This window comes from Mirounga angustirostris, unplaced genomic scaffold (genome assembly GCF_029215605.1).
Source record: "Mirounga angustirostris isolate CCGP_5_RB_7025 unplaced genomic scaffold, mMirAng1.0.hap1 SCAF_5, whole genome shotgun sequence".
NCBI classification, from domain to species: Eukaryota; Metazoa; Chordata; class Mammalia; order Carnivora; family Phocidae; genus Mirounga; species Mirounga angustirostris.
This window is the reverse complement of record NW_026991713.1, coordinates 47,759,682-47,887,615: the sequence shown is the minus strand read 5'-3', so window position 1 is coordinate 47,887,615 and position 127,934 is coordinate 47,759,682. Positions and strand designations below refer to the sequence as shown.

Sequence of the window (127,934 nt, the reverse complement as noted above, 5' to 3'; positions counted from 1 at the left end):
GGGGGGAATTGGGGGTTTTTTGCAGATAAATATCTAATTGTTCTAACATCATTTGTTGAAAAAGTTATCCTTTTTATCTAAATACCCTTGTCAAAAATCAATTGGCCATATATGTTAGGTCTATTTCTGGATTCTACTCTGTTCCATTGATCTATTTACCTACCTTGATGTCAATACCACACTGTCTTAATTACAAAAGTGTTATAAAAAGCCTTGAAGTCAGATAGGGTAAGTCCTCCAAATTTGTTCTCTTATTTCAAATTACTTAAGCTATTCTAGATCCCTTGCATTGCCATGTAAACTTTAGAATCAGCTTATTAATTTCTACCAGAAAAAAAAATACATGCTGGGATTTTCATTGGGATTGCATTGAATCTATATATTAATTTAGAGAACTGCTCTCTTCACCATGTTGAGTCTTCCAGTCTCTAAACACAATATGTCTCTCTATTTTGGTCTTCTGTAATTTCTCTCAGCAATGTTTTATAGTTTTCCATGTACCAATCTTTCACATCTTTTCTCAAATTAATCCCCAAATATTTCATATTTTTGTTATTTTAATTCATTCTTATTTCAATGTCTGATTAGTCATTGCTAGGACTATATATTGAAATCCAATGGATTTTTATATATGAGCTTATATCCTACAGTCTTGCTAAAGTCACTTATTAATTCTGGGAGCTCTTTCAGAGATTATATAGGAATTTCTATGTAAATGATCATGTCGTCTCTGAATAGAGTTTTACTTCTTTCTTTCCAATCCAGATAGCTTTATATCTTTTTTTTTTTTTGCCTGATTGCAAGAAAACTGTGATTCCAAAATCCTACAGTCCTCCCCAAAGAGCCCGAGGTACTAACTCACTGGTGCTATCACTTCATAAGAATTCCTCGGTGCAAGTGGAGATGGCTCTCCATCAGTATTAGACCAGCTGTAGAAATCCCAAGTCACATCAGTACTAGACTCTTAAATTTGCACTTGCATGACTTCGGCTTCCAGCATGTATATATTTACACTTACATATGCATGCAGCATTTTTTTAAAGGACCCCCCCACCCCGCCCATTCCAGAACCAGGCCTCCCCAAACCCAGTCTAAACTTCTCATATGGCTTTGGTCATCATTCTGGATTCTCCTTTTATTATGATGAGTTACTCCTCAAAGGCATTTGATGTCTTTGCCAAATGCCCTAAGTTGAGTCTATTTTATTTTATTTTTTTAAAGATTTTATTTACTTGACAGAGAGAGCACAAGCAGAGGGAGAGAGAGAGAGAGAAGCAGGCTCCCTGCTGAGCAAGGAGCCCTATGTGGGACTCAACCCCAGGACCCTGGGATCATGACCCAGGCCGAAGGCAGCCGCTTAACCGACTGAGCCACCCAGGCGTCCCAGTTGAGTCTATTTTAATTCATCTGATACTAATAATACTAAATTTCAAAAAGTGTCGTAGTTTTATCCACTACTTCCCAGAAGGCTCCTTGCACCTTATGCAAATATACCCATCTTTTTTTTTTTTACAACCTCCCAGAAAGGCACTATTTGTCAATGTAAAACAAAAGTTCTGTTGCACATTTTCCTCTAAACAATGGTATCTATTGGCCTTACATCTATCTAAAAGAGACCATTCTATAGATTGTTCTCAGGTAAAAGGATATCTGCCCCAAGGAAATCTGTAAATTCTAACACTAGAAATAGAAGCTACAGGAAACTTTCAAATACCAATTTATTCTAATTTTTAAAAACTATTAGAGCTTAGTCTCATTGGACACCCCTCTCAAAAGTAAGACGAATATTTTAGGAAGATGAATATAGCAGTGATTTGAAGAGTATATGAGAATTAGAAAGAGAGGTGAGTAAGGAAGATCAGTTACCAGACTATTGTAATAATCCAAGTCATATATAATAAAGATGTCACCCAGAACCAATAGTAATAATGGAAAGAAAACAGTGAATGTAAGAGATTTTTTTACAGAGAGGTTAAATAAGATTTACAAAATGAACTATGAACTTTCCAAAGTTTATTTTTAAGATGCATGATTAATACAGAGAACAAGGGAAAGAAAGAAGTCAAAGCTGGCTAATTAGTAGAGAAAATGGTAGCCCACTTGCAGAAGAAAATAGTCAATACATAGGAAAACATGATAAGGGGCAAGTCTGAGTGGAAAGGTGATCAGTTAGATGGTGGACATCTTGAGTCTGACTCCAATGTTGAGAGGCAGTAAGAATTATTGAAAGAGAGTTGGGTAAGGATCAGGAAACCTGAGTTCTAGTTGTGGCTGGGAGACAGTGACAGACATCGTGGGACCTGGCCCAACCTTCATTTTCCACTGCACCTTCTTCCTTTCTAGTCTCAAAGAAACCAGATTTAGTTTCTGTGTTGACCCAGCTTGGTAGTCCATGTACTTCAGAGGAGGCTGGACTCAGCCTCAGGGGTAAATTCTGATTGGTCTAAGTCAATCACATCTCCCATTCCCAGGGCATGTCACAAGTCTGGCCAGTGAAGCATGAAGGAAAGTCAGCTGTGTGCTTTAGGATAGTGAACTCTCACTCTTAAGAAGAGCTATACAGGAAGAGATGGTCTGTCCCTTCAGTGGACATTGTCAGGTATGAATGGGACACTAGGAACCACTTGTAGCCATCTAACCACCAGCAGCTGGCCTGTGAACAGACCAACATGCTAAGGATGGCAGAGCCAGGAGAGAGAGAAATTGGGCCCCATAATGCAGTCATTGAACTGCTACACTAACCAAACTTTGCTTGCCATACTCTTGTGCTTCTTGTTATGGAAGATCACACATTTAAGCCAGTTTCATTGGGATTTCTGTTATTTGAAGCAATCCTTACTGACCCAGCAGCCTTGGCCCAAACCAATTTACTCTGCACACTATCATTTCTTCCACTATAAATTGAGAGTGGTCTCTCTAAGAACTCTTCTAGCTCTAACTACCCATGATTTTATTATTACAGGGAAAAATAGAGGTCAAAGAAGAAGAATGAACATCTAGAGAAAGATCAAAAAAATACAGATACAGGAGTCATTTTGTAGTGTAAGCCTTAGAGTCTTGTGGATAAATGAGCTTGTCAAGTGAATGTTCCTGATTGCTATACATGTTAACAATAACATCTCATTTTATCCTCATAACATTCTGCGAAGTGGGCATCATTGCCATTTTCTGTGAAAAAAACAAGACACAAATGTCAAGAAAAGCATGAACAATGTCGCAGACTCTAAGAGACTGTCATAATTTCAACAGTACCACATGTTTCAGACAGGTCAAGAAGAATGAAGACTAAGAGAAGGTCAAACACCTTGATGACTTGGGAGGTTCTTCATGCTTTCAAGATAACCATTGCCAGAAAGTCCTAGGGATGAAAGACAAAGTGAATGGAGGGAGTGAAAAGTGAGAGATGTTAAGGAAGTAAAGACCATTTTTATCAGAAGTTCGGCAGTCAAAGAAAAGGGAAAGATGAAAAAGTACTTGAAGGGAGGAACAAGTTTGAGAGAAAAATTATTTTGTTTCTTGTCTGAAAAGACCCAACCATACTGATGGGCAGAGGGAAAGGGACCCGTGGAGGAGAAGAGCTGAAGGAACAGGAGAAGGAGGGCCTCACTGGTAGAACTAGTTCTGGAAGACAGAGGAGAAGATGTGCTGTTTGCCTTCCCTCTGCTGTTTGCTCCTTGAGCTCCGGCTGAATTGGAGGCTCCGAGGGCCGATCGATGGCCAGACTGAGCTGATGTAATCACTGCTACAACGTATGAATAATGAATGAACGTTACTTCTTTTATGTGTTATTTTAATAGCCCTTTATAAAAGGATCGTTGGAAAAAGACCAACACATCTTTCCAAAGTTTATTTTTAAGATGCATAATTAATACAGAAAAGTATTACTGTACAGTAAAAACCAACATTTATCTCATTCTCCTAACAGAATATGACCTATGGAGAAGAAAAATATTATTAAAAGTAAAATAGTTTTATATACCAGGTCCCAAATTTCACTGGGAAATTACCTAGACTTACATTACAGAGAGAAAATTCAAATTGAATAATAGAAGATACTATTCAGTAAGAACTTAGTATATGCCAGGCCCTGTGCTAAACACTTCTTACACATTATCCTACTTAATCCTTATAACACCCTGTGAGATGGGTGTTATTAACTGGACTTATGCTGAAGAAACTGAAGCTTAGAGATGTTATATCCCTGAGATCCACCTATGGTACTATTCTACCCAAGTTTTCATAAATGAAACCATTATTCATATATACAGAGTGTTAATTATGTTCTAGCAAGTGCTGGGTGCTTCCTAGTCTTGTGGAAAATATGTGAGGTATCTGTTTCTATTATCTTTATCACAGACGCAAATCTAAGGACCAGAAAATTAGCCATGAGATGCTAGAGCCCATCCTCAAACCAGTATGGTCTGATGCCTACAAAGATTTTAAAAACTAAAATCAAGGTAAGACTCTTTATTTTGAAAATGGCTTTATAGGATCATGTAATGTATCCAGCAAGTATAAGCCAAATCCTCAATTCCCTGGAAGGAATAAAGTATAGGATAAATTTCTAAGGATGAAAATGTTGCCTCTGGCACATAAGCTTAGTAGTGTAATTAAAAATATTTGAGTCAAAACTGAATGCCAGTTATGAGACACTAAACTGTGATGTGTTTAGTACTTTCCCCTTAATAAAGTAGTCAGTAGTTGATGTTCCAAAGGAAAGAATGTGTTTTGTTCTATGGTGTAATTCACTATTAGCTTCCAAATGCCCATTGGCTTAGGCCTTTAAAGGGCCCTAGCTCATTAGTTTTCTCTGAGTTTAAAAGTAATGACCAGCATAACCGGAGGTACTGGAAACCATCTTTTAGCACCAATGTCATTACTCCATTTAGTAAAAAAGGAAAAACATCACATAAAAAAACATTCTGGAGCCATACTGCCTTGGTTTAAATCTAAGCTCTGCTACTTACTTACCTACCTGTGTGACCTCTGATGATTTCCTTATCCTTTCTGCGTCTCATATCCTCAACTGCAAAATAGGGAATGAAGGATGAGGTGATGTGTGCCAAGCCGGTATGGGGTATCCAAATGTTAGCTGTTATACACACTCGGATGTTTATAACACCATTTGCGGCACTCTTGGTTTATTCTTGCCTGGCTGGATATATAAAAATTATAACCTTTTTTTTTCAAGGCATGTTTTCAGTGTTATCCTGGAGCATTCTTGCAGAAAGAAATCCTCTTCGAAAGCCTAATCCCGCCTCTTTTGTCGTTAGGACCAGCTTCATCATTTGCAGGGCCCAGTGATGAAAAATGAAAATGTGGGGCCCTTTGTTCACAAAGTAAGAAATCCAAAATGGCAACAGCGTTAAGCCAAGTGTGGAAACTTTCTCAGCACAGGACTCTGCAACTGCATGGCTAACGGGCCCACAAAGCCTGCCCTGCTTGGCATCACTTGCTTTGATGAAAGATAAGATGCCAAGCTCTCCAAACTCACTCAGTTGTTTATTTATTTCTTGGAATACTTGTTTCTAACCCTACCTTCCCAGGAAAAGATTTAAAGTAATTCTCTTTATGGATAGAGTCTGAGAATGAAAATATTCTTCAGAAAACCAACTTCCTGTCCCAGGGCAGATTTTTACTATGTCATTATATACAGCTACTCTCTTGGAGTGTGGAAAAATCCCACAATCTTGGAGTTAATAAGGATTCATTCTATTCAGTGATAAGCTCACAGACCTTTTCCTGGACTGGGAACTGCCCCAGTTACCTCTATACAGGGGCAAAGTGTCAATGAAGCCTGACTAACAGCATGAATCCTAGACTACCAACTAAAGGTTTTTTTTTCCATTGGGAGAACCAACTCAAGTTTTTAACATGCTTTTCCCCTTGTGGTTTTTCTCAAGTTGATCTCTAGATCATTCAACAGTATTCAAGACTGAAATCTATTAACATTAGTTCTGTATCAATATTAGGTTACCAGTGTTAATATCTGTTGAACATTAAGAGAAATGCCAAGCCCCCTTCTTAATGAAGAGCCTTGATTTTATTAGGTTCGAATAGCAAAGAAGTACTAGACTATGCATAAGTATAGTGTCTTTTATTTCAGAAACATCTAGTGCTTAGCTTAGATTTATCCCATATGACCTTCCTACAGGCTATAGCAAAGAGAAACTCAATCTATAAAAGACCCAGATGTTCACTCAATCTCCTCTGAAGCTTCCTTGAACTGATAGCTAGTGAAGAGCTGCCATTTGTTTAATTCATTTGCTCCATTATTTTAACTTAAGCACCCTTCAAAATTCCCAGAAGATCTCCAGGAATTGTTTGCAAGTCAGGCAACCCTGGTTTTTCCAACCATTGGCAGATATTGCTAACAATAAGATAGTAATACCTGCTTAAATTAGCTCATTTTCTAATGTTGCTATTTTACCAGCATTTGAATTTGAGCTGTGGTTGGCTAGGCCAAAGTCAGGAAGCCAGACAGCCCTGTAATCAGATCATGGAATAAGGCCAAGTGTCAGTTACTGAAGCCAAAGGAATACATAATCTTCAGTCCAAAAGTAAATCAAAAACTAAGAGGATAAGCAGATTAGAAGAACCATGTACTAGAATTTAAAGCAAGTCCAAACACCAGTGCAGGTATTTAAGCAGTAGCGGGGCAGGTAAGCAATAGAACAAAATGTATCAGGGGACAGTCCAAGCAAGCAGTCCACATGTAAATGGCTCCACATTGTACAGTGCAGAACTTTTACGACTCGTAAACCCTGACTGGAGAAGGCATCAGAGGGAAACTAGTATTCAGGACAAAAAGCAGTCTCTACAAGGATGGTGGTATCTGTAGGACATGTTGGGTTATTGCAAAACAAGGTCGAAACTTAAGTACTCGGGAACTGGATGACAAAGATTAGAGCAGATTACAAGGGAGCTAACGCTACCTCAAAAAGCTACTCACTCAGACCTTCTTACGGTGACCTGCTTAGGAATACGATTAGGCCCAGGAGCTGGGCTTGAATGAATCTCCAGATAAAAAGATTAGTCACAGTGGTGTCAGCTCACATCAGCTCATGGGAGCCAGTTGTTAAAATTTAAGGAATTTTGTAAGCCAGATGTTAAACACAGCCATGATTAAAAATTAAATTATATAAAATTGTAATTAAAGACATATTAAAAACAAAGGTAATAAACCCTCAAAACTCATCCCTTCCTAATGACTTCACTATATTTTACTATTAGGTGTGGTCTTGAAGTTCTTTGTGTCTGTTGTAACTCTGTGGTGGAAATATTCATATTGGCACGATACTGCGAGGCCCTTCCCACTTTTCCCACTTTCATGTTCAGTAATGTCACATTGGGAGCTTGAAATTGACCATTAAGGGAGCATGTACACCATGGAAATCCAAAAGCACAACAAATTGGGGCTTTTCGTGGGGCCAAGGAAGGAGGAGGTAGCTGTTAAACATATATGGGCATATCACTGGTTAGTGCCCCCAGAACAGAGTTACAGCACTGAAAAGTCTAATATCTATGCAGGTGAAGAGGATAAAGGATTCTGGGACGGCTATTTGCATATTCCTAAACCCAGAATATACCAATCTTCATGATGTGACACCAATTTACCTGTTTAGACTTAGTCTATATTCCCTATTCTCTGGCCCACATCATCATCCCCCCAGTAATACACCATGTTTTCTCACACCTCCATTTATTCAACAGACATTTACCAAGCTCCTACTTAATACTGGGCAATGTGCTCTGGATTGAGGAATCAGATGTTAGGAATCCTTCCCTCCCTCAAGTAGTTCACAGTTTAGGAAAGAAAGGGAAACAACAAATGGACGAATGCTTCTAATCAGGCATGACAAGTGCCGTGATGGAGACAGATGTGCGCATGTGCTTTGTGGAAATGCAGAAGATGCACCCATAAGTAAAGACAGCAGGGAAGGCTTCCTAGAAGAGGCAACAGTTGCACTGAGGCTTGACTGGACAACATGCACATGAGTTCTTGAATTCCTTGAGTTCAAAGCCCAGCTCTCCCAGATTACTGCTAGGTGACCTTAAGCAAGTTACTTAGCCTCTCTGAACTTCAGTTTTCTCATCTACAAAATGAGATCCCTCCTTCACAGGGTTATTGTGAGGATTGAATGAAATTAATGAATATAAGTCATTTAGCCTGATGCTGATGATACATAAATGCTTTCACAACATTTGTCTTTATATTAAGTATCAGTCAAGTGAAGACGGAAATAAGGAATTTATTGATAGAGAAAATGGTGCATGCAAACCCTAGATGCATAAAAGATTATAACATGTTTCCCCAAATGCATTTTTAAAAATATGACTGTAGCCCGGGGTGCCTGGGTGGCTCAGTTGGTTAAGCATCTGCCTTGGGCTCAGGTCATGATCTCAAGGTCATGGGATTGAGCCCCACGTCAGGCTCACTGCTCAGAGTGCTAGAAAGGCTCAACTTTCTAGAGCCTCTCCCTTTCCCCACCCCACTCGTGCTCTCTCTCTCTCTTAAATAAATAAATAAAATCTTTTTAAAAATATATGACTGTAGCCCAGAATAATAGGGAAGTGGGAATTTACCCTCTTGCCAAAAAAAAAAAATGGCTGCTTCTTTAACCTTCTATAACTAACATGCCCAGTTGTCAGACCCGAGAGTCATCTCACACCCCTCCTTCCTCCCACTCCCACATTCACTCAATCACCATGTCCTACAGCTGAGTGCCTCTCAACCAACTGTGCTGAGGTCCACTTTGTATTGCTTGCCCATATGGTCCAATACTTGGATAAAATACAATAAAAATTAATTACTAGATAAATGAAAAAAAAGCAAAGATCTACAAAATACAAGTCAAATTTTTCATTATTAGATTTAACAGATAAAAGATTACTCTTTTAACTTGCTACAAAAGTTTCTAAATTCTTACCGTCGATTTCTATATTTATCTCATAGCAGATGAGTAACAATCAATTCACAGACCGTCACCAGTTCAGAACCATACCTGGAGAAGCATCACTACAGAACATAGTACCTCCTTAACATTTCTAAAACACTCCACTTTCTTTCCTTAGTTCAGCCTTGAGGCTTCATCATCTCTCTTCTAGACAACAACCTCAAAATGGCTGCACTGCCTCCAGTATCATACGTCCCACCAATCCATTCTCCATGTTATAGCCAACCAGATCTTTTTAAATCCCTAATCTAATTACATTACTCTTCCATCAAAACCCTGTCAATTATTTTCCTTTGCCTTCAGGTCAGAGCCTAGAACTCCACCATCTGACCTCTGCCTCCTTTTCCAGTCTCTTTTCTCACTAAACATCCTCCTCCACTGCCCCAGCACACGTGCAAGCATGCACGCATGCACACACACACACACGCAGAGTCTTGCACTCTGTGGTACAGGTATACCAAAGGACATGCAGGTCCACAAACACCACAGCTGTGTCACACCGTCCATGCATTGACACACATTAATGCCTCTACCTGAAACACCTTTCTCCATCTTCTTCACAAAAGAAGAAGAAGAAGAACAAAAAATCTACTTACCTTTCAAGATCCAGTTCAAGGGTCACATCCTCTAGGAAACTTTTCCTGATTCCATCTCCCTGCCCAACCCCTGCCTCAGGGACCTAACACTCATTCCTTTGTGCATTCACTGCATCCTTAACACATCATGATAACTATAGCACGTATCACACGCATTTATGTCGATTTACCCCCACCCCCACCCCAGGCTGTAAGTTGCTCTTCCACAGACACCATGTCTAGACTTCTTTGTATTATTTCCTAGCACTTAGCCTACACAGTTTCCAGCATCTTGTTAGCACTTTTGAATAGAAGGATGGATGGCCTGGAATGGAATAGATGGACAGATAGAAGGATGGATGGACGTACAAAAGATGGGGGGGAAAATAAAGTTGAAAAGATACAAGAGCCAGATCAAGAAGTGCCCTGTATATCCTGTTATAGAATTTGGATTTTTATCCTAAAGGCAATCAAAGGCCATGAAGTATTTTATTTTATTTTAAAGACTTGATTTATTTAACAGAGAGAGAGATAGCAAGAGCAGGAACACAAGCAGGGGGAGTGGGAGAGGGAGAAGCAGGCTTCCTGCTGAGCAGGGAGCCTGATGCAGGGCTCGATCCCAGGACCCTGGGATCATGACCTGAGCTGAAGGCAGATGCTTAACGACTGAGCCACTCAGGTACCCTGGCCATGAAGTATTTTAAATGGAAGTATGACAAAATCCCTTTTGAGTTTTTGAAAGGTGAGAATACAAAGGAGCCTAGAGAGACCAGTTTAGAACCCATTGCAGCAATGCAGGCAAGAAGATGGAGAGGAAATGGAGAGAAGATTGGTTCGAGAGATATTTAGGGGGTTGGACTATGAGAACTTTATTGATCAACAGGCATGGGAAGGACGATTTCCAGATTCCTGTCTTGGATCACTGATCAGAGGATAAGAATAAGGAGCGGGTTTTGAAAACAAATAACACATAAGGTCCTTCCTTTGTGCTCAGTGGCAATTTCAAAGCTCACTTTTCTCAAGCTTCACCAAAGATGCCCAGCAGAGAATCTCACTTGCTTCTCCTTCAGGGAAAATAACAGTCACCAGGCAAGAATCTCTCCACTTCCTCATTGCCGGTGACAAACTTGTCTGTGTCCTTCTCCTTCAGGCTTTGGTAGAGGAGGTCCCTCCTTGGGTCTCACCCAACCCTATGACCCAGGACCTCGGCCCCAACAAAGCCTCTTCTTGTACCTTTAACCTCTCCACTCTTCTCCGCAGCATATAGCTTTCAAATGTCTCCCATGTTAAAAAGAACCTCCTTCCACGTGTTGCTTATTCCTTGCTTTTCTTTAACAACCAGCTTTTTTTAAGATAAAAACTACCAGGGCACCTGGGTGGCTCAGTCATTAAGCGTCTGCCTTTGGTTCAGGTCATGATCCCAGGGTCCTGGGATCGAGCCCTGCATTGGGCCCCCTGCTCCATGGGAAGCCTGCTTCCCTCTCTCCCACTCCCCTTGCTTGTGTTCCCTCTCTTGCTATGTCTTTCTCTGTCAAATAAATAAATAAAATCTTTTTAAAAAAAAGATAAAAACCACTGCAAACTTCAAGTAATATTTGCAGTACATTATTGTTGTAAAAAGCCCAAAAATACATAGACGTATGAAGGAGAAATTAGACGTAATTCCACTATCCAGAAATAGTTCTTGCTAATAGGCTGGTATATTTCTTTCTAGTAATTTTTCTATGCAGATATTCATGTATGTGTGAATGACTATTTTATACTTTTCACTTCAAATTATAAGTATTTTGCCATGTTATTAAAAAATTTCGATTAGCATTTTGGGATGCCTGGGTGGCTCAGTCATTAAGCGTCTGCCTTTGGCTCAGGTCATGATCCCAGGGTCCTGGGATCGAGCCCCACATCAGGCTCCCTGCCCTGCGGGAAGCCTGCTTCTCCCTCTCCCACTCCCCCTGCTTGTGTTCCCTCTCTCGTTGTCTCTCTCTCTGTCAAATAAATAAATAAGATCTTTAAAAAAAATTTCCATTGGTATTTTAAAAGATGTGTTAATAATCTATTGTTTGGCTATACCAAAATTTATTTGATTAACTCTTACTATAGAATTTTTAAGTTTTTCTATTATTTTCTTAAGGTAAATAGCATTGTGTGCTATAAACCTTTACTCACATTTCAGATTGTTTCCTTAGCATAAATTTCTTAAAGTGGGACTCTTATATCAAAAAGTATGAACATCTTTAAAGTTTTTGATACATATTCCCAAATTGCTTTCCAGAAAGGTTGTACCAAATTACATTTCCATACACTCTGCCTTTGCCAGATTTATTATCATTTTTTAAAATAGAAAAAGAATTTTTTTCATCTAATGATCAAAAATGGTATCTGACTATTTTGTTGTGCATTTCTTCAATTAAAAATGAAGTTGGCTACTGAACCATACCATTAAAAATGGTTAAGATGGTAAATTTTCTATTACGTGTACCTTCCCACAATAAAAAAATTTTGAAAAAAAAAAGCAAATTTGGGCATTTTTAATATTTATTGGTCTATTTTATTTTTGGTGAGTTATGTATTTATATCCTTTACCCATTTAACTATGTGCTCCTAATATTTTGTCTTATTGATTTCTATGAGTTCTTTATATATTAAAGGCATTAAATCTCTTGCTGTCAAATTTATGGAAAATATTTTCCCCTATTGTTTTGACATTTAAGTTTGTTTATGAGCTTGGACATTTACGGAAGAGGGGATATATAGAGACATTTTAAATTTTTATATATTCAAATCTTTCAATAATTTCCTTTGGGATTTCTTTTATTGCTATCATGTTCAGAAATTCCTTTTCTAGCCAGCCATTAGGGAATTGTTCATCTACATGATTCTATTATAGGTATTGTTCCTTAGTCTGAGCAGCAAAATAAAGATGAAAACACTCATTCTCCATCTCAAGGAACTCTACCAGCCAGTGAGGGAGCAGACATGTACACATATACATATAATGCATAAGGGACTGTTACAGAAGGACTGTTCACCCTACTTGAGAGAGGTTCATGACTAGGTCATGGGGCCAAATTTGCCTAAAGCAGCTCATCTTCTGCTTTTATCATCATTTATTAATTTTAGACCACTTAACACATTCACAAAACTGTACTGTTTCTAGAAATGTATGAAATGGGAATATGAAAACTCATTCCAGCTAATCAGCCCTTTCTTCCTGGCTCTGGAGGTTTTAAAAACAATGACTCATGAAGTATTTGCCAGGCAACCATCCATCCAGGCTTCCCACAAGTCTGAGTTCGTCAGCCTACCTCAATTATATCTAAGAAATTAAATCTCAATTTTAGTTTTATTAGCACATTTACTGCTCTGCTGTTTTTCAGAAAACACTGTAAAGGGAAACATGTAAATTATAACGAAGATAAAGAAGAAATGAAAAGCCTCAGGTACAATGGCAGTGATTGTTAATAAATAACAATTGACAAAGGTTTCCAGAAATTAATCAGCCCAGATGGGCATGGCAACCACTTGTGAAGGAAGCCTTCATAGAAATGTCTTGCTGCAAGGGTTCTGGGAAATGCTGAGTGTCATGTACTGGTACGAGGAACATAAAATTGGTACCTTTCCATAGGATAATACTCAATGTGAGTTAAGAGGCTTACAGGTGTTTATACTTGATGGTATAATAATTTCATTTCTTGAAATCTATTTCAAATAAATCATCAGAGATGCGATGTATACTGATAATCATTGCAGTGATATTATGGCAAATATTCTAAACAGCCTTAAAAATAGGGAAATAATTAGATAAATTATTGGTAGAGCCATACGATGGGATATACTACATAACCATTCAAAAGTATGTTTTCAAAAAATTCTTCCATGTAGTGGCATAAGAATGTGCTTCCTATACAATGTAAGGTGAAAAACATCAGGTTACCAAAGATATGTACAGCTGATCCCAATGTAGGTTTATGCTGCATAAAAGAAATTGAAGACAATACATCAAAATGGTTTTCTGCGGTAGTGAGATTGCCGATGCTTTTCACATTCTGAATTTTTCCAAACTTTCTACAATAAACTAAGTTCTATGAGGAGGAAAAAAGCTATTTTTGTAAATGTTTGCTCTGTGCAGTAAAAGGCCAATCCTTATGATTGGCTATGAGTAGGCCTATTTTCCCCCAGACCCGTTTCCAGAAAACTGGGTGATGTTTAGAGGTATGAAGGTTCCTGAATCCTTCCATCAAAAAGAATATAAAAGAGATGTTTCACCCTTTACTTAAAATACGAATCAAAGCATCTGTGTTCCCACCCCAGCCTGACAACATTCTCCATAAAGACCCACTGCCTCCTGGGGAAAACAATAAAGAAATAAAAACCACATCAAGTGCCTACTACATGCCAGGTAATTTCACATACATTGTCTTATTTGATCCTCACAGACCCCTGTGACATTGAGTTTGAATGTAGTTAAGCAACTTCTCCCAAGTTAGAGCAGTCTGAATAAATAGACTGGGATTTGAAGTCCAGTCTACAGACTCCAAGTCAAGAGCTCATCACAGTGACCTTCCATGTGTACATCTGCACATCTGAGTGATACAGAGAGTCCAAAAGCATCCATGTTATTTCAATTACTTGTCCGCTTTGAGAAATAAGACATTCATATTGTACACTCATCTGTTAGATATATGATAATAAATACATATTTTTTTGCTACTTTCATTTATTTAAGCTCTGCTATCCATTATCATCATTTCAAACTGGTTCATACAGAACAAATACACAGTTCTTCTCAAACAAAAAGCCTTCTGTAACATTTTGAAGGGATTCGTTTAAAAAAATTTGGGTCACAGATTGTGCATTTAAATTTATCTTTCTAGATTCACTTCTTTAAATCATTTCCCAAGTCACTAGAGATATGTGTTTACCTTCACTGGCAATCCCCTTGTACTCACCAAGCTACCCCTGGCCCCCATACTTCCCACCACACCAAGGAAATCAATCTCACTCATTCCCATTAATACTGGACCAAATCCAATTTCAAATTTTGGTTCAATATTCTCCAACTGAAGACAGTTTTCTAAGACTGATCCAGTTCTGCTTTGATCATTCACTCTATATTATCCTATTAGTGATACATTTACTATGTTCTAAATTATTTCACACTTCATATATCATCTTGTGTTTGTTCCCATTCACTTTGTTTCTACCTATTTACATTCTAAGTTTCCCAGGAAATGTGACCATATTTTTTCTCTCTTATTTCACCCCAGATGCTTTGTTAAGTGTTATGTATATTGTTTTGATTCATTATGTATGTAATGGATATCCAATAAATGCTTGTTAATTAGCTGTCATCAGCTCACTTATATTCACCTACAAACACAGATTCAAACAAACAAAAAAAATCAATGAAATGGAAAAGGAAGAGGAGAGGACCCCATACTTTGAATTAGCATAGAAGACTTTACCTTCGTGAGTTAACTTGTACATCAGAAAGTACATTGAGAAGGCACGCCTGGGTGGTTCAGTTGGTTGAGCATCTGACTCTTGATTTTGGCTCAGGTCATGATCTCAGGATCCTGGGATCAAGACCTGTGTCAGGCTCAGCTGGGCATGGAAACTGCTTGAGATTCTCTCTCCCTTTGCCTCTCCCCCCACCCCCGCCTCTCTCTTTCTATCTCTAAAATAAATAAATCAATCTTTTTTTTAAAAAGTACATGGAGAATATATGAAAAAAATAGATATCAGTTTGCTCATTCGATATTTCAATATATGAAAATTGCTTAGCCAAATTTTCCTTAAATCTGTAAGTTAAACATTATTGAAGACAAATTATGTAATGTTCTTGTTTTTCTAAAAAAAAAAAAAAAATCTTGGCTAAGGAAACAAGCCATCTGAATACTTTTTTAACCAGAATTTTCCTTTAATCACAGAAACATGAATTGAATCAGGAAACTGAACTAAAGTAAACTCTGAATCAAAAACCCAAAAAGAAAAAAAAATGAACTATCTGCAGAAACACAAAGGGAACCAAACACAAGTATGGTAATAACTTTTTACAGAACCAAAATCTCTCAGAAAATTATTTGCTTATGTCTGGTTTGTTTCTTTTTTTCAGATAAATGACAATTTTTCAATACTTTTAGAAAAATATTATCCGGCAAGATAGTATGTCCTTAACAAGAACAACTTGGATATTAAATAAAATGGTCATTCCATTCTTCTCTCCAAAAATGCTTGGCCAACCCAGTGTGCACAAGCTAAAAACCAGGGGTCTGAGGACCAGACCTTAAAGGAAACTCCAGAGAAGCTGGGAAACAGGGGAAGAAAACCAACACAGAGGCTGCAAGTCCCTGGCCCTGATCTGAGGTGGTGAAGGATCAAAACACCAGCAGAGGAAAGGAATGAGAAGGCTGATCTCTTCTCTTTTTTTCCCTTTTTAAACTCTTCCTCCCTTGGGGCGCCTGGGTGGCTCAGTTGGTTGAGCGCTGGACTCTTGATTTCAGCTCAGGTCATGATCTCAGGGTTGTAAGATCAAGCCCCGTGTTGGGCTCCACGCTCAGCAGGGTGTCTGCTTGAGACTCTCTCTCCTTCTCCTTCTGCCCCTCCCCCACTCTCTCTCTCTAAAATAAATAAATAAATCTTTAAAATAAAATAAAAAACTCTCGCTCCCATTCTCTTGCTCTTTTCTCCCTTTCCTTCTTCTACTTTTGTGCAAATCATATCTCTTTCCTCTACTTCTTTTGCCACTTATTTCTGTATCTTTGTTATTCTGCTCTTATCTCTGTTTGTCTTTTCTCATCCCTATTTTCCCCTTTCCTTTCCTTTCTCTTTTGCTACTACTTTCTCTGGATTCTTTCTCTGGATCCTATTATTTTGTTTTCTGATCTTTCCCTTCCTCCATTTTTTTCTTTTCAATGATCTGATCTCATTTCCCACCAAAATGTTTATAGTCTTATGAATTTTGAATTGATTATCCCTGCTCAATGAAACATACAATAATAATTACTTACTTGCCTTATCCAATGTGATGATATACATTATTCATAATATTTGGGGAAAATGTTATTTATACACTTATCAGGCCTTTTTGTTAAATGTTATTTCCATTTTTTCATCACCACTCCATAATTGCAAAGCAGGTTTTAGTGAACATGGATAATCAATTCAAAATTCATAACAGTGGTAGATTTTAAGATAACCTTGCTATTTCTCACTGTGATAGTTAGCATCCAGGATGATTCCCAGTGATTCTCCTGGTATCTCCTGGTATTTATGCCCTCACATAGTCTCTTCACATTGTATGAAGGTTGGTTTGTATGACTAGTGGAACATGATGGAGGTGATGGTCTGACTTCTGAGGTAAGATCATAAAAAACATGGCAACTTCCTCATTGCTTACTTGAATCATTTGCTCTGGGAGAAGTCAACTATCGTGTTGTAAAGACACTCAAGCAGCCTTATGGAGAAGTACACATCATGAGGAAACAAGGTCTCCTGTAAACAAGCAGCACATGGTTCCCAGACATGTGAGTGTGCCATCTTGGAAGCCCCAGTCAAGCCTTCAGATGACCGCAACCCTGGTCAACATCTTGACTGAAACTTCATGAAAGACTGCCCAGCTGAACATTAGCTGGTCCCTAATTCCTCACAGAAACTGTGAGAGATAAATGTTTATTATTGTTTTAAGCCACTACATTTTCTGGTAATTTGTTATGGAAAAATAGATAACTAAAATGCCTTTTTGGAAACAAAACCAAAACAATTTGTGCATATATAAACACCTGAAAATAGTTCTTTCTTTACTCCACCAGTAGTAAATATGTACACACCAATTCTGTAATGGAAATTTTGAAAAATTTTCTGGAATTTTGCACTCAGCTTAATTCAGCAGTGCTTCTGTTATTGTTCACATATGAGAATGGAGAAAATAATATACATAGAATAAAATTAATATTTTTATATTTAACAAGTCTAGTTACATTATAAAACAAGGTTCCTATACAACACATCACAAATAAGATCCTCAAAAAACTCAAAGCAGTAAGGTATAAAGGAGAAAAACAGTCTCTCTCAAAACAGCACATTTCTATCCTGAAATATATCTTCTTTTAATTATCCATAACATAGAGCTAAAGAACATTCTTCTTATTTGTTCTTATTTTAAAGACATTTATACATCCCCTAGTCATAATTATATTTTCAAATAAATTTGAAACCAAAAGTAATGTTAAATATTGTGAATAGGAATTGCTATCTAGCTTCCACCACTGCGTTTTTCTTATATTAAAATAAAAGTAAACTCATCCTTCTAATGACCCAAGAATACAATCTTATAATGCTATTAACCTAAGGCTAAAATTGAACATCAAAATATTCCTCCATATGAAAACTGAACTGTACTGTTATATCATTTAATTGAATCTTTAGATTCACTTACCCAACTGCACTGGGAAGTTACTGCCAAATTGCTCCTATAATTTTGAATTTCTTTCTTGCAAAGTATCCTGATGGGTATAATGTGATCATCATTTACATGATCCAAGATTAGGATGATAATAAAAAGGAATTAGATCGAAACACCAGCTAAAGAATCCTTCAGTATGTATTTCCTTTATAATAATAACCACACTATATTTGTAGGGGCCTATGAGGATTTTGATAATCTGTAGATTAAAGGCTGGGTGAAATTCATTAGATGATTCAACAAATATTTACTGAGCTCTGATTAGGTGCCAGGCATCAATCCTAGAGCTTGAGAAGCAATGAACAAGGAACGTCAATTCTTTGCTTTCATGGTCTTCATATTGCAATGGTTGGCTGACAGACCAAAAACAGGTTAAAAAAAAAGAACAGATTGTTTCTGGCAGTAATAAGTGCTGTGAAGAAAATCTAGAGTGATGTGCAGGGGAAAACTTTTTAAGGGGTGGTCAGGGAAGGCATCTCTCAGATGATGCAGTCTGAAACTCTGGATCAGAGCATTCCAGTTGGAAGAAGTATCTGATGACACTGAATTATTTCTTTAGGTGATGTACCACTAATTTTTACACCCCTAAAATTCTAAGACACACTGTAAAACATTGTCGAATATATTTTTGTTTTTTGGTTTATGCAGTGGTACTCTAGATTTGATCCTAGCACAGATATGATGATCATGTGCAAAAGGTCAAATATCTTGACCCATCTTCACCTGCCCCTTAGCAACCTTGGCTAATGAAGAATCCCTTGGGAATATTAGGTATCCAATTTATCTGGTTCTGAATTCATCCCTCATTCTCAAGGATTCTGAATTGATGTTGGGAAAACCGGTGGTGTTGGATGTTTATGAATTCTAAGACTAGGATCTTAAAGTCCTTTGTTATTCAATGCAAGACTCACTATTTTCCATCAGCCAGCCTCTTAAATTAACATCATTTTGAAGTCTAGCCAGTTCAAAGACTGCAAAATCAACCATAATGCCGGGTGTTTACATATCATGTTTCCAAGTACCTGTCCATGAAGTAGCTGAAGACACACAGTAGCTTCCCACCAGTGAAGACAGTATCACAAAGCAGTGGTCTCCCATAAAGTAGCTGGTTTGACCAACATGCCAAAAAAGTCTCTTACCCCTCTTAGCCCTTCAAAGATTTCAGTAAACCCATCTAGATCTGTGTCTAGAGGCCTCCCCACAATTTTTTTTAAAAATTCCTAAATACTGGGCGCCTGGGTGGCTCAGTTGGTTAAGCGACTGCCTTGGGCTCAGGTCATGATCCTGGAGTCCCTGGATCGAGTCCCGCATCGGGCTCCCTGCTCGGCGAGGAGCCTGCTTCTCCCTCTGACCCTCCCCCCTCTCATGTGCTCTCTCTCATTCTCTCTCAAATAAATAAATAAAATCTTAAAAAAAAAAATTCCTAAATACTTATTCTCAGAGGTTTTTCTCTGCTTGGGTCCACACAAGGTAACTGTCCTACTCCGTCGATCTGGACACAAGCCCAGCCCTGACGCAAGTTCACAGAAACAAAAACAAAAACACACTTCCACCCAGGCCGAAACCAGTTCCTTTACTTCCGCTAAGCTGTGCGCGGGAGGGAGGAGCGGCGGCGTCAGGACCGACGGAAGCCGCTTTCGGCCCTCCCATTGGCTGCCGCCCGCCTGTCTCTCCGTGCGCTCCGGGGAAGTCCCTGCGCAATTGCTCCCTTTGTCTCAGAAACGTTCCGCCCACACCCTCAGCCCCTGCGGCGCTCCCGTCTCCTCTCCCCGCTCTCCTCGGGGTATTTTTCAAAGGAAATACATCCCCCTTTTGGAGAGGAATTCTGGTGCAAACTGGTAATAAAATGACGTTCCTCTGCCTTATGGCACACGACGCACCAGTTCTCGTGTTGGGGCCCCTCCGTGTTGGAATAGACCTCAGGAGGGTTCGTGCATTTCAGAGCTGGCTGAGCCTGACTTTTACCAAAAAGAAAATAGTTTGAAAACAAAGTGGAGCCACAGGGAGGGGTGCTTAGAGGGGAGGAACTAACAAGTGGTTTTCCACATTTGCTCAAAGGGGAGGCTGTTGATCCGTGAGGTTTGTCACCGCCGGCTTCCGAAGACAAGTTACATAAAGAGAAGAGCGGACCTTTTCACTTTCTATAGGATCATATTTTGCTGCAAACTATGACCGCGCATAATGAGCTTTTGCACATTTCTGTCCAGTTGCTCGGTAACCATAGGGTTTTTCATATTCTGATCCTCCTCTCTTAATTGAGAGATGGCCACACACAAGATGACATCAGGAATTCCTGAGTTTCATTAGAAACAGCCTCTACTACTTAAGTTAGGTGGTGAGAATGGCTTTTCTAAAGGAAATACATTTATCAGAAAGCCACAGAAAAATTCTAAATATAGGGTCGCTTCCCGAAACAGCAAGAGCTCGTGCCTTTAGGTTACTTTATTTATATGTTATAAGGAAGTTTGATTCCTTTGAAATTGACAAGTAAATATAAATAAAGGAAAAACTGACCCATTTTTTTTTAAGGAAACATTACATGGTGATCTTCGCTTTCACATCATTGCTCTGTGCCCTAGCTAAGTTGATCATGGGCATATAAACTGTTCTATGCCATGGAAAGGAGCATAATTTTCACATAATTTGGAGGCGTGATTATTACTCAAACGTTTATGCTCAATTATGATAAACAAACGCTCATAGAATTAACTCAGCTGAGCTTGTATTTCTATGATCAAGCCCCCCTTTCTCCTTTCTTGACCCCTGCTTGGTAATTTCTTCCGACTCACTTTTTTTTTTTAAGGTTTTATTTATTTATTTGACAGAGAGAGACACAGCGAGAGAGGGAACACAAGCAGGGGGAATGGGAGAGGGAGAAGCAGGCTTCCTGCTGAGCAGGGAGCCCGATGCAGGGCTCGATCCCAGGACCCCGGGACCATGACCTGAGCCGAAGGCAGATGCTTAACCACTGAGCCACCCAGGCGCACCACCGCCCCCCCCCCCCTCACTTTAATCACGTTTTATCCTCACAGTGCTTCTTCATTAAGAGTCCATTCTTGCCATCTCTCTGCCATGAAATGCTGCTCCTGTGGTTTGATCTGCCGGACCTAAATGATCTCTGCAGTCGGCACCACAGATTGTCCCACATGGACAGGGAGTGATTGATTTTTTTTTTTAATTCAGACTGAATTTATTCAGAGCTTACAAAAATGTTTTACACTGAGCTCTTTCATTTGAGTAGGAACAGAAAAAATGGGAACACACTCCCCTCCCAACCCAGAATAAAAGGACACCCAGGAGAAGCCCGGGGAGCAGAGGGAGTGTGGGGCCTGAAGAACAATGCAGGAGGGGTGAGCATCTCCTTCAGCTTCAGGGGGAGCCAAGAGGAGGGCTAACTGGGGGAGCAGGATGGTGGCGGGGAGCCCTGTTTCTTGGGCCGGGGGCCCCTTGCAAACAGGGGTATTGCAGCAGCTGATGCATACTGGGTTCAGTTTCCCAAGGGAAGGAAGCAGTTCTCTTTAGCAAGTGCCCAAAAGGGCTTCCAAAGCTGTTAATGATAATAGAGATGACTCGCCTAGTCAATATTCTCTCTGCCTTTGTTTGACCATCTCATGGAAAAGCAAGTGCAAGAATGCGACCCAGAGGAAACAGAAATGACCGTTTTTCCAGCCACACTGCTCAGAACTTCAGTCGTCTGATTTCCATAACCGTGAGTCTCTTCATGCACCCAGGGCCCCTACCAGCTCCGTGAAAATCAGGCGCCAGGGAACACCACAGAACAGTAGGATCCAACCTAAGTAGTGCATGTTAAGAAAGATCAGGTGACATTTAGATGTCGAGGATATTGAGAAATATACCATGAATTTATTTTTAGAGCAGTGGAGCATTCAAACACTCAACCTGCCTCCTGACAGGTGTCTTTTCGAGAAGCCTGCGGGTCAGGCACAACACACTGAGTACTGTTATCATGTGGATTCTGTTCCCTTATGTAGACAGCTATTAAACACCTACTGTCTACAAGGTATCATGAGGATCACAACATGAGTAAAACCGTTCCTTTCCTCAAGAAAGACATATCCCCACAGAGAATGGAGAGGATGTTAGTGGTAAAAATAACCCTGACAAATATTTACTGAGTGTTTACCATGTACCAGATGCTCCACATGCATTATCTCATGGAATCTGCATGACAACTGTCTAGAAAAATGATTTTAAAAAAATAATAAAATAAAATAAAATGATTAAAGGGGACGATTTAGGTGAAACAAAGTATTTAACACTTCATGAAGTGGACAGTCTCCTCTCCGAGGCCTGCAAAATGGGGTGGAAGGCAAGAAACGTTTATAAGATGAAGAATAAAGAACTAGAAAGGGAAAATTAGAAAATATCTGATTGTCTGGGGCCACATAGTCAACCTTGTTTGGGTTTGGCTTGGCCTAGAGTTTGGGGCTGGCTGACTGAATATACTGGTTTTGGTCAAGCAGAACCATTTACAGGGACACAAAAGTGCTCTAAGTTTGGGTTTGCTGATGGGGCGCTTTGAGCAGAAGTGGCTCCACCTTGGGCCTAGAAATTTATTTCAAATAAGATATAAGATATAAGGACTGTTATTAGCTTTGTTTGCAGATGAGGAAACAGAGACAGAGGGGTTAAAAAATGTACCAAGGCCAGAAGAAAGTGGTGAAGCTAAGATTCAAATGCCGAGTCTTCTTATCAGCATTTCCATCCCTAAGTCATTCTCTACATTGCGCCCATGATCATCATGCTGCAACAGAGAGCAGGGAGCACATGAGTAGAGAAAGCTAGGAAGGAAACTTCGAAAAGCTTGGAATGCTCTCTCTCTCTAACACACACACACACACACACACACAGATACACACACACAGTGTCCTTTCACTTGAACTGAGAAAACTGAAAGCATGATTCAAAGAAAACATGAGAGGAAAAACATGTCCCCATTCCCATTCTTGCTTCTAAATATCATTGATCAATTTATTTTAAGAAAAGGGTTTTAGGGCTGGATTACCCTGATCATTGCTTAGATTTACCACTTTATACACAGAGCCAAAGCTTCCCTCCAGACTCACACTCTGACAACTTTTATATGGAAAATGAGCTCTATGAAATAGAAATCACTTTAATCATGCTCGTTTTATCCCAGAGCTGTCAACTATTCGATATTCTAGAATTGTCAAGATTTGATTTCTAACCATGGTCCCCTATTTTAAGGGCAAAGTTCCCAGTGTCTTCAGCGCTAGGGATTCTCAAGCATTAGGTTTAGCAGCTGGATTGGTGGGCTGCCTTTATTGAATTTAATACCCAAATAAATCAAAGTTTTTCAAAGTTGATTTACATCCTCATTAGGCAATCATTGGTAACACAGAGAAGAAAATTAGATCTTTCCATTGATTCAATTCCCAGATTTGTTACTGAAGTCATTTATGATTTTTAGTTGGACTCAGATGGAGACACACAGATAACTGGTTAATGCAAACAGTAATATCAACACATTATTTAAAAAAAATAAAAAGAAACAAGATCTGAGAAGAAATCAGCCCTAGCAACAGAAAACAACACAAGTAAACAAGGCTAGTGGTAGTCTCCACGCTCCCCAGCCTCAACAATTTCCTTTGCAGCACAGATGCACATTTCCGCCAACAACAATGGCAAAACTGGGGCTACATCCTAACAACTTTCCACCATCTTCTTTCCTTCCCTTGCCCCCCTACTAGAGCAACCCCTGTGGGTGGTCCTACATCTCAGCATAAACTCTTCCCCAGCTCAAACTCTTTTCCTGCCCAGAGCCGAGGAAGAGACTAACAGGTGTTCCCTGGTTAACCCTGACCTTGCTCTTACAGAGCCACATCCCACCAGGGGGAGGAGCAGACCCCACTCGGCTCTGTGGGAGCTAAGACTGCATTGTCCCACAGCCTCAGATCAGCACTGAGATCTGGACTCTCACTTCCTATAGCATTGACACTCCGCCCACCTCTGTGTCCTCACAAATAAAACCTAGACACGCTTAGCCCATAGAGTTTTTATGCAGATTAAATAAACTTTTAAAAAGCTAAGTGTCAAAGGCTGGTAATGCTCACCAGCCTCTACCTGTGCATCTTTCTTCCCCCTTCTTAAAAATGCCTCCCAGTTCCCTGAGATTGTGGACTACATCCAGGGGTCTTTGCTCCCTACATCATACTACCTCTTCGGGGTTTTTCCTACTTAGTTCCTCCCTCCTGTCAAAATGACCTATCCTCACACTCCCAGAGAATCTAATCTCCACCGTGGGGGCTACTTCCCTTTACTTTTCTGCATTTTGCCTTTGATAACAACACCCTGCATTTGCTCAGCCTCTGCTGTGGTCTGAATGTGTGTGTCCCTCCAAAATTCATATGCAGAAACCTACCCCTCAAGGTGATGGTATTTGGAGGTGGGGACTTTGGGAGGTGATTAGGTCAGGTGGGTGGATCCTCATGAACAAGATCAGTCCCTTAGAGAAGGGACCCCAGAGACGGCCCTCTGTACTTCTGCCAAGTGAGGATGCAGCAAAAAGCTGTCTATGAACCAGGAAGCAGGCTCTCATCAGACCCAGGATCTGTCAGCGCCCTGACCTTGGACTTCCCAGCCTCTGGAACTATGAGAGATTAATTAACAAATTTCTGTTGTTTATATAAGTCATCCATCTAGTCAGTGGTATTTTTGTGATAGCAGCCTGAAGGGACTAAGCAGCCCCCGACAGGTGACAAAGCAGCATCCTAGCCAAGCCCTCATTTGTTGCTCCTCATGTTCCTGTAACAGAGACAGGATGGGGAGTATTTCTCCTTGTTTTATATAAAAAAAAAATCAAGGAGGGACGCCTGGGTGGCTCAGTTGGTTAAGCGTCTGCCTTCGGCTCAGGTCATGATCCCAGGGTCCTGGGATCGAGTCCCGCATTGGGGTCCCTGCTCCACGGGGAGCCTGCTTCTCCCTCTGCCTCTGCCTCTGTCTCTCTCTCTCTGTCTCTCATGAATAAATAAATAAAATCTTTAAAAAAAAATTTTAAAAAAATCAAGGAGCTAAGCAATGAAGGGATCATGCTCAAGGTCACATCAAGAGAGAAAGGGGAGAGTCAAGGATTGGTGCCAGGTGGTCTGCCTTGAGATCCCTTGCTCTTTTCCACTGTTTTGTGTATCCAACAGCTCTCTGTGGACCGCCAGCTTGGCCATTCCAGAGCTGAAAATACGTCGGAGAGCAAAGCAGCATCTCTGCCAATGTGGAGCTTCCATTTCAGGTGCAATAGACTTATTGAAAATAAATTCACTCATATAATAACATAAAAGATTTGTAATGTCAGAGAGTTATAAGTGTTAAGAAAAAAATAATGAAGCAGGATAAAGGGATAAACAGAAAGATGGATGGGGGTGAAAGAAGACTTTTAGATAGGATGGTCCTGAAAGACATCCCTTCAGCAGAGATCTGAAGAGACTGGGGAATGAGTTATGTGCACATCCACAGAAACAGCATTCCAGCCAGAGGGAACAGCAAGGACAAAGATCCTGGGGTGGGTGTGTTCTGGCGGGTTGAAGGAACAGTATGTCCGTCAAACATTAATTTTACTGGTTATTAGGTGTTACGTGAAAGAAGCATGTTGTGGCCCAGTAACTTTCTGAGGCTCTGGCAAAGCAGAACTGCTGAGAGCCTCTAACATACAAATGCACTCCCATGAATCTTCTCGAGCAAGCTACAGCGCCCACAGCATTGCACAATGTTATTCAGCCATGGAAACTTTTCCTCAAGGAGCATCTCAGGGGATTATTGTTCCACAACACTTTGGGAAATGCTGCACCACACCCTGCTTTTACTGGAAAGAGGAAGTTGGGCTAGGAACTAGAACTTCAGGCCCTGGGTGAAGCCATCGGAGGATACCTAGAGAGGCACCCAAATCACATCAGGTGGTGGCAGGCTCCATTTATCCGCAGCGGAGAATTCTGGTTCAGCTGATCCTGTTTTTTGTCAGCTATCTGAAACTCCTCTTGGCCCCTGTTTCCTGTCTGAACCTCTAGTGTTTTCCATGATTTAACCCTGGTTAGTTGATTCCAAGCTCTGCCAACCTTCCTTAGTGCTCTCATTTGGGGCAATGGGAGCAGGGCAGAACAGGATCCAGGGAAATCTGCTCAGCTGGTGCTCCCCCTCTGGGTGGGGGCGGGAGGCAGGGCAGGGGGGTTTCCATTTCCCTGAATCAAGTGTGGCCTCCATCGCCTCCTCTGCAGCCGAGGGCTCCTGCCCTTGTGCCCCATGCTCTGAGCTCTGGCTGCCATGGACACATCCAGAAGGGATTCAGCTGCGGACAGGTGCGGATGCGGCAAGAGGAAGACTCCCATTTGGCAGGAAAACTGTCAGCTGTGAAGAATGCTGATCACTGCTTCACTTGGAAGAATTCCCAAGCCCTCTGCAAGCTAGGAAGCCAGGAAATGAATGGGAAGCAGCTGGAGTGGGCCAGGCAGAAGGGACAGCCCAGAGAGAGCAGGAGGGGGCCAGACAGTGGCCTGACATCAGGGAGCCCAGCAGAGGTCAGCTGGGCCAGCTCCCCCAGAGAAGGCCGCAAGAGGGAGTGGCTGGTCCCAGGGCTATCACCCAGCAGGCTGAAGCAAGTCACACCAGAAAAAAGTGCCAGGGGCGCCTGGGTGGCTCAGTGGGTTAAGCATCTGCCTTCAGCTCAGGTCATGATCCCAGCGTCCTGGGATGAAGCCCCACATCAGGCTCCCTCGGCGGGAGGCCTACTTCTCCCTCTGCCCGCTGCTTCCCCTGCTAGTGCTCTCCCTCTCTCTGTCAAATAAATAAAATCTGAAAGAAAGAAAGAAAGAAAGAAAGAAAGAAAGAAAGAAAGAAAGGAAGGAAGGAAGGAAGGAAGGAAGGAAGGAAGGAAGGAAGGAAGGAAGGAAAGGAAGGAAAGGAAAGGAAAAGAAAGAAGAAGAGAAAGAAAGAAAGAAGAGTGCCAGCAGGAGTCATCAGTTGGCTTTAAAAAATAAATAAATAAACTATATAAATAGATGTTAATTCCAGATGTTGCTTACTCCTAAAATACATAAAATGTAAGTGATCAAGTGAAAAATACTCAATGAATTCTTTCTTTCAGGACTTTCAAAGAAATCTTGCAAAAAAAGATTTGGCTACGAGCTTGACCACAGATGAACAAATACATCCCAGGTAAAATGAGAATTTTTTTCATTGTGATGCCTTGTCATTGGGGTTTTTAAAAAAGTCAACTTAGTACTATGATCTATACACAGCTGAGAAATTCTACTAAAAACAAATGCCCCAGGCCAGAATTTGTGGGCATTTTCTCTTCATGTGACGGAATAGATAAAATTGAAGATAAAAGAACTATTATAACTTGTATGAAGTGTTGAGAGCTTGCTGAACACCATTCTGCACACAGCATTAGTAACGCGTACAACAAGCGAGCATTACCATGCTTATTTTACAGATGAACAAACCGTGGTTAAGCAACATGTCTGATGCCACAACGTTAGTTAAGCGGTTGGTCTAGGATGCAGAGCCAGGCCTCTCGGACTGGAAACTCAGGCTCTTTCTGCTATCACACACCGCCTCCGTGATTACATAGACAGCAGCCTAAGGCACCGGGAACCGAGGACTTGCTGTCAAGGAATAATGCACCTCCTTTCCAGCACACCCACCCACCCACCCACTAGCAATTTCTAAAATACACTTTTTAAAGATTTATTTATTTATTTATTTATTTGAGAGTAGGGGAGCGTACATGGGGGGAGGGGCAGAGGGCGAGGGAGAAGGAGGAAGCCAACTCCAGGTTGGATCTCACTATCTCACCACCCTGAAATCATGACCTGAGCTGAAATCAAGAGCTGGGCACTTAACCAACTGCGCCACCCAGCAAAAATGTATAAAATACATTTTTTTGATATCCCATTTGTTAGCTGTTGGGAAGATCACTAAATATTTGCATGATGCTTTGAGAGAATTAGAAGGAAAATCCTAGATTAAAAAAAAAGAATTACTATGTCATGGGATAGATGGGATAGATCAGACATAAATAAACTTCAACTGATTTGACTGCTCTAAGTCACCCACATGTTGGTAACTTTGAACCCTTATGGGAAGCCCCTGGGTTAGAGCTCCATGAGATAGTAAAAGTAATCACAGAGCCATGGTCACTCCCTTGCCAGCTTCCGGGGCACTTGGTATTCTCACTCTCCTACTGGTTAAACTGCTCTTTAATTCTGAAGACCCTTCCAGAAGTAGGTAGAAACTCAATCCAATAACTATCAAATTGGACTTTGCAGGTTCCGTGTGAAACCTTTATACATCCTCATATACTTGGTCACTTAAGTGGTCAATTTGCTTTCTTCCCTCCAACATATCTTCCCAGAGCTAAATGTCACTCACGTTCTTAAGTAAAGATGAACAAAATCCTTTCTGTTTAATTTGCTTTCATTTTAATATCCAGTTGTTCAATTCATAAGCCTCCTAGGCGTACCAGCCACATGTTCCCACAAAAAAAGGGAGAGAGGATTGGTTTCCAAGAGCCATCAGCCACTGCTGTTACCTATATATTTTGTTCTATTGACAAGACTGTGCGTTTACACATTTTTCAGATACGTATCTGGTGATACGTAACCAGGGCTGAAAGTAGTGCCTAAACTCCCCACCTCAGTGATAGTTTGACCAGTGCATAATTCGTGTAATCCCTTAGGGTTGCCTACATAACCTAAATAATCTAGCTTCGGTTAACAAATGGTGGCTGCGTAAAACAAGAGAAAACATGATTCAGCTGTGTCAGTATAATATTCACAGTGATATTATCATATCTTATAAAGAGTGAAGTTTTATGAAAACATTTTGAGATAGTTTTTATTAATGGTCTCTATTCCCATACCATAACCCACAGATTGAAAATGTCTACAATTGGAAAAGAAATTGAGGTACAAAATTAATTCACATACATAAAACCACCAAGAAAGTTAATAACAGTATGCAGCCTGGAATCTAGCTCAATTTAAGTACAACATTAAAGCTACTGCATAAAAATTCCTTTGTAGTAAAATGAGCTTTAATTCTTAGAGGCTTTGTAGCCATTCTTGTAATCATTCAAGGTCAAATGCAAAAAGAGCAAAAAAAGAACAAAGCTTGTCTATGTTTGCAAAAAATGTGGCAAATTTCCTTTCAATCTTTTCCCTATTTCGACAAACTGAAGCCAAGCCTTTCCAGCCTAATTGTACTTACTTGCCTACCATCCAATTTGTTGCAGCTTTAAATTATTTATTTTAACATTCGGACCCAAAACAACATCCATTTTATGCACAGGTAGAGTTATTTTGTGCTCTAATTGAGGACAGTGAAGTAACTTCCTTTTGTCCTTGATAATCTGAATACCACTACCCCAAAATGCATTTCTTTGGGTGAGGATATTGCCCCCTATTCAAATATAAACGTTCGCTTTTTATCATGCATTGGGATCACCTGGAGGATGACTATCACTACTTACAATTTACAATTTGGATATTTGATAAAGCAGTTTACAGGAAGGAAAATAATTTCCCTGGTGTTAAGCTTGAGAATACTAACGCTATTTGGGGTCTGAGCACTAAATTCCTTTGTGCTTTGCTGAAAGAGGGGCTTTCCCAAGTTAAACAAGGGAGAATGAAATACATAGGTGTGTCCTAGTCAATGCTGGGATGATCAAAAGGTGAACAATTCTTCTTGAAATCGTGGCTAGCTAATGTTTATATTTTGATATCTTTGGTCCTTTCTCTTCTTTCTTTTCTTTCCTTTATATATGTTTTTAGTTCCAACTTCTCCTCCTTAACTGCTGTGTAAGACTCTTCCCTTGAATCCTACTTTACTCCTCTAAAAAACATACTTATGTCTAGGGGAAAATTATTTAGGTCATCAATCCTTTCCGTGTTTTTATTCTCAAAGCCTCTCAGAGATCAAGAAAGAGCCTTTTTTTTTTTTTTTTTTTTTTTGCCTCTTGCCATTAAAAAGGAAGATATATCTGAATGGGGTTACAAAAATTAAGTTAACATTTGGCAAAGTAATGCTTCTAACACTCTTCCCACCCCAATCCCCACAAAACAATGTCATATTTGCAGGATAATGGCAGGATTTATTCGAAAATATTAATTCATGATGATGTAATCCAGTCAGAAGATGCACATTTAAAGTTGTAGGATGCACTGTGTCACTGAGACTCTACATGTGACCACGTTTGGAGATAACACATCAAGGAACCAAATTTAATGTCATTTGTGAATATGACTGCTACCAGTCATGATAAGACCTTACCCCCTAGGGAGAAAAATGTTTGACAATGTGCTTTCTTCTAGAACAGGGAAGGAAAGGGTAGATGTGATTTGGGATTGCCTCTTTGACCATTCAAATCTTGGAAAAAGGAAGCATACGTCTGAGTTCCTTTGAAAGCATCATCACAGCAAGAAGAATTTAGTAAGTAATGCAGTTTTTTTCTCCCATAATGCCCAACCCAACAATCAAAGTCCTGACAGCAGAAAAGGAGGCCTTGACTGTCCCAGTCCTATCAGCAGCAGAGCACAGAGGCATATTCATATTATTCAGTTATCAAATGTTATAATAGTAGCAACACAAAAAATTTAACTTCATAATCTAACATCATCTTTCTTAAATTATTAAAATACTACTGTAGAATGGTTTAAAATAAACTGCTGATGAGGCAATTTTCTAAGAGGAAACAATTCCACAAATTTTTGTGGCTCCAGATGATTTTCAGTATATTTGCCATAATGTATATCACAAATCTACCTGATTACATAAATTTGACCCTCATTGTTGTGCAGTGGTTTCTTTAATTTTAAAATGTGGTGAACAAGTGATTTCTCATCCTAGCTCTAATATTGTCAGCGTCAACCTATCACCACATTTTTTTGTCTGTTTACAAAATGTATGGTTTATTTTTTTCAACCTTTCAGCTTTGCTTGAGATGCTGGGCAACAGGAAAGAATTGAGTTCATGACTCATCAGCTTATTAGGCCACTCTTCTCAGTGACTAGAAACGCTGTCGTCCTTCTCCTTTTTATGGTGCTGATAAAGGAAGGTAACCTGTGCGAAGGAGTTAGTTAAATGATTCGAAATATCATTGCTCAACACTGGAGATGTGTTAATTTGTAGACCTATAATTGGAAAACAGGATATGAAGTCATTAGGGGCTGGCTGGCCAGCTGGTCAACCAAATAGTATACCATTATAACAGCAAAAGGAAATGTCAGACAGCTCTTCCCTAAGTGCATCATAAGACTTATTTTGCAAATGCCTTTCTTTTTCATTGGTTCATTTGTAGCTTTTATTTGCTTTAGCTTCTAGCTAAAACATACTTTACAATGACTGTGTCCTTTCTGAAAATTATCTGTACTAATTTCCAAGGGACAGTTTCTCTCCTTAGCAATATGAAGTAACATTTGTGGTCACTATGGAAAGTAGTACAGTTAATGAGATTCCTGTTAAATCAATAACACAATGAAATACAGGGAGACTCTAGTTCTATCCATTTCCCCCTTGTGACATTGTTTGACACATTGTTTGATCACTCTATGAGCACACTATTTCAAATAGCTATATAAGCCACACAATATACAGAAATTACACAAACTGAGATTCATAAGCATAGAAAACAAAACATATTAAGAAATCAAAATCTATATTTAGGGATTAAGGCAAAAAATATTTTGGTGAAATTATAAAAATGATGTTGAAACATGACTTAACAGAGATCCTGGCAGATGAAGCATTATTCTGCATTTAGTGATCATACCAACCACAGAAATACCATAGGAAACACATTTGATAAAATGAATATAGAGATTCTCTAAAAAAGAGTAGTAAAAGAATGTACATATAACTGCATCCGGACCTAAACAGAAATGAACATACAGTGTTGCATAGAAAGCCGTAAGGTTAAAGAGTAAAATCCTTGAAAATGAGAGAAATATTGTTTTAAAAATACTGGAATAAATGAGAGAAACATCGTTTTAAAAATACTGGAATAAAATTAAATATTTACTATGGAAAAGATGTAGCTTTGAGTAAGATAGTGTATTCGACTAAATAAAGGTGTGGACACAACATATTTCAGTCATCTTTTGACCCTAAGTTTAAAGAAAAGAAGGACCAACCTGAACAAGATTTTTTTTAAAGAGAGAGGAAGGAAGAAGAATAGGCCAAAGAAAAAATTTTGATAAGAGGTTTTCTGAAATATCAAAAGATTTCCATAGTCAACACAACCAGGGCCCTCCGGGTGATAAGTCAGAAACATTGTATGGGGAGACCAAATTTTCCTCTGCTTCATACAAGAAGCCTTTAATTTCAAGGAGTCTGCAGTAGATAAATCTAACTTGCTAAAGTAAATTCTAACCATCAAGCCATGAAATATTGAAGACTCTTCTCATTCAAGAAATAATTTCTATGTGTTTCTAAGAATTCACAAGAGAAAACATAAGATTAGGAGAGTTTTCTAAAGATACTCTTTCAGGACATATACCTACTTTAAAGATATTTATTTATTTATTTATTTATTTACTTGACAGAAAGAGAGAGAGAGCACAAGCAGGGGAGCAGAGGGAGAGGGAGAAGCAGGATCCCCGGTGAGCAGGGAGCCCGATGCGGGGCTTGATCCCAGGACTCTGAGATCATGACCGGAGCCAAAGGCAGACATTTAACAGACTTAGCCACCCATGTGCCCCAGACATACACCTGCTTTACTTCATGAGTCCCCAAGAAACTTTCCCAAATACACCACAACATCAATCAATCCCTGGTGGAATTCCTAATTCTGCCTCTTCACATCTACGGTTCAGCCATAATTGAGAAAATCTGGGATGAAAATCAACCCAAAGCTGGATTCATGGCAATCATGAGTGCCTCAATCTCCAGGAGAATGCCATTTAACAGGCTTTCCCAGATATGCAGAAGAAAAGGATTCTCTTCAAATTTTAGATCCCTCCCCTCTAGGATGCAGCTTAATGGTAAGATTTGCCCAACCCAAACCCTATCATATCCAGCCTACCTCAAGCAGCTGGAAATCACTACACACTAGAACTTTGGCCCATCCCCATAAAAAAAAAAGGAAAATTTGTGCAAAGGTAAGTGATTTTCCTGCTGACCCCATCCCAACTCAAGGACCCTTTATTATCCATTGCACAGTGTTGCTTCCACAAAGGAAGTAGGTAGATGAAACCAACTGAAACACAATCAAAGCTAGGGAAAAAAACTGTGAAATTATACTGTATAAAAATACAGCATTATTCTGCCATGATTCTTTAATTATGCTGATATAGAATCATATAGATAACTCCCCTCTAAGAAAATATGACATGAAAATTTTTTTTTTAATTATTTTACCCAATTTAATTAGTTCACTTTTTTTTTTTTCAATCTTTCTGTGTGCCCAAACCATGAAAGGCGCTGGGGAAAGAGATGAACATTACTTGACAAATCTGAACTAAAAGATGTGTCCTGGAGAAGACAGGGAAGAAGATCAATGATAACTATATAGTGTAGCAAGCACTATCTTAGAGTTATGGCAAGGAGTTGTGGGATATATTGGAGGGCATAGATTAAAGGGTCAGGACGTGCCTGCTGAGTACTTCCACTGAATATTGAAGAATAAATGTGATACAGCCAGACAAATGAAAGGGAAAGAATTCTATGCAAAGGAACTGCATAAGTAAAATTACCAAGGTAGGCAAGAGTACAGTATTTTGAAGGTACATAAGAAGAATGTTGTGACTGGGAGCCCAGAGGGCATGATGGAAAATAAGGCCAGAAGGAGACAAGATTAGATACTAAAGGATCCTGTATGCCATGCTGAGTTTCCCTTTCATCCTGAAGGTACCAATGAAAGATTTTCAGCAGAAGAGTTACATAGTCATTTTTGGCGTTAGGGGGGAAAAAAATATTAGAAATGGATTGTTGTAGGGCAGAGAGATCAGTTAGGACACCAGAAGCAATTATCCAGGGACTTACAATGGACCTGTAGGTTAGCAGGATAATTCAAAAGATAGAAAATAGAGTCAACAAGATCTAAGGCCACTTAGTTATGAAGCTGAGAAAAAGAAGAGTCTAGGATTTACTTCTAAGTTTCTGGCTTAGGCACCCAAAAGAGGAGCTAGAAAAGGGGCAATAGATTTGAGAAGAAAGATGTTCACTTCAGGACACTGGATTTGAGGTACCTGAAAATGCCCAAGGGAATGTGCCAGAGAAATGGTTGGAAATGGTCACTCAGAGCTCAGAGGAACCGGGTGGTAGGAGGTACAGGACTAAGAGTTAGCTGTGTACAGAATGAAAGCCAGGGGCCGGGGGCGCCTGGGTGGCTCAGTTGGTTTAAGCGTCTGCCTTCAGCTCAGGTCATGATCCCAGAGTCCCATGTTGCATCAAGCTCCGTGCTCATCAGGGAGTCTTCTCCTTCTCCCTCTGCCACTTGCCCTGCTCCTTCTGTCTCTCTCAAATAAATAAATAAAATCTCAAAAAAAAAAAAGAAAGAAAGAAAGAAAGAAAGCCAGGGGTGCAGATGAGATGGCCCAGAAAGAGTATGTACCATTAGAAGAGGACCAAGGAAGAACCTTGGAAACACTAACAAAATTTTTCCAGGCTAATGAGTTTTGTTTGGAGCACTGCTCCTTGGGTAGCAATTCATGATTAATATTAATAATATACAGATGAAAATCTAAGATTTTTTCAATATTTCATGCATTAGCCTAACACATGATCGTAGCTTCCTCAATGCAAACCCAAACGGCCCTGTCAGTGACAATTACCCCAGATCCCAATATGGGACCCACCTAGAAACCATCAATTCAAACACCACTGCAGAAGTATTTCAGGGAATCCATGAAATCAAATTTATTTTCATGACAAAACTAAAGCATTATTTGTCTTTTTCACTCTATTGGTATTTGCAGTGACACTAAACAAAACCTCTGGCACCTTGGCAAAAATCAACAAAGTGGCATTAATTGTATGGGTAGTCATGGTATTCTTCACCACCATGCATTCACATCAAAAAATTAACACTGCTTTCCCTTAAGAAGGTCCTTCCTGAAGCAGTAAGAAGTGTCTTAAATCTTGACTCCTGGGTACAGTTTGTGTGATAAGTCGGGAAGTACACATAAGGAGCTTTTGTACACCAAAGTACGGTGAATGTCTCTAGAAAAAGCATTTGTACAATTGTTTGAGCTTCAAGGCTGAACAAGCCATTTTTTTTTCATAGACCACCATTTTTATTTAAAAGAGCAACTGACAGGGGCACTTTGCTGTTTGTTCAGTCAGTGGAGCATGCGACGCTTGATCTCAGGGTTGTGAGTTCAAGGCCCACATGGGCTATAGAGCTCACTAAAAAAAATTTTTTTAAATTAATAATAATAACAATAAAAGAGCAACTGACAGAAAATTTATGATTATGCAGACCTGGGTATTAAGCAGACGTTTTCTCAAAAAAATGAATGAAGTGAACCTGTCACTTCAAGGAAAATATCTAGCGGTATTTGCTGCCAATGATAGAATTCAAGGTTAAAGTGAAAATTAGAGTTATGAAAAATTTATATCCATCACATTCAGTTTGACAGCTTCCCAATGCTTAACGACTTTTCTGATGATGTCAATGGTGACATTAACAAATGTAATTTTTTAATATATATGATATATTGTGTCGACTTTATTACATTTGCATTATTCAGTGAACTAATATTTTCCAAATGATGTTATAAAATCAAAACATGTAAAAGATTCATTCAAAGTACAAGATAGATCAATGGATTTTAATGTAACCGAGTACAAAAAGTTCATTGATAGGGGTTTAAATTGCAACTAACTGTTATATTAACATGTAATAGGGTTATTATTGCTATTTTAAATAGTTTAAAATCTTTCAATTTTAATTTTGAATATGGTAAATTTTTTTAAGATTTTATTTATTTATTTGACAGAAAGAGAGCAAGAGAGCACAAGCAGGGGGAGCAGCAGAGGGAGAGAGAGAAGCAGGCTCCCCACTGAGCAGGGAGCCTGATGCAGGGCTCAATCCCAGGACCCTGGGATCATGACCTGAGCTGAAGGCAGATGCTTAACTGAGTGAGGCACCCAGGCTCCCAGAGTACAGTAAATATTGATTAGATATAATCTATGTAAACAAAAGCTCTTTGGAGACCTCAGGAATTTCTAAGAATTTTTTTAAAGATTTATTTATTTATTTGAGAGAGAGAGAGAACACGCACACCTGTGGGTGGAGGGGAGCAGAGGGAGAGGGAGAGAAACTCTAAACAGATTCTACACTGAGCAATGACCCTGAGATCATGACCTGAGCTAAACCCAAGAGTCGGACACTTAACCAACTCCACCAGCCAGGTACCCCAATTTTTAAGAATTTAAAAGAACTTTGAGAACAAAAAGTTTGCAAACTATTCTCTCAGGGAAAAACAAAACAGGTTTAGAGAAAAGGATATTCTTACTGCTCCATTGCCCTCCAGACTTCTCTCCTACCTTCTCCTCAAGCCCTGCCTAAGCAGTCTTAAGAAATGTCAGTCTAATTCTTCCATCCACTGACCATCTTTGTCTACTTCTCCGATTCACCAGTGACAGGTCATGGTTTTATTGCAGAAGAAGTTTTGCATTTTCAAATTGAGAATCTGCCCTTCTCAGAAGCTGGTCTGACCTACAACAACAAAACTATCTTCTCACTCTAATGGATACTTTTTTTTTTCACAGTATTTTTAGATCCATTAAAAACTGTGGTCATTTTTCTATGACTCTAGTCTATTCTTATTTTTGAATACCTTATGTTTTATTAGCTAAGCTGTTCAAGCAGAAAGATAATTATTGGGAACTCTCTTAGTCAATAAAATTTCATTAGATCATCTCTATGCACATCTTGAACTTTAATTATTGTGGTTTCATCATGATGTGTAAATACATTAAAATGAGTAAGTTATTCCAATCCTAATCAATGGATGTAAACAGAAATTTATATTTATGAGCAAAGAATATTCTTAATGAACCCTCCACATGCCTAACTTAGGTTTAATGCTGGTATGAATGTTTTAACTCAAGAATAACATGCTACAGATATATGTATATGAGTGTCTCCTATGCTTTAGCCTCTTCATTGAATACACACTTGAGTTAAATGAATTCCTTCTACTCTAATTATATTACATTGCATTGAAATCATTTCATTTCTAAGACATGTAGCCAGTGTTTTGGGGACCTCAAATAGCAATTTCCATTTCATAGGTACAAATAAAATTCATTCTGACAAATACTGTGGATTGACAAGTGACATAGACAACGTATATTCCAATACACTTCTAGCAGAGGTTGTATAGGCCAAAGCTATATTTCTTAGACTCTTTTGAAGCTAGGGTTCTGGGTTGATGGAGGATCCACCAATCCAATGCCATCATGTGGGAACTGCTTTTGGAATGGAGTTAAGTGGGGTGAGAAATAGCATGAATCAGCATTTTGGTGCGGATCAGGTTGGATCTGATTGAGGCTGCAGCAGCGTGACTCTGGACCCAGGACCTCAAGCAAGACTCCTGATTTAACAGATGGCTTCTCGGTCACGGCCCCAGAAGCCATACAATTCTGTGGGCGCTTTGGAGTTGTCTGTGGAAGCTCAGCTATTTCTTCAGCTCCCTGTCTCCAGTGATTCTGTAAGGCACTTTAATCCTGCAATACATTGCATTCTGCCTCTACGAGCTGGACTTGATTCTATGCTCAACAGCAACCGAGCCTGCCATTTAAGACATTGCTCATCAGACACGATACTATCAGTGAAAATTACCTTCTTTTCCCATATCACAATTACAGTACATGTAGCTGGCATCATTTAATGATCTGATGATACAATAGTCTAATTTCCACCTAAACTTAGAAAATGCAATTATCAGGAGGTGAGAAGTCAACGTAGAGATGGGATTGTTTCTTGGCTCAGGGTTTTAGGTGGGATTGGTTTACTGGGAGATCTGCTAAACCTACCCTTCTCGGATTACAACCGCCAGGCCTCCTGACAGCACAACAGACCTTGCATTTATGGAATGCTTTTATAGTTGTAAACGTGCAGTCACATATATTGCTTCAGTGAAGGTTAACAACAATTGGAAAGCTTTCAGAAAGAAAAAAAAATGGTCACATCCATATTAAAAATGAAAGAACTAAACCTTCAAGGAAGCTAAGAAATTTGCTTAAGGTGTTGTGGGTAAAAAGTAGAGGCAGGACTAGGACCCAGGGCATCTGTCTGCTAGTCCAGTGCTCTTTCTTGAGCTCTTCTCTGAAGTATGTACATCCTTAAGTCCCTGTGTATATACCATTGAACGGACCATAGCTGCTACTGAATATCCATTCCCTTTTCTTCTTCAGAAAGAGAACCCCAGGGGTGCCTGGGTGGCTCAGTCAGTTAAGTGTCTGACTCTTGATTTCGGCTCAGGTCATGATCTCTGGGTCGTGAGATGGAGCCCACGACAGGCTCCTCCCTGAGCATGGACCCTGCTTAAGATTCTCTCTCCTGAGTACTGTGAATTGTAAAAGACTGATGAATCACAGACCTGTACCCCTGAAACAAATAATACATTATATGTTAATTAAAAAAAAAAAAAAGATTCTCTCTCTCCCTCTCCCTCTGCCCCTCCCCACTCCATGCTCTAAATAAATAAATAAATAAATAAATAAATAAATAAATAAATAAATAAATAAACAAACCAACCCCAGTTTGGTTGGAGGCAACAATATACCTAATTATGAGATTATATTTCCCATTCTCCCTTAAACCTAGGTGAGGCCATATGACTAAGTTCTGGTCAGTGAAATTTAAGCAGAAGTGTCAAATGGCTTACTTACCAAGAAGGCTGCTAAGAAGAAGCTAACTCAGCTGGGAGAACTCTTTTATCCTTATGTATTTAAAAAACAAAACAACACTTAATTTTGTTAATGTTTCCAAGATTCTCTCCTTGGCCGTCTTCTAATGGTATTTACTTCATCTGGGCCATCTCATGCACACCCTTCTGTGCACAGTTGACTCCTGGTCCAATACCTACCCCCAAGGCAGTTCCCCTGAGCTCTGAGCCGGCATTTCCAACCATTGCCCTGGCACCTTCCCTTCAGTGTCTTCAGGCACCTCAAATTCAGGTGTCCCAAGCTGAACATCTTTCCCCTCAAATCCTTCTGGCTACTTAAATGCAGATGTGATAGTGAGAACTCAATCAGCCATATTGGATCAAAGACTAGATGTCACTTGCTAAGGATGAAGTAGCAAAAGAAAAAAAATGGAGCGTGGGTCAATGACTTTACAGGGATATGCTACTCCTGGGCTTCTTACCTCTTTTTTAACCTGGACTTTTTTTTAGATGAGAGAAGATAAATATCTTGTTTGAGCTACTATGATTTGGGGTTTCCAATTATATGCAGCAGATCTTAATCCTAACTGATACACATAATTTTCCCAAATTATTTCTATTTTAAGGTTATGTTCTCTTAAATAAATGCTTGCACCAATGAGCAATCAGAGAATGGAGTGATTATCGCCAAGATAATAGCTGTCCCAAGTTACAGAGTCAACATCTGGATATACTGTTAGATCTATATTACATTTTGAAGAATAAAAGCTAGATTCTCCTGAACTCATCTTTAAGAATGAAGGCTTACAGGAACACCTGGGTGGCTCAGTCGTTGGGCATCTGCCTTCGTTCAGCTCAGGTCATGATCCTGGGGTCCTGGGATCGAGCCCCACATCGGGCTCCCTGCTCGGCGGGAAGCCTGCTTCTCCCTCTCGGCTCCCCCTGCTTATGTTCCCTCTCTAGCTATCTCTCTCTCTGTGTCAAGTAAATAAATAAATAAAAATTAAAAAAAAAATAATGAAGGCTTACATTGAATCAGTGTGTTTTACACATTATGTACCCCTATCCAACTGGGTACAGGAGTACTTAGCAACATAGGTAAACTTGTGCAGAAATTGTATGGGTAATTACTTCGCACGGTCCATAGAAATACCACAGTCCACCTGGGTTCATGTCCGATATACTGTGTGTAGAAGCACCCTTTGCTATTGACCCCTAGAGCTTATTCACATCTCCAGCACAGGCTGGCTGGTCTTCTTTATGTTCAAGATTTCTGACTCAGTTCTGTTATACTGAGGATCAGTCATCTTTGCTGAAAGCAAATAAGCAAATGAAGTTCTCTTCTTCTTTCATAAGATTCTCTGGACTCTACATAGAGAGTTTGGTTTAGAGGCTGTCTTTGACCAGATTCCCTCATTCCACATACCTTCATACCAACCTTTCAGGGGTTCTTTTTTTTTTTTAAGATTTATTTATTTATTTGAGAAAGAGAGAGAGCATTTGAGAGAAAGGAACAGAGGGAGAGGGAGAAAGAAACTCAAGCAGATTCTGTGCTGTGTGGAGCCCAATGGGGGGCTCGACCTTACAACTCTGAGATCATGACCTGAGCCGATATCAAAAGTCAGACACTTAACTGACCATGTCACCCAGGTGACTCCTTTCAGGGGTTCTTAACCTATGTTGGGCCATGCACCCATTTGACAGTCTGGTGGATCCCTTTCAGAAAAATGTTTTTAAGTCTATGAAATTAAACTAACAGGATTGCAAGCCAATTACATTGAAATACAGTTATCAACATATTTTTGGGATTTGGGGTTGTTTTTAATTCCAGTGTAGTTAACATACAGTGTTATATTAGTTTCAGGTGTACAATAGTGTGAATCAACAATTCCATACATCAACCAGTGCTCATAACAACAAATGCACTCCTTAAAAGTTATCAACATATTTTTTGAATTCGATATGGTAATATATGTGCTTCTTTAAAGCATTAAATTTTGAGCATTAAATTTTAAGATGTCACAGCATGTCTAATAATCACCATGACTTTAAAGTTGAGAGGAGGATAAATGACATTTTGTGACATCAGTAGCAACTGCAATATAAAAGGAAAATAGGCGTGATTTCTATTAGAGACAGAATCACAGGTATCATCAATAGGTGATTCTATTGTGGTTTGAGGCCTAATTCATAAGGGAAGGAAAAACTACATTTCAGCCAGAGATTAGTGGAAAGTAAGTATGTGGATTTTTTTCCCTTCAGGTATATTGACCCCTCAGTCTTAATCACAGATGCCTTTGGAGTCTACAAATTCCAAGTTAAGAACCCTACTTTAAATCATGAAAGAATCTTTGTGATTTCCGCATTCCATTAGAGACCACATGAGAGGTCTGGTTTGTGACATGATTAATGCCTGACAGGATCAGCCCTGGATTTTAGCAGTTTTCACAGTTCAAGCACCTTGTGAAAGCCATAATGCATGGATATCTGATTCCAGTCACTGTCATCCAGAAAGGCCTGTGTTGTAAAGTGTTAATTCCACTACCAGTGACAAATGACATCAGATTGCAATTAGAGGCCAATGCATGGAGTACAGGAAAAATGAACTACCAGCTAACCCCGTGAGGATCTCTTATTGGAGGGTTGAGACCCAGGAAATTGGCTATGCATTTATTCTGTACAGATTATGTTTTGGCCAATCTGCAGATAAAAGACCTCAGTCTCAAAGGTCTTATTTGGGACATCCTTCTGAACACTAAAATCAAATATGAAACTAAGAAAAATAATAAAAATCAAATTCCTCTGAAAATTCACCATAAACATTAAGCTCTAAGCTCTCCCCAAAATCCAATTTAGTGACAGAAATTTCTACAATAAAGTGGTGCTTGACGAGAACAATTTAAGGAAATAGTTCTGGTGTCTTTGTCTACTATGAAAGAGACATACACAAGTAAAATATGATGATGTGTTCATCACAAACAATGTTTTGCAATTTTTTAAAACCATAGGAGATTTTAAGACAGCCTCAGTGTTCATAAAAATGGACTATAACACAGCCTTGAAGTAATTTCTGAAGCCTATATTCAAATCAGTTCAGTGGAATTAAGGAAGATCAAGAGAAAATATTTCTGATTTAAAAGCTACTTCTTGAGAGAGAGAGAGCACATGCATGTGTGTGCATGAGCTCTGGGGAGGGGCAGAGGGAGAGGGAGAAAGAGAATCTTAAGGGGACTCCACGCTTTGTGTGGAGAGCATCACGGGATTCAGTTTCATGACCCTGAGATCATGACCTGAGCTGAAATCAAGAGTCAGACACTTAACCAAGTGAGCCACCCAGGCACCCCTCATTTAAAAGATACTTTTAAGTGGAGCAAGATTTGAGGGTAAAAATTACTTTTTACAAAATGATGCTTCTGTGGAGACAATTTTTTATTAGAAATTTCTTAAGAGATGCAGAAAGTATACAGAAAATTTATAAATGCATCTTGCCAATGCTAAATACACAAATGCACCATACAGTATGAAATTTAGAGTCAGAGAAAGCTATTTTATATCTTTGCTCTGCCATATATTTAACGGTGATCTTCAATTTCCTCATCCATGGGAGTAACAATTGTCCCTGTCTGGGCAGTTGTAAGAATTAAGTAATAACTGTAAAACTCCTAGAACAGTGTCTAGTATATACTAAGCAATAATATCATCAAAAAAATTCTTGTGAAGATTAAATGTGGTATTACCTACACGGATCTTGGCACAGTGTCTGATACATACTTAACACCCAATAAGTGGTAGTTTGTATCAGAAATAGAAGTAAAAGTTTTAGTATTGGCATTTAATCATATTGGAATTAGTACTGGCATTAGCATTAATAGTGTATTGTTATTAGTATTGCAATTGGTATTGGTTTGGATATCAATAGTGGTATCAGTATATAGTGTGATGTAATCCGGGAATTCATGCCAGGATGAGGGGCCCCTCCTCAAGATGCTATTGCACTGAGGAACCCCCTTCCTGCCTGTCTCAAAAAAGATCACGACTGGGACCCACCATCTTTCCGTGGGCCTATCCTAGAAATGGATTCCAAACCAACAGTTCCATGCTATGTACAATGATGGCCAGAGACTCAGTGCCATTATCTTTGGGATCAGGCAATAGGGCCATGTGACAGTAACAGGACGGCTCTCTCTCTCAGTAACATCCAGTGAAGAACTCCCTGTATCGGCAACAGACACTGCCTTTGGCCCCTGTAGCCACCAGCCCAACCCTGAAAAGGCCAGCTATTTCTGTGCTCAAGCTGGGTTCATTAAGAAAATATTCAATAGCCCAGGGGTGCCTGGGTGCCTCAGTTGGTTAAGCGTCTGCCTTTGGCTCAGATCATGATCCCAAGGTCCTGGGATCAAGGCCCGCATCGGGCTCCCTGCTCAGCGGGGAACCTGCTTCTCCCTCTCCCGCTCCCCTTGCTTGTGTTCCCTCTCTCGCTGTCTCTCTCTCTGTCAAAGAAATAAATAAAATCTTAAAAAATCAATACATAAAATAAGAAAATATTCAACTGTCCAATGATTTATTAATTTATTAGTGGTGAAAAAATTTCCCATAAAATCCCATTGTCCAGAATGTCTAGAAATAACATCTCGAACTTAGCTACATTCCTTGGGAACAGAAATTACCCTAGAACCATCTATAAATCACCAACCAGCTATGACAAGGCCATGAGAAGCATCCTAGTTTCCATGTTCACCTCAGAAATTCTTAGCTATCTCACACTGGCTGAAAGAACTATGCCCATTTAAACAATGATCTCAGTCACCATTAACTAAGTGCCTACTGTATGCCAAGGATCTTTCATAAAATACCCCTATTTCTCATAACAATCCTGTGAAGAAGTCATTATTGTCTCCAATTTGTGAATAAAGAAAGTCCCAATTTTTCAGTAATTTGTACCAGTTCACAAGGTTACTAGGTAGATGAGCTAGGATTCAAACCCAGGTCTTCCCAGCTCCAAAACCTTCTCCATCCTCCACTTAAAGTTAGACTAGCCATGGTTGATAGGAAGAGCCATCACCTTCCAGGGGCAAATCTCTCTTGGAACTCCAGGGTCAGCTGAGCAGGATCAACAATGCTGAGCTAGCACATTAGGGCTGACAACAGAGAAAAGGTGGAATAAAACAAGAACAGTTAAAATGTCAACCTGAGTGATAGGAACAACAACAAGGCAAGCAGGACAGTAACAGTAGCGGTGGGAAAGCCACAGAGGTCCCCAGGCCCAAGGAATGCAGCTCAGAGAAGGCCCAGAGTGTACAGTTATACTGAATGGCAGCCTTGGCCCTCCCCATGCCCCACTTAGATACACACACACTGACGGCATGACCTGAATAAAGGAGGCAGACCTATCGATGAGCAGGAGCACCAGTTAGACTCAAGTAGCAAGGGGCAAGGGAAATGTGACCAGGTGACCGAGCCAGCCAAGCTGCACCCAGAGCCAGACAGAGAATACCTTCTTTACACTTTTTAAGAAATATACTCACCCAGGGGCGCCTGGGTGGCTCAGTCGGTTAAGCGTCCAACTCTTGGTTTCCCACTCAGATCATGATCTCAGGGTCATGTGATCAAGCCCCACGTAAGGCTCTGCACCCAGTGGGGAGTCTGCTTGAGATTCTCTCTCTCCCTCTCCCTCTGCCCCTTCCCTCACTCTTGCTTTAAATAAATAACTGAATAAATAAAATCTTAAAAGAAGAAGAAAGAAAGAAAGATACTCACCCAAACGTTGTCCTGGGCCTGTCTCTACAAAGATCTTTGTACGAATCATCCCTGAGTAAGCAATTCCCCAACCTAGCCTACCAGTCCCCAGGAATAAGGTGCATCAGGGAATTGATCAGATTTAAATATCAGGGGTTTTTTTGTTTTTTGTTTTTTGAGGTAGAGTGGAGGGAGAGACAGCAGTGACAGAAAAGGAGGTCCTGGGGGATTTTGTGGTGCACATGAAGTTTGTCTCTAGAACCTAACCTCCCTCTCTGCATTCGCACCTCCTGATCTCTTGGCATGTTTTCTCTTTCATCCCTGCTATCTGGTTGATGAAAGTTCTCCCTTCAAGGACCCCCAATAAAGGTTTCTTCTCCCCTAAAACTCCCACCACTCAAAATGTATCTCTTTATTCTTCTCTTCTCTTCCTTCCCTGCTCTCTTCAGAATTCCCTTTCCCTCAGTTTAAGTGTTAGAGAAGCAATCTGATAAAGTCATCAATTCCAAGTGTAAATGAAAGCTATCCTACTTCGGGGAACCCTTTAGATGAATGTCTGATACGAACCATGTGAGCACTGTGGAGAAAATGTGTCACAGCTGAGAGCCTTTTCCTCAAGCACATCTTTTTGTTTGTTTGTTTGTTTGTTTTAAGATTTATTTGAGAGAGGGGCGCCTAGGTGGCTCAGTTGGTTAAGTGACTGCCTTCATTCGGCTCAGGTCATGATTCCAGGGTCGTGGGATCGAGTCCCACATTGGGCTCCCTGCTCAGCGGAGAGCCTGCTTCTCCCTCTCCCACTCCCCCTGCTTGTGTTCCTGCTCTCTCTCTCTGTCAAATGAATAAATAAAAATCTTAAAAAAAAAAAATTGAGAGAGAGCGCGCGCTCACACACGCAGGCGTGGGGGGGAGGGGCACAGGGAGCGAATCCCAAGCTGACTCCCAGCCAAGCAGGGTGCCAGACTCTTGGCTCTATTCCACGACCCATGAGATCACGACCCCAGCAGAAACCAACAGTCAGAGAGAGGCTCAACTGACTGAGCCACCCAGGCGCCCCCTCAAGCACATCTGTGAGGGAATCTTGATGAAGAGTGGAAAAACAGAGGTCTCGGTGGCTCCTCTTGGGAGTAGGAAAGAATTAGAAGACCTTGGGTTCTCTCCAATGACCACAGGGTAATTATGTAGCCAAACTGGGTTTGGCTAGGGTGGGGGATGGCTCCATGACCCAGGTGTTCTTTGAGGCCCTGGAGTATATCCGTGCAATGACGAAGTGCTGGGAATCAGAATGCGGTGATAACAGAAAACAGGCCACAGTTTTGCTAAAAGCAAAGCTATTCCAACACTCTGCTCTGGGTGTTGACTCTGGCACTGTTTACTAAGAACTGGATTCTGGGGTAGCTGAAATGTCCAGATCCAAGCAACAGGCTGATGGAGAAAGAGAAGGAGCTACCAGCTGATTCCTCCATGGGAGGGGAAGGAGGTGAGCCCTTGTCCCTCCTCCCAAGAGAAGAATTCAAGGGAACCTTTTGTCCCTCCTACTTTCAAAACCACTTCTCAGTCCCCTACCTTTCGCTAGAAAAACACAGCTATGAAGGCCCTCAAGTAACAGATTCAAGAGCCTTCAAAGAGGCCCTGAGAGCAATTTCTTGCTCTTCTTCATTTTATTTTTCCCTTTCTTGGCTTGGCTGTACAAAATAATTAGAATGACACATTAAAATGAACTACTTACCATTTATGCCTTGTTATCATGAAGCACAATAATTATTATGGCTATCATTAAATATATGTCTAACTTCATTATAGGTGTTATTTGGAATCCTAAACTGTTCACAGATGCTCATATTTCATACTTTATTGCTCAGGTGGTATGATCATTCACTCACAACTTTAAAAATATTAGGAGAACCATTAATTAAGAGGCCAGGTTTTAGTCCCAACTCTGATTATAATTAGCTGTGTGATTTTGGGCAACTCCCTTAGTCTCTTTGGGTCGCAATTTCCTCAAACACCAAATGAAGTAATGGAACTAGAAAGCTCTCTAATTGACCATCCATCTCTAAAAGTCCGAAATGTTGTGATTATACTAATATTGAACATCCTTTAACATTAAGGAGACTTTTTAGAACGTTATACAACCTCAAATATTTTTTATGGAAGCTACTTATGTTATGATATCCTGCCATTCACTGAGCATCATATCTGTCCTAGGCACTATCCCAGGCATTTCCCTAACAGGGGCTCATTTAGTCTTCTTAACAAACCTGTTAGGTACATACTATTGCCCTGATTTTAGAGGTAAGAAGCCTGAGGCTCAGGCTCCCGAAGTCAGAAGAGCTAGAATTCACATAACTGGGCTCTACAAGATCCCAAAATCTGTGTTCTTCAAGCCATATTCTGATGTCTCCAAAATAGTTTTGCATAATGTAAATGGGGTAAGAGATTGGTTTGAATTAGTCCCAAATTTGAACTACACCTTGGAATGTGTGTGTATGTATTTTTCCTTTCTCCACCTTCCCCCCCTTGTCTCCTTCTCCTCCTTCTTCAGCCAAATTTCCCTATAAATTGACTTTTTATCATCTGTTTCTTTTTCATAAAATAAAAATTTAGGATGACTACAAGTGTGCCTATTACCGGAATTAATTTGTTGTTGGAATACCTGATAAATTCAAATTTACTGACTTATGCTAAAAGTCAAAAATCATACAGAAAATGTCCTATAATGATTTATAATTTATATGCAGAGAGAGAATTCAGTGCAATGAGGTGCATACGCTTTGGAACTAACTAGATGAAGTTCAGATACTAGCTCTGCTGAGCAAAAGCCCTGTAACTTGAGATTGATTACTAAACTTCACTGATTTTGAGTTTACTCATCTGTTAAATAGATACAGTAATGCCTGCCTCCCAGAGTAATGGTAAGGACTGAAGGTGTTAATGTAGGTGAAAGTAATTACAACAGTAAGATGGAATTGCTGATTAAGGACCAGGTACTGTGCTAAATATTTTGTTGTACTATCTCTTTAATCCTCACAACTATTTATGAACTGAGTCCTCTCATCCCCATTTTATAGATGACAAAACTGATACGGCAAGATTAAAGAGTTTGCCCAAGTCTTGCAGGTAGAGAATGGCAGGGCCTGGATTTCAATCTAAGGAGTCTGTCTTCAGGACCTAGACTCAAAGTAAGGTGCCAGACATAGAAGAGAAACTCAGTAAAGATATGTTTCTTTCACCCCCTGTAAATGTTTAAAGAGATTTATAATAAGAAACTGGTCAACACATTATCTGATGAAGTGAATTTAATTTCTAGCCTTAAAAGTCCTAGATTGGAAAGTATAGAGTGACCTACTTCAAGCAAAGCAGCTTTAAATAAGGTCTGTTTTAAATAGCACGCCCTAGAGTATTCACCACAAAAATTGCCAACCATTTATCAAGTGAGCTACCAGTGTGTCTGTGCGTGTGTGTGTGTGAGAGAGAGAGAAAGAAAGGGCATCTCACCCACTGATTTTTTCTTCTGACATTTGGTAAATAGACTTTTGCTATTGCCTTTGTTTTTTATACCAAATAATTTCATCTGAACTTGACCCTTGAGATTGAACACAATATGAACCAAGCTTAGTCACACTTTAGGGGAAAATATTTAGGCATCTGAGACTCTTATTAGACTTCTAATTTTTTGTTACTTGATTTTTACCAATGATACAATTTATCCAATGATACAAATCCCACAAAGAAAAAAAAAGAGGAAAGGAAGGAAGGAGGGAAGGTAGGAAGGAAGGAAAGAAATGAACCTCAAGCCAAGGCAAAAGGGTATAGCCACAAACATCCAAGTCAATTAGAGAATATTTCAAAAATTAATTAAAAAGATAAATAAAATGTACATCAAGTACTTCAAAGATAACAATAAATAAAACACCCTACAGAGACAAGAACACAACTGTTCGTCTCTTTATTATATACACAAAAATTCAGGTATATATTCTGTAGCTCTGGTGATGAGAGAATGAATCTAGTCCTGCAAATGAGAAAAGAAGTAGGTGGTTTCATTGGAAATAAAATGTATTTCTTAGGAGGAAGTAATAATTGGGAAGAGAGTCTGTGAGCTTGGGAATGCGGGCAACAGACAAGCAATGTGACATGACGTCATATGTAGCAGGGTAGAGATGCCCCTTCTGGTCACAAATCACCAGTTCTGGGCTCTGTTTCAGCCCTGCTATGTAAGTTACTATGTGGTTTACAGTAAATTATGTAAACTCTTTTAATGCATTAAAAATGATGGTACAACCACAATTAGGTTACATAGTGCATTTGAAACTCTTGACTTAGAAACGCAGTTTGAATGAAATATCAGTAACATGATGTCTTCCCATTTCTATTTGACTTAGTTTTCAATGCATTTATGGTGAATTGAGGCTAAACATGCATATTTCAAATATGATAGTTTGCTCTGCGTTTGAGGTGAATAAGAAGAGATGTAGATAGAACATTTTTGCTAATGGGTCTCTTCTCTTGGGGTTATCCTTCATATTCTAGAAAAAAAAAGTATGTAAAATTGTGGACATATAAAGTCTGTTGGATGAGGGTGGGGGGTATTAAGCCAGAACAAATAAAAGTTCCAGCAAATCACACAGCCCACATTCTCAATTTTGTTTCCTTGACTGACACTAGATATGAAAAAATTGAAATGCTAATTACAGTGAGATTCAACAGCAGGGAGGAGGAGAAAGGAACCGAACCGATCACAATTTTATTTTCATTTAAATCAGTTTGTTAATTGGGTTAGAATCCTCCTGCTGAAAGGAGAAGGAGGAGGACCATAGATTAGTTTATTTTTAGCTTGTTGCTACAAAATTCTCCAGTGCTTCTTTCAGTTGGGAGTCAAAAGAGAAGTAAATGTGTTTTAAGGTAACAAAAGTTTCAAGTTTCTTTCCCACCCGCCGCTTCCTTCTCAGGAACCTGGAGTTTGATGTGAGGACATCAGACCTGTGTCCTGCTCCTGGTTCTGCACCATGACCAGCTCCCAAGCCTCTGGCCCACGTGGAAGGAAGTTTTACCTTCCCCAGTTTTAATATATTGCTTTTGAGCTCTTTATAATTTTAAAACACAAACCACGGCCTCGTATATATTAATTTCAAACTATTTATGGCTCACTGTTTTTTTCTTCCATGAATAATACATAAGAGAATAAAACATATGGAATTGGCCTTTTATTTCTCCACCAGCAAAAACAAAAATAAAAATGAAAAACACCTAGACCAGTCTTTGCTGAACACCTTTCCATCCAGAATAAGTCAGACGCCTGAGAAGTGGTCGGTGATCTATCCCCCAAGTCTTCAATTCTTACATTTCTCATAAGACCCATCTCCTTGTCTGCCTTGTATTGTTATTATTCTACTTATCTTCATTCTCCTTTGTGATGTCTTGAATTTCTTGAGAGTACCATCCTTGCTTATTCCATCTTTTCTTACTCCCCAGGACTGACCTCAATACCTTGCAGACAATATAAACTCAACATATTTTGCTATCATTTTTTCTTTTTACAGAAGGAATTACCCTACTATGTAGATAAAGAAATGGAGAAAGAGCAAGACTTGCCCATAGTCTCAGAGTTGGCTTTGTGGTCTTTGTCATTCTATTAAATGGGCCAATGAAATGATCCCCATCACTAAATTATCGTATCAGAGAACTTGAAGTGGAAGTTCCCAGATTTGCCTGGCTACACTCACATGACTTCAGGCCATTCCCTATAAAGCCACAAACCTCACAGGCTTTGAGGCTAAAAGCTTTATCTCCATTTTCACTGGCATGATCGGCACAGGGATGTTCAAGTCTATTCACTCAGATTTGCCTCCAAGCACGATGTTGTCAGTTGTCACAACGTGACAGTATTTGGTGGACGGCTTCCCAAATGGCCAGGGACTGCAGGAAATGGCAGGTGACTCACTTCTAGTGGCCTGCATTCTGAGTCATTCTCCACCAAATTCCTCAGAATAGTGCGAAGAAAAAGACCAAGCTGGATCATCCCAACCCCAGGGAACTGTGAAATAAGCCACTTTTGGCTTTTCTCTCATCTCCTTCTCTTCTCCTCTGTGCTGCCTCCCAGGCCCTATCTGCCCCTCTGTGTGCCAGGCCTGGTCACTACCATTCTTGTCTTCCCCTTGCTCAAACTCTCTCTCTCCTGATTCTTCAGGACCAGGTGTCAATCTCAGAAAAAGAGTTCTTACTCTTGGTCAAGGCAATCTCTTCCTTGCCAAGAAATAGGTTTCCATTTTGTGACAGCCTTTTAAAGTTAATGCCCTTGCTTTCATTCCCTAATCCAAGGATGGCAAGTGGATTTCATCTCATGTGTTAAATCCAGCTGAGTGGTGGTGGAGCCTGGGATGCTGAGCTGATAGGGATGCTGAAGCCATTCCCAGGCTCAGTGGTGAAGAGGGCTATATTGGAGAGCAGGTGCTCTGGGCATGGGCATGTCTGCCATGTATTCGTCATCCCTGACCTCACAGGAAGTGTTTTCAATGGTAGGAATCTCCAGAGAGGCAGGAGGACAAGAACTACCACAGCCAACCCATGTGACTGATACAGTTAAGTAGATCAGACGCTAGGGCAGTCTGCTAATTATCTGACTCAAGAAGCTTCAAACTTTATCATATGCAAGGTCAGTTTAAGCCAGAAACACCAACCAGCAAATACAATGTTTTATGAGTTTTTAACTCATTTATATTATCGAAAGTACTGTTCCATTTGTATATATTTTTTATCATTTTGTTCAAAAGTAAAGTGTGAAACTCTACCTTTTAGTTCTAGTTATAGATTGACTGAATACTTACTTTTTTTCTCTGTAGAGTTCCAGCTGGAAACATTATTTTTAATATCCTTTTTTTTTTTTTTTTTAAGATTTATTTACTTGACAGAGAGAGAACACAAGCAGAGGAGCTGCAGAGGGAGAGGGAGAAGCAGACTCCCCACTAAGCAGGGAGCCCGACGTGGGGCTCGATCCCAGGACCCTGAGATCATGACCTGAGCCGAAGGCAGACACTTAACCAACTGAGCCACCCAGGCACCCCAATGTCCCTTTCTATGAACAATGTTATCTAATGTTATTCCCTAGCTACCACATACCACTGAGCTGAAAATACTGCAAGAGTTGAAAAGTAACTGTGATTTACCATGTATTTAGAGAAATATAAAATATTTGAGAAACAAATGAATTCTTATCTCTACCTTACAGGCTTCCCAACAAGTACAGGACTCATTACTTGCATTTGACTTCTATTTAATTTGCAGAGGGGCTGGAGTCAGCTCTGACAATGGCAGAGATGCAGCTACCACCTCCAGAGCTCTTGTGGCTACCCCTAAGACTGTTGCACTTGCCATTGAAGAAGGGGCTGCTTCAGGGGCGCCTGGTTGGTTCAATTGGTAGAGAGTGTGACTCTTGATCTCGGGGTTGTAGGTTCGAGTTCCATGTTGGGTATAGTGAGTGATTACTTAGAAGTAAAATCTTTAAAAAAAAATAAAAAGAGGGGGCTGCTTCAAAGCGCATCCCTCAGGAGCCTACCAAAGTGACCATTGCTAGTGGATCAAAGCCATTACCAGCAGTGGGGAGCTCCTTGCCTCCACTATCACAGCTACCACATAGACACCAGGTCACCTGAGATGCAACCAGTGCAGCTTCTAGAGGAGCTAAGGCCAGCCCAAGAAAACCTGGAGAGTGGAAAAATGTGTCTTCTGTGCTAGTCTTTCATGGTCATTCGACAAAGACTCTAAGCTCTGACAAGGTGGAGACCATGACCTTTCTTACCCATTTTTCCATCCCTAATATCTAGCAGAGTGTATGGTACCTAACTGGTACTCAAGAAATCATTGTTGAATGGGTAGATGATGGATGGAAGGATGGATGGATGACGGATGGATGAATGGATGGATGGACAGAAGGATGGATGGATGGATGGATGAACAGAAGGATGGATGGATGGATGGATGGAAGGATGGATGGAAGGATGGATGGACAGACAGAAGGATGCACAAACGGATGGATGGATAAATGAATGAATGTTGTTCCCTCCAGGTGCTTTATGTTAACATGTTGATGTGAAACAAACAACAAACCCCCAGATGGCAGCAGTCAGGGGAAACATGTGATAGTTTGACACAGGAAATAACTATCAAGCAAATGAATTTTTTTTTAGTAACAGAAGAGGCTTTTTGGTGCAACACTCAACCTGAAAGTTGTTTTCTTCCTGTCAAGGTTAGGGCAGTATGACACATTGAAGAGAAAGAAAAGAAATTCCTGGGTATTAGCAGACAGCTGTAGAAACTAGCACTGGAGAATTTTCCTTGGAGAATGGTTTTTTACACTCCAGGAAAGCTTCAATAGTCTACACCATAGCGAATAGGAATGGGATTAGCTAAAGCTATTTAAATACAGTTCATAAAGACACCCTACCTAAAGTCTCAGGGCAGAATACTCCTAAACTCCATTGCCTATACATGATTTATCAACCCTGATAATAGAAAGTCACCACTCTACAGTGGATCAGTGGGGGGATAAGATGGGACTGGGCATAAAATATGATGAAACCCAAAAAGAGGTTCAACAAATAGTGTTGGACTAAGATATTTCTTCTTTCTTAATTATTTTTAGCTATGGTTTTACTGGTGGTAACTCAGTCAAGATGACTGAGTATAAGACAGAAACAGCTTTAGTGAGGTATAATTTACATACCATAAAATTCACCTGTTAACAAGTATACATTCCAGTGATCTTAGTAAGTTCATGCAGTTGTATGAACATTGCTACAATCTAGTTTTAGAACATTTCTATCACCCTCAAAATTTCTGTCAACGCCACTTGCAGTCGATGGCCACTCCCATGCCTAGCCCAGGTAATCACTATTCTGTTTCTCTGTCTTTGTAGATTTGCCATTTTCAGAAATTTCATATAAATAGGATTGTGCAAAATATAGTCTTTTGTGTCTGTCTTCCTTCACTTCACATGATGTTTTTGAGGTTCACCTATGTTGTCCATATATCAATAACCTGGAGGTGGGAGGGTTGATCACTGGTTAGTATTTCATGGTACAAATACCACATTTTGTTTAATGGGCATTTGGATTTTTTCCATTTTTAGCTATTATAAATAATGGTTCTATGAACATTTTTATACAAGTCTTTCTGTGAGCATGTTATTTATTTCTCTTGGGTATATATCTAGGAAAAGAATTGCTGGGTCATACGCTAAATGTATGTTTTACTTTTTAAGATGTTGCCAAATATTTTGCCAAAGTGGATGCACCATTTTACGTTCTCACCAGCAATGTGCAGGCGCTCCAGTTTCCCCGTATCTCCCATACTTGATGAATCAGTCCTTTGGAGCAGTCGTTCTAGTGGGTTTATAGTGGAATTTCACTGTGATTTTTTTTTTAAGATTTTATTTATTTGAGAGAGAGAGTGAGAGAGCATGAGAAGGGGGAGGGTTAGAGGGAGAAGCAGACTCCCTGCTGAGCAGGGAGCCCGATGCAGGACCCGATCCTGGAACTCCGGGATCATGACCTGAGCCCAAGGCAGTCGCTTAACCAACTGAGCCACCCAGGCGCCCCATTGTGATTTTTAAGTTGCATTTCCCAAACCAAGGATGTCGAGCATCTTTTCTTGTGTTTATTAGCCATTCAGATAGCTTCTTGGTGAAATGTCTTTCAAATCTTCTGCCCGTTTTTTAATTGGGTAGTTTATCTTGTTATTATTGAATTATAAGTGGGGTTTTTTTCTGGACACAAGTCCTACATCAGATATATGATTTACAAATATTTTCTCCTAGTCTGTGGCTTATCTGATCATTCTCTTAATGGCACCATTTGAAGAGCAAATTTTTAAATTTTGATAAAGTCTAATTTATCAATTTTTTCTTTTATGGACTGTGCTTTTGGTGTTGCAGCCATTTTTTTGTTTTTATTTTCCTTGTTTTACTTCTTTTCTTAATGTTTTTATATCCATATATTTTTAATTTGTTGCATCTGTATTTATGCCTAAATTAAACTAAATAAGTATTTCATAACAAAGTGATTCTCTGATGGCGCTCCTCTTTCTTTCATAAACTTACATGTTAAAAAGAGCTCCACTGGGTATTTTTAAAGTGAGGTGGGCCTGTTTGACAATTTCAATAAATATTATGATGCCTCAAAAGTCAGCTAATAATAGTAATTTATCAAGGGCTCACTGTGTGCCAGGCACTGTTTTAAGTACTTTGCTGGTATTAACTCACTGAATCCTAATGGTCTCATGTAGTAAGTACTGTGATTATCACCACTCTAGAGGGGAGCAAACAGACACAGAGAATACTTGGGTTGCTCAGGAAGTGGCAGAGCTGGGATTTGAGCTCAGGCAATCTAGCCCCAAAGTCTGCACTCCCAACTGCTGTGCTATACTGCCTATAAGCAACTTCCCCTGTAGAATGACTCCCCACATAAAATCTCTTTTTGTGGGGGTATGTGAAGGGTGTCTGATATGGTGTCACCCCCGCCCCTCATCTCTGCCCACAGGGAGGGTTCCTGTTTCTGTTGCGTGAATTTCCCGCTGCACCAATCCCTTCCTGTCCCCCTGCTCAGCCATTGCTGAGTAAGCCAACTGCCAAGGATCACCTAAGCCAAGCGTATCCTAGTCTCACTCTCACTTGAGGCTTAAGACTACTGGAACAGGGAGCCACGTCAAATCATTGGATTGCTATAGGCTGGGACTTTCACCAACTGCCACTGCAGTCCCAGGATGTGACTTGAATCCTCCCTTCCTGTTCTATAATTCCATAGTTCCCTGAGATACCTCTGTATTCTTTGAATACTTTCCCTTTCTGCTTAAGGTAGCTCAGGTTGTATCTGTTACTTGCAACCAACAGACCGTCACTACCGCAGGCAGCGTCTGTCCAGGGTCCTCACAGTGCCCCATCACTATGTGGGTTTCAAGACCCCTGCCCATACCTACTGGCCTAAATGAGTGTGTCTTCACTCAGGCTGTGGTCGTCTTTCCAGGCTTTCCAAGAGATAATTAGTTTATCTGATGAGCTAAAGAGTGCTAATGAGAGAGAGAGCTGAAAGAAACCCAGTCTCTCTTTCCTACTCCCAGGTAGCCTGTGGGTCCTATCACAGGGGATCTCTGAAGACAATGGCACTTTTGTTTTCCACACTGAGTGGCTTTAAGAGTAGCCACTTCGGTCAGAAAAGAGGAGAAGGAATATTTCTGGGCAATAGGGGCTTTCTTGTGCCCCTCCATTTGCTTTCCCTGGGCAGCAGCTTCTTCCCTCTTAGAGCCACCATGACATTCTACCAGTGATAGCAGTTGTTCCTGAGGGTGACTTCAGACCCTGCAGCAGCTCCAAAAGTGACACTAGCCCTCGGGACAGTAATGAGTGGAAAGACGTGGTTTGGGGCATGTGGTTTGAGATAAAGAGCATGAACATTGGAGCCAAATCAACCTGTATTCAAATTATAGCTCACTGTGCGTGCGCGCGCGCACACACACACACATACACAGAGGCAAGTTCTGAGCCTGTTTCCTCATCTTTAAAATACAGTTGAGGGCGTGCCTGGGTGGCTCAGTCATTAAGCATCTGCCTTCGGCTCAGGTCATGATCCCAGGGTCCTGGGATCGAGCCCCACATTGGGTTCCCCGCTCAACGGGAAGCCTGCTTCTCCCTTTCCCACTCCCCCTGCTTGTGTTCCCTCTTTGGCTATCTCTGTCAAATAAATAAAATCTTAATTAATAAATAAATAAATAAATAAATAAATAAATAAATAAATAAATAATAAAATACAGTTGAGGACAGTGACAACGTTGGATGGTCGAGGATTGATTTGTTTAGAGTCTGGCACACCACCTCCGCCATATTATTCAGGTTTACCCTTTTCAAAAGCAGCAACCCCACGGCTCTTTCTATTGTTTCTCTCTCACACACACACAGACACAGAATAATTCATGATAGGATCATAACTCTGAGCGTAAAATTGAGACATTTCACAATTGTTCTGTAATTAGTTGAGTCAGTAGATGCACACTTAGCTAGCTTTCTAGAAAGACATTCTAGGCCAGACAAAATGTTCCTGTAGTTGCACCTTGGAGAGTATCTCCTGCAAATGTTACCAATTTTTAAAAACTAGCTAAAATTTCAGAATATTCAAAAATCAATATTACTTTCCTTGCTACTTATTTCTGAGCCATTGAAAGTGGCTGAAAATTGCACTTCCTGAACATGAAGGGCTACATTTATAATTATTCCAATAGCTTTGTTCTTTCCATTAAACTTCACATTGGAGCTTCATCCCTTTCATCAGAATCTCTGGATCAGCTATCTTTGTCGCTGATGTGGGTAGTGACATCACCCCCACCCCCTCTGGAATCACATGATTCAGACATCTCAATCTGGAGGAAATTCCTGAAAACCCATCAGATCTGCCAACCTAACCTTTAAAAGTGAGTCCTGATGTAAATAAATGATAATAAAATCATAGTGGCTAGCATTTATTGAGTACTGGCTATGTGCAAGGCGGGGTGCAAAGGATTTTAAATACATTGTTTTATTTAATCCTCACAAGTCTGTAAGGTATGTACTATTCTTATTCCAATTTTTAGGTGCAGAAACTCAAACTTAGGGTGTGGAATAGTGTAGGTTCTCACAGCTAATGAGAATTTAAACCCAGGCTTTCTGACTCAGAGCCCAAATTCTTCACCAAGACATTTTTGTACTGTGGTGAAATATACAAAAACCCAAGCTGACCAATTTAACCACCTTTAAGTGAACAGTTTTGTGGCATTAAGTACATTTACATTGTTTTACAGGCATCACCACCACCCATTTCCAAAACATTTTCATCTTCTCACACTGAAACTCTGTACCCATTCAACCCTAACTCTCCCTTACACCCCAGACCCTGGCAACCACCATGCTATTTTCCATCTCTATAAGTTTGACTACCCTAGGGACCTCATATAAGTGGAATCCTATAGCATTTCTCCTTTTGTGGCTGGCTTATTTCACTTAGTATACTGTCTTCAAGATTCATTCCAAGTTGTAGCAAGTGTCAGGATTTCCTTCCTTTCTAACACTGAGTAATACTCCATTGACACTTGGTTTGCTTTCATCTCGGCTATGGTGAATAATGCCGCAATGAACATGGGTATAATAAATATCTGTTCTAGTCCCTGCTTTGAATTCTTTGGGGAATATACCCAATAACCAAGATATTTTAAATACTTTTCTTCTCTTTGGTACTGGCCACTTATTCTTTGCCTTTTGTTTTTTTTGCGGATGTCTCTATTTATGAAGCAATTATCAATGTGTAATTATCTAGACAGATTCTTGTGCCATCTTAAGCAGGAGGAGGGTGGGCTGACTCACATCTTTGGTAAATGTAGGCACATTCAGGCAGGCTGGTGAAGCAGATAGAATTATTCAGGCCAAATATATTTTAAATATAATTTCCCTCCCTTGGCTACCATAATCCTTTGACATGCTTTCCTAGGCATTAAGGACATGACAAGCCGCTGAAGAATTTAGATAGAGACAGTTAGGAAAGGGATTCTAGTGAAAAACAAATTGTGGTTCTGAGGTCTATTGAGAAGCAGGAAGGAAATGTATAAGCACATTGGTGATGTTCAAGTCTGTCTTTAAAAAGGCAAAGGATATAATTTAAAAAGAAAAAGAAATGGATCAGCTAGGATCCATGGACAGGATCAGCTAGAGTGGGGCACTGAGAGATACATGCCCTTAGAAGGCTGCTTCTGCCACTGTTGAACTTCTTTCAGACTTTAACCAATTTTTATCAGAATCCCACTAAATAATTATTTTCTCAAATATATTTACCTTAAGCCAAAATAATCTATTCCCCCTGATAATACACTCAGGTAGGACTCGGTTTTTTTCTTTTTCATCTGGGTAAAGAAACTACTAGAATTTCCTTTGGTAGCCCTCCACCCCCACTCCCCCCGCCTCCCCTTTAAACCATCCTTCGTTACCTCATCACTATCTTTATTACCACCATAGTGTAGCCAGGTGGGGAGACCAAGACCCCCTCAAAAAGACAGACCTCGCCCTGCCTCAGACCGACACTATAGCCCCACATTTTTTCAGTAGTCACCCTCAATCTGTTTCCTACCCTAAAAACAGAGATTAAAAAAACCCAACTCAAAGGATTTTTCAAAGGATCAAGTGAGATAACTTCCTAGTATGCAGTATAGCCTTAATAACTGGACTTCTTGCCTGGATTTGGGGATGAATGAATAGTTTTCAATCCATATTCTACATTTTCTTCGCATAATGTAAATATGTGAAAGCGAGGACCTTACTTTCTCAAGCTTATATATAAAGATGTGTAATGTAAAAGCTATAGGATTTTTGCCACAAAATGCTTATGAAGGCATTGACCGAAAGTAATGTCATTTGTACAGAAGCCAAAAGATAAGGAAAGGCACATCACAAGAGAAAAAATACAAATAGTCATTCACTCAACAAAAGGAGGAAAGACTATTAGAGATTAAGAGAGATTAAATAGGCATAATAATTAAATGTAATGTTTGGACTTGTTTGGATGATGAACTTATTAAACCAACAGTAAAAAGTCATCTTTGATACAATCAGGAATTTTTTTGGACTGAAATATTTATTAACTCTTCAGGTTCTGGTTTCTACTTCCTTCTTTCTTTCTCTCTTTCTTTCATCAAGGTAAAATTGGTATATAACATTATATTAATTATATATATAATAATTAAATATTTGTATACACTACAATAGAAATATTTTTTATTTTAAAACTTTTTCTTTTTCAGAGAGGGAGGTCAGGACAGGCAGAAGGAGAGAGAATCTTAAGCAGGCTCCACACCCAGCACAGAGCCCAGGGCTCAATCTCACAACCCTGAGATCATGACCTGAGCTGAGATCATGACCCAAAATCAAGAGTCACACGCTTAACAGACTGAGCTACCCCGGTGCCCCCACAATGGAAATCTTAAATATGAACTGGGTATTATATTTTTTTAAGGAATCTTTTTAAGTTTTGTTAGGTATGATAATAGCATCGTGGTTATATTTCTTAAATGTTCTTACCTGTAGGAGATGTGTACTGAAGTTTTTACAAGGTTTTCCTTAAAAGAAGGGACAGATGAAACAAGGGTAGCAAAAATTGGGATAAATGTTGAAATGGAATGAGGGGCTCATCAAATTCTTCTATGTATATTGGAAATTTCCCATTGTAAAAAGTTTGTTTGTTTGTTTGTTTAATTTTTAAGACCACCATTCAGAGAATGGTTGGGAGGAGGGACAAAAGTGAAAGTACATAAACCAACCAGACCATGGAAATGGAGAAGAGTGGTCGTATTTTAGTGATTTTGGAAGTAGAATCAATAGGACTTGGTAAAGAATTTGCTGTGTGGAGTAAGGTAAAGGGAAGCGCTAGATTTCTATTTTAGGGAGTGGCCACCATCTATTGAGATGAGGTTTCCTAGAGGAAGAGCAATTATGGGGGAGGTCAACCAAGAAAAGCTTTCCAGAAGGTATTGGCTCTATGCATCCAGAGTTCGGCAGAGAATTCTGAACTGCAGACATATATCTATGAGCTGCTGTTAGTCAGATGGCATAAAAAGCCATGGCAGAGACTAGAACTGCCCAGAAGAAAGTATACAAGAAGACGGTCCAGGATCAAGCTCTGGGGAACTCCAACCCTTAAAGGTCAGAAAGAAGAGATAGTCCAAAGAGAGTGAGAAAAAAACAGCCAGAGAGAAAAGAGGAAAACCGTAAGAAAAAGGTGCTATGAAAACTGAGGGAACAGTGTTATAAATGCTGATTAGTAGTAGTTGAAAGAGTATAGGTATACCTTGTTTTATTATGCTTCACTTTACTGAGCTTCACAGATACTGTGTTTTTTACAAATAAGGTTTGCAGCAACCCTGAGTTGAGCAAGTCTTTTGGCACCATTTCTCCAAAAGCATTTACTCACTTGGTATGTCTGTATCACATTTTGGTAATTCTCATAATATTTCAAACTTTTTCATTATTATCATGTTTGTAATGGCGATCTGTGATCAGTGATTAGGACTTGCTGAAAGCTCAGATGAGGGTTAACATGTTTTAGCAATAAAGTATTTTTATTTATTTATTTATTTATTTATTTATTTATTTATTTATTTATTTATTTGAGAGAGAGAACACGAGCAGGGGCAGAGGGAGAGAGAGAGAGACTGCCTGCTGAGTGCAGAGCCCAATGCGCAGGGCTCCATCCCAGGACCCCAAGATCATGACCTGAGCCAAAGTCAGACACTTAACCCACTGAGCCACCCAGGCACCCCAGCAATAAAGTATTTTTTAAATAAAGGTATAGGGTGCCTGGGTGGCTCAGTTGGTTAAGCGACTGCCTTCGGCTCAGGTCATGATCCTGGAGTCCCGGGATCGAGTCCCGCATAGGGCTCCCTGCTCGGCGGGGAGTCTGCTTCTCCCTCTCCCACTCCCCGTTTGTGTTCCCTATCTCGCTGTGTCTTTCTCTGTCAAATAAATAAATAAAATCTTAAGAAAGAAAGAAAGAAAGAAAGAAAGAAAGAAAGAAAGAAAGAAAGGTATATACATTGTTTTTTAGACATAAGGCTATTGCACACTTCATAGACTATAGAATATGTGTAAACATAACCTTATATGCACTGGGAAACCTTTATCTCATGTGATAAAGGGCAGAATTTATAAAAATGTCTGCATAGAGTTTGGAACCAATGTTTGACCAAAAAAACCAGAATGAACCTAACTGGAAAGTTAAGCCATGGTTTTTCCTCTTTCACATCAATAAGCAGCCTTCTTATCCTTCTCAACCTCCAACCCCAGCTGTGCAGGATACTGCAAAGGAATAGAACTATATTTATATACTAAACATTATATATAGTGGTGTATATATATTATACATATATGTACATGTTACATATATACCATACGCATACATATTATATATGTGTATATGTGTGTGTATATATACACACACACATACATACATGAATACACACAACAGAGGGCAAAAACAGTAAGAAAGTGCCTTGAAAGGATCAAATTCCACTACTGCTCATTTGTGAATGAAATAATATAATAATATTTAAGGTTAATGACTTTCAATCCTCTTGATACCATATTTAATTGGAAGTTAAACAGCATGACTCTTATTAATGCTAATAATCATTAACTGTTAATTAGGAAAATGGTAAATATGAGGATTTTTGAAATCCAATTTTGGATTTGCAATAAGACTTTTATTTATGTGGACTTTAAAAAAAATATTTTAACAATGAATCATGGAACACTACATCTAAAACTAATGATGTAATGTATGGGGATTAACATAAGAATAAAACAATTAAAAAAGTACTAATAAAAAATATTTTATTTATTTATTTAGAGAGAAAACACAAATGGGGGAAGGGGCAGAGGGAGAGGGAGAGAGTGTCTCAAGCAGACTCTGCACTGAGCATGGAGCCCCACGTGGGGCTTGATCCCCCAACCCCCACTTGCAGGGGGTTGTGATACAGGAGGGGAACCCTGAGTTTAGGAGATGTACTGCTTTTATAGTGAGCAGAAACAATTCTGCTCTTTGGGGAGGTGTTACCTCATTCTTCAATACTGCTCAATACAAATACAACCCTGAGAAATCTCTCAACAAATACATTTTGAATGCCTATTATGTGAAAAGCACTATACCAAACATGAGAAATACACATCTTATGGATTTTTCCCTTCTAGTATACGCAGGACCAGCTACAGAATTTGAGGAACCCAATGCCAAGTGAAAATGCAGTCCCTTTGTTCAAAATTATTAAAAATTTCAAGATGATGACATCAGAGCATTAAACTGATCATTGAGCCTTTCTAAGCACAGGGCCCTGTCACAGGCCCATGAAGCTGGTCCTGAGCACAGCAGGGCAAACATGGACAAATCCAGCCCACTGCCTGTTTTTGTACAGCTATGAGCTAAGAATGGTTTTCACATTTTTAAATGGAAGAAGAAGAGGAAGAGGAAGAAGAAGAAGAAGGGGAGAAAGAAGAAGAAGGGGCGGAAGAAGGGGAGGAAGAGATTTGTGACATGTGAAAATTATACGAAATTAAAATTTTAGTGTCCATAAATAAAGTTTTATTAGAATATGGTCACACTCATTTGTTATGTATCCTATGGCTGGTTTTGCACAACAAAGGCAGAGTTGAGTAGCTGCAACAAAGACCATCTGGCCCCCAAAGCCTTAAATATTTACCATCTGGCTCTTTACAGGAAAAGTTTGCAAACCCCTATTCTAGTAGGAAGGTAGAATATAAGTGACAAAAGAAAGGAGCAATAGAGTGTTATGGGGATTCCAAAGAGAAGAGACCACATTAAATTGAAAATATTGGACCACATTTGATTGGAAAGATGGTCTTTCTTGGAGAAAGTAAATGGACCTTGATTAGCAGGCAAGAGTGGGAAGGAACACTTCAGGCAGAGGAAATCACCTATACACACCAGAGCAGTGGGAAACCACTATATTTGGGCAAGATGAAAAGTCCACTCTGACTGTAAGACAGTTTTAAGTGAGAAGGAAGAGTAAGATACTCTACAAGGATTTTAACTTTATTTTGGTAGGGCAACCAAGTAACTGGAGGCTCTTTGAGGAAAAGAGTGACTTGCTCAGGATGCTTTAAGATCATTCATCTGGCAACAATGTGTAGAATAGATCACAGCAGGACCAGACAAGAGGCCACAAGACAAGGTAGGAAGGTGTGGCTAAAGTCCAGGAGTTGAGAGGTATTGCCAACCTAGACAACTGTGGTCTTATTAGAAATGAATTACTACCTAATAGATGTGCCAATTGACTGATGGGTTTGAGAAAAGGCAGAAAAAGGAGTATCAGGCTTGGAGAATGGCTAATTTAAAAGATGGTGATACAATTAACAAACGAAAACTAGTCTGGTGACAGATGACCAGTTCAGTCGGCAACCATGACCAGTTGAAGTTGCCAGTGGGATATCCTGGTGAATATTTCAAGAAGACAGGAACCCGGGTTCCAAACCCAAAAGTGAGTTTGGTGCTAAGACATGCAGATTCTGGCATTCTCTGTATAAAGATAATAGTTTAATACGAGTGTAATGATTTCGAGGCGCCTGGGTGGCTCAGTTAGCTAAGCGTCTGCCTTCAACTCAGGTCATGATCCCAGGGTCCTGGGATCAAGCCCTGCATCGGGTTCCCTGGTCCGCGGGAGGCCTGCTTCTCCCTTTCTGTCTCCCTCTGCCTCTCCCTCTGCTTATGCTCACTCTCTCTCTTTCAAATAAATAAATAGAAGCGTAAAAAAAAAGTGTGATGATTTCTAGTCTTTTAGAAGAAGTATTCTTAATTAAAATAAAGTATTCCCTCAAATTCTAAATAATCCTAGCTCCAATCTTCTAAAACTGATTTTGAAAAAAATAAATAAATAAAAAATCAATTGCCCAAAGTCAAAGAGAGATGAAAGAAAGAAAGAAGAAAAAACACAGGTATACCCAAGTAACACCTGCTTCCACGAATTTAAGAGTTTCAGGCTTTCAGACTTGATCAAAGTTCCATGCAATAACTGAAGTCAGTAAAGTCTAATTTATTTAAAATTCATTCATTTAGAATTTACAATAATTCCTACAGACTGGGGTGCCTGGGTGGCTCAGTTGGTTAAGCATCTGCCTTCAGCTAGGTCATGATCCCAGGGTCCTGGGATCAAGCCCCATGTGGGGCTTCCCTGCTCAGCGGGGAGTCTGCTTCTCCCTCTCCCTCTGCCCCTCTCCCGGCTCACACGCTCTCTCTCTCAAATAAATAAATAAAATCTTAAAAAAAAAAAAAAACAACAATTCCTACAGACTACTCTGAAATTTGCCTTTGAAATTTCCATTAAAAAAGGGTTTTCTAAGGAAACAGAAATTGCAGAAATATGTAACATTCAATCAACCTAAATTGTGAGATACCTAGAAAGCACTTACATACAGAAAACTTAGGATAATTATAATTCATGCTTATCTATTCTTTAACTTGGTTAAGTTTTCAATTTCTAGTATTCTTTACAGGAGTGAAATTAATCATACTTTTTATTAATCTTCCAAGTTCATCAAAGTTCACCAGAATTTATTTCAAGAATAAAGTTAAGCTGAAGTAAGCAAAAGTTAGTTTTCAATTACTTCCCAATCCCTACTTTTCCTTGCATTTTGCTCTCTCTTGGAATCTCTTCTTTCATCAAAACTTTGTTTCATAAAAGAGCTGATGTTTTGTACGAAGGGTAGTTGCATTTTAGTCTTTTCTCTAATAATTTAAGTTCCCTCGTTAAGTTCCCTCCATTTTCGGAACAGAAAGTGCTTTTTGTTGCCTGGTAGTCTCACCATAAACCTACCTATGAGTAACCCTTTAAAGTGCCCGAGTCGTGCATTTAAATATGCAATTTTATTTTATCCATACAAATAGTTGATTTAGGTACAGAGTACCAAGTTGTTTGTGATCATGGATTTGTTAACTGAGTTTGGAAGGGTAATTTGGAAAGATTTCACCGAGGTTAAGACACCAGTGTATGAAATACTTGTCAAGAGAAAAACCCGTTCAAGAATGAAAAGGACCGTGCCCAATTTGGCCCCCACCCATGATTACCCTCAGCTATAGAAGGTCCCTGGCCTGGTTTCCTTCGTGCGAGATCTAGGTGTGTGGAAACTGCACGCTCTGTTACTTGCCCAGCCACTTTCCCCAGCACAAAGGAATACGCGAGCACCAACTGTTGGGTGGCGTTGGTGACTGAATTAGTTTGCATTAAAGGCACCTTTTAAGTTTCGGAGGGTTTCTAAACCCTTCGCCTCACTGTAACCCGCTGAGGTCAGGGAAGTCGACACGCGCATCTGCCCTGAGCCAGGTGGCCCAGGCGAAGCTAAAGGGGCTCCAGAGGTGAGAGAGAAACACCGCCCAGAACTCGCAGCGAAGGGGGCCGCGTGTGTCCGGCCTGCGCTGCGGCGGCGCGGAAGGCCCCGCCCCTCGACTCCCCTCGCTCCGCCCCGCGGCCCCGCCCCTTCCCCGGCCGCGCACTCGCGCCCCGCCCGCGGACGGAAGCGAGAGCGAGGCTGAACGCCTGACGTCAAGGCGACACCGCCAAACCTCGCCCAGAGTCAGGCGTGTAAACCAGCCGGAGCGGCGGCGGTGGCAGCGGCAGCGGCAGGACCGCCGTGGCGCCGGGAGCAGCGACCCGGAGGGAGCGCGAGGCGCGGGGCGACGCGGGCTGCGGGGACCCGGTGACAGCGTGAGAGGTTCGCAGAGTGCGTGCGTGGCCGCTGAGGGGAGCGGCGGCGGCGGCCGCGCGGGGCGGGGGCCGGGCGCCGGCTGAGGGGAGCGGGTGGGGTGCGGCGCGGGCCGGGCGGGGCGCGCGCGGCGGTCAGGGACCCTGGCGGCGGCGACGGCGGCTTCACGGCGCGCTGCAGGTGGTGCGAGGGCCCGGCGCCCGGCCGGCGAGCGCGCTGCCTTCCGGGCCGGCGGGGACGAGCAGCCGCTGCCGCCGCCGCCTCCGCGGGGGAACAGCGCGCTTTGCGGAAGGGGTCAAATGTCTGAAATATGGCGGAGGAAGTGAGAGCCCGAGGACCCCCCCCCCCCCCACACACACCGCTCGCTCCCTCCTGTCCGCGGCCGCCGCAGCCTCTCTTGCTGCCCGCCGTCCCCCGCCGGCTCCCCGGAGCACTCGTCCCCCGCCCCGGAGCCCCCTCGCTGGCCACCTCGGTGCCCTCCTGGGTGTGGGTGGAAGTTAGAACGGAAACCAGAAAGTTGTCTTTTGAGAAGACGCAGCTTCCCCCAGCCCCGAGCCAGGACGAGGAGCGTTCGGGGGAAACCACTCCCCGGCGCCCTGCAGGCTCCAGCCTGACAGGGAAAAAGTTTGCCTGAAACGGGACTGGTTTGCTCCATTTGTTGCGGGAAGTGGCAGGAGGAAGGCAGGGGAGGGAGCCCCACCTAGTCTGGCAGGAACCACCGCGTAGGGAAAAACTGTTAAAGGGGCCTTTCCCTTCGTCAGCAGGAGGAAATCTCTTTTCTCTTACAGAGGGAGACAAAATCCAGGAAGTTTGTCGTCTTCTCTTTTTCGCCATCTCGATGTGTCTAATCCTAAAACTGTCAGCACCATGAGTTTTATTTAAAATTACCCCAATTAACCGGGCCATTTGGATTTTTCTTCTGAAAAGAACTGCTGACTTTTGGAGAAAAGATCATCCTTACGAGTTTAAGCACAGGATTTGCTTCCCCTTCGCTCCACCCCCCCCCCCCCCATTAGTTTAGCAAAACATTTTTGCCCTGCAACTCTTGTTTGGAAGGAACGTAAGCAGTTCTGTATTACAGTAACGGGAAATTACATTTTTAACGGGGTAGAAAGTTGACACTAAATTAACATTGTGATTTTAGTATTTTAAGATTAATTCAGTCTAACTGGATTTTTGTTTTGCTGGTAGCATCTAATATATATCGAGTGCTTACAACTTAAAGCTTCTAACTCGCAAATTTATTTTTGACTCTTTTTTTGTAATTAGAATGCTGCTTAGACTTGCGCAACAAAACCTTATCTTAGCTAGAAACTAAAAAAGGGAGACGTTCATTTAATTTCAAACTCCGATCTCTCCTCAAAGCTGACTCTTGAATAGTATTTGAGTCATAATGGAGTCATGGGACTTTTTAAGGGCCGGAAGGGACTATTTAGGTCATCCAGTCCCACCCTCTCATGTTATGGAGGAGGAAACTGAGGCCTGGAAAAGATAAGATTAGTTAGTGGCCTTGCTGACTTTTAGGACAGTATGTAATAGAGAATCAGGAGAAAGAAATAGAGTATTTTTATAGTGAATTACATTTTTACAGGATAACAGTCATACACAAAATGTTAGTACCTTAGTCAAATAGTGTGGAAGAACCACATTCCCAGGTTTAGGAAAGGAAATTGATACTCAAGGAAGGTTAAGGACACAGAGCCCTGAATGATGGTCTTATTTGAGCCCTTCCTGCTTTTAAACTCTGCATGACAGTGTTTTCACTTGGATTTTCTTCTTTGGCATTCTCAATAAATTGTGAGGTTGCCTTATCTGAGGAAGCCACAAAGTAAATTTTTAGAACACCTGTAGCCATTTTAGTTTTAATGTGCCAGGTATCAGAATACAACTGAAGAACCCGATAATAAACTGGCTTAATTTAAAAATGTGATAGAGGGCATGAAAACAATTACTCTTGTCTTTTGCATTCTCCCCATAACACCCCCAGGCTTCACTCCATGAAAGTCATCTCTTTCTTTCTGTGACACCTATCACTTCTAACATTCTGTTACTGTTCTGTTATCATTATTCATACGATTTTTGTTACCTATTCCACTAAGTTGTAAAGTCCAAGGACAGGATGTCTTCTTTGTATGCCCCAAAGCACTGGCATGGTACATTGCACGTAGATAATACCAGTTTGTTAAATGTAAGCATAATGAGGGTAGGGACCATTGCATTCCCCATTGTATTCTTAGTTCCTAGAACCTTGCCTGTGCAGATAACAAGTGTTTAGCATTTAGACTTAAGAAATAACTGTAGTGAACATTTGAGAATATTTGAAGAGAACTTTGTCTTCCTTCAAAAGAAACATTTCTACATTGGCTTTGGAATCCTTTTTTTTTTTAAGATTTTATTTATTTACTTGACACACAGAGAGCGAGCTAGAGAGGGAACACAAGCAGGGGGAGAGGGAGAAGCAGGCTCCTGGCCAAGCAGGGAGCCCGATGCGGGGCTCGATCCTAGGATTCTGGGATCATGACCTGAGCCGAAGGCAGACACTTAACAACTGAGCCACCCAGGTAACATTACAAATTGATTTTCATTTTATCCTCAAAACAATCCTTATTAGAATTCCAATATAGAATTCCAGTATTTTCTCTTAGCCATATAAAGGGGAAGAGAACCCCCATGGTATGGGGCCATCAAGTAAGGAGTATCTGTTGAGATGTAATAAAGAATTAATCATAAAATTTTGATCATGTACATAAATACCATATTAAGTGCATCTTCTAGTGTAATTCAAGACTAGTAGAAGGCCTATTGAGAGGTTGATAACATAGTAACTAACTATACATATTTTAAATATAAAGTCTAAGATTTGGATGAGAAATTGCTCATTTTCAATTTTGACTTTTGTAGTAGGTACTTGATGAATATTTGTTAAGGGAGTGAAATTAATCAGTGAAACTGGATCTGAATACAGAGAAAATTTGGCTGTTTTACACAGGTGTTATTTTTTTTCCCAAATGTGTAATTTTAAATAAGCGGTTTTATTATTGAATACCAAGATCTCACTGAAAGCGCACATGTCATTTTCCTAGACTTAAATAATGTGTTCCTGTGTATGTATTGATAAAGAGGGTGGGTATTGATCTGTACTGTGTAAATTTGACATGACCAGGAATAGTTTAGTATGTATGAACTAAATAGTCAAAAGTGCTTTTGTTGTTGTTGTGGTAGTGATGTCACATGTTCAGTCTATAGAAAAACTTTGATAAGATTGATCTTAAACTTTGTGGGACCACATAAGGCTGTGATTAAAATAAATGCCTTGATTATTTTTCCCCTCATCATTTTTGAGGACTCCATAGTCTTAGAGATTAGGCTGAAGTTTTTACTGTTAGCCTTTTCAAGTTGAATTTCTTATAGAAAAAGTTAAGAACAGACATTTTGGCTGATGCAATGATTCATTGTAACATTGGACAAATTTTTCAATAAACAGGAGTACTGTACCATGTGCTGAAACACTTGTGCTGAAAGCCTAATATTTTTCAGTGTTCTTAGATATTTTGCAATAGTATCCAAAGGTACTAATTACCATTTGAGGACTTAAGTCTTTAATTTATTAATTCTTTGGAAATCTCATGAAAACATTGGAAGCAGTAGCTACAAAGAATAGAATGAGTTTATCCATTTGCAGGAAGGACTAGCTTTCTATATATATAATCTGTTGTACTTTGAGCCTAGTTGAACACTGGATTCTAGTCATAGAATTCCTGTTTTAAAGAAGAAAGGTTATGCTGCCTTTAAAAAATTAAAACCACTTTTTAAAATGTTCCACAAACAAAAAGAAATACCACTATTCCATACTTCCTAACACTGGTGTGTTTATTCCTAGTGTTAGTCAAATTAGGGTATACAGCAACTGATTATTATTTCAGTAGCGATTTAGAAGGAATTTTTGCTCAGCATTAATAGAGGATCAAGATTTTAAACTGTTTCCAAAGAGCCTTAAAACTTAGAAAGAAATGAATATTTAGGGAAATGTACCATGTTTTAAATAATATTTAAATTACTTATCAAAAGAAAAAATATCTGCAACATGAACTGAAGAAATTCCATCTGGTTTTTATTATACAGAACAATATTCTGGAATATAACTATGATTAAAGTTTATTGTATTTGAGGTACTTGAGTACTAGAAATACGTTCACTTTTAGGGGTGCCTGGGTGGCTCAGTCATTAAACATCTGCCTTCAGCTCAGGTCATGATCCCAGGGTCCTGGGATCAAGCCCCGCATCGGGCTCCCCGCTCGGCGGGAAGCCTGCTGCTCCCTCTCCTACTCCCCTTGCTTGTGTTCCCTCTCTCGCTGTGTCTGTCAAATAAATAAATAAAATCTTAAAAAATATATATATGTTCACTTTTATTTTTTTATTTTTTTTATTTTTTTTATTTTTTTTTTAAAGATTTTATTTATTTATTTGAGAGAGAGAGAATGAAAGAGAGCATGAGAGGGAGGAGGGTCAGAGGGAGAAGCAGACTCCCCGCTGAGCAGGGAGCCCGATGTGGGACTCGATCCCAGGACTCCAGGATCGTGACCTGAGCCGAAGGCAGTCGCTTAACCAACTGAGCCACCCAGGCGCCCCTATATATGTTCACTTTTAAATTAAGAATCCCAGTCTCTCTAGCCATAGAGAGAAATTATCTAGTGTTCTGATTTTGGATTTTACATTGAGTTGGTTTCTAAAGCTTACTCTCGTAGTTATGCTATTTTATAATTTTGTAGTTAAGTTCCTTTATATACTTTATATATTTTATACATACAACCAGTGAGACCTTTTAAATTTAAACCATTCTGATCTCATGAGATAATTTGCTAGGTAGTCTTTTCCAGTGGTGAGGAATTAAGTGTTTTTAACTGTTGTGCAAGTAGACTCAATAAAGATGTTAAAGGAAGAGAGCATTTATTTAAATCAGTTATAAATCATTTTGATTGCATTAAATTATTGACTTCTTGGAATCACATCATCACATTATAGATCTTGCTGAATTTTTCAGTATTGCTTTGAAAATTTATTTCAGTAAATACGTACTTTTAATAAAATGGATTTTTTTTTCTTATATTCAAAATTTAGCATTTCATTGAATAACTTTATTTTGAAAATATACAGTGAACTGATTGCCCCAATAGTGGATTACCTCTACCTGTTGCTTTCCTCTTTGCCTTGTGGAAAAGAAAAAAGATCAAAGAAAATCTGTTTTGTCCATTTAATAGTAGTTTTTGGCAAAAGCTTCTGGAAAGGAAATGGAAAATGTTACGTAAAATAAAATTCTAATTATCTGTGTCTTCTAAAATTTATATTTTAAAGTTTATACATTGGAATATATTTTTCCAAGTCACTTTATTCTAAAAAAAATTAGGAGACTTTCTGAAAGTTCTCAGTTAATGGGACTGAGGATTTCAGTAAAATAAAAACTAAATAGGGGCGCCTGGTTGGCTCAGTCATTAAGCGTCTGCCTTCAGTTCGGTCGTGATCCCAGGGTCCTGGGATCGAGCCCTGCATCGGGCTCCCTGCTCCATGGGAAGCCTGCTTCTCCCTCTCCCATTCCCCCTGCTTGTGTTCCCTCTCTCACTGTGTCTCTCTCTGTCAAATAAATAAACAAAATATTAAAAAATAATAATAAAATAAAAACTAAGTATAAACTAATTAGTAGGTTCTGGATGTCAAAGTGGTATGCATATTGCATCCAGCTGTTGGCTTGTGTTTTAAGGTTACAGTGAGACTTACTATTACTACGTAATGCTAGCAAAGTTATAGCTGCTACCTAAGATTGATAAGTTATGGTTATGCTCCTTGATAACAAAACTCAGGAATCCCTGGGTAATCTTGAATTCTGTACTGTACAGATAATAAAGAAGGATAGGGATGAAGTATATAAATACGTGTGTTTTCTTCTTTTGAAATTGTGCAACTTGAGATACTGCATTGAGTTTGTATTGGTAAGACTGGCTGAGTTTTTAAATGTATGTCTTTTGAATTTTCTTACTAAAGTGTTTAGAACACAAAAATATAAAGGAAAAAATTAATGTCATATATAATCACACCAGTACAATGAATTTTTAGGCAAAATTCGTACCTCCTTTTCTGAACCTTTCCTACCTCCTTGGTTCCTCAGTGGGAACAGTGGCATACACTTAGAGTTCTTGAGGATTAAGTGGAGTATTATCTATAAATGATTATAAAAGAGTATACTAATGTAGTATTAGTTATTGTTCTATAAAACTTATTTCTCTGTAGCATCGCTTCTCCCAATTGAAGTTATTTATATTAAGGCGTGAATAAGGACTAAGAAAGAATAATTGTGATTGTGAATAGCTTAACAGATTGTCTAGCCCAGGGGTTTTCAAAATACACTCCAAGGAATCCTGGGGATTGCCTGGACACTTTCAGGAATCTGCAAATACAAAACTATTTTTACAATAATACTGAGATATTCTTTGCCTTTTTCACTGCGTGGACATTTGTACTAATGGTAACAAAAGCGGTGGTGAGTAAAACTTTCGGCATCTTAGAACAAATCAAGTCAGAGCACCACGCTGTATCATTGTATTCTTCACTGCCATGCATTAAAAAACAAAAAACTTTCACCTAAATGCACTTGTTGAAGTTAAAAAAAAAAAATTTTTTTTTATCAAATCTTGGCTCTTACACATATTATTTCAATATAGTATGACAAAATGGAAAGTATGCTTCAAACACTATTTTGCTGTCCTATTGAGGGTAAAATGGTTGTCTTATAGGAAAAGCATTTGTGTAATTATTGCAGTTGCAAGCTCAACCAGCCACTTTCTTCATGAATACTTTTTTTTTACTTGAATGCCTGAAAAACTATTCAGAGTTATTCAGACTTGGGTATTAAGCTGACATTTTCTTGAAAATAAACAAAATGAGCCTGTTTCTTTTTAGGAAAAGATCAACACTATTTATGGTCAGTGATAAAGTTCTAGTTTTCAAATGAAAATTAGATTTTTGGAAAATTTGTATCAGCCACTGTGCTCTTGACAGCTTCCCAATATTTAGAAAATTTTTCTGATGATACTGGTGATGTTAATGAACATAGTTTTTTTAAAAATAATATATAATGTGTCAATATTTGAAGATCTGCATAACTCTTTGTACAAGTATTTTCCAAGTGACCAAGTGCATGATGTTACAAAATCAGGCATGCATAAGAAATCCTTCCTAAGTTCTAGCTAGACCTATGGATTTTAATGTTAAAACAGACCTAAAGTTTATTGGTAAGGTTTTCCATTCCAGTATATTGCAACCAGTTGTTAAGTTTTGGTGTAGTATCAAAGGAGAATATCCACATTTATCTGAAAAGGCTACTAAAATATCCCCAGCTGTGTGCTTATAATTCACTTTTTTGTATACTAGTTTTTCCATGCTTTGCTCTCAATGTATAACGTCTTTGATTTATTTGATTTTTGTTGGAGGGGAAGATAAGAATAGGAACCAGAGATATATGTGAAGCAGTATTTTCATGCACTTCATCTTGAAGTCTCTTACTAATACATAGTCATTTTAGGTTGACTTTTAAGATGTATTTATTTTAGAGAGAGTGTGGGCGAGCAAGAGTGGGAGGGGCAGAGGGAGAAGAGAGAGAATCTCAAGCAGACTCGGTGCTGAGCATTGAGCCCTACACAGGGCTCAGTTTCACGACCTGGAGATCATAACCTGAGCCAAAACCAGGAGTCGGAGGCCTAACCGACTGGGCCACCAAGGCACCCCCTAGATTGACTATTTTAATAGTCGTCTCCTTGAGCATTCCATTCACCTTTTGATCATTGTAATAAATTAGGTGATTGTTATTTTTTAAGCCTATTTCTTGGTTTTAATACATGTACATCTGATAACTCATTCACATAGATTGCATGTGTGCCCAAATTTTGACATAACCTTAAAAAAGTTTTTAATTGTTGACTTTCATGAGTTTAGGATATTTTGTAGCTTTCCTGTAGTAAAGCTATGGACTTTTTCCCATTTCAGGTTTAATAATGTCTCTTTGACCTGAGTATTTGCTGTGTTGTCTACCTTTAGTAGATATTTTTAAAACAAATTACAATGTTCTTTACCTTTTGGGAGAAAGCGGTTTCTTGTTCATGCTTGTTCGAGAACAACCATAGCAATCCTTGTTAACAACTATTTTTATAAACCTTTTGTCATAGGATAGTTCCAAATTTTAAAGGATTTTTAGGCTAACCATTCAGTTCAAGTAATAAGTTTCAGATTATGAAAAAAGATAGGTAAATTGTAGATTATACTGTACTTTCTTGGAAATTTAGTGCCAGTTATTCCCCTAGAGGTAATAAAATGAGTGTGTTTCGTGAAGAAAGTAGTGAGTCTGAGTTCTACTGGTTGAAAGAACAGCATTGACAGAAGAGGCAGAGGAGTGGAGTGGTTAAGAGGAGTAAGTATAAAAATGCTAACTTTGGGGTAGCTTTGAGGAATAAGCATTATGGAACTCCTGCCTACGTGAGCTAATCCCACAGTGAGGGAGGGAATTTAATAGGAAACTTGAGTTCTCTCTATATTAAACAATTACCTGGTCAGCTGTTCTGCCTGTTCTGAATTAGGGAACAGACGGAGATCATATTTTATGTTCAGGACATCCAAATTAGTCACAAGGTTGCCACTGGCTATTGCTTATTCAGCTTTAGTTGCTAGCTGAAAAAATTGTAACTTCCTCTATTTTAGATTTTTTACATTTAAGCTTTCTTTCTTCCAAGAGTCCTGTCACCTTACTTCATCATCCTTCAATAAAGAGCAGACAGGATGTGCAAGCTTTTAAGGACAGAAGAGCATTCATAACATTTTTCTATTGTTTACATGAAAGTGATGATGGTAATAATAGGCAGTAGAGAGGTGGGAGGGGCAGGAAGTCGAGCAGAAAAGAATAAGGATGATGATTAAGAAGTTCTCTTTCTAATGAGCAAACCTGTTACTGCACTCACTTTAGAGTTCAGGTTAACAGGAATGATAAACACTTGGAAAAGCAGTTGGGATGCTTTAGTGATTGATAAATCTTGTCTCCCAAGAAATGGTCCTGGGTAGAAGATAAATTGGTATTATCTATTGTGAGATTATGGGGTTAAAGTAAAAGTTTTCATCACTAAGCAGTGTAACTCGAGAGTACATTTACTTTTACTGCCCAACAGACTCTTACGCACTTTTCTCTGAACCTTCAGTGCTTAAATTGGACACTTATTTTCCTGGTAAATTTTAGCTGATTCCTTTGAGCATGAGGGGTAAATTTGAGAAATGATGTGCTAGTTTTCAGTAGTTGCTAGACCTTGGATTCCACCCTATTAAGTATCATGGCTTAGTGACGATAACTTTGAACTGGCTTCAGGCTTCAGTTGTCCCAGGCTTCAGTTCTCTCTCTGGCACTGGCTGTAAAACCTCTATCTAACAAGTTAATGTCTCTCTCTCTCTCTCTCTCAGGACTTATCTTTACATAAGCCAGTTTGATGAAATGGCTGTTTAGGTCTTTTTGAACTCTGAAATCCTATGTTTCTGTGATATATACCTTGTTTAAGCCAGTCATCTCTTGTTTGGACTCCTTCAGGACCTTCCTAACTCGTTTCCATTCTTGTCCTCCTTTACTTCAGTCTCCACCTAGATTTTAAAAATCATCTTTTAAAAATGTAAATCAGATCATATAATACCCTCCAGTCCAAGCTACCCTCCAGCCCACCCCATTGGCTTAAAATAAAAGCCAGATCCAGTTCTTGCTTACTTCACAACTTTATCTCTCCATTGTTCACTAAGCTCTACCCATATTGGACTTCTTCTGAGCTTAACCCAACAAACCCTTTACCATCATTTTTTTTTTATTTTGTTTATTTATTTATTTGATAGAGAGTACCAGTGGGGTGAGGCACAGAGGGAAAAGCAGACTCCCTGCTGAGCAGAGAGACTGATGTGGGCCTGGTCCCAGAACCCCAGGATCATGACCTGTGCCGAAGACAGACGCTTAACCGATTTAGCCACTCAGGCACCCGCCTTTACCATCTTTTGAGATTGGGTGTTTACAACTACTCTCTAGCACGATCTTTCCCCAGCTGTCTGCAGTTCTGCCTAAGTATCATTAGATCTCTGGCTCAGATGTACATTTACAGGGAAGTTTGTCCTGATCACCTTATGTAAAGGAGCAGCCCCTTTATTATCTTCATAATTCTTACCACAATCAATAATTACATTTATCCATTTATTCTCTCTTGCCCTCTAAACTGTTTGTTTCAAGAGAGCAGGAATACAGTGTCACTTTGCCACCACAATCTCAAATGCTTAGCCCAATAACTGGCACATAGTGCCCAACATTTTTTATTTTAATGAAAAGAATACATAAGGTCTTCAATGATTTCTTTATCAGTTCCCATCATAGGCTACTTAACACTAATTTTTTAACGTGTTTTATCTATTTCCAACTATAATTCCTCATTATTTAGAGCTTTTGTCTCTGGAGGACTCATTCATCTGACTGCATGTTTTTGAGAGCTAATTACTCTCAGTTACTGTATGTTAGGATTAAATTGAGTAATTATGCACAAAGGTTTTTAGCAAAGACATGAAAAGTTAGTATGAAATTTAAATAGCAGTTTAAAATAATAATTGATACCCAAATGAGTGATACAGGTGAGTGCTTATAGAGTCAAAGGAATAGTGAAAAGTCTTAGGCTCTAGTAGTCAAAGAAGAAATTATAAATGAGGTGGGATCTGTACATGATATCAAGAGTATGTAAGTTTTAGACTAATAGTGAATCAGGGTGGGCAACTACAAAAATTAGAAAATGCAAAGTATGTTCAAAGGAGTGTTTTGCTACGGTAGATGTTTATGAAATGGATTATAGGTCCCCTTAAAATTCTTGGTCTCGGGTACTTTGGAATTCAGAATTTTGTGGAAAGATTTGTTTTGAATTTTAGTAAGTAATCAATATTTCTAAAGTGAAACATGGGTAGTCACTAAATGGGATGAATAAAAACTATAAATAGCCTCATGATAGTGCTTAAGTGAAGTTTTGCTGTGTAAAAAAATTATACTATGAGAAATGGATCTGAAATTGTTGGAAAGGCTTTACTCTTTATTACTTTGTGTCTTTGGGGAGGACATCAGGGTCTGAAAATGTTACTTTGAAGCAATTAGTTTAAAAATAGTCTCTGCCAAGGAATTCTTTTTGACACAGATTAAGGATGGAATGCACTGTTTAGGCTGATGAGTCTATAGGGAAAACCACCTAATTCCTAGGAGTCCAGTTAAATGTTTGGAAATAGTGAAGATTCATCTGTGTGTATTGGTGCCTGGAACATAATAAATGGTTTTTTTAAATGTTTAATGATTCAGAGTTCATATTTTAGCCACAATTTCTTAATAGATTTTTTAAGTCTTTTAAGATATGTGGTTTGTCTTCCAGTTCATAAGGTTTCTAAGAATTACATAACACATTTCATTGTAAGTTAGAGTACAATAGAAGATCAGGATAGGAATATTATAGGACTAAGATAATCTCTAAAAATTCTTGATGGAATCACTTATTTTTGACATGGAAGGAAATATCTGAAGATGCTTCTTTGAAACTCAGAATTGATTACAGAAAGTGCCTGCCCACTTTTGTGGTTTCCCCATATGCTGTCCTTATTCTGATAGCCTAATTAACACCCAAACTTTGGTTCTTGTTGCTTTTAATCCATTCGTTTGGTACATACTAATTTCCAAGAATGCCAACATGTATATGCTATTTTTTGGATAGTGACTTCTATTTTATAGAATTGCCAAGACAGGCAAGTTCTGAAGTGACTTTTTTTTAAAAAAGTACTTACCTACTACTTATGCAAGTTAAGTGGAGTAATGTATGAGAAAGCCAAACACAAGCATTATTTGGGGCTTTGAAGTGTAGCATGCATTTTATTTTTCTGAATGGCCTTTATTTTATTCGGTCACTGAGCGTCTTTGAACAAACTGAACATGGTAAAGTGTAAAAGGAAGAACTTAAATTAGTCAAAAATAACTTCATAAGACAGTTGTATAAGCCAGTGTCAGCATTAAGCAGCTAGCATAAACTGCTGCTTAGATTGAGATACTAAAATTACCAGAGAAAATTATGGGAAGTACCTCTGCTTCCACTGTTTTTTTGTTAGTTGGTTAATTTTTCTCCTCTGAACTTTTGGCAGGTTTACTAGGGAATTTTCCATTAGGAATGTCCTGGCCTTGAAATTTCATTTAGAATTTAATTTAGTCATGCAAATTATGAACCCACAATCTAAGTCATGGCATTCTTATTATGGTTTCAAATGCATTTGGGGCAATCATATTAAGCTTTGTCATTTAATCCTAGTTAGGAGGTTAACAGTAAAATGAAATAAAATATTTTTTGTAGTCATTTATTCCTTCTGTCATGGAAGACACTAATTCTGTTTATTTCTGAATTCAGCCTTATGTTGATACAGATTGTAAAATTATGTTTTAAAGAATGTCCCCCCCCATCCTTGTGGAAGGCAGTGTTTTGTAAAATCTGAGTATTTATATTAAAAGAAATATTTGTGGTGGTCTTCCATTTATGAAAACAGGTGTGGTTTATTTTGGAATTTTTACCCATAATTTCTAATTTACCTGCTAGCACTATAAGTGCCTCACTTCTGATGTCTTTTACTTTTGCCCTAACAGGTCATAAACTGTACTTCATAGAGTATTTGCTTGAAATATATAAAAGCAGATATTTTCCCTAAGAGGGATATTTCTGGTTAATATAGTTATCTCATTCTGCAGCCTATTCAGAAAACATTATTGAGCACCTTTGGTGTTAGTGTTAAATTCTGGAATGATAAATCAGCAAACTTGGAGAAGATAGGCTTCAGCTTGCCAACAGAAAAATACATGGTTAGCATTCTTACCCCCAGTAACAGTCATCCCTTTGAAGTGGTTGTATCGCTTTCTGTGACTTGTGGAAGACATTCAGAGCAGGTTATTTAAATTACTGAAGAATCTGATTTCTGCAGACCTGAGGAACAACAGAGACTTTCTCTTTCTTTACTAAATTGGGGGACGGTTATTTGAAGGCAAAATGATGAATATGATGGTCAGGGGTGAACCCTGACCTTTCTTTGCTAGGAATATAGGTCTTAGGGTCTTTAGGAGGAACAGGGAGGTGTTATCAGAGTCTTCCAGAGGTATTTTTAAAAACTTAATGTGCGCACACACACACGCACAAACACATACAATCCCTACTATGATGAGAAATGTTACTGATGACCACTGCTGTGATACCACTTATCTCTCCTAGACTTCTGTGTCTTGAGATTTAAATTGATCTGACTTTTGAGACCTTCCTTCCCACCATTCCCAGGAGTGATTTTGTCACCTCTTCAGATATCCCATGCATGGCTCCTTAACTTCCTGTCATGCTAGGGTGTGGCCCATACGGACCAGACTGTATCTACCAGAAACATAATATCTGCCTCAAAATGTCTTATATAGATGTATGGATGTGTGTGTTCACATTTATTTTTGGAGAGACTTACCCGTGTCTGAAAAGACATGTCTAAGTGAATCTTGGTTAACAACCTTGCTTTGTAGAAAGTAAAAATGCCAGGTACTAGCTTTCCTGGCCTCCCTTGAAGCTAGGGCACGAGTACTTGAGGTTGGTCCAGCACACAAAGGAATTTTCTAAAATCTAAAGGGAAACTTTGCAGAGCTCCAGTAGCATGAATCCTTCAATGTGAAACTGTTTACTTTATTAACTACTTCCAGAATCAAAGTGGGCAAATTTAATAGATTTAGCTTCTAATGTAAAAGTACTTTACCCAACATGCCCTTCTTTACAAGTTTTTTTTTTTAAGGTTTTATTTATTTGACACAGAGCGAGACAGCAAGAGAGGGAACACAAGCAGGGGGAGTGGGAGAGGGAGAAGCAGACTCCCAGCCAAGCAGGGAGCCCAATGTGGGGCTCACTCCCAGGACCCTGGGATCATGACCTGAGCCGAAGGCAGACACTTAATGACTGAGCCACCCAGGTGCCCCCCTTCTTTACAGTTTTATATATAAAGCTTGATGGAGTTTTAGGGCATGTTGGGGACTTACCTTCTTGCCATAGGTTCCCCTCATAACACTGTTTAGTCATCCTCAGGAATAGTTTTAAACAACTGAATCTGTTGACTATGTGAATAATCAATGAATATGGAGTGAATGAGTGAATATTATAAAAATGAGCAACATCAACTGTGCTGGAATCCAAAGCATTGTTTTTTGGTAGATAGTCTTCAGCATTCAGGCAAACCATTCTCAGTGATTCCTTGGGGGGGGGGGGCTTTGTATATTATTTTGCAGTTAATCATCTTTGTAAAACTATCAGACAACACTGCTAGTTATTTAAGACTCAAAGTATTCTACGGTGAAAGTTTTTAAATGTTTTTAGAGTTAAAACCCTATTTCTCCTTCCCCTAAACCACAGTAGTCATTGATAATTGAGAACTATACTCTTTCCCTTTGGGACCAGAGTTGGTCTCAGAATCATTCTCAACACTGCACTCCAGGCAGCCATTTATATTTTGCATTGGTGTTTGAGCTAAAACCCATTTGCCACCTGTGAATAAATAGACAAGACTATCCTTATTTCTTCCAGGTTCTAGCCTTTAGGGTAGGTATCAGTAAGCTTTTTCTGTAAAGGGCCAAATAATAAATTTTTAGCCTTTGAGGACCATACAGTCTCTGTCACAACCATTCATCTCTACCAGAGCAACCATAAACAATATGCAGTTGCATGGCAGTGTTCCAACAAAACTTTAATTACAAAAAAACAGGCAGTAAATGGGATTTGGCCTGAGGTCTAGAGTTTCCCAGCCCCTCCTCTAGGGCAAGAAACTGGTTTTGATTCATTCAACAAATAATTGCCTTCTATATTCCAACTGTGTTAAGTGCTGGTTATGCAGCAATTAACTTTACACATATCTCTCACCATGAGATATTTAAGTCTTTTTTTTTTTAAGAGAAAGAGAGCAGGGGCGGGGGGGGGGCGCGGTGGCAAGGAAGAGGGAGAGAAAAAATCTTAAGCAGGCTCCATGCCCAGTGCAGAGCCTCTTACAACCCTGAGATCATGAGCTGAGCCAAAATTAAGAGTTAGATGTTTAACCCACTGAGCCATCCAGTCCCCTGAGATATTTAAGTCTTAACTGAGTATTTTTTTATGCATGTGGACAGATCCAAAAAGTATGGCCTGTCTCATAAATCTGCCTCATTTGTCAATATAAGTGAGATCTTGGGCAAATATGCTAAGTGGTGCCATGTTGTGTGGTAGTGATATTAACTAAAAGTAATCTCAGTGTGCTTTGGATACCACGTGGTGTGATAGCAAAGTTAATATTCTGTTGTGAAAAATAGAGAGCCTTGAATGTATGCATCTGATACCTGCTCTGTCTGCCCATGGTAGGTACACAGTATTCATGCAGTCTTATAAAAGAAAGCTAAAATTATTTATTGTCTTACTATCTTTTGTCAGTCACTTGCAATTTCTTCCTCTATGCGGTATATGGTTTCTGACCTCTTAATTTTAGTTTTTATCATCTTATTAAAGGTTTTTGTTGCAAAGTGGTGCTTTTTTTAAGATTGATTTATTTTGGGGAGGGCAGAGGAGGAGGAGAGAGAATTTTTTTTTAATAAAGATTTTTCTTTTTTTTTTTAAGATTTATTTGACAGATAGCAAGAGCAGAACACAAGCAAGGGGGAGTGGGAGAGAGAGAAGCAGGCTCCCGGCTTTCCGCCAAGCAGGGAGCCCAATGTGGGACTCGATCCCAGGACCCTGGGATCATGACCTGAGCTGAAGGCAGATGCTTAACAATTGAGCCACCCAGGCGCCGGAGGAGAGAGAATCTTAAGCGGGCCTCCCACTGAGTGAGTGCAGAGCCCTGCTGCAGGGCTTGATCTCAAGACCCAGAGATCATGACCTGAGCTGAAATCAGGAGTAGTTGCTTAACTGACTGAGCCACCCAGTGCCCCCAAACTGATGCATTTTAAAAGTAAGCCATCTATTAATCATATTTTAATAAAATGCTTAACATTTCTAGACATATTGTCCAGGCTTCTGTTAGAACTATTTTTATTCATTTAAAAAGTACCTTTGGTTTTCTCTTCAAAACATCCAGTACTGTTGCTTATAAAATGAGACCAGGTTCTTGACCAGTACTCAGAGATCTATGTTATGTTGACTGTAGACTCTTGCTGTTTTTATTTTCCTATTTGTACCCTGAGATCCACTCGGACTGTGCTTTCTATGGCAGTTTAATCATATTCCTACATTTTGCTGCCTACTGTGCCTTTGCTTTTACTTCTCTCAGGTGTGTTCTTCCCTATTGAAATGCTGTGCCTTTTGTTCATTTGCTGCCACCTTCATAAATTTGTTCCTGACATCTCTTCAAATTTTCATAATATTTTTCATATTTTTATCTCATCTTTCCTACAAAACTGTAAGCTTTCTGAAAGAAAGTATGTTTTGTTCATCTTTGTAACCTTCATAGTGACTTGAACTTGAGACATATTCAAATACTAATTAGATGAAAGGTACTCCTAATTAAGCAAGGGACAGTGTTTCTTCAAGAGAAATGTCCTTAGACTTGTATCCAAATGAGAAAACTCGTGCCAAGATATACTGTAAATTGTAAATACTATACAAATATTGTCTGTTACCATAAACATTCAACTTGGCTCTTACACTAAGTGCCTTACAGTTTGGTTTTTAATTTCCATATTTTATTTCAGAGAAGAGTATGATTCTGTTGTGGCAAAAGACAAGGTATATAGTACCCCAAAATGTTCTCAAGATGTTAAGACTTCACAGTTTCATATCTTTAAGATTATGAAATACAAGAGGAAGCAAATTCCTCTTAAGATGTATTCCTCTTGGGGCGCCTGGGTGGCTCAGTTAAGCGGCTGCCTTCGGCTCAGGTCATGATCCCAGGGTCCTGGGATCAAGCCCCGGATCGGGCTCCCTGCTCAGCAGAGAGCCTCTTTCTCCCTTTCCCTCTGCCTGCCGCTCTCCCTACTTGTGCTCTCTGTCAAATAAATAAATAAATAACATCATTAAAAAAAAAAAAAAGATGTATTCCTCCTAAGATGAGCAACCATCTTGATTTGCTCAGGAGTGAGGATTTGAGACACAAGACTTAACAGTGCTAAAACCAGGACTGTTGGTTACCCTGACTCCACTTTATGATGTAGCCATCTTCCTTGCATGTCACTGTGTTGGCACAGTTTTAAGAAGTGTAATAAATCCCTAGTAACTGGATGATTGGTTTGATGGGAGAGGAGTGTTGGGGGCACTTGGGCTCTTATTTATTGTCTCTATTATTTTGGACATTTTCTAATGTTCAAATGAAAATACAAAAGTGCATTTGATTAATTAGTCCATTTAGGAATATGTTTGTGTATGACATATCTTTGGTGACCTTATCAGAAGATGGTGCTACTCAACTTTTTAATTTAAAATTGCATAATCTGTCAGATGATTAATGCTTTATTTAAATGTACCTTATTAGATAAAGCAAAGTCTGAGGTGGCCTGAAATATTCCTCTTAGTTCCCTTTACAGTGGTTTAAGCTTTACTCATAGATTTGCATTGCAGAGACCATCTTTCTAAAGAAATATCTAGGATAGATTATATCTGGTCATACCTTTGCTGGAATTAGCTTTTGTATGTGCTTATGTATATAAATCAGAGAAGTCCATAGCTGAGAACTCTCTAAGAGCAGGTGTATAACTTCAAGTTACTAAAAATCCTTTTAAGTTTTATCAGCACTTAGGCAATAGTGGCTTAACTATTCTGGGACATACACTGTGCCTGTGGTATTGTTGGAAAAGAGCCATTAAAAATATTGATACTTTATACCAAAAAGGACATTAATGACCCAGTTCCTTCCCTCTTCCCCCTCCTCGTTTTTTTGTTTTGTTTTGTTTCAAGTTCCCTCCCATTTTGTAATGATTAATTTTTTTTTTTAATTTTAACTGTACCTCTTGGGGCTATGTGGAATAATAATAGCATCCTTAATTTGATTAATCTTTGGCTAAAATAGGCTCTTCTGGAATGGTTTGCTTGGTTGCTATCCTCGTTATTTTTCTTGTTTTAAGAATGTGAATAGAATCCTTTGATGTTATTTTAGCTTTTTATGGTTCTTTTTGCCAGCCTATGAGACTTGCCAGCTTATATCTTGGGCCACATTGGTGTAGAGAAATTACTTGTGCCTTGTATCCAACATTATATTCCTATATAGAAATGTAAAGATCAGATTTGGGTTATGAAAAGACTTGAGAAGGCAAGAACATGGAAAAATTTACGTTGAAGTTGAAAAAGAATGGTGTTCTTTTCACAAAAGAAGGAGCAAATCTGTATTTTGCTTACAGTAGTTCTAGTTGATTTTTAGTAGATAAATCTTTTAGACTAGATCTTAAGGAAAGAATGTGAAGTAAACACTGGCACTGGTGTCACATAGCAGTAGTTACTTGATTATTCCTAAAGAAATGAGAAAATAAGATAAAAGATCGTTACTGGCCTGTTTACAAAAGGCTTCCCATAAAGAGGAAAAGGGAGCAAGTCTAAAGACACAGTGTGGCACTTTGTGGGCAAATGATTTTTATATATTATGGTTTATTGTACAACACAAGTTAATCACTGAATATTTTGCCCTGAGATACTCATTAAGCCTAGAAAGGTTTTTGGTTTTGTACACTATTAATCTTTTCTGTTCATATTTCTGTTTCTCATAAATTGGCAAAAGACTCCATCAAAGTTCATTTGATGAAGCCTTAATGACTAAAACTATAAACCTTAAAATTGAGATTTGTAATCATCTAAATAAATTACATATTTCAAATTAATAACCCAGGAATATTGAGTGGAACAAATTGCACGTGATACATTTATAATCTTGCTATAAACAAATCAGTGTTCTGTTTTATGCCCGAAGCCTTTTGAATACAGGCAGTGAGCATCTTTCTGATCTCTTTAGGAATAAGAGATGCGGGGCGCCTGGGTGGCTCAGTCGTTAAGCATCTGCCTTTGGCTCAGGTCATGATCCCAGGGTCCTGGGATCGAGCCCCGCATTGGCCTCCCTGCTCTGCGGGAGGCCTACTTTTCCCTCTCCCACTCCCCCTGCTTATGTTCTCTCTTGCGCTGTGTCTCTCTCTGTCAAATAAATAAATAAAATCTTAAAAAAAAAAAAAAGGAATAAGAGATGCTACTACCATGTCCATACTGTTGTCAGTTTTTACTCTGCTGTCTTTAAGACCTATTGCAAAAGATAAAAGATACTTCCTGAATCAAGTCTGTTCCTCTTAAGCTCCCAGTCTGATTTAATGGTCTCACTATCCATGTTTGATCATGCTGCATCCTATTTTTCTTTCCTTACCCATCTAGTCAGTCACAGTGTTCTCTTGATTCCTTCTGTCATGGCCCTAACCTAGGTCACCATCTCTCAGCTGTGGTAACCTCTTACCGAATTCCCAGAATTCGGAAAAAGAGTACTTAGTTTCTGTGATCTTTCTGAAGCACAGATATGTTCATATCATTTCCCAACTTGCAAATTCTCTCAGTTTCTTGTAGAATACAGATCAAACTCTTAAGCTAAGAGGGTCCCATACCTCTTCCATTTATTCTTCCCTCTGTCCCCATGCACTCCTATTTCACAGTGAACTCCCCTATTTCTTTAAAATATCCATTGGTCTGGTTTAAATATCCATTTAGTGAAGCCTTGCTTGACATATCCTTTTAGGCAGAGAATTCTTTTATATGTACACATAGCACTTTGTTCTGTAGACCATTCTTGACTGTGAGGGAACACAGTGCAAACACTACATTTTAATGTTCTAAACTAACAGATTTTCTGGGGTATGAAGGCCACTAAAATATAGTTGTCATTGATTTTTTCTCAAATTTCTACCTCTTTGTCTTCATAGTTAAAACTCTCTTATCTGGTCATTGAAATTCAAGTGGATGACAAATTAATGTTTTCCTTCATATTTGCCTCCTGTATCTCACCCCCCTTTTCCCTCTTTGGGAAATAATGAGGGCCCTTATAAGGCAGTGAAGTGGAGAGAGTGCAGTTGATTCTGGAGATGCCAAGGTAGAATGCATCAGACTTGGTAATGGACTGGAGAAGATAGAAGTGTCAATGACGGTTCCCCCAGGTATACAGGTTCCTGTAGTATACTATGCTTTTGAGGTACTGTAGGTGCTTCAAGTTGAGCACTGTAAATAGATGGGATTTTAAAATAGCAAGTAATACTGCTTACTGTGTGTTACGCATTTTGTTAAACATTTTGCGTGGGATAAGTTATTTTATTTGAATCTTAAAAACTTCAAATAGATACTGTTAACTCCCATTGTCAGATGAGGAAATGAGGCACAGAGAGGTTAAATAGCATACCAGGGTCACTTAGCTAATAGTTAGAACTGGCATTCTAGGAAATCACATTAAAGCCTGTGCTCTTAACTCTTATATTTTCCTATCATTTTTTCAGTTTAAAATACAGTTAAATAAGGCGTGTGTGTGTGTCAGATTTTATAATATATAGCAAATAGTAAGGTTAATCTCCATACTCCCATCCATATTTACCTAAATTATGTTTGGAAGACACAGCAGATCTTTGAGTCACTATGTACACCTATAGAATTACTGCTAGATCTGACAAGAAGAAAAAAAAAAAAAACCGACAGGTTAATTCTTAGGTCATGTCCAAAGAACTCTTGGGAGCAGGGGAGAGTTCCACATAAATCTGATCTATTTAGAGGGATCAGTAGAAACTAATAGGTCATTTTTAGCCCACATTATTTCTTCTTGCTTGTTTTCAAAACATGTTGGACTTTCCATTTTTCTGTCACTTAGCTACCAGCTTATCCCTTGATTTGGCTGAGAAATCTAAGAAACAGGTTCTTCCGCATTTGTCATATTACTGATAAACTGTTGTACTATAATTTCTCAGAGACATGATCAAGTACTAAACTGAAAGGTAATAACTCCAGTAATAAAACTAGAAAACATGACCTTAACTTGCATGTCATAGTATATGTTGGAATAAGCTTTATTTACTGGCAATATTAATCCATGAAAAGGTCAAGGGAAGAATTTTTTCCTATTTGAGGTATTATAAATACAGTCAGAGTAGAGAAAATGCTACGAACAGTTTGATAGTCTACAAATTGTACACTTGACTAGATTTAGAAATTTAGTTCACAAATAAAACCTTTCTCAGCAGAATATAAGATTGGAAGCATTTCCCGTTTGTCTTCATTATGAGAGACAAACTCAAAGTAAATATGATAAGTAATGTTCATTTTAACAGCTTTTTGTTTATTTTGTAGTTTATTTTTAAAAGAGAGTATGAGAGGTAATGTTCAGACCTCAAAAATAATTTTTAAATCTGCTCAGAAGTTTTGAATTCTATCATTGTGTCCAACAGATTAGTTCCAGGTTCTCCTGACATTTTAATTAGTTAATTTTATTTAGGAGGGCAAAGAGAACACAGTAATCCTCTTCAGCTGCTAAAATACTACTTTGGGAGTTGGAGGCGGAAAGGAGAAATCAAATATCATCTCTTCCAGAAAGTGTTCAGTGGAGAAGTAATGTTACTTGACTTCAGGAACCAGTAGTTAAGTTTTTTACTTAGTCCTTTATTTATAATTTAAGATCACAGAATTTCAAAAATGGATGGTTGGGGGTGGGTGTTGTAGCAAAATAACTTGAGGATAGAACTGCTTGAGTTACCATAGTTTTGGAAAATTTCTGATTTGACTATAGCTATTTGGAAACCCTATGACATATTCTGATGGAAAGGAATTATGCTTTTTGAATATCACTTACCACGTTTCAAGGATTTGATTCTTACAGCCTTTTTACATTTACTAATGAGATTGATTTAAAGAATAAATCAGATTATGAGGTTGAGAGGTGTCTGGAACCCAAAAATTGCTGTTTTTAATACTTTTCCTGCTTCAGAGCATTTTCTTTTCTACTGGAATTGCATTCCTACAGGGCAAGTATAAGAACTAATTTTTTTTCAAGATTTGTATAGTTCATTTTCAGCTGGGATTCTTGACATCTGTCAGTAATTGATGTGAACTCAAATAGCAACTTACATACAAAAGGTAACTTGTTTGTGGTCTTTAAAGATCTAAATAGTTCTTTCCTTTGCTAGAACTGAATTATTAGTCTTTAGTCATTGCTTGATTCAACAAATATTTCTAGACCAAATTGGGGACAAAATAAGGGGCTACTGTACATCTAGTTGATGATGGTAATAACTAACACTTAAAATTTTTATAGACAATATACGTTCTTATTTAATCTGCCCATTAAGTCTGTGAAATTGGTATTAGCATTGTCTGTATCTTACACACTAAGACACAAGCCGAGAATAAGTGACTACCCTCTGGTAAATTACATAGGTAGTCAATTCTAGGGTTCCCTTATTTCCAGATTCCATGTTTTACCACCCTGGGCAAGAGAGGACCTTGTGTCCATACCCAAATCTTAAATTAGTTCAAAAGAAAACCTTTCTTGCACAAAGCATGTGGGACTAGCATGCCAGAACTAAGAAGAAAATATGGAAAGCCTTTACATCTTGCCTTGGTTGAGTGCCCATTAGGATCAATGGATTTTCCCAGTTGAGAGCAGCTATGAATGTGTAGGTTGTCCTATATTGTTTTCAGCTCCTTTAGTTAGTGTCTGTATTATATTTGAAAGATAATTCTAAAATGTCTTTAATACCAAACTACCATTATGAAGTTAGGAAAAGAATATTTACATTATCATTAAATGTTAGTACCAACATAGAATTATATCTTTTTTTTTTTTTACAATAATTAAGAAGAGGGAATATAACATTAAGATACTTTTAAAAGTTCTGTCCACATAAAAGTCTTCAAAACCCTGGTATATGTAACAATACATTTAGGAATTGAAAGGGACCTTAGAGATTATTTAGTCCAGAAGTAGAAAATAGTGACTCAGAGTCCAAATCTCCATACCTTAAATAGATTTTATTGGTTTTCACAATATTCACATTTTTAAGAATTTGAATGACTTTAGCTGTATAAGCATTCATTCCCCTTGGCCATTAACACCTTCCAGCTTCAGACATTTTACATGCCTACCTGGCTGATCTAAGGCAACTCTGTGTTCAGTACGTCCCCCTTCCCTATTCCTTCATTTTCCAAATAAGGAAACTGGAAATTGAGAATAAAGTGGTTTATCTCACATTGTATAACTTTTTAAATAGAGCTAAGCTTCTTAAATCTTAAGATAATGTTCCTTTCTACAATTTGTTGTCTCCCCTTAGAAAACAATACAAGATCGTATATAATCAAGTGCTGAAGTATTTGGTGTGGGTTTTCAGAAAGAGGAACTATCACTGTGGTCTGAGACAGTTCAAGAATACTTCAGAAATCTTTCTTGACACCACCCTCCTAAGAATTGCATTCTGAGTATTTGCTAGTCAGGAACAGTCTATCCTGATCTGTGTAGTATTCTTGCTATATAACAGTGGAGGGGGTGGTGTGGGAGAGGGGATCATGAATGTCGTTCTGTATAGAGCTGGCAAAGGAAATCACTGAGGAGCATTTTGTGCATATTGAATAATGGTACCTCATAAGACCAACTACATTTAGATTGCTCCAGAAATCCCATTTTTGCCCCTGTTAGCAAAGAAGGGGCATTGTAGCCGTGAGCTTTCCAGTGGATTCTAGACAGATCTCTATGAACTTTCCCAAATCCAAATTTAACTTTAGCTACAAATTAATTGGCATATTACCCTACTAGAGATGTTGATTTGAAAATAATAAACAGAATAAAGCCAAATGGTAGAAACTTTTGTTGAAAACACAAAATTAATCTAGTCAAAGGGCTCTTGGGGTACTGAGCTAGCTGTACAGTTGATTCCTGAACAGCTTGGGGATTAAGGGTCAAATCCACATATAACTTTTTACTCCCCCAAAACTATACTAATAGCTTACTGTTGGCTGGAAGCCTTACTGATAACATAAACAGCTGATTAACATATATATGTCATATATGTTGTGTACTGTATTATTAGAACAAAATCAGAGGAAAATGTTTTTAGAAAATCCTAAGAGAAAACACATTTATAGTACTATACTGTATTTTTTTTAATCTGCATATAAGTGGACCCATGTATCTCAAACCTTTGTTGTTCAAGGGTCACCTGTATACTTCTGACTTGTTTCATATTGATTTATTTGTGTCTCTCCACACCCCATTATAAATTCTGAAGACAGAGTCTTTTGTTCACTGCTTCATTCCCATTGGGTAGAGCACTACCTAATATGTTGTAGGCACTCATTATATATTGATGTTGAGTATTGAATGTTATAGTAATCTTGGTATAAGTTATTTCTTAGATTTTTTTTTTTTAAGATTTTATTTATTTATTTGACAGAGATCTGAGACACAGCAAGAGCAGGAACAGAAGCAGGGGGAGTGGGAGAGGGAGAAGCAGGCTTCCTGCGGAGCAGGGAGCCTGATGCAGGGCTCGATCCCAGGACTCTGGGATCAAGACCTGAGCCGAAGGCTGACGCTTAACAACTGGGCCACCCAGGTGCCCCTTAGATTTTCTTTTTTAATCTTCAGGTACTAGCACAACTCTTGGACTAGAGTGGTCTTCAGTAAATGTTAACACCAAGTAAAAGCTAAGAGTTGTTGGTTTTTTTAATTACAACGTAGTTAAGAGTGTTAAATTAGTTTCAGGTATACAATATAGTGATTCAGCAGTTCTGTATATTAGTGCTCATCAGGATAAGTGTACTCTTAATCTCCTTCACAAAAAATACAGAAACAATAATTGGAAGGGACCTATGCACTCTTATGCTTACTGCAGCATTATTTACAATAGCTGAACTATAGAAGCAGCCCAAGTGTCAGATCAACAGATGAATGGATGTTAAAAACTATAACTATATATATAGTTTAAAAATACATATATATAAAACTATATATGTATATGAGGGTTTTTTTTAAATACATCTATCATTTTTTTATGCTTTTTTTAATTTCCCCAGTGATTTTTGGAATTACTCTTACGGTTCATAATTAGGGTCAGTAATATTTGAAGTTGGGTCTGTCTTAGGTCTTATTAATGAAAAATATATGTAATATAGAGTGGTAGATAATCGAGTCACTTATTTGCTTTTTGATATGTATTTTTATATAGTGAAGACATTTAGACTAAAATTTTACTGAATTTTTATTTTCTCTGACTTGTAAGTCTCTTCAGAATTTTCTCAGAATCATTATAGCATCCATTTTTGTTTTGTATTTTTGTGAAAATTCCAGTTCATTTCTGATTGACAAAGTACTATCTTGGATATATTTACTGAACTTCAGGTAGACTGTGATTGCATCTGTTTCCTCAACTTTCTTTTCAAGCAATTATGAAGCAGCCCCATGAATCTGACTTGGGAAAGAGCCCTAGGAGATTTTGTTTTCTTGTCCTTCCATGTCTTTGCTATGATTTTCTTTGAGACTAGAAATAAACTTCTTAAATTGACTGGAAAAAAAAAATGCAAGCAAAATTCGGTCTGTAGAGTAAATGGAGGAAGCTGTAGAAGGTAATAATAAAATAACCTTTTAATTTAGTGAATAGGGTACCCAAGTGTTTTTGTAAGAAATACAGCAAAGTCTAAGACCTATCAGTTACTTTCATTGATTGGGAGTTGGTTATAAGTCATACAAATTTTAGGAGCTCTATAAAAGAAATTAAAATTAGGAATCTTTACATGTAAATATATAATTCCCAAAATTACACCCCCCAATTTTTAATGTAACTTTTACCGCCCCCAAGTATTTCTTACTCATTTATTAAAGCAATTTAATTGGTTTTCTTCATCTATAATCTTAGATTGTTGGAGAAGTAATGTGAATTGTGCTTCATATTTATAATTGTGTAAGTGCCTGCTTATTGTAGAAGTTACATTTTCTTGCTAATGAAGAAGGATAAGTGAGAAGTGGCATTATTGGTAACACCACTAAACTCATTTTGCATATATACTACATTCTTACCTGTTTAACTACCTGAAGAAAATGAAGATCTGAGAGTCCCTCATTAATTAATGACTTAATATAATAGGCGACTTAATAGATTCAGTTCAAATGTAGATTAATTTAGGCATATTATTTTTAATTAGCAATTCTTAACTTTGCTTTTGATTTCCAGAGTGCACCTAATTTTTACAAATAAATGCCATTACTTACAAGAAATACCACAAAAAAAGAACATACGTAAACCAACCAAATCCCATCACCTGTATTAGAAATTCAAACTAGAATGTTTCACAGTGGACCTATAGCACCATAATTTTTGGCAGTGTTTAACCAAGACATTCCCATTGCTGATGACATTTTCATTTAACATTTTCTCATGGTGTTGTTCTTAACTTCCTGAAGGTTGTTAAAATTGCCTTCAATGTCGATTTTTTTTTTAGTTGATTATGAAATGCTTTAAATTGTACTTCCCATTTCTTCCAAGTGGCAGTAACACCTAGTTATCAGAACTCTTAATAATTTCTAATATCAAGTGCCCTAATTTTACTTTGTATCTTTTAAGATTTTATTTATTTATTTGACAGAGAGACAGGGGGGGAACACAAGTAGGGGGAGTGGGAGAAGCAGGCCTCCCGCTGAGCAGGGAGCCTGATGCGGGGCCCAGGACCCTGGGATCATGGCCTGAGCTGAAGGCAGACGCTTAACGACTGAGTCACCCAGGCGCCCCACTTTTTTGTGTGTCTTAATCTTTATTTTCTCCTGAAGTACGAGAAGATAAACCAGCAAGCTTTTCAGCATACAGTCCTTTGATTGTGGCACACTAGTTAAAGTACTTAGAACTTAAATCCTTTGCCACCCTACTTATCTTTTCTTTCTAGGTAGACTTTTTGGCATGCTAATTAATATAAAGATAAATTTTGCTTTGACAATAGAGAGGAAAGTGTTTAAAATTTCAGTATTTACATTGTTAGAGTAAATATTGTCAGTATTTATGTTGATAATTCTTCTGTAAAGCACTTAAAGATGATTCTTCTGTAAAGCATTTAAAACAATATGTTTAATTTTGTAATTTTCAATAAATACCTCAGCCCTTTTCAAGAACAAGCATACTAGTTATTAAGGTTTAAAAATAGGATTAAAAGAATTTTAATTGTTTCTTCTTTTAAGCTTGCCTGTTTGTTTTCTTTAACATGCACTTTCACCAACAGTATATTGTTTATCTGAAAGATACTTCTCTCTGCCAGCATCAATATTATAATTACTATTCATTGTGAGTTGAATGACTGGCTAAAGTTGGTGTTTTTGAGTTTCTAATGACCACTTTTTAAAAATGCCAATGATTATCAACATTCTTAAATGATAATAACATGGGTAATTACAAGACAACTCTACAACTCCTCTTACTTTCAGTTTTTAATTTTCATTTGTATATTTTATAAGTTGTTTATTAGTAATAAAACTCTCAAAAAAACATAAAAGTAGAAGAAAAATGATCCCCCACATTATCACATATCTGTTTTACACATTCAAGGGAATTAAAATTCATTTTATATTACAATCTCAAGATTTTTCTCACTGTTCCTAAAGTATATGGGGATTCTCCCTAGGCTGTCAAAATTACAGTCTGCCAAACTTGAGGTACAGTAGAGTCCATTGACTTGTGTAATTAATATTAAGGGTCAGAGATAACACCAATATTAGAGAATTTTTTGTGTAGTAATCTGTTTTTTAAAGACTTGCAAGAGGATTATTTCCCATTCTTTCTCCCTGAACTACATTTTTAAAATGATTCAGAATACTGACATGTACTTAGCTTTTTGCTTTTGTAATAACCTGGGAGGTTGTAACATTACAGTTGTAGAGATGTTAAAATGTTGTGGTTTTTTTTTTTTAAGATTTTATTTATTTATTTGACAGAGAAGCACACAAGCAGGGGGAGCTACAGAGGAAGAGGGAGAAGCAGGCTCCCCACACAGCAGGGAGCCTGGTGCAGGGCTTGATCGCAGGACCCAGGAATCATGACCTGAGCCGAAGGCACACGCTTAACCAACTGAGCCACCCAGGCACCCCTAAAATGTATTTTTTAAGTGCCTCTTAGATTTAGTAGAATATGGTAATAAGCCTTAGAGTCTACAGCTAAAGAATTATAATATAGTTCAGTTGATCTTAACATACTCCAAACTGGTTGTAGTGACAGGAGGACTAAATATGGTTGGAAAATAGTTTTAACCTATACATTATATCTCTTTGCCTACCTAGAAGAAACTTTCTCAATCAGACAAAAGCTGGACTGCAGTCCCTGACTTGTATTCTTATATGTTTTATTGAGCTAGTAGGTAAAAGGGTAGAGCAATGATTCTCAGTTGTGGCAACTTGAGCAGTAGCTCAGATCACTGCTGCTGTTATTTAAAAAGCTGTCTTCTTTTGATAGTTACTATGTGCAAGGGACCAATGACTCTTAAGGAAAATTACTACATTTCATTCCTTAATTTATTGAGCACGTACTATGTACCCCAGGCACTGTTTCAGGTTCTGGGGATATAGCAATGAATAAAACAAACAAAACTCCCTATTTTTTTGGAGTTTACTTTCTTGTGTATCTGCTTCACAACTTTATCATGTAGATATTACTATTTCCATTTTCCCTATAAAAAAAGTGAAGCTTTGAAAGGTTTCATGACTTGCCCAGTTATACAAAGCTAAGATTTGAAACTTAGGTGCTGTGAACCACTATGCTGTGCTGTCAGAATTGTCCTTCTTTGGGATTCTTTGAAAGAGAACAGTTATTCTCAGTGTCTCAAACAATAGCACAAATCCCTTTGAAATTCTGATGTAACTCACCCTATCAAAATTGTGCATGAAATTTTAGAAATTCAGATTCTCAGGTGCTCATTCTTGGGCATTAAGTTAAGAGCACTTGAACAGGAAGTTCCTGCCCACAGCTCACAAATACACAGATGCCAACACCTTTTCCCTCCTCACCACCAAAAAGCTAATGACAGACATTACTTTTTGAACAGGGTTGCCTTTTCTGCTAAAACTAGATGCAACCACACAATCCTTTTAAAAAACAAATAATGGCCATTCCCAGTCAGTCACTGGCATTCACAATGAAATCCATTATTTCAATCTTAGAATCTGTAAACAATTTTTCAAAGCTGGTGTAGTAGAAAAAAGCACCTATTTGAAAAGTAGATATTAGTTCAAATCTTGGCTAGCATACTGCTATTTTTTTTTTTTTTAAGGAAAAAAGTACCCCTGGCCTTGGTATTTATCAGGATTTAGATACAAATGTTTTAGTTGTTTAGTACATGTAAGGAAATATTAGTAAAAATTAATGAGGTAATGACTTTGCTCAGTTGCATTTCTTTACCAGTATTGCTTATTACAAAGCTTATTGGCAAGTTACATGTGTTTTGTCACTGTTTTTAGATTTGAAAGTTTACTAACAACTTTATCATATTTCTTTACTTCAGAATTTAAAATTTCAGTTTTTTATGTAGTATTTATGTAAATTTTAATCTGTAATAAAAATTCTTGGTTGAATTACTAAAATTAAAACAAATAGACAAGCTTCTTTTTTTTTTTTTTTTTTTTTTTTTAACAGATTTATTTATTTTAGGCAGGGGAGGGACTGAGGGGAAGGGAGAGAGAGAGAATCCCAAGCAGACTCCCCACTGAGCATGGGGCCCAACACAGGGCTCAGTCTCAGGACCACCTTCCTCCCCCCTCCCCCTGACCTGAACTGAAATCAAGAGTCAGATGCTCAACTGACCAAACCACCCAGGTACCCCAATAAGTATTATTTACAATATCCACAAGCCGGAAATAATCCAAATGTTCATCACCTGATGAATGGGTCAAGAAAATTTCATGTATCCATACAATGGATTTTTTTTTTTATCATAACAAAAAAAGGAACAGATTACTGATAGAAGCAGTAATGTGGATGAACCTGATTCTGATTCTAGCAACAGGTAATATTCACTATGGATAAATGAAGCAGTGGGGAAGCAGATCTCAACCATCTCATTAAGAAATGAAATTCCATAAATATTTACTTTTTATAGTCAATATTTTTAAATGGTAATTTTTATGTTAATTCAGTCAGCTGTGTCATTGCTTCGGTTTGGGGATTTTTTTTTTTAAGATTTTATTTATTTATTTGGCAGAGACACAGCGAGAGAGGGAACACAAGCAGAGGGGGTGGGAGAGGGAGAAGCAGGCTTCCCGCCGAGCAGGGAGCCAGCCCGATGTGGGGCTCGATCCCAGGACCCCGGGATCATGACCCGAACCGAAGGCAGACGCTCAGCGACTGAGCCACCCAGGCGCCCCTCGTTTGGGGATTTTAGTAACTTTATACAGTTGTGCATCACCACTACAACCAGTGTTAGAACACTTCCATCACCCAACAAAATTTCCTTGTGGCTCTATGTAGTCAGTCCACTTCTGCCTCCAGTGGAGAAAGGGTAGAAATTGTTGGGTGCTCAAGTTTTCCTTGGAGCAGCATTATGGGACAGATTTTGAATCAGTGTACTTCTCTTTCTTAGTAAATATGGAACATTGCTCCTTCATGTGGCTCTTCCTGCATTATGTAAGTGTCCTCATCCATAGGATCCCATTTCTTAGAAAACAAGGAGTTTTAGTTTTTCTTCCTAGCTTTTTCACTTTGTAAGGGTCTTTGAAAAATCTTAGCCGTTGTAGATTTCTAAATTGCTAATTTTTTAAGTTTCCCATTCAGGTCTGAGCCCAGTTAACAGAAAGAACGAACTTGTCTTCCTTTACCTCAGCTGTTGGGTCTACCACAAAATATATTTAACAGTTTCCTGACAATTTTTATTTTGTTTCATATCAAGTCATTTTTATTTTGCTTACAATTTTAAATCTTGACCAATCTACCTCTAAGAAAGACTTCTAAAATAGTGTATTTCCTAAATAGGTTCTTATTCTCTCAAGGCCAATTTTTAAAATATGCTGGGCTGTTTGAATCTGGTCTTTCCTAGTCTGCTTTTAACCATTTTTCTTTATAAAGAGGAAATCAAGTAATTAGTGATTAAGTTGAAATTCTGAAATTTCTGTCAGTCTCCCTGATATTTAAAAAAACCCTTAACTGTAAATTCAACTAAATCTAGACTCATGTTTAAACTCAGTTTTTATAGTTCTGCCTTTTACTCTAGCATTTAAAAAGGCTAGTATAATTGTTCCTTTGCTGAGAAACCTTCAAGAAAAGTAGTTCATTTCAGAGGTAAAGGGAAGGAACAAAAGGAATAGGATTGTGTGGGCAGTATAAGAGACAGAATGATTCAAAGAGAGTAGGCTTCCAGAGGTTGGAGCAGGGGGAAGTAAAGAAGGACTATATTAGTCATTTTATTTTGAGGCCCCAGAATACCAATTAAAGAAGTTGACTATTGAATGTTACTTTGTCTCATAATTTTTTCTGTAGTTGCAGTTCCTCTTAAGGTATTAATTTTGACATTTCAAAAGTTGGTCATAAGTCCGGTTGTTAAGTCATTGACACTTGTCAAAATCACAGTTTTTGTCATTTGTCAGTGTAAGTACAAAAGTCAAGATTATATTGGGAGTTTATAAAAAAGAAACAAACACAGTTCTTCCTAGAGAAGGTTGTGGCTTTGACAAAGCAGCCACTAGAGTCAAGAAAAGGGGTATCAGGTTAATTAACTGGGAAGAGGCACATTGGGAACTTTCTGGCTGGCTTAGGCAGTAGAACGTGGGACTCTTGATCTCGGAGTTGTGAGTTCGAGCCCTGCGTTGGGTGTAGAGACTACTTAAAAATAAAATCTTCTAAAAAAAATCCTGGGGCGCCTGGGTGGCTCAGTCGTTAAGCATCTGCCTTCGGCTCAGGTCATGATCCCAGGGTCCTGGGATCAAACCCCGCATTGGGCTCCCTGCTCCGCGGGAAGCCTGCTTCTCTCTCTCCCACTCCCCCTGCTTTTGTGTTCCCTCTCTCGCTGTGTCTCTCTCTGTCAAATAAATAAATGAAATCTTTAGGGGAAAAAAAAAGTCTTAATGAGGGCTCTGTGGTTGTGAAGGTGTTCGTATATGTCAATTCATTTTACTGTAATATTTAAGATCTGCTTATTTCACTGATACAAATTATTCCTAAATAAAAATGATTTAAGCGTGCTTTAAAAAAAATTTTTTTTAACAAGTGTGTCCTTACAAACAGATTCTCAGGTTCCCTGACCAAGCAGAGGTTAGGAAGGCCCCACATTATCAACAGCCCCATAGATATTGACGATACAGTATGCTGTCAGGAAGCTTATAAGTGACCCAAGGTGACATTTGACCAGTCACTCCCCTCTGCATGAAGAGGCCACCAGTTTTACTCATCTTCAACGTGTAGTTCCTGGAACCAGCTTGAATTGGATTGGAGGCTTGTAGGGGCCTGTGCCTCCATCCATTCCAAATGGAGCACTCCCTTATTGAGTGAATGGAAACAAGACAGTCCAGGACAAAACAAAATACATGACAAATTTTTACACAAGTAGATGAACAAAAGCAAAACAATAGCTGAAGAATTAAACTAATGGCAAAAATGTTTACCAAATAGTACACCTACAAGCCATATCTAAAAGGCTTAATTGCCTTATACCAAGACGTACTTGGTACAAATCCTAGGATAACAAAATAAATTTGGCAATGTGAGCTCAAGGAGCCAGTTGGAGCTTCCATCATTGTTGAGACTGACTCATCTGATAGCAAATTCACTGAACAGATTAGACACAAGCATCCCCTTCAGTACTTTTGTTTGTCTAGGGCATCATTTGGAATGATGTTAAGTGAGGGTCTTAGGTCAAAATATCAAAGAGTGAAAGGCACCATTCAGTATCTGAAACAAAAAAGTACAAAGCTGAAGTTATTGATTACTAAAGGAAAAGATAATCCTGGTCAGATACTGCCACCCCTGAGCAGACCAGACTTCTAGTATTACAGGGTTGAAGGAATTTCCAGAGTTCAGAGACAAGTTAAGTGAGTTAATGTCAACTGTAGAAACACTTTCATTTCAAGCAAGGCAGTTGTTTAGTTGCCATTTTGATGTGTGTTCATTGAAGTGAATCCTTTTTTTTTTTTTTTAATTTTTTTTAGAGAGAAAGAAACAGTGACAAGTTAACAAAAATTGGCAGAGCCCAGCTACATAAAGGATAAAAGAATGCAGGGAGATGAGTCTAATTTTATTTGTGTCAAAGTATTTGGTTTACTGTTACTGAAGTATTTGGGATGTTTAGGAAATTCTTATCCCCAAAATTTTACCATATTTCCTCTAGATGGGTTCAGAAACACAAACTTGAAGACATCTTTCATTAGAACCCTCAATTTTTAAAAAATATTTCTCAGATCAGTATAAATCTATGTGTTTGGGTAATGTCTGCATGGGACTGGTAGTAGAATTGTCACCTAAGTAATCCTGTTTTTAATTGATTTTTTACATTAAAAGAAATAAACCTGGGGTGCCTGGGTGGCTCAGACAGCTAAGTGTCTGCCTTTGGCTCAGGTCATGATCCCAGAGTCCTGGGATCAAGTCCTGCATCAGGCTCCCTGCTCAGCAGGGAGTCTGCTTTTCCCTCTGCCCCTCCCCATAGTCGTGCTCTTTGCCCCTCTCTCTCTCTCTCTCTCTCTCTCTCTCTCACATGCGCGCACAAAATAAAATCTTAAAAAAGAAAAAGAAAAAGAAATAAAGAAACCTGACTTCAGTTAAATTTTTACCAAGAGTGGTTTATTTCCCTTTTTTTTTTTTTTTTTTTGAGAGAAGGGGGTAGGGGGAGGGTGGGGAGAGAGACCAAGGAAGAGAGAGGATCTTAAGCAGGCTCCATGCCTAGCATGGAACCCTGAGATCCTGACCTGAGGCGAAATCAAAAGTCAGGTGCTTAACCAGCTGACCACGCGCCCCAAGAGTGATTTCTTTATTCCAAATTGTGTGCATACTACCATACTGTGTGGAATATTCTTAAAGCTAAACGTTAATTCAACTTTTATTTCATATCCTCTTTCGTAAAATTATAATCTGATAAGAACCATGCAGATCAGGGCACCTGGGTGGCTCAGATGGTTGAGCGTCTGCCTTCGGCTCAGGTCATGATCCCAGGGTCCTGGGATGGAGTCCCACATTGGACTCCCGGCTCAGCAAGGAGCCTGCTTCTCCCTCTGACCCTCTCCCCTCTCATGCTGTTTCTCGCTCGCTCGCTCTCTAAAAAATAAAATCTTTAAAAAAAAAAAAGAACCATGCAGATCACAAAAATTAAGGAGACAGTATTCAAGAACTGGGGAGAAGTCTGTGGAAATGATGGGTTCAATAGAAATAAAACATAGTAAGTGGGGAAGTTAGTAGCTAATTTGGTTGGTTGGGTTTTTTGGGCGATTTTTCTCCCATTCAGGAGAAGAGACTATGTTAAATAGTCTACACATCAAAAGTCAGAAATGGAGAAAGTTTTGAAAGGAATCCATGGTAATAGACATGGTATCCTAAAGAGAAATAAAGGACTGGCATAGAGAGGTTTTTCTAAGACTAGGTTGGAAGGAAAAATACATAAAGAGATTTAACACAAATAATGCCAAATGGAGTCCATTCTTGATTGACCAACTTTCATAAGTAAGGGGCTATTGATAATGGCTAGTTTGCAGAAGCATATTCATTCATTGAAGCAAATGGCTATTGATTGATTAAATGCATTTAAACCTGGTAGTTGTTACTATAACTTTAGAACTGTCATTTCTTGATTAAGAAGATTTAGAACCTGGGGCGCCTGGGTGGCTCAGTTGTTAAGCATCTGCCTTCGGCTCAAGTCATGATCCCAGGGTCCTGGGATCGAGCCCCGCATCGGGCTCCCTGCTCCGCGGGAGGCCTGCTTCTCCCTCTCCCACTCCCCCTGCTTGTGTTCCCTCTCTCGCTGTGTCTCTCTCTGTCAAATAAATAAATAAAATCTTTAAAAAAAAGAAGATTTAGAACCTGTTCTGCTGGCCGCTTTTGTCCCATGGCCACTGACCAATTATTTCTAGAAATGTAGGAGCTTTGTAATTATTTCCCTAGCCTGGAAACTTTTAGGGTCTTCTTTCTCTATTTTTAGTATACTGAAATTTTATGATAATAAGCCTTGGTATGGGTTATTTCTTTTTGGTTTTGTTTTGATTTCCACTTTCATCTTACTGAACACCGTAGTTTTTCAGTCTGGGACTCTTCAGTTCTGTCTCTGATTCCTCACCATTTTCAGGCTCTTTATACCTCCCCCCACTTCAGGAATAGATATTTGGTCTGCTTCCTCTGCTAATTCATTTACCCAGGGGTCAGCAAATTTTTTCTGTAAATGCCAGATAGTAAATATATGTTATAACTACTTAACTGCTATTACAGCAAGACAGCAACCACAGAGAATACACAAATGAATGGACATGGCTGTATTTCAATAAAACTTTATGTACAAAAACAGGTGATTGGCTGGATTTGTTTGCAGACCTTTGTTTTAGCCATGTTTACTGGAATATTGCTCAGTGAGGACAGGAATTTTTTGTTGTTCATTGGATATATCCCTGTACTTAGTAGGCACTCAGCTACTTGTGACTCAAGGTTACAGATGGCTCAGGAAAGGGAGTTAAACATGTTTGTTACTGCCATCTTATAACTAGTAAAATACCCCTTCATGCTGTTTTTCAGGCCCCCCCCCTTTTGTTTTTACTTTATAGAGCAAATATTTTATCCTGTTTGAATTTGGGATAGGACTGAAAATCATGTCTGTAACTCTGTGGTTTCTTTCTACCTCTGATGTGGTATAAAGAGCCCTACCAGTAGCATCCTTTAGTAAGTCTTAATGGAATACGTATATTAGTATGGAAGAGTAATCATTTTTAAACTACTTGCTTGAATATCTAATTTATAGAAGAAGCACATGAATACAAAGATATTACCTAAGAATTCTCTCTTTTTTTTTTTCCTTATAAGGTACTAGCTTTTGACAAGTTTGCACCATGCGTGAGTATAAGCTAGTCGTTCTTGGCTCAGGAGGCGTTGGAAAATCTGCTCTGGTAAGTCATTCTCACTGTACCTAAGCTATTCACTGCAACACATGTTCTTTTTCTGTTGAGTTTTAGGTTTTGATTATTTGTTTTCATCTATATGTTAAAGTGAAATCTCAGTGATTTTAGAAGCAATATAATATTTTTCTTGTAATTTTAGTCAGCTTTTAGTTTTACCTGTGTAGATCATATTGTCGCTGGTACATTGGTTCCAGACCAACATGAGATATGCCTGAATACAATTTGGGCTAAGCATAAAGAGTGAGAGCTTATAAATGTGTGTGTGTCCATCTGTATTTCTGAGCCAGATAGGAATGAATTTTGGTCTTTCTCATTGTGACTTGACTTATAATACATATTTTATGTTGGAAGATATTAAATAAAGCTTATAAAAAACCTTTTTCAAATACTACCTTTGACTGTCCAGTTTTCACATTATTTTAGCAGCCATGCTTTCTGTATCAAGAATAGTATAGCGATTGGGCACCCGGCTGGCTCAGTGGGAAGAGCATGCATCTCTTAATCTTGTGGTTGTGAGTTCGAGCCTCATGTAGGGTGTAGAGATTACTTAAAAATAAAATATTTTTAAAATAATAATAATATAGTGAGAAAAAAGACAGCTTGATGGTAGTGGCTGGGGTAGGGGAGAAACTTAGGGAAAATAACTTGATGAGTAGTTCAGTTTAACAAAGCCCCACTATAAAACAGATTGACCATCTCTCTCAGTCACTTAGAATGGCCACCTAGCACAGAACTTGATGTTTGGATTAAACTGCAAAATTTTTTCATTTGTGTATATATCCAAAGTGATGAGGTGTCTTGAGGGTATGTACTTGTGTACACAAAACAACTAGCCTCTTTCTAATTAAAATTCAGATTTAAGCTGTTATGACTGAAATAGAAGACATTTTAAAAATTTGCTTAAATTTATAAGCATTTGGACTGTTGATTTCGGCTCAGGTTCTTCAGATCGCTCCACACCGGGCATGAAGCCTGCTTTAGATTCTCTCTCCCTCTCCCAAAGCCCCTCCCCCCATCCTTTCTCTCTCTAAAAATAAAATAAATTTTAAAAAATTTAAATATATGAGCTCTAAAGTTAGATTTACCTAATAGGGAGCATAGTGATTAGTAATGTTTTTAAAAAGCTTTCTAAGTTAATTTTCTCACAAAATGCATACATTAAAAATAGTAGTGGTTATGTTTTCATCAATGGTATAACTAGCTGTGTGAAATCAGTAGTTCAAAGCATACAGATTTGGATTTGTTGTTTTAAGTATAAATGGTGTGCTTTTTTTCCCAGACTGTACAGTTTGTTCAAGGAATTTTTGTTGAAAAATATGATCCTACGATAGAAGATTCTTATAGAAAGGTATGTGTTACTCTAGAACGCTTTTGCTTTTGACTTTACTATAAATATAAGTTCTTAGTTTTAGCTTTGTAATTGCTGAATGTTGTTCATAAAGTCGGATGAAGAAGCAAGAGTTTATTTATAAAATTAGGAAAAATTCACACTTGATTATTTCCTGGCATTGTGTCCTTACCAGTTAATGAGAATCATAAAACACTTGCTCTTGTGTGTTCTCTCTCTCTCATTCTCTCCCCCCCTTCAGAGAATTTTAAATTTATCCTGACCCTGAAATTGTAATTTGACACAAACTTCAGAATTAGACCATCTGTTTCAAGTGATAGTTCTGTCCCGCCACCCCCAACACCACCAAAGACTGAATACTCTCAGGCTCCCTTCTTTTTAAACTAGAGATGGAAATACAGAAGTCTCCCTAACTTTCTACATAATAACTCTTTGAGAAAGTGTACTGCTCATAATAGAGTTACTTCTATGTCCACTAACACAACATGTGACAATAAAACTTAATATGCAGACATTTTTAATTTAGTAGGGGGAGAGTTATCTCCACACTTTTATGTAACAACCAGTTTGACCCCTATTGCTGCGTAGATACTGTTTCTATTCTTTCCTTTGTGTCCACAGTCTACCAAAGAAACTGGAATTCTCTTCTTGCCCCTCAGCTGTGAGGCAGTATTACTCTTTTCTTTCTGCATCTAATTCTAAACAACTTCTTTTCCTAGGAAATGTTAGGTGGAAAGGGGTCACAGGGATATATAACTTATTTGCTGTGTGTCTTCTGCTGCTTTGCTACCAGAAACGTTGTTCCAGTATGGTGAAGGGGATGTAGTTATCTAGAGAAATGAAGATATATCTAAATGAAGTATGGCAGTGTTGAGATAGACAAAATGACTTCTGATCTTATTGGAACTAGTACTGGTTTTAAAAAATTTTTGAGCTATTTTGAAATCATTTCCTCCCCAGAATTAAGTTCTGAGTGATTCACATTGAGCTTGGATCTTATAGGTATCCTTATGTTGAGAAGACGTGATTTTTGCACCTAATATAATTTGGGGCTCAGTGGACCTCAATTATATAGCTATTTTTTCTCCTGTTTTATTCTGGTATTATATGAAACTAGTTGTACAGTTAGAATAATCTCTCCCTACTTAAATATTAGTTTTTGTATATAAGGTATTCTTTTACACATTAAAAAATGAAGGTGTATTTTAATTTTTCCCCCAGCAAGTTGAAGTAGATGCACAACAGTGTATGCTTGAAATCTTGGATACTGCAGGAACGGTATGTAAAACAAATACCAAAGTATATGCACAATTTGTGCAATATTAACCTTGTAAATGCTAGTACTCTATAGACAAATACTAGTTAAGCTTATTTAAAAGGTTACTACTTGCATTAAATCTTACAGCTGTTTTTCTTACTCTCGAGTTCTATTTTGTGTGTGTGTGTGCGCGCGCTTTGTAATCGCAGTGGGTCATTTATTGAAGAAGTAAATAGAAATTTGTTTGAATGAGGGGTGCCTGGGTGGTTCAGTTGGTTAAACATCTGCCTTCGGCTCAGGTCATCATCCCAGGGTTCTGGGATTGAGCCCCACATCGGGCTCCCTGCTTAGCAGGAAGGAAGCCTGCTTCTCCCTCTGCCTGCCGTTCCCCCTGCTTGTGCCCTTGCTCTGTCTATCCCTCTCTCGGACAAATAAATAAATAAAATCTTTAAAAAAAAAAAAAAAAGCATTTATAGACCAACTAGATTTGTTGGTATCTGAAGGTGAAAGGAAGATTTATTCTGGATATATGGTATCCCTTCATCTAATATATTTGAGTACCTGTTATGTGTCATGGACTGTATTCTTACTTGTAAAGGCTCACGGTTTAGTGAAGGAGGAAAAGTGTGAGGAAATGGCAAGATGTAGGTAAGCATGCTGGTGGGCCCCTTAGAGCTAGAGTATTGTGAACTTGCTGTGAGTAACTTGGGGATTCAGTTTTGGTACTCTATATATTATATATTAAAAAGCTTTTAAATAGCTTTTGGAGAAAGGATATTTCTTTCCCACTTAAGTATATTTATTGCACATAAATCTGCTTTGGTTTATTATTGTTAAATAAAAACTTACTTCATGAAATAGCAGTTTTTCAAATAGCATCTTGCCACAGACTATAATTTTAAGAAATGTTACATAACAATATGTATTCTTCATTGAGCTCTAATTATAGACTTTAAAAATTGTCAAATTAACTGTCAGAACTTTATTGTTTTTTAATGATCCTTTCTTTCTACTGTAGGAACAATTTACTGCAATGAGAGATTTATACATGAAAAATGGACAGGGCTTTGCATTAGTTTATTCCATCACAGCACAGTCCACATTTAATGATTTACAAGACCTGAGAGAACAGATTCTTCGAGTTAAAGACACTGATGATGTAAGCTGACTTCCTAATAAATATATTTTATTTCAAACTCTTAGTGTAGTGATAACCAATTTAATAATTTGAATTTAAATCCAATTTAAAGTTAATGGGTTTTGGGGAGGGAGGTTTCAAAATCTTTTTTCCTTAAAAGGCAAAAATACATCTTTAACATTCATGCGTATTTTCAAATATATATAATGTGGAAAGTGAGAAATAACTTTCGTCTCTCCTTAACCTGTGTAAAATAAACTTTGTAGCCTTCCTATTTTTAAATAATCATTTGGTGGGGAGGAAGGAAAGATGTGGGTGGCAGATGTTACTAATAGATGTTCTGGCCATATTTCTGGTAGATTTAAGAGCCTTTCTAACAATCAAAAACTACATATGAACACATCTCAAACAACTGACAGAAAAAGAACATCATAATACTTTTAAAAGGAGGCCAACCAATACATTAGAGTCTAACATTAATTTGCATGCCCCTTACAGTGTACCATAACGGAGTTTAATCCCTGTAAGAAACTTCAGAAGGATTACTTTAATTCCTCATTGTAATATAGATAGCGGTGGTTCTCAAAATTGATCTTGCATCAACATTACCTGTAAATCTGGTTAAAACAGGTAGGCCTCACTCCCAGAGTTTCTGATTCAGTAGGTCGAGAATAGGGCTCAAGAATTTACATTTCTAACAGGTTTCCAGATGGTGTTGATGCTGCTGGGGTCTGGGGACCACACTTTTAAAAACCACTGTATTATGTATATAATTTAATTATAAGCAAATATTGTGAGGGTTCAGAGGCATCTGTGGGAAATGTTGCCATTTCCTAGACTTCTGAAACAGGAGAACTTTGGGGGATTCTTACATATTTACAGCTCAGTGACCATTTCTCAATTAGTAAGTCTGTTTTCTACCGTCTCTGATAAGTAGTTTTCTTCTTCTATCACTTACATTGAATAAGTATGAATATAAAATTCTGTATCTGTTCCTAAAAACCAGAGTTCTTGATACTCCTAATTTGGATCTTTTTCCAAAAATCTCCAGAAAGCCAGCGTCTAAATGATTAATAGGAATTTTTCAGAATAAGTATTATTTATCTCTATAGTGTCCTTGTAAAATAGATAACACGTGATTGAGGTGGTCTAAATTTTTGATAAGTTAAGATGATTTTACTTCTGGCTTTTAATATAGACTATATGAGAAATTAAAAATTCTACTTTAGGGGCTTTCCAGATTTCTCCTTTCTGTGTTATGAAATTGAGAATGATTATTTGATAAATGCATGTCAGTAAATCAGAAAACTTGAAGTTGATTCACATCCCTTAGAAAAACATTTTAAAATTTTGAAATATATTATGGTTTTTCATAGTAATATCCTTTTGTAATTTATTTTTTAAAAGGTTTTGTGTTTTGCTTACTATATTTAGTTATAAGTCCGTTGGGACATAATTTTAAGGGTTTTCTCCCCCTCTTTTATAAGTAGATCATATCTTGTTTTCTAAAAATTTCACATGAAAGGTTCTTAACAAGGTTAATAAGGCTTTCATATTAACTGTAAATTTTATTACGTATTATTCAGTATTTTTCTCTGGCATAAAAAGTAATCCTTAGGGTTGACTCTTAGAATTCTTTGGTTTTGCTATAAGAGACTCTTCATCTAAGGAAACAAACTGAGGGTTGCTGGAGTGGAGGGGGGTGGGAGTGATGAGGTGGCTGGGTGATGGACATTGGGGAGGGTATGTGTTGTGGTGAGTACTATGTATTGTGTAAGACTGATGAATCACAGACCTGTACCCCTGATACAAATAATACATTATGTTAATTTAAAAAAAAAAATTCTTTGGTTTTGAATTTATATAGCATACTTATTTACTTTTTTTTACCCTCACAATTTTTTTTATATTTTTAGGTTCCAATGATTCTGGTTGGTAATAAGTGTGACTTGGAAGATGAAAGAGTTGTAGGAAAGGAACAAGGTCAAAACCTAGCAAGACAATGGAACAACTGTGCATTCTTAGAATCTTCTGCAAAATCAAAAATAAATGTTAATGAGGTATGGTGAAATACACTTTAAAAAACTCTTGATTTGGAATTCAGCATTTAAAATTAATGAAAAAATAACGTGCGTGTATTAACACAACCTTAGGTTAATGGTTACTCCAGGTGCTTTGTTGATCTTACGGGCAAAAATCTTATGTTAAATATATGCATGTTAATAAGCAACAATGCTAGAATTTACTATGAGAAAAAGGAAGACTGGGGTGCCCAGGTGGCTCAGTCAGTTAAGCATCTGCCTTCAGCTAAGGTCATGATCCCAGGGTCCTGCGGGGTCGAGTCCCGCATCAGGCTCCCTGCTCAACCGGGAGTCTGCTTCTCCCTCTACCCCTCCCCCCGCTCATGATCTCTCTCTCTCTCTCTCAAATAAGTAAATAAAGTCTTTAAAAAAAGAAAAAGGAAGACTGGACAGGAAAGAATAGGGGTGGAAAGACAGGATTAAGTATTCAGGTATATATATGTGAGATGCAGGATGTTTTGTAAAAGATGGAGACAAATTCAAGAAGGCCTGCATGGTTCTTGCCTTGAAGGGGCTTAAGTCATGTTGTAGGGTAAAAGATAACATAGAAAAATTTGAAGAGTAAAGGATTGTTTTCTTTGAATGATGCTAAATGTTCTAATGATCTACAGTAAGATCTCTGCTGCTCCTTAACTCAGTACTTTAAGGAGAACCATTTTAGCCCTCCCAAAAAATAAACAAAAGCATTTGGCAGTTATAGGACTACCCGGTTTTACTTACTCCTTAACTGAACAGAATATTTGTTGGAGTTCATATGTATCTATGGAAAGTTAGGTTTTCATTTTCTTTTTTTCTTTTTTTTGGGGGGGGGGGTTCCTGTAAATTTAAAAACCAAAAAAAACTTTGTTTGCAGATCTTTTATGACCTAGTGCGGCAAATTAACAGAAAAACTCCAGTGCCTGGGAAGACCCGCAAAAAGTCAACATGTCAGCTGCTTTAATATATTAGATGCATTGTAGCTCTGAGCCAGGTATGTTAATTTACCTTTTTCTCTATTTTTATATTCTTTTCCTCTAACTTTTAACCTCAACTTCATTAAGGGCACTCTTTCAAGAAAACAAGTATAGAATGTTTTGTTCTTAAAAAAAAAAAAAAAATGGTTACTTCTTTTTAAGATATCCATGAGTTAGTATGATATCCTAGGAATTAAAATAATTATTTCCTTTATATATCATCATCAAAAGTAGGGTATTCCACATAAGTGAATATTCTAGGTAAGTTCATCCAATATATACTTAAGCCCCATTGGGACACTGGTTTGTGCTGACAGTACAGTGGTGAACAAAACCAACCTTCTTTCCTTTCCTTAAACTAATTCAGGTGGAAGAGTCAGACAAGTAATTGCAAAACATGATAAATGCGGGATAGACTAAGTCCAGCACAGTACTGGTAATAAGAACCCTGACACATTTATCATACGCTAGCACTCTTAGTATTGTCTGCGAATTCATTGAATTCTCACAACAATCCTATGAGGCAAGAGCTATTATTCCTGTATTACAGATGAGAGAAGTAAAGCACAAAAAAGATTATTACTTGTTCAAGCCCTGCAGTTAGTGTAAATAGTGGGCCAAAATTTGAATCCTGTGATCTGAGTGCATGGCTCAGAATTTGAGTGATGAACTGGCTCCCAAGCCTGTGCTTAGTCACTGTGCTGTTATGGGTTATATAGGAGCATGTATAACTGGGACACCAAATTAGTCAGATGTAAACTGCGGATTCAGGGAAAATCTGTCAAAGTAAGAGACATCTAAGCTAATATCTTAAGAGTTCTCAGGCAGAGAAAACCACAGAAACACCTCAGAGATGAGACAGCAAAGGAGAACTGAACATACAACATTTTTATCTAGTTTTTTAAAACAATCATATTAAATGAGTTAATACTTGTAAGTCAGTTAGATCAGTGCCTGGTACTTGGTAAACCCTCAACTATTAGCTGCTGCTCTTTGCCAATGAGAATGGCTTTTTGCTCCTTTATCCTTAAAACTATATTTTACTCTATCTACCCTTATCCTTGGGAACTTGTAGTGTTTGTGGCTCTGCTGCTTCCTTTGTTAGTTAAATGGCCCTCTTGGTGGCACCCTGATTCTGTATCTTAGAGAGTTTGTCCCTTCTCTCCATGTAAGGCTCTCATTCCTCAACACATGCCCATTCCTAGCAGCACTTACGTGTGTGAACTCATACACTCCAATCTGCCCTATCCAATTTGCCACAGTCGGTTTGCTAGGATTTAGAAAATTACCAAACTCATTCAGACTCTGAGGGCTTAAAGTTCAAGGCATTTATGAAAATTGTCTCAGCAGCCACATCTATATTAACAGCGTTTCTGGAACTTGCAACAAGTCTGAACCCCAGAAAAACAGTAAAAAGAAAACTTTTTTTAGCCTAGGAATGTATGCAGAAGATCATCCAAAGTAAATAAATACTTGGCAGATAATGAGTTCTGATTTTACCTTTTTTTATATCACTCAGTTTTTCTAAGTTTAATTACATATGATTTTAGTATAATACCAGCTTTTTCTGACATCCATCTTCAAGTTGATAGAATTTGTTTCAATATGGAATTAGAACGTTTATAACTGTCAACTGTAGAGCCATCATGAAATAAATTCTTTTTTGTCTACTCTGACCAGCTTTGTAGCCACTCTTCCTGGAAGAGTAAGGACAAAAGGTCTTGATTTTCTGATCTTAGAAGCCCTAATTAGATGTGCATTCTATACTTACGATGTAATTCTAGGATTGGAAACACTCATTTTGTTAATATTGCTATATCTTTTTTAATCCTAATTCTAATAAAGTTGATCTGACCTAAAATTTTAATGTGGTGTTTTCTATTTTTTTTCTCCTCTTAATCTTTGGAAGGTAATACACAGAAATTTGCACCACTAAGGTACATTCCCTTTTTGTGTCTAAAACTTTCATTTGTCTGGCTTTCAGGAGGGCAGCAGAGTAGATGAAGTCATTCTAAAAGAGATGAAAATGTCTACCCATGCTTTACTTTGCTATGAGTTGTGTGGTATATTGTCATACATTGTCATGAATGTAATGACAAGAGCCTGCATTATATTCATTTCTAACACTTAAAACACTGTGCTTTAATGTGTTCCTTTGGATCTGTAGTGTGCTGTTTTTAACCCATGTTTTCAATTTAATTTTTTCCTTTCGACAGGTCTGAAGAACTGTTGCCCAATTCAACAGTGCCAGCATTCCAACTTTGTTAACCTACCAACATCTTAAGTGGACTTTCTGTGGTGGTACCCTTTAAGAGGCGGATGAAAGCTACTACATCAATTTGCACATTCTAATCACTTTCCAGTATCACAAGAGAGATTTTTACTTAGATAATAGTCCTAGAGTATGCAGCTGGTAAAACCAGAGGCTACAATCCAGTATTACTGCTAAGAGACATTTTTCATCCACCAATGTTGTACATGTATGAAAATGGTGTACTGTATACTTTAACATGTCCCATACTTTGTATTGGAGAGTACAATAATGTAAATCCTAAAAGCACCACTATTTTAGCATAATAAAAGAAAGTCCAAAGAGCTCCTATATAGACTACTCCAGATAACTTCGCTTCTTTGATACTTGTAGCTTATTGTAATTTTTTTTAAGAAATTCAAGGTCATTATCATTGTATTGTACAAATAAGCGCTTTGATTAACACAGCTATATAGTTTTTTTAATTTTTAAAAAAACCTGTGGAGACAGTGATCTTGTCTTTAAAATACGATAGTCCTTTCAGTATAATGTCTTAGATTAAAGACATTGCCTTTAATATCTGTTGGGAAGGAAATGTCCAGACTTTTCAAATCTTTTATTATATATTTCCTTTTTTTGTTTACATAGGGAACAATGTTTATAGTTGTGTGTACAGTGGGGGTCTACAACAAGAAGTGTATATTTTCAAACAATTTTTTAATGATTTAACAATTTTTGTAAATCATTTTCAGGCTTCTGCAGCTGTAGATTCTCACTGTGAATCCCTTGCTTGCTCATGCATAAGTGTATTTGCAATACCAAATATACAGGTTTAGTATTTTTGCCTGTTAGTGATTGTTTCACATGTGTAACGTTTTGGTTGAGATGTTAAATGGTGGACGAGTACTGTGGATGTGAATGTGGGAAGTAATTTTAATCATGTGTAATTGGTCACAAGGCCTAAGTTGCAGTAACTATTGCTGTTTTATTTAACAATGCCTTGTTGCTTTGTATGCATTAACCGTTTGGGTGTAAAGATTGTGTGTCTATCCAACAGGGAGCCACAGTATTTAAATTGACCAACCTAATGTTACAACTACTTTGAGGTGGCCAAATGTAAACTAAAAGCCTTAATTAAAGTGGTGCAATTTTGTATAACTTAGCATCAGTAGTTCAATAAATTTGGATTGCCATGCAAGGGCTTGCATTATAATTACTTGCCACTTGAATGTGTGTTTTATGTAATGTTTTAACAGTGCTAGCAAATAAATATGGGTTTAACTTCTTTTTAAATGTAATAGGTGCATTTTACATGGTGTCGTTTCATAATTTAACATTTGGGCAAGCCAGGTTGATTCACTGATTATAGAAATAATGAGTGAAAGATGTCAGATTTTTTCCCTAGTCCTGTTTGAATATCCACATAACCACCTTTTGAGTTTTTTCTTGGGAAAGAATTTTGTAAATCAAGCAATTTTGTAAATCAAGCTTATGAATATATGCTTTCTGGGTAATGTTCAGTGGTTCTTTGAGATGTAGGAGAAAGAATTGAAAATACTTTGATAGCTGTTATGCTTATGGATTTTTTAAAAAATATAGGATGAAGTTATACTAAGAATATTATGGTTATAAAGATCTTTGAATGAAGTGGACTCAAGAACTACTTTCTTTTTAGATAATCTGTCTTTTAGGTGTGCTATAATTCAATTCTTTTTTGAAATTTTTTTTTTTTAAGATTTTATTTATTTATTCATGAGAGACAGAGAGGCAGAGGGAGAAGCAGGCTCCCAAGGAGCAGAGAGCCTGATGCAGGACTCGATCCCAGGACCCTGGGATTATGACCTGAGCCGAAGGCAGACGCTTAACCATCTGAGCCACCCAGGCGCCCTCTTTTTTGAAATTTTTAAACAAATCTTAACTCAAACTTTCTCAAAGTATTTTTGCCAGTCACTGGAGCATATCCACAATCAACTAGTGATATCATTTAATTTAGGAGTGGGTGCTAAGCTCTTAAATATATATGCTATTTGAATGGAACATTTAAAGGCTTTCATTTTAAGAAGAAAAAGATATTATTCCTTACAAATTTAACTCCGAGAGTTCCGTGTATTTAAAGGTTTTATGTATCTAAAGAAAAAAATACTCTCTCAGAAGGCCCACTTAATTAAGAAACTCGTCTTGGCAGAACTGGTTTTATTTATAGTCCCTGGGAGAAAGTTAAACCCCCCAAAAAGTGGGATTATAGAGCACTAAAATCACTTCAATTTACTATGTCCGATTATACCCATTTGACCTTCTTTGTAGGTACCGCCATTAATTCAGTTACTTTTAATAAATGTTGCCTGCCAGCTATGCAGTAGGCTGAATTCTAGGCTCTTTTTTTTAAAGATTTGTTTATTTTAGGGTGGGGGAGAGGGGGAGAGAGAATCCTCAAGCAGACCCTGTGCTGAGCAGGGAGCCCAGCACAAGGCTCAGTCCCACAACCCTGAGATCATGACCTGACCCGAAATCAAGAGTCCGATACTTAACCAACTGAGCCACCCAGGCGCCCCCGGAGTTCTAGGCTCTTAAAAACAAATATTCAGATAAGGTCAAGTGTTCTAGGTCTGAGTATAGAGCAACAACTGAGATGAACTTAAGACCCTGCCGTTCTAGAATTTATACTTTATTATAGAGCTTCTCAGCCTCAGCACCATGGCTGTTTTATGCTGGATAATGAGTTGTTGGGGAGCTGTCTTGTGCATTATAGGATTTTTAGCAGCGTATCTGGTATCTACCCTCTAGATGCCAATAGTACCACCCCTATCCCCAAGTTGCGACAACCAAAATTGTCTCCAAACATTGCCAAGTTTTTCCAGTTAGATTCAGGGATGTGGATGTTGAAGGGCAAAATAACCTGATTGAGAACCACTGATCTGAAGGTAAGCAACACATTAATTACAGATTAGTGTTAGGGGAACAAAACGGACAGTTTAATATAACAAATAAGACTGGGCTCCCCTAGAACCATATTTCTTGGGTTTCTAATCCCAGCTCTACTACTTCCTAGCATGTAACACTACTTAGGTGCCTCTGTTCCTTTACCTGTAAAATGGGAATGATAATAACACCTACTTCATGAAGAGTTAAAGAGAGTGTAGTAAATGCCAGTGCCACCCTCTTGGTCTTTTTTTTTTTTTATATTTTTTATTTTGCTACTAGAAATAGGACTGTGGTTTGGCAAAAAGCATCATTGTCTCATACAAAATAGTAACTAGCATAGGAATGCAACTCCTGCAGATGGACTTTTCTGGTGCTTAAATGGAAAAATACTAAAATAATTCAATCAGAAAAGTCATGAGTTCTTTTTCATGTCCCCACGGATACTTGGATAAAGAATTTTAGGAGAAAACCAGAATGACATTTCACCCAATTTTTTCTTAAAAAAAGTGTATAAAACCCCTGCTTTGACTTTTATGTTGATGCAGCTGCTTTTTTCTTACATACATAACCTTTATCATGTGGACATTAGTAGTAGAAAGTTTTAAAACCTCCAATTAATGAAAGTAAATTTTGCTTTGCTTTCATCTCCTCTTTAGATGTAGATGTGGGGCAGCAAACTTAGAATCAAAACTTATCACCACAATGTTTTTTCTTTTGGTTTACTTCAATCTGTGTCTTCATTGAATTTAATCTCCATCTATTATTCTGTCTCCTCCCTTTTAAATCTTGGAAATGTAGAAAGGAGTTACAGTATTTTATAATTAATACTCCTATGACTTTATTTTAGAAATCTTAGTGTTTTCAGGCTTTTAAACTATTGGTGAGTCTTAACAAATTGTGTTTTATAGGACTCATTTTTTTTTTTAATATTTATTTGGGAGAGAGCACAAGTGGGGTGAGGGGCAGAGGGAGAATCAGGTTCCCCATGAGCAGGGAGCCCAATGCACGGGGCTTGATCCCAGGATTCCAGGATCATGACCTGAGCCAAAGGCAGACACCCAACCAACTGAGCCACCCGGCACCCCAGTAGGACTCAAATTATTTTTTAAGATTTTTTATTTTTTTAATTGAGAGTGAGAGAGGGGAGGGGGAGAGGGAGAGGGAGAAGCAGACTTTCTGCTGAGTAAGGAGCCCCATGCGGGACTCGATACAGGGACCCCAGGATGATGACATTTAACTGCACCACCCAGGCACCCTCAAATTTTTGTTTTAATCTATAATTTGTTAACAGTGCATGGGACATCTGGTGTTTTATGAATACATGAGAGAAGTGTAATGATTCTGAGTAGAACTAAACCTAGTTTCCCATAACTGACTGTTGATAGAAAAATGCGTAAGTCTTTGTTGGGATATTGATAATACTTGTCAAAATTGGCTAATAAGCCTATTAATGGAACAGCTAAGTTTGTAGGCTTGACAGTTTATCTTTGAAAGGTAGAAGTAAAATACTGCTAAATAGGTCTGTTTTCTAAATGCAGATAACAAGTATTCCACAATGTTGCACATCCTTTCAACTTGCTTTCTTAAGACATCCTTGTTTGTAGCCTATAGATTACTGAGCTTAAGAATTAAAGATTTTATCCAAAATTAGAGACATCTGCCTGACTTTTGTATCAAAAAATCAACAAATGTATTCAGTACTGCATGTGTACCATGTTCCTGGCATTGTTCACTGTGCTAGGGATATAGCAGGAATGTTCTGCCCACATGGAGCATGCATTCCATTGGGGGAAAAGACTATCGGCAAATGAACAAAGCTCAGTTGGTAATAGTCTATTAAACTTTCTCACAGCTTTCCATTTGGGACGATGTAATGATTTTAGGAAAACATTTTTAATATGTATAAAGATCATCTATAGGCAGTCAATAATTTCTCTGATTTGTCTGAAAGGGTACGGAAAGAATTTTTACTCTTGTTACATTATGAGCCTAGTTTAATCTGATTTTCCTTATACAGTGATACAAATAATTACCCAGATTCAGCATTTGGGTCAAAATCCAGGAGTTTTTTTTCTGAAAACTAAACATGTATTTTACAGGATTTTTATGTGAATAAACTTTTCACTTAAGTCAAAAGCTTATGGCAGTTTTAAAATAGGCAGAGATCAAAGTCTTTAATATTTTTGTCATTTGCCATTATTACCCATTCAAATTTCTATTTATACTGTGATAGTCTATATCCTCTGTGAACACTAAGTTCAGAACAGGAGACTCTACTACTGTCAAAACTTTTGAATGTACAATGTACTATGCTTGGGGCATAGAGGAGTTGCAAAGAGTAAGTGATAGAATATGCCCAGACCCTGCTGGCAAGGTGGTTCATGTTAATCAGTGGTGGGCAAGAGCAGTCAAAAAGTATCCAAAGAGTAAAAATCTAAAAATTCATAACCATAGATAGTTTGTGCTTATTATCTGTACTAATAATAATGACTAACAGTATAAACTGTACTTTGCTTTTAAATGTATGGACTATTTGATTTATATTTCTATTTTGCTCAGGTCAGTTTTAGATTCCCTGAGCAAATTAACCAGTGATGGAGAACTATATGGCTGGCAGGAAAAAATTAGTATTTCTCTATGCTGGAAATGGAGCACAATCAAATGGTTACAGTATTCAGTGGGTAGTTAGCAGGGAGCTACTCTGCTGTTGTAAATGGGAGTAATATGACTAAAGCAACAGATTTGATAGCTGTGTGAAAGCCCAGGGAGGAGGAATAGTAGAGCCAGAGTTAACCCAGCTAACCTGTGGGCTGCTTGGGTCTGTAAGCATGAAATGACTAGGGTTGGCGCCATCGTGAGAAGGGGAGCCCAAGAAATTGTTTAAAGGAATAACTGAAGAATTGGTCAGTGACTTAGATGTGGGGACTGAAGGAAAGAGATTAACAGGACCAGAGGGATGAGCACCAATGACAAAATGGAGAATTGTTTTTAGTGCATGAGTGAAGGAACTTTTTGGTGAGATAAAGTTGATGTTAAGTGAAATATTGTATTGAGTATATTCTGAGAAGAGGCAGATTTTAACAGTTGAGTCTTGGAGCCATTGACATACAGGAGGCAACTGAAACCATGAGTGAATTAAATTATTTTTCATAAGGATTAAGCATGGAGAAAGTGAAATAGGAAAGCCTGGCCTAAGTGGGCTGGGGTTGAGAAGGGCTAGAGTACAAAAGATTGCTATTACAAAGGGAAGGCAGCAAATAGCCTTCCATAGCCTGAAAATACAGCATCTTTGATGGCAAGGAACAAGACAATGTTCTTCTCTACTTGTCTTACGCTGTAAGCCAGCAGTAATTTCATTCTCTAGACACATCATAATTTGTATCTGTCCCTCTTTATACTTCTTGGTGGGGAATTGGCTACTAATCTGAGACAATAGGATGGTTTTGGAAATAACATCCTCTAATTAGTACCAGGTCTATGGATGTCAGTGTACTGACTAAAGTGTTTCAGAGCCAGTGGTGACAAGTTTTCAAATTCATCTGAACCAAAACCAAGAGGCATCTTTCAAATACATGCCATTGAAGTACTTCTCCATATACCTTTCAATAATATAAACATTTTTGTTCCTCTCAATTTTCTTACAAGGCACTTTGGTGTTTTACCCACAAAAATGTGTTAGGGAGATAAATTCTTATTAACTGGGCTCTTATCTGTTGTTGATCTATTTCTATTGCTCTCTAGACAGATATTCATGTTCTAGTTGAACAGTATGTATTAGTTTGTAGGGCTACTGTAACAAATTACCACAAGTTTGGTGGCTTAAAAGAACAAACTTTCTCACACTTCTGGAGGCCAAAAGGCCAAAATCAAAGTGTTGGCAAGGCCTTGCTCCCTAGCAGCTCTAGAAGAGAATCCATTCCTTGCTGCTGGCATTCCTAGGCATTAGGCCACAATCCTTCCAAACTCTGCTTACATCTTCATATCTTCTCTGTGTGTGTCTCCTCTCTTTTAAGGACATTTGTGATGGCATTTAGGGCCCATCTGGGTAATCCAGGATAACCTTATCTCAAAATCCTTAATTACATCTGCAAAGACCCTTTTTCAAATAAAGATAACATCACCGGTTAAGGCTTAGGATGTGGACATTATCTGGGAGCCATTATCAGCCTACTGCACAGTGTTTTACTAATTTTACGGTAACAAAGACTAGCATGGCTCTACTCTAGGATAACCCCAAACATGCTGAATTGAATTAGCAGGCCTAGGGATCTCCTTTGAGAGATCCCACCTAGGAAAGCCCCAGGTTTAATCTACTCAGTAGAGATTCTTTGGAGGGAAACCTAGAATCAGATGAGACTTCCAGAAATCCATAAGAGGTATATTCTGGGCTAGTTCCACAATTCCAGAACCAACATAGTACCCATGGATTATTGCTGTTATCCCACTGAATCACCATCCACTTATGTATTAGCATATATCTTGTCTACACTACGTATTTTATATTTTTCAGTGGTGACAGAAATTTCCCCCTTCTACTGACTTAGATTTAGGAGTGATATAAATAACGAACTTTATTTTCTTACTTTTCATTTTCAGACTCGAGGGTTTTCCCTCCATCTCACGCCACCTTTAATCAGACATACATGATTTCATATTAGAAGTAAAGGAGCACTTCTGAAACCAAATAGTGTCATGATTTAGAAGATTTTACTCAACTCTGCAGTGAATTGAATGTTTTCTTTACTATTTTTTGTTTGTTTCTTGTTTTAGAAATGGGAGTGATGGACAGGCACGAATTAAATGACAAAAATTTATTTGAACAAAAGAAAGTACATTGAACATTTAAGCAAATTAGGGATTAATTTAGTCCAACCTTTTTTTTTATTATTACATCTTGCATTAGGGGTGAGGTTTCCGTCTGTAATCACTTCTCAGAACTGAATTTGGACCTTCTCCAGATAAATTTTATACATTAATTACTTGAAGTAATGGTAGAAGGAGACAGTAACCATCTGTGTGGTTTACATGTTAAGATATAAACTTAAAGTTCCCAGAAGTTGATTTAGTCCTTCTCTACTGGAACTATTCTGGAAAAAGTTCTCATTTCACTCATTCATTCCTTTGAATTTTCTGACTTCAGTAAAGCATCATACAAGATTTTAACTGGCAACTTTAATAGAGTCTCTATTTGCTTAGACTCATAAAACAATATCAATTCCTGAAATACATTTTTTAGCTCCTTGCAGAAGCTGGACCAGCTGGTAATTAACTATTTAGCAAACACCTAACAGCTAGCTCTTAATTTTTCAGGAACAAAGAGAATGTTGTTAGCCACTGCCCTAACACTAATTTCTTTCCACTCTGAACTAGTATAAGATATTCTTACAGTCAAGGCATTCTCCCCTTCTCAGAATGTGGCTAAGGCCCGATGTAGAGTTAATGCTTTTGTTGCCCAAGGCCCTCTGCCAAGATTCGTTCAAGGAGGGAAAAGAGGACAAGTCTCAGGAAGTCATCCAAACAGAGTAGATGTAAAATAACAAACTGTCAGCCCTGGAAAGGGAAGGCGATTTGCAAGGCCACCTCTGCCACCACTGTCAGAAGAGAACTGCATCTCCCCAAGAGTTCCTCTCCCCAAGGCTATTACATCATAAGGAAGGGCTGTTTTCTTAGCTCAGTTGCTCATAAAACTCACTGAGAGAAGCAGTAAAATTGGTCACAATTGGCTTAACTGCTTTATCTCACTTTGAAGAAGAAAGGTGAATTCTGGGTAGCAAAAGATTTTGTGTCAGGTCTCCTTGACCTGCACGAAATAAACTGAAACACCACATGAGTTAAATCAAAATATATTCAATATCTAGCTTGAAGCCTAGTTCGACTATTAACTCCTCTTTTCCAAAGGAAAATAATCTGTGGAATTGTAATAACAATTATTATATATTAATTACCAACCTGTTATTACATAGGAATCTATGGAACCATTCCATACATAGGCTATTTCTCTGCTTTCCTTTCCTGCTATTCTGTCAAAGGTGAGAGAATCACAGAAGTTTAAGAAAGCTGTCACCCAGGTTCCCCAAAACAAACTAAGGGGAATGATGAAAGAATAAGAAAAACTAGCAAATGATCCTTTAATTCTTGTTTTCTGGTACGGTGTTTCCATGAAAGAGACCTTTTTAGATTGAAGAACTCAAGCGCTAATAGTTGAAAGTAATAATATTAATCATTCCTTGGGTCCCCTACTATATGCCACTCACTACTCCTAAGCACTTTACATGTGCTTTATTTAGTCCTCAAAACAGTGCTGTGTGGGGTGCCTGGGGGGCTCAGTCATTGGGCATCTGCCTTTGGCTCAGGTCATGGTCCCAGGGTCCTGGGATCGAGCCCCGCATCGGGCTCTCTGCTTAGCAGGAAGACTGCTTCTCCCTCTCCCACTCCCCCGCTTGTGTTCCCTCCCTTGCTGTCTCTCTCTCTCTGTCAAATAAATAAATAAAATCTTAAAAAAAAAAAAATGCTATGCAAGACGGGTTATTAGTGTCCCCTAATACTGCCAACAGAAGCATTAAATCAATAGAATTAAATATTCATTTTATGCATTGGAAAATGAAATTATTTTTGCTGATATTATAAGTGAATACCTCGAGGTGCCTGGCTGGCTTAGTCGGTGGAGCATCTGATTCTTGGATCTCAGGGTTGTAAGTTTGAGCCCCATTGTTGGGTGTAGAGATTACTTAAAGTCTTAAAAAATAATAATAATAATAAGTGAATACCTCAAAAGTTCAAAAAAAAACACAATCTATTAGAATTATTCAGGAACTTGGGAAAGTGGCTAGATACAAGGTAAGTATGCCAAAAATTAATAGCTTTAGTCTATATTCACAGTAAGTACTTGGAAGTTGATATGAGGTAAACATTTATGACAAAAGCTGTAAATCCCTGAAGGAATAAAGCTAATAAGCAAGAGCTATTATAAAGTCCTAATAAAGGACATAAATCAAGATCTGAACAAAAAATATATTCTTGAATGGGAAGACAGTATCATAAAATATCAATTCCCCCAAATTAATATTTTAATGTAATATAATTCCAATTTGAATTTCAACTGGGTTAAGTTTTGAAATTGAAATTTAATTAAGTGATCTTTAAGTTCAAGTGAAAGAAGTAATGACACTAATCAGCATAGAATTGAGTCCAGAAGTAGATTCTAGTACATAACAGAAATTAATATATGAGAAAAATACAGTTCAATAAGAAAGAATGTTAATAAATGATGCTGGCAGGGGCACCTGGGTGGCTCAGTTGGTTAAGCGTCTGCCTTCAGCTCAGGTCATGATCCTGGGGTCCTGGGATCAAGTCCTAGATCAGGCTCCCTACTCAGTGGGAGGCCTGCTGCTCCACTGCTTGTGCTCTCTCTCTCTCTCTCTCTCTCTCACAAATAAATAAAATCTTAAAAAAAAAATAAAATAAGTGATGCTGGCACAACTAGCTATCCATCTGAAGAAAATAAAAGTTCAACCCCTATATAAAGCAAATTTCAGATGTTTTTAAATTTTTCAAGCTATAAAGTAAGAAATCTTAGAAGAAAATCTAAGAGACTAGAAGTGTAGTCTAGAGATAAAGAAGACCTTTTTAGCCAATTCAAGAAACTCAAGCTATTTTAAAATTAAAACATTATATATTTAAATTATAATAAAATTAAAGAATATTTCTATATAAAGAATATATATACAGATATATAATTTGCTTGGCAAAATATATTACAAAGTAGATTTGGGAAAATATAACAATATATAGAATACAAAGTTCTTAGAAATTGTGAAGAAACAATCCAAAGGAAAACTGGATGAAATATTATCAGGCAATTCAGAGAAGAGCAAATCCAAATAGCTCATAAACATAAAAAAATGTTCCAACTAGTAGCAGAGAAGTGCAAAGCAAAGTACCAAAGAACCCAACACATGGGCAAAATTCGCAGAGATAACTTATACTGTAGTTCCAGAAAGGAGGTTAGAGAACAAGAAAGAAATCCTATATTACTGATGGCAATGTGCATTGTAGAGCCTTTGGGTAAATCAAAATTTTAATTTGCTATCTGCTAATATCTGTTAAAATTGGAAAACAGGCATATTTGACACAGCTATCCTATCTATTCCTGATAGCTACACCGAAAAGATGAAAGGATATATACACAAAGACTATTTACTGCCTCACACTGTTGAAGAAAAAACAGAGACAGGGTGAATGACATCATCAATGAAGAATAATCGAATTGATTCATGCAAAACATAGAACATTATGCAGCATTTCAAAATGAGTATGATGTTTATGGTTGACAGAGGGATTTCTATGATGTATCGAAAGTGGACAAAGCAAGGTACTGAAAGATACGTACCAGGTTGTTAACATGGTTACAGAGGAGGGAGGAGGTGAGGAAGTTAGGGGGATCTCAGTAGGTGAAAGAAAAAAAGCAAAAATACATCAGTAAAGGACGTCTGGGTGGCTCAGTTGGTTAAGCACCTGCCTTCGGCTCAGGTCATGATTCTGGAGTCCCTGGATCGAGTCCCGCATCTGGCTCCCTGCTCAGCGGGGAGTCTGCTTCTCCCTCTGACCCTCCCCCTCTCATGCTCTCTGTCTCCCATTCTCTCTCTCAGATAAATAAATAAAATCTTAAAAAAAAAATCAGTAAGAAAAAGAAAAAATAGGAACACAAAGATATAGAGCATCCTCATTGTCAGTAGCAGGTAAATAAAAGTTTCTGGAATATAAATTTTAAAAGCTAGATGAATGTCATTATTAGATATAAAATATGAATGTAAGCATGTGGAGGAATAATGAGCAATAATAAAAATCACTGTGTGAAGCAGTAGTAATATGAGTGACTTTTGAATTATTCGTTTGCCCCTCATGTTGTTATGCTATCGTTAAGTAAAAATAAGTTTAAAAAAATTTTAAGTAAGTTATAACTTCATACTTAAGTCAGGAAAAAAAAATCATCATTCAAGAAGTCAAAGGAGTTTAGCTTTCTTTTATTACCAAAAATCCAACCTTTTTACAATGGCTAAAGAACTTTAGTTGATTTTGTGAAAGACAAGGAAGTGATACTCCCCTAGGATGGCAAGCAGTTTCCTAAAGATTAACCTCAATCATTTAAAAATTGCAAATAGGAAGCCAAGATGGACTTTGAAGTACAGATTTACCTAATGCCCTTTTGCAGCACAGACTAAAGCTTCCAAACAAGTTTCAAGGTCAATGTTCAAGACAGACACAGCTTTTTCTTGCATTACAGAGCACTGCCAATCATTTATGCTTTTAAATGTACTTCTATTTATAGAACCTGTATAGTTTGCTCTTATATGTCAATATATTTGTAGCTCAGAATACATTCAAAGTATTTTTAAAGTCAACTCCTGCTCTTGATTTATAATCAAATATGCTATGTTTTCAATCATTAAAATAACACCTTGAAAATCTTGTTAAAGAATGATTCATAGCAAGGCGCCTCGGTGGCTCAGTCAGTTAAGCCCATCTGACTCTTGATTTCGGCTCAGGTCATGATCTCAGGGTCGTGAGATGGAGCCCCAGATGCTGGGTGTGGAGCCTGCTTGGGATTCTCTCTCTCACTTTCCCTCTGCCCCTCCTCTCTCTCTCCCTCCCTCTCTAGGAAAAAAAAAAAGAATAGATTCATAGCATTATGGATGCATGATGCATTCTCTTCAGGATATAGTTTGATAGATTCTCTAAATTAGATAAGATATTTATTTATAAACAAAGATAACAGTACATATTTGGTAAGCTGCCTATTTAAATTTTTAATTATTTGTTATAGTGTTTCTGAAAGTCTATCATTTGGTCAGATAATAATGTGTGTTTTTTCCCTCTAAATTCCTTCCCCCTCTCTGCTCTCCCCCATGTCACTCTATCTCCGCCTCGCTCAGCACATGCCTCCCATCTTCAGCCAACACACTGAGGTCTGGACAATGACCCGCATTAGGTAAACTGGACTGAAGGCTAAATGCCCTTATCTGTGTTCTTAGCACTACAGAAGCCACTCCCTGGACTCTTGTGCAAAGCCCAGAAAAGAGGAGAGAACACCTGTGATATGTGAGATTGAATTTCCTGCCCTCAACCCACTAAGCCAGGCAGGATGAGGGCTCAGTCAGAACTAACACCATATAAGAAAAACAATTTAATATGACTTTTCTTACCCAGTCGAATTTATGGGCTAAGGTTCATGCTAGCTACCTTCTTTTCATAATAAAGCTAACCAGAGTATAAATCGTGCTATTTAGAGAAAAGAGAATGAAGCAATGCTCTCTCCAGGGCCCTAATAAATCATTCTTCGGAAACGCAAATGTGTTTGATTTACAGGATTTCTATGCCAAGCAGAGAAGTATGTGAAAACAGCAAAGTAAAATGCATAAGCTGCATTGTGATTTAGTCAGAGAATGTCCTATATCAACAGGGAATAACGATTTTAGTTTTTCAGTTGCTCCCAAGATCATTTCCACTATCGATGAAGCCTGAGATGTCTGTAAAGAGGAGTCATTGCAATTGATTTATTTGTCTGGCAAACTTTTTGTAAGCAAATTCACCACTACCTTGAAAATGTCACTGACTATTTCTGCTTAAGACACTAGAAGCACAAGGGGCACCCAGGTGGCTCAGTCGTTAAACGTCTGCCTTCGGCTCAGGTCATGGTCCCAGGGTCCTGGGATCGAGCCCCATATCGAGCCCCATATCGAGCCCTATATCGAGCCCCACATTGAGCCCCACATCAAGACCCACACTGAGCCCCACATCAAGACCCACACTGAGCCCCACATCGGGCTGCCTGCTCGGTGGGAAGCCTGCTTCTCCCTCTCCCACTCCCCCTGATTGTGTTCCCTCTCTCGCTGTCTCTCTGTCAAATAAATAAAATCTTAAAAAAAAAAAAAAAAGACGCTAGAAGCACAAGCCATAATGAAACCTGTATTGAGCTAACCCTTACTGTTAGAATTCTAAGAAGCAATAATATATTTGTGATTTTATGTTAAAAATCTCCCAGACATCGATGTCTAAATCACAATTCAGCAATAAAAGAGTAACTCAAAATTATAGTTTCACATTTCATCATTCTACTTCCTCTTCAAATTGAACACGATTTAAAAGAATTAAGAGAAGCTGTAACACATAAATTATTCAAGGATTCTTCCTGTTTTTAAGCTTCACAAGATTATGATGATAAAGAAATCTTTTGAAGTGGTAGAGAGTACTGTGAAGTATATATGATAGAGTATACGTGAAAATAAATTTAATCTGATTATACAAATGTAGATACTCTTACTAGAATATTTTTTGAAGAATTGAATCAATTGTATTGATTGGAAATGACCCGCTCATTCCAGAAAAATTTGAGCACATACTAAATGACAAAAGGTAGAGGTGAAAAAAACATATGCTCCCTGCCTTCTTGGTGCTAAACAAAAGAGCCAGCACTTCTATTGAATATTTGCTATATGTGCTGCGTGATAATATTAGCCAAAATTTACTGAGTGGTTATTATATACCAGGACTGTTCTAAGTGATTTATACATGTAAACTGATTTAATCCACACAGTAAATCTGTTCAATCTGTTATATAGAAGCATAGACATCATTTGTCCAAGGCTCCACCAAGTAAGTAGGGGAGCCAGGATTCAACCCAAGGAGTTTTTGTGTTCTGTACCACCTCTCAAATTGCTATGTAAATATTATTTAATTACCAGTATAAACTGTTAAGGATAATAGTCATTTTCTCAACTTTACAGAGGAGGAAACTGAATTGTAGAGAGGTGAAATACCTCATTAAATGTGAACTGACCAAGATCCTACCCACTACACTGCTTTATTGGGAAGAAAGACCAGTGTCAACCAGGCTCTACATTTACTTTGACCCTACTTGATCTTGGAGTAAAGCATTTTTTCTTCAAACCAAATAACATCACCCTTTCCCCTGAAAAAAAAAAAAAAAAAAGTCATATCTGAAAAGACATAATGTACTCAGTCAATAGCTTCCCGTTATTATCACCACAACCCACATCCTTGTCTAGAATCCTATCAATGTCTTCTTGTCTTTCCATTAGTTTTTCTCCTATACATGAAGTTCAAAAACACATCCAAATCTTCGAGTGCAGTTTACATTTCACACTTAAGTATTTTTTTTCTCCCTGACTCATGAACTTTTTTGTGAAATTCAACATTTTATTCTATCTCTTTTTGCCCCCTGATCTGAACCAACTTTGTATCTTGCAGCAAAGCTCTGTTTTGCTTCACATCATTGATGTTTTAACTACTTTGCAATATCGCTACTACTTATGCATAAAATGTCAGAATTTCATTCTACTTACTAAGATCTGATACATTTTGAGCAGTGAGCTGAATTAAATAAAAAATTACTTAGTTTATTTTGGTATATATATATTCACAACAATGTGAATATACTTAATGCGACTGAACTGCACACTTAAAAATGGCTAAAATATTAAATTTTATATTAGGTATATGTTACCATAATTTTTTTTGAACATAATCCTTTTTTAAAAATTATTTATTTATTTATTTGAGAGAGAGAGAGAGAGAGAGAGAAACAGCATGAGAGGGGATAGGGTCAGAGGGAGAAGCAGGTTCCCTGCTGAGCCGGGAGCCCGATGTGGGACTCGATCCCAGGACTCTGGGATCATGACCTGAGCCGAAGGCAGTCGCTTAACCAACTGAGCCACCCAGGCGCCCGTTACCATAATTTTTTAAAAGATTTTATTTATTTCAGAAAGTGAGAGAGAGAGAGAACATGAGCAGGAGGAGAGGGAGAAGCAGACTACCCGCTGAGCAGGGAGCCAGATCTGGGACTCAATCCCAGGACCCCGGGCTCATGACCTGATCTGAAGGCAGATGCTTAACCAACTGAGCCACAGAGGTGCCCCAAATGTTACCAGACTTTTTAATAAATAAATATAAGAGCTGGTTGATTTGAAGGGGAAAAAAAGAATAAAACATTGGCAGCCAAGCACTAATATCAATTTGCAAGGTGGAATAGTTTAACTCCATAATATGTTTTAAATAGTAGTATTTTAAGAAAATAATAACCAAATTTTATTTGGTAACTACAATGGTGATTTAAAATATTTATGTTATCCATGTTATGATCAAATAACTATGTTTGAGTAGGTAAGTTTACATGATTTTTTTTTTTTTTTAATGAGTGAATGTTCCTTTTCTCCCCAATGTATATCTTCCAGGTCCAAGCACAGTGCCCAGTACATAGTAGACATTTAATAAACAATTGTAAATGGATGAGTAAAGGCTTCTTCAGGATTAGATCCACTGAACTGCTTTATATGGAGAACAAAAGGAGACTTTACAGTCATATTTATATTTTTCAGTATAAAGTTAATTATTTTGCACTCTTCATCTAGACAGGGAAAAATGCTTCTGCTGTTATTGCAGCATCACCGAAGAAAAAGGATTGGGACTGGTCCAATTTAATCCATGTTGCTAATGCCTCTATCACTATGTCTTGAGTTTGATGTTGCCAAATGAACTAATAATTATTACCAAAGTAAGAATAAGATCATTTTTGAGCATATATAATATGCTATACATATTATAATGCCTAGTACTGTTCTAAGGTGTTACACATATTAACTCATTAAATCTTTATAACAACCTTATGATCTAGCACTATTATTACACTCAAAAGGAGAAACTGAGGCATGCAGTTGCACTCAAGGTCACATCGCTAGTAAGTGGTGGAGCTGGGATGTGACACTCAGGTAGTAGTCACGTGGATTTACAGTAAGAAAACCACTAACCAGCTACTTACAATTTACCAAAAGAGAAATTTAGCTCAGAAGGGAAAGATTGAAAAGACAACAGCCAGAAAGAAGTGCCAGGTGAAAGAATGCTTTCTTCCAAGTTAGGAAAGAAGTCAGGCAGATTTTGAAAGAAAGACAAACTGATCTCACATGCCATCTGATGTGAT

General features: G+C 38.3%; 1 protein-coding gene across 2 annotated transcripts; it reads left to right on the top strand.

The window, feature by feature from the left end:
* The first annotated feature begins 65,691 nt into the window (after positions 1 to 65,691).
* On the top strand, positions 65,692 to 112,319 carry RAP1B (RAP1B, member of RAS oncogene family). 2 transcript variants are annotated; one of them, XM_045873013.3, is made up of 8 exons: positions 65,696 to 65,873; positions 101,896 to 101,978; positions 103,270 to 103,338; positions 104,560 to 104,616; positions 105,615 to 105,755; positions 107,651 to 107,794; positions 108,669 to 108,785; positions 110,985 to 112,319. In XM_045873013.3, exons 2-7 carry the CDS (start codon positions 101,922 to 101,924, stop codon positions 108,753 to 108,755), a joined length of 555 nt encoding a protein of 184 aa, XP_045728969.1. In that variant the 5' UTR covers positions 65,696 to 65,873; positions 101,896 to 101,921; the 3' UTR covers positions 108,756 to 108,785; positions 110,985 to 112,319. The 2 variants fall into 2 exon arrangements, with proteins under 2 accessions (XP_064446993.1, XP_045728969.1); XM_064590923.1 differs by lacking the exon at positions 105,615 to 105,755 and having other exon boundaries at positions 65,692 to 65,873.
* The last annotated feature ends 15,615 nt before the right edge of the window (positions 112,320 to 127,934 follow it).

Excerpts from the sequence above, each read along its gene's own strand:
- RAP1B (XM_045873013.3), top strand. The coding sequence starts at position 101,922 with ATGCGTGAGTATAAGCTAGTCGTTCTTGGCTCAGGAGGCGTTGGAAAA. Across the intron at positions 105,756-107,650 it reads GAGTTAAAGACACTGATGAT|GTTCCAATGATTCTGGTTGG; the intron begins GTAAGCTGACTT and ends TTATATTTTTAG. Across the intron at positions 107,795-108,668 it reads CAAAAATAAATGTTAATGAG|ATCTTTTATGACCTAGTGCG; the intron begins GTATGGTGAAAT and ends CTTTGTTTGCAG.